At 41.2% G+C, this 136,208-nt stretch overlaps 10 protein-coding genes across 18 annotated transcripts in view; 3 read left to right on the top strand and 7 right to left on the bottom strand.

Annotated features, from left to right (window-relative positions):
• Positions 1–14,812: 14,812 nt before the first annotated feature.
• cnr1 (cannabinoid receptor 1) lies at positions 14,813–21,216 on the top strand. 2 transcript variants are annotated; one of them, XM_064339933.1, is made up of 3 exons: positions 14,813–14,941; positions 15,097–15,166; positions 16,911–21,216. In XM_064339933.1, the coding sequence occupies exon 3, from the start codon at positions 16,963–16,965 to the stop codon at positions 18,370–18,372; it is 1,410 nt and encodes a 469-aa protein (XP_064196003.1). In that variant the 5' UTR covers positions 14,813–14,941; positions 15,097–15,166; positions 16,911–16,962; the 3' UTR covers positions 18,373–21,216. The 2 variants fall into 2 exon arrangements, with proteins under 2 accessions (XP_064196003.1, XP_064196002.1); XM_064339932.1 differs by having other exon boundaries at positions 14,876–15,166.
• Positions 21,217–27,772: 6,556 nt separating this feature from the next.
• akirin2 (akirin 2) lies at positions 27,773–33,562 on the bottom strand. The gene is made up of 5 exons (XM_064339934.1): positions 33,023–33,562; positions 29,911–30,054; positions 29,484–29,633; positions 28,894–28,965; positions 27,773–28,536 (listed from the first exon to the last, which is right to left on the bottom strand). The coding sequence occupies exons 1-5, from the start codon at positions 33,198–33,200 to the stop codon at positions 28,526–28,528; spliced, it is 555 nt and encodes a 184-aa protein (XP_064196004.1). The 5' UTR covers positions 33,201–33,562; the 3' UTR covers positions 27,773–28,525.
• Positions 33,563–36,265: 2,703 nt separating this feature from the next.
• On the top strand, positions 36,266–46,157 carry rars2 (arginyl-tRNA synthetase 2, mitochondrial). Of its 4 annotated transcripts, none has more exons than XR_010330632.1 (20): positions 36,266–36,445; positions 36,687–36,760; positions 36,937–37,039; positions 37,210–37,293; positions 37,472–37,569; positions 37,822–37,877; positions 38,477–38,560; positions 39,256–39,332; positions 40,159–40,317; positions 40,536–40,642; positions 41,426–41,521; positions 41,698–41,758; positions 41,858–41,934; positions 42,642–42,766; positions 43,231–43,298; positions 43,442–43,551; positions 44,084–44,193; positions 45,496–45,570; positions 45,672–45,735; positions 45,993–46,157. XR_010330632.1 is itself a non-coding variant. In XM_064339928.1 (20 exons), the coding sequence occupies exons 1-20, from the start codon at positions 36,410–36,412 to the stop codon at positions 46,077–46,079; spliced, it is 1,737 nt and encodes a 578-aa protein (XP_064195998.1). In that variant the 5' UTR covers positions 36,267–36,409; the 3' UTR covers positions 46,080–46,157. The 4 variants fall into 4 exon arrangements, 3 of the variants coding, with proteins under 3 accessions (XP_064195998.1, XP_064195999.1, XP_064196000.1); XM_064339928.1 differs by having other exon boundaries at positions 36,267–36,445; positions 44,098–44,193; XM_064339929.1 differs by lacking the exon at positions 36,266–36,445 and adding an exon at positions 36,486–36,573 and having other exon boundaries at positions 44,098–44,193.
• Positions 46,158–46,292: 135 nt separating this feature from the next.
• slc35a1 (solute carrier family 35 member A1) lies at positions 46,293–52,617 on the bottom strand. The gene is made up of 8 exons (XM_064339931.1): positions 52,370–52,617; positions 51,212–51,389; positions 50,688–50,847; positions 50,198–50,350; positions 49,577–49,643; positions 49,139–49,315; positions 48,513–48,647; positions 46,293–48,022 (listed from the first exon to the last, which is right to left on the bottom strand). Exons 1-8 carry the CDS (start codon positions 52,377–52,379, stop codon positions 47,889–47,891), a joined length of 1,014 nt encoding a protein of 337 aa, XP_064196001.1. The 5' UTR covers positions 52,380–52,617; the 3' UTR covers positions 46,293–47,888.
• Positions 52,618–55,608: 2,991 nt separating this feature from the next.
• Positions 55,609–61,359, bottom strand: cfap206 (cilia and flagella associated protein 206). 2 transcript variants are annotated; one of them, XM_064339926.1, is made up of 12 exons: positions 60,883–61,359; positions 60,605–60,688; positions 60,115–60,205; positions 59,684–59,872; positions 59,335–59,493; positions 58,951–59,165; positions 58,433–58,552; positions 58,105–58,303; positions 57,399–57,539; positions 56,701–56,894; positions 56,183–56,326; positions 55,609–55,989 (listed from the first exon to the last, which is right to left on the bottom strand). In XM_064339926.1, the coding sequence occupies exons 1-12, from the start codon at positions 60,988–60,990 to the stop codon at positions 55,762–55,764; spliced, it is 1,872 nt and encodes a 623-aa protein (XP_064195996.1). In that variant the 5' UTR covers positions 60,991–61,359; the 3' UTR covers positions 55,609–55,761. The 2 variants fall into 2 exon arrangements, with proteins under 2 accessions (XP_064195996.1, XP_064195997.1); XM_064339927.1 differs by having other exon boundaries at positions 56,183–56,320.
• Positions 61,360–61,874: 515 nt separating this feature from the next.
• On the bottom strand, positions 61,875–78,377 carry LOC135257312 (uncharacterized). Of its 2 annotated transcripts, XM_064339923.1 has the most exons (23): positions 78,105–78,377; positions 77,546–77,620; positions 77,202–77,322; positions 76,861–76,963; positions 75,739–75,861; positions 75,502–75,618; positions 74,317–74,477; positions 73,677–73,823; positions 73,178–73,280; positions 72,886–73,014; positions 72,583–72,768; positions 70,706–70,965; positions 69,294–70,361; positions 68,946–69,046; positions 68,726–68,829; positions 66,326–68,020; positions 66,097–66,219; positions 65,636–65,764; positions 65,266–65,458; positions 65,016–65,140; positions 64,635–64,825; positions 64,082–64,215; positions 61,875–63,868 (listed from the first exon to the last, which is right to left on the bottom strand). In XM_064339923.1, the coding sequence occupies exons 1-23, from the start codon at positions 78,121–78,123 to the stop codon at positions 63,636–63,638; spliced, it is 5,640 nt and encodes a 1,879-aa protein (XP_064195993.1). In that variant the 5' UTR covers positions 78,124–78,377; the 3' UTR covers positions 61,875–63,635. The 2 variants fall into 2 exon arrangements, with proteins under 2 accessions (XP_064195993.1, XP_064195994.1); XM_064339924.1 differs by lacking the exon at positions 68,726–68,829 and having other exon boundaries at positions 68,950–69,046.
• A 1,711-nt stretch (positions 78,378–80,088) lies between these two features.
• smim8 (small integral membrane protein 8) lies at positions 80,089–81,481 on the bottom strand. 2 transcript variants are annotated; one of them, XM_064339921.1, is made up of 3 exons: positions 81,337–81,481; positions 80,796–80,940; positions 80,089–80,610 (listed from the first exon to the last, which is right to left on the bottom strand). In XM_064339921.1, the coding sequence occupies exons 1-3, from the start codon at positions 81,357–81,359 to the stop codon at positions 80,452–80,454; spliced, it is 327 nt and encodes a 108-aa protein (XP_064195991.1). In that variant the 5' UTR covers positions 81,360–81,481; the 3' UTR covers positions 80,089–80,451. The 2 variants fall into 2 exon arrangements, with proteins under 2 accessions (XP_064195991.1, XP_064195992.1); XM_064339922.1 differs by having other exon boundaries at positions 81,229–81,347.
• A 961-nt stretch (positions 81,482–82,442) lies between these two features.
• On the top strand, positions 82,443–85,948 carry gjb7 (gap junction protein beta 7). Its single transcript, XM_064339920.1, has 2 exons — positions 82,443–82,679; positions 83,779–85,948. The coding sequence occupies exon 2, from the start codon at positions 83,793–83,795 to the stop codon at positions 84,585–84,587; it is 795 nt and encodes a 264-aa protein (XP_064195990.1). The 5' UTR covers positions 82,443–82,679; positions 83,779–83,792; the 3' UTR covers positions 84,588–85,948.
• A 498-nt stretch (positions 85,949–86,446) lies between these two features.
• Positions 86,447–112,051, bottom strand: znf292b (zinc finger protein 292b). 2 transcript variants are annotated; one of them, XM_064339918.1, is made up of 8 exons: positions 111,851–112,051; positions 100,012–100,166; positions 97,541–97,619; positions 96,901–97,036; positions 96,528–96,730; positions 95,431–95,567; positions 94,985–95,126; positions 86,447–94,763 (listed from the first exon to the last, which is right to left on the bottom strand). In XM_064339918.1, exons 1-8 carry the CDS (start codon positions 112,010–112,012, stop codon positions 87,204–87,206), a joined length of 8,574 nt encoding a protein of 2,857 aa, XP_064195988.1. In that variant the 5' UTR covers positions 112,013–112,051; the 3' UTR covers positions 86,447–87,203. The 2 variants fall into 2 exon arrangements, with proteins under 2 accessions (XP_064195988.1, XP_064195989.1); XM_064339919.1 differs by lacking the exon at positions 111,851–112,051 and adding an exon at positions 111,367–111,633.
• Positions 112,052–115,807: 3,756 nt separating this feature from the next.
• LOC135257307 (5-hydroxytryptamine receptor 1E) overlaps positions 115,808–136,208 on the bottom strand; it is a 21,418-nt gene continuing 1,017 nt past the window's right edge. Inside the window, exon 2 of the mRNA XM_064339917.1 lies at positions 115,808–119,709. Coding sequence (XP_064195987.1) covers positions 118,449–119,606 — 1,158 coding nt within the window. The 5' untranslated portion in view covers positions 119,607–119,709 and the 3' untranslated portion in view covers positions 115,808–118,448. The remainder of the gene's footprint in view (positions 119,710–136,208) is intronic.

Below are 136,208 nucleotides of genomic sequence, written 5' to 3'. Positions count from 1 at the left end.
ACAGGCATTCAATGAAGTGAATTTAATTTTGAGGTAATATTGAAAGGGTACTAAGCCGAAGTCTTGCTTGTTTGTTTGTGGATAAATGTGGCCTTTCAGAATTGCTTGAGGGACACGGGGACAGGGGGAGGAGGCTGTAGGCCGATGTGTGCGCTGAACCAGAACTTGAGACATCATATCGCTCAAAATCAATATCGCTTTGACACATCCCTCATTTCACCCAGTGTGGGATTCGGAGGGATTTTGCCACTAAAATACTTCTCGGGACGAGATTACATATAACCCATGGCCAATTTGTCCAGCCCCCTGTCTCCTTCCCATCTTCTTGCCCATACCGAGTGAAACGTTCCCCGCTGTCTCCCAGAAGTGCTGCTCGATTGGCCAAGGTTGTCTCTCTGAGTCATTCTGGGCAATGCAAATGCCAAAATGGTGGTGCCTGGAGCTCCCAGCAGGAATGAGGTCTGAGAAGAGGAAAAATAATAACAAGAAACCCGAACTCGAACGGATCATCTGAACTTGCTTTGTTACAGTTGAGATCATCCAGTCGTGAAACTTAAATGGCCTTTTCTGATTAAAATCCTTCCTCTTATGAAGTCTCTCCAGACACTGTCATCATAAAGAGCAGGCTCAGTATTGCCATCTGAAAGATCAGTTGGTGGGGTGGCATTCTTCCTCTCCACGGATGATGGTGTTGGTTCACAGTCATGCATATTATCCATCACCTTGCCATCCATTTAAATGAATGAAAGACTTGTATTTTATACAGACAAAGCCAGCAAGCTCTTAAGTCACTGAGAGAAAATACAGGTTGAAAAACCGAGTATGGACCCAAATCTCTGTACTCTAGTATGAGAGTATTTGATGGATCCTGTTTTTTCAATAACGCATATAATGAGGTATAAATACTCTGCACAAATCAGCTAGAAAGATACATACTAATAAAAAACTATAATACTGTGGAGTTCTATGTCACTAGTGCAACTACTATAGTATACTGCAATAAAATAACACATTTGGAATTTGGATCATTTGTTATAAATTGGCAACCGATTGTATTTGTATGGTCCCCTTAACAAAGGAATTGTCATAGGGTGGAAGTGTGCAAACCAATGCAATTTATTGAAAATATGCAAAGCAATAATATGTACAGATCAAGGCAGCTCTAGACACTACAATGATATAGTGGCCTATAATATAGATAACCACTGAATACCAAGCAATATTCTGTAATTTTCAGAAATGGTGAAACAAAAACAAAACAAAACAAAACAAATGTTTTTGAGGAAAGTGGCATATAAATTGTGTTTTGGTGATTTTATGAAGAAGATTACCGTCTTTTGTCCTTGGCTGTGTCTCACTTTGACTCATTTTGTCTGCATTAAATCTATGAGGCTGTCAAACAAATGGCTCCAAATTTGCTGTGGGCTGCCTTTTATGATATCCTAAGAAGTCCCTTGCTTCCTGCTATCCTGACATGTGGTGCAGAAGGTTGAATTTTCTTCTGCATACCTTTCACTCGTCAGCAGACGACGGCCTTTACCTGTCTCAGGCTATGTACGAGCATTTGCCGTCAAGTAATTCCGTCAAACCATTCGAGTTAATCGTGACATGCATGGTACGTGGGTCAGTGCTCATCTGGAATGGCTGATCACAGATCCTAGACTTGCGTACTGATCTGAAAAAACCTTTCTGTGGTAAAGTGAGCAAGACAGCCTATCCTGTGAAACCTAGCAAGGGGGTAAATCGTTTCCAAAATCAGGGAGACAGATGCGTTAAATCTTAAATAATAAGAATAAAAACAAACTTATTAACTATTATTATTAACTATAAATATCACGAATGGTAGCGTATTTAGAATATCTAGAATCAGTATCATGGTTGAATATCTCACCATCATTATGACTCAGTCCAGAGTCATGTGGTCTCTTTTGCAGAGAGGGCCGGCAGCCATTGCATTGGAGGCCTGGGCACAGGCTGCACCAGCAGGCAGTCTGTGAAGGGTGGCAGGCTCCGCCCCCTCTCCGTACCCCACAGCCCCGCTTTGGGAGCGCTCCTCGTCCCGTGGGGTGCGTCTGATCCGCGGTCGATGGCGGCCTTTGTTTCGGGGACACCGCTGGGGCCTGCGACAGCTCGGCTCGCAGCGGTGCTCTCTTCCAAGGCAGTGCGGTTTCCAAATGAAAGGCTTAAAAGAACAGCACATCAAAAGGCCACAGAAGAGAGCAGATCCGTGTCCAGTGTTGCTTCGCGGTAAAAGGGCTGCCTTGATTTGCACACTGCCGACCGTGTGTGAGCATGTTTGCAGAATAACTTTCAATATCATTACAGAGTACTTGTAACATAGTACTGCCAACAATGTACTGTTCACATAATCATCCATTTCTTTGGTCATGGAACAACATAAAGATTGTATGTAGTTGTACCACAAGACAAATGTACAAAGAAGTGGTTCCAGACCAAAATTCAGTCCAGTGTTTCTTCGTGGAAAAGGGCTGCCATGATTTGCACACTGCCGACCGTGTGTGAGCATGTTTGCAGAATAACTTTCAATATCATTACAGAGTACTTGTAACATAGTACTGCCAACAATGTGCTGTTCACATAATCATCCATTTCTTTGGTCATGGAACAACATAAAGATTGTATGCATTTGTACCACAAGACAAATGTACAGAGAGGTGGTTCCAGACCGAAATGCATTACTTTTTTGTAAATTATTGCTTTTCTTCCAACTCTGAGATGGTGTTCCCAGGAGAAGTTCAGGTGTTCATTTGCCTTGCTTTAGTGTTGTACAGCACAAGACAGCAAATTGTAATTCGAGAGAGCATCACAGGAAGCAAGCAAACAGAATTTTACTGCATAGTGCTGATAGTAAAAATTGTAATTTAGCTATAAATATGAACATCTATAATAAACTGTGCACACTGCCTGGAACAAGAATAAATAGAATAACTAATTAGTCGCACCTTTAATTACCGTTGCAGTTCTACTTCCTGCCAAATGCATATTCTGACAAATGTATTATACAAAACTCTGTGTCCTAATAGGGATTTTGACCTAAGTTCACCTCAATATGGCCCTCGACCGCATTAATCTGTGCCCTTGAACCTAATATCCCAGCAAAACCTATTACGTCTGATAGCCAGGGAGGTGATTTAATGTAGGGTGGCTTGGAGAGATGTCCCCCAGGTATAGTGACTGGCTCTGTGAGTCAGGGGTTAGGGAGTGACACCTCTTTCAGTCACTTCGCATATCAAAAAAGATGAAAGTAGAGAGTGTTGCTAAGGTAGTTGTGCAACAGATGATGTTTTTGCTGGCGAGGGAACAAAATTGAGAGGATTGGCTGCAAAGCGAAGCGAGAGAAAGAAAACAAACAGGCGACCGTGGTACTATCTACATTCTGTGCGTGCGACTAGTTTGAGAATCAATATTTTTCATCTGCCGGCATAGGCTAAGACATTTATCATTGTCAGTACCACATGATATACTTGGTCAATCTATCTCTCTGTATGCGCATATATATTGTTACATCATTAAAAGATGCTTTAAGGACTACCTGTGGGGGGAATAATATTTTTCTATCAGTCTGAAGTTATTTTCTCAGAGAAGTTAGAGGTTACCTACAGCAAAAAAAACCCACCACAGCACAGAACATAAAACATGGTGTTTATTTCACAAACCTTACTCATCTCTTTGTATGTAGGTCTTCAAAGACAAGCAGTCAGGCGGTTCGCTGTGCTTTCCCCTTGACTCATAAGAGTTCAAGTAGACTTGCATACAAATACAGTATTCTCACACGCACCATCCAAAGGAACCTACTGGTGGATGAGCTACTGTAGTTCTGTTTTCCCAAATCAAACTTTTACCATCAGCACTGACAATGCTGAGAAAGAATAAAAAGTGACTCGGCTGAAAAGGAAATTTAAAACTTTCAAAATTTTATACAAAAACTTGAATAGTGAACATCTCCAAATACTTTGGAAAGACCAGACAGCGACGATTGACAAAAAAAAAAAACATAATTATTGAAATGCACTACTGTTTCCCTGACACCTTTAAGTGCCAAGAGCTGAAATTATTTGCGGCGGTACTTCATTGATTATTCATTTGCTTTGTGGGCTTTGCAAGGCTATACAATTTATTTTTGAGGAGACAAATAAGACAACATAGAGAACTGGACTTCTTAATGTGGGACTGCGTGTGGAACGCTTCCCTGAGAACGGACTGCAGAAAGATCTAGATCACCTGTGAGTCAGCGACCTCACTCACTGCTTCACGCTTGCCAGAAAGTAACAGATACATTCAGAAATGTCAAACTGCCCACCTTCCTTCTTAGGTGGAAAGAAATCACTATGTTAGCTTGGGAAAACATGAGGCGGTGAGTATGTCACCAGTGATGGAAACCAAACAAATAACATGTAATGATTTATCATAGCTGTTACAGAAATAGCCACTGATTAGGATTATTGGAAGTAATTCTACCATAGTCTTAATAATGCAGATTTTTAAAAATATTTTATTGCAGTTGGTCTCATTTTAAGGAGTGTCCCCTGGTGGTTGAGGATGAGTGACATTACCCAAAAAAATTCTGTCTATTATAGTATTATTAACTAAATAAATCTCCTTAGATGACAATGGAGTATAAATGTGTCCTCGTGGTAGCAAACAGTTCATTCCATCACCAGGGAGAAACTCTTTTGATTTAGCATGTAAAGAACAAAAAAGATCCCACGTGGTTGTAATTCTTTCTGCTTCTGGGCGTACGTACTTCTCGAATCGTGAATCCATCGGGTCCTCTGGACCTCCGGAATTTTCTCCGCGCCTGCGAGGTTCGCTCGTGTTTGTGGCTTTGACTGCGGCGCATCAATATCGCACATGCTACGGGCCTTGTTGCCATGACAGCGGGGCTGGATGTCGGCGGCCCATGTGGCGCCTGAGCCGCGCGGAGGCTGCTGATATCTTGCTGGAGGATGCTTTTGCGCCGTCGTAATTTCGGCGCCTCTGGCTCCCGGGCCCCGCTGAGAGGGCCGCGCGGAAAGCCGCGTGCGCCGGAGGTGCCCGGAGACGGCCCACGCCATCGCCGCTGTGCGCAAAAGCATCCGGGGCCGCTCCGCACACGCCGAGCGTTCGGCTGGCCGGCCGGCGCGGACGAGGGGGACAAGCCTCTGCGACAAAGCATTTTCAGATGTGACGAGACCCCTTTCAGGCTTTTCCAATTTCTTCTGGAGTGCTCCCTTGAGCAGTTGTGTCCTTGTGTTTCCGTCCGCCCCTTCCCTTCCTCTGTGCCTTTATAATTACCTTCACCTGAAAGTGCCAGATAACATGTGGATTATAGCACTCGCAGTTGTCATGCCAACCCGGCGTCCTCTCGCATCCCCGTAGCTGGAATGTTATCAGCAGACGCGTGATGGAAACACATACTTAAACAAGGGGAGACAGCTTGCCTTTTACAGTGGCAGGTGTAGGTTTTTGGGGACCTTTAATGGGAAACAGATGGGGTGTCAGAGCTGGAGCTCCAACTGGCCACTGTGTGCAGGATTGTGGCACAGATCTGCTGTCTCGGACATGTTGTCTGACAACTGACACGTGCGCCAGTGGCATATGGCGAACATTAAGGTTCCTGTGAGCTCTGGTGTTCGATCACAGGTTTGAAAATTGAAAAGTGTCGCCTGGCTCATTGTCTCAGCTGAAATTTCAGAGGATCTTCAGCCCCCAGTGGAGACCCAACGGTGTGTCTAGGGACCCCACCTCACTGAGAGTCTACACATTAGGCTATGGAAGACCAAAGAATCCAGAATCGCCTCCGGCGGTCATGAAAAATTTAAAGGCGCCAGTGGAACATTAGCTAGAGGGGTTGTTCAGTGGCACATCCTGCTAAATCACGGATTCTCATTGCAGTGATGCGCACTGCGGGCCGGTATTGGATCCTAGCAGTGCCTGAGCCAGCTGGGGCTGGCAGCCCGTCTGGGTAGAGCACGATGAGGTCATAGGGTCGCTCTGAGGAGGCAGGGTTTCAGACGGCGGAATTGCTCCTGTCTCGTTTCGCAAGAAAGTGCTCCTCTGGTCAGACGGGTGACCGCAGTCTCCTTGGATCGGCTGCGCATGAAATGCAATCATCTAACGCAACGGCTGCGCTGCAGAGCCGGTGGTTTGCAACATGGCGGTGCACGCTTCGGAGCCAAAGTGCTTGTCTGTGCTCTCTACGCTTAATGGAGGACAAGATAGCAATGCAACAGGCCTGCAAATACAATTTGACATTCCAAACTAAATTAAGTGGATAAAAATGTTTTTATTTAAAGGGATATGACCCATGAAATGAGGGCTTTTATCAGAGAAACAGAGGCTGATCATACAGTTTGAGTTTGACCTCATGAACCTTTTCGTAGTTTTGTAGATAGCATGTTTCATACAAAAGAGCTATGCCATCAAAAAAGGGAACAAAAAAGGAACAGTAATTACACTCAGATGGGACAGTAAAGATGGACCATCAAATTAATTAATAGCAGTGGCAAGGAAGGAACCACTTACTGTTGTTTGTAACGTGTCTCCGGTGAATGCATTGCGATTCCTCCCGGCCTGGACAATCTTGTCTGATTTACATTGCTGCTGTCATGTGGTTTAAGACCTGAATTGGACAAAGGTTATTTACTTGCAATTCGGCACAATGCTCCATTTTATCAACTGCTGTGGGCACAGTCATTATAAATGGCCACATCTATCACATTGACAGAAAGCTCATCATGAGAGCCTAAATGACATGTCTGTAAATGTTTGGGAAAGGCAGTGTTATTTGGTTCAGCGGCGAGCGAGATGACTGGTAGCAGTCAGTGCCATTTGAGAAAAAGGTAATTTATTTCGTAATAAATTTAAATTTGCCGGAGAGTGCGGTGGAACCTGCAGTGGTGAACGACACCATTCTGCACATGTAGTCGTCTCCGGTACTGACAGCTACTCTCTGTGTAGATCGGTTTGATTTGCTGTCTCTGAAGCGAAATGATGTTATCCACTTCATGGATTACCTGAGTTTCGCGAGACAGAATTTTTTTTTTTCGATCAAAGGCATAAAAAGGAAAGAGATGCAGACAGGAACTTCACAGGCAGACCTCGTAACAAGGAACCCAGGATTTCACAGTCAACAGAACTGTGTGTGGTAACACAGCGAGCCAGTGGAGGGAATAATGAGGTTTGTCTTTTCCTCAGTTTAGCAGTCCCAATCCCCAAGAGAGAAACAGCGTGAAGAATTTGTAACTAGGTTTGTGTGTGTGTGTGTGTGTGTGTGTGTGTGCATATATATGGATCAATAACTGTACAATAATAATAAGACAATGTGAAGAAGTTGTAACTAGGTTTGTGTGTGTATAATAATAATAATAATAATAATGATAACGCATCCATCCGTTATCCATTTATTCCTGGTCAGGGTCATGGTGGCATGCATTGGGCGAGAGGCAGAAATACACTCTGGGCAGGACGCCAGTTTATCGCAGGACATATACACACCTTTCACTCACGCTCATACCTAGAGGCAGTTAGCCAAACCTGCATGCCTTTGGCCAGTACCCAGAGAAAACCCATGCAGACTCAGGGAGAACATGTAAACTCCACACAGAAAGGCCCCGCCCAGGGTTTGAACTCGGGACCTTCTCGCTGTGAGGTGACAGTACTATCCACTGGACATCCATGGGACTACTGAAGATCATTATGTACTGAACATTTCTGAGTATTCCAGCTTCTCTACCACATTAAATGATAAAAGGGTCTTGCAATGGATTATGGAATAATGACACCTTATTAATGTTTTTTTTTAAAATCATTTTGGTCTTAAATATTTTACTTCACCACTCTTGGCGTTGTTTGCATATTAATTTCAAAATGTGATTCCTCGTGATAAATGTAAAACTATGTCCGATGATCGTCAAGCCTAAGTGCAACATGACGTATGGCATGATTATTGGTACAAACGTACAATGATTGTAAAACAGTGGTGAGTAGGACATTTGAATCCTTCAGTAATTTTTCCATCTGTGTGGTGAGATAAAATGCAGATGTTCTTGTCGTCCTGGATAGGTGTTCAGAACACAACAAATGCACGTGTTTACGGCTACAAGTGCTTCCTGAATAACGACAACAGATTCATATATATCTTAGAAGATGAGATTTTTCCATCATCATACATTTCTGGGGGACTGGCTGCATGAATGGGCCAACCCCATTATCAACTGAAGGAAGCGGAACACCAAGGGGATACGTTGTCCAGTGAAGGCTTTTCAGTACATGTGTACAGCTCTGGTTCTTTCATCCTGGAGCTGTTGTTTTAACTCTACGGGAGCTGTTCTGGCCAAAGAAACATCCAGCTGTCTTTGTGTCAATTTGCAGGCCTGGAGACACTTCAGTTGAAATAACATATGTAATTTTTCCCGGTTATTATTATGTGTGACCTACTCGACGGTCCACATCTGAAAATCACTCTACTATATCGGGTATGGTTCAAATACACAAGTGATTAAGATTTGTTAAAAATAAAGAATATTGAAACTGTATGCATACCGTGTGTTAATGACAATGCAAATATATGCTTCATACTTCAAAGCCAAGTTTTTTTGTTGTTGTTTTTATGACACTTGGGTAAAACACCTCCAGTTAGGGGTGATGAAAGAATTCTTATTTGTAACAGAAAATTAATATGCAGAAAAACAGTGGCATATTGATGGTCACTAAAATAACACTGCTTAAAAATGGATTGCATTTTTATACTGGAAATAGCACAGTAAAAGTCAAAGCACCTCCATCGCTAGTAATGTGTTCCACCCATTTTATTCCAGAACATTGAGGTGGAGAGGAACGATTTTAAGCAATTAAATGGGTAGGATTGGAAATTTGGCCGAGATACCACAGGAACTCATATTCTTTATTCCAGGGACATTTAATTAACTTACTGAATCGGGGGGCCTTATTTCAATATCTCATCCAAAAGATGACAGCTCCTTCAATAGAGTCGCCATTTTCTTTCTTCCACTGAGATGGCATCTGCATATTTGCGCAAATAACAGCAATTCACACAGCAGCCTGGTTCACCCAGATGGCCTCCAATCAAGCATAGTCCCACTTAACAGAATGTTACAGCATGTTATAACGGCTGGCCTACTGACAAGATATTTACATTGCTTAGCAGAATTAGCATGAGAGATAAATATTGCAGCCTTAAATCGCAAAGTGACGATATATCAGTGGATATATTAGTTGTAATTTAGAAAGAACCTTAAGCCATTCGTCCTTTTAATAATTGCTGTGGGGCAGTATGATGATTCTTAACAGTAAACACCAGCTCAATTTGTCTTCAATTCTGTGATTATGCCACATTGTTGATGTAGAGCACCATCTGAATTATTATTAGTTGGTTAAAAATTTCAGTTTAAAAATACTTACCAGTTGTAAGAAAAGGAAAAACGCCACAATTTCCTCTCCTCCCCAAATACCTTCTTGAGAGAAATTGCTCTTTACATATCTTAATGAATGCTCTAATGAAATCCCTAAATAAATTAGAACGAGGATGATGAATGGTCTTCAGTGATGCCATGGACACATTCTGTCTCTGGGAATAGGAGGAAGTAGTTATGCCTCTTTTACTTTACTGTCATGCTGTGCCCTCTTGTGCCCTAGACAAAGGCTTAATTTGAATCTTTCTGGTTGAGAAAACAAGTACTGAATTACTCGGCAACTGCAGGTGTGCAGTGGCTGGTACGGACACAGCTCAGTGCCAGAACAGATGAGGCGCTTGGCGAAGCATTAGAAAAACGCCACAGCACAATTTCAAAAAGACGTGACTCTGCAACCCGTAAAACTGAAACCTCTTTTGCTGCTCTGATTCCAAGTCTGCTGGAAAAAGCCCTTTAAAAGCCAACTTCCTTCTCCTGTAACTAGTAACCTGGTTATTGAGGCGCAGCATAGAGCAGACATTGATTCTGTACCCCCCAATGAATACGTTCCAATGAATTTGAATGTAATACCTCACTTGGCTCGAACACAGTAAACCCATTTTCCAAGTCAATGACCCTGGTCTCCCTGTGGTATTGGAAAATTCTGCTACCCACCTATTGACTGAAATCAAGTTAATACAACGGAGACTTTAATCACATGGGGGTCTCCTTCGACCGGTGTAAAAGGGATCACTTTGAAAGTTCAAAAATCCCCTGTGGCTAATCTCTTTCCCAATTTTTCCATTCTCATTTGGCCAACACAAGTTCATGTCACACTGAACTCTGCTAATGCCTTGGAGCTGCATCAGAACAAGACGTCCTGCAAGTCTTGCCCAGATGGAGATGTCGGCCATGTCGCTCCCTCACAGTTCACACTGTGATTGGCTCGGCACTGGCAATATTGGATGGTGACTGAAAAGGACTGTTTTACTGTATTTTTCATTTGATTTGCGTACCCACCTGGAATAGAAAAGAAGGACACATCCTCTATAATTATATATTATAATAATTATTATTATTGTTTGTTTTCTACATGCTGGTAAATGACATATTACTGAATATGCCAAATATTATTCAAGGTTTCTAGGTAATTATGGCATTTAATTGCTTAATATAAGTATAGATAAGTCTGTGGTAATTCCATAATTTTTCCAACAAGAAAATATACTCACAATAGATGTTTGTTTTTTTGGGTAAGGCCCACGTCTAATTTTTAAAGTTATTGTGTTTAAGTTATTGTGACAATTTTGTAAAATTTTTGGATGAATCAGGGACTGTTTGCATCACTGCCGAGTCACTATATCTCACGACCCAGATTTGGCCGGACTTCATGCCCATATAAAGTTTCCCCCTTTTCCCTGCTGCGCAGTCTGGCTTGAACATGTGAAACACCAAAACTGCGCTTCTGCATGGACAAGATGCTTTTTGCAAGCCCGTGGAAAGTCAATGGGTGATGTCACAAACACTTGGTCCATATTTTGTGTACGGTCTATGGTGTAAAAATATACAGGACTGGAACTTCATGTGGCTCATCCTGCTGGATCTGAAATGTGGTGATGCTATCAGGCAATGATTTGTCATTATGTCAGTGCTGCCACTGTGGGAGGGTTTATTGAGATCGTGATCACGGACTTGGGTGAGTGGGGGGTTTTGTTCAGATTGCGATCGTGGACCAAGGGGGGTTGGGGGGTTTACTTGAGATTGTGATTGCTAAATGGTGGTGGGGGGAGGCTTGGGAGGGTTTGTTGAAATTGCAATTGCCCATAGGGGGGGGGGGGGGGTGTAGCTGAGATTGCTCTTGCAGGCTGGAGGGGTGGGAAGGAGGGTCGGGGGGGTATGGTTAGTTGAAGATTGAAATCACAGACTATGAATTGGGCTGGGGGGGAGGGGAGGATTGTGCATGCAGACCGGGAGAGGACAATGTCATCACGGACCGCCTGCAGTACCTTCGTGGACCCCCAGGGGGACCCCCTGTAAAAAAACCCCAAGGGTTTACAGTTGCATTGGCTGAAGCTATACAGAACACAAAACTCGGGTACATTAGTATTTCAGCCTTGTTCACTATTCACCTGACTGTATGCATTTTTCTATCACTGTGGAGGCATGAGATAATCCTGTCCTTCCCTCAGTACTTCATGCCTGCACTACAGTACGCTCCATTTCATGCAGTCCACTGGCTTCTTTTCACTTCCTTTATTTGACTACTATTGCTCTTGACTTTCACTTTGCATTTTCTACTGGGATGGAGTTTTTTTTATTATTATTTATTTATGCACAAGAGATACATTAATGTGTTTTAAAGTGAAATAGAGAACTGATGAATCACCGGTTTCTAACAAGTGAATCATTCAGGCTAGTAAAAAGGAAATATGAAATGCAGCAGTCTGGAATATTTTGTCTTTAGGGCTAAAATAAAATATTGAGGTTTAATAACCTGTAAGCAAAAAATAAAAAAATAAAAGAGAAACACAATTTGCTGTTTAAATGCAATGCTGGTTGCCACACACTTGGATACACACTTTGCATTCTGGACCTAATGGCTGTTGTAAAAAACTGAAAAGTGAGAGTGTAAGCATCCGTTATGAGCTATGACACGACCCTAGAGCTAATGAGTGCAACAAAATCCCTTGGTTTTTAGTTCTGAGAGATAGTCATCGTTCTTCTTGTGCCCTGCAGACACCAAAAGACATAATTTAAATACACAACAGACCTATTTATTAAACATTATCTCCAGTAGCCTGGGAGAAAGCAAGTTTGACCTTTCCTTTCTTCACCTTGTCATAAGTTTGAAACGTGCTTACACGGGGAGGCTCCTGGTGCCTACAGTACGACTGCAACATCACCTGAAATCTTGCAATAACAGATAATGCCATATAGTTTGCTTTAAGATAATGATGACGCTGTTAGTTGACAGTTTAAGCAATTTATTTTCACATATAGAGGAGCATGCCATAATTGCATGTATCGATGGACAGTTGATTCCACATTTTAAAAATTAATCCAAATAAAAGCACAGGCTTAGATGTAGTTGCATGTATCCACTTATCTGCTTGAGAACAATTTTTTTCAGCATATCATACTAAATATCGAGATCATAGACAAGCTATTAATAACAGTCCAGGGACAGTACATTTAAGAATTGAAACTCTGCTGAAATGAAAAGGATTTAGTCTGCTTTTGAAAATTAAGCACATTCTTTGTAACAGAGAGGTAATGTTTGACCACTTTTGTCATTCGGCTTAAAGGTTAGGATAGTTTAACGAGAACCAAACAGCGAAAAACCAATGGCGAGGGTACACAGGACCTAAATGTGATATGTAGCATTTGAATGCCACCAGTGGGTGCAATGTTGCAGTTTTATCCTCAGAGTAAACAAGGTATGTACCTCACCTCAACAGTACCAGTATAAATGGGTTGCATTGTGCATATGATGAAGCACTGCTGAATGCCCTAGATAAAGGAGTCTGCTAAGCATATTTTCTAAAAGGAATATAATTCCATTTTCCACAAACCAAGTACATCAGCAGTTCTCCAAACTTCCTTAACTCATGGCCCACTAAATGAACGTATATTTGACCATGACCCACCCTTTGAAATGTAGCCTAAAATATAACCAAATGTAAAATTTAAATGGTATTTAATGTGTTCTTTAATTTGACTGTTGTTAATGCCAACGGAAATTGTGTACAATATACAAGTATAATTTGTATTTTTTGCCTCAGCTCAACCAGCCTCGAAACCATATTTTCATATTACACATTACATTTGTGTATATGTATGTTTGTACATTTGCACGTGCAAACAGCAAAAACAGTTGTGTAAGGTGTTATAAGAACTACTTATAACAGTTATTTGAAATAAACACTCTCCCCCCATCCCCTAATTGTGTTACACTTGCATTTTGGTTTGTATACAAGTTACCACAGAACATGAGTAATCATGCTAGGCAGTCTTAGCTGCAACTGCTTCTTTTAAGCAACTAGATGTGGCACAATGAATTTGATTAACACTGTCTCAAAGACAATATTGCTTTGAAGCAAGGAGTAATAAAATACAGAAAAGAGGTTTTACTTAAATTAAAAACTATAAATAAAATGCATGTTATATATAATGGGTCTATGTTTTATGCCAGAAATTGGTCCCATAACAGTTTTAGCAAGGTCAATATTTTGTATGGGTTGTCACTCTTCCGTCTTTATTTTCTCCATTACCTCAGTTAAGCATCAGCTTCAGCCGAGATGCACAGCACAATTTCCGCTTATTGTTGCTACTGTGACAGTCCTCAGCCAGCATGCAAGCTGTCTGGGTAACTTAGCTGTCCAACCAGATAGAATTTCTTTGAATTGTGGGATCTGAAATAGTAATTTAATATAAGCCTGCATGATTCAGTAAGCTGGCAAACTAACCTTGTTGCCCAGTGATGGTTCTCATTTTTATCTGGCATTTTTACCAGATTTTTCTGGCATCTGCGCAGGGCGTCTATATGTTTTTTCTCCATTTTACAAAAAAAAAAATAGAAGAGTGATCGACAGGGTCCTTGCTGTCCTCTTTACTCCCTGCTGCGGATACATTGGAGTATGACTTGGACAAAAGTGAAGTGTTTTGAATTTATGGGAATGGCTCTACCGAGCTGTTTTGATGGCACACTAGCACACTGTCTCCTAATCCTACCCCTCTGGTGATGGCGGTCAGATGCTGTGCAGTTACTGGCAGTTATGTCACTTTCACTGGAAGGCTCCCCACTGCTGGGCCACGTATTTTCCACTGTCATGCTTCGACTGGGATGGGATCTCACATGATGTTTCTTGCTGTTGCCCCCCAATTATCTGTGAGGAGCCCCAGCTACTTACCCAACAAGCACTGATCCTAGACCTCCTAAATTTCGGGAACAGACACTATTGTGGCTACAATCAGTGACAATATTTTCCAGATATATATCTGTACTATCCCCGTGGCTCTTCATCTTAGGGTAGTTAGATGTCTATGACGCAGCATTTCTCTCGTTCATTTATGATCTTGTCCTGGTAACTCGTTTAACCAGCGCCTTCCGTGCTTTATTTTGATCACACTATAACCATTAAATAAAGCGGAGAGGGGAGTGAATTGAAATAAATTACATTATCGTGCTTCTATTATAGCATGTTACTTTATTTATTCATGTGATTTAAATGATTAGTTATGAGTTATGAATTGATGGAATACATGAAAATATTTGCAAGTAGTAGCTAAAAAACTGCCATTTTGACATAACTTGCGAATGTCAGGTTGCGGAGGTTTGGGAAGGTGAAATTGTTGGGGTTTATACTTAGGCTACATAGTGGTTTTCGCTTGCGCACCGTTGGTTGGTTATAGAACGCTGTCAGCGGCACTTCGCAACACGTGATGCAGCCTACTATACCGACGCTTCATAAGTATGCAGACACACAGAGACCTCAGACGTTGCCGCCAGCAGGAACTCTACACATTTGGTGAGGCTTGCCTAAGAAACCACCGGTCCCTCGTTACAATAAAACAAATACATTCAGTCACACGGAGAAATAATTTATTGAAATACCTAACACTACAAGTTTCAGTTTCTTTTTATTTTTCTTTTTTTGCTCAAAATAAACTGATTTTTGTGTAGTTAGGTTGGATTTCAGCAAGAGTACGGTTGATGTGCAAGGATTGGATCCACCTGGACAAATTATGTGAAGGTAAATAACTTCTACTGATGTGCTTTTATGCTCACTTTTTATTCACCCTAATTCATCCATGTTGTGATATTTACAATGGATTAACTTTAAATACCATTTTCATGTCTAAATGTTTATTATTATTATTATTATTATTATTATTATTATTATTATTATTATTATTATTATTATTATAATTAGTTCAATGTTAGCTTGTAATACTGGTAGTACTGCCAAACTATTAAAGTTGCATCCATGATGCGGTTTAGTAGGATGATTGGGTTTTTGAATTCAATCGCCCCATTCCAACCTTTGCAAAGGCAAGATCTGCATTATATACGTGTATTTTGTATTTTTCACCCGTGACAAAGTCCGATGTTAAAAAACTTGAAGACAGTAAGTAAGATAAGGAAGAAAACGGAACATTTTTTCAGTAGGCAACTCCATATTTTCTAGCTGCCTTTCAGTACAGTGCCAAGTTGGGTGGCCACCCACATCCATTTTCATGCAACAGTCTGTACAATACACAATACTGTTGATGATATGATTTGTGATGTTTTAGAATTAATGCATATCGAAATTGGTTTCAGAAATGGAAATTGCGTGATTGAGCGTTCTTGAATCGGAGCGAAGATACTTACGTATCGGCGCTGTTATTGAGTAGGCTAGGCTTTTTGAAGTTGTAAACGATGTTGTTGAATAATCCGTTTTAGCTGGGAAACTAATTGTATTTCACGCTACCATTTTATTGGCAATTAGACTATTAATCACCTTTTTAAAACCGGTTTATGATTGCGGTAATATGGATATAACAGCCGCTCTCATGTGCATTAGCAATTTGTCATCGTAAAGTAATGCAAAATATATTCGCACACTGCCTTGCGAAAGAAGCGACTTCATAATCCCTTACTTTTGTGTATTTGTGAGAAGCAGCGCCCTCACGAAGCCAAAACAATTAAAGGAGCTCAACATTAGAGGACGACAAGCCTCGTGGACCTGTTTTGGATCTGCGATGTGAAATTTCGTAATTAAGTCAAGATGGAATAAATTATTTTGTCTCTAAAGAACAAGAAAAGAAGAAAAACCATCCACTTTTCTTTCTTACTATATTAAATTTCATTTTGTATGATTTATCAGTTAATACATCGTTTATTAGGCTATAATATATTAAAAATTGTAAGATGAATAAAAAAATTAAAAAAAACAATTACGTATTGTGTTGTATATAGTGTTATTTTTCGAAAGAATAAACCCTGCACGTTTATAATTAGTAATCAGTCTCATTTTCATTGTTATGCGCCAGACGTTTCTCGAGAACGACTCATGTAAAGCCCGTTATCACAGCAGGCTATATGTGGCAACACAAATATCAACAATTATCAATTGCCCCACCAACACATTACAGTTAGTCAACTTAACATGCGAACGAATGGTTATCTCTTAAAGGAGTATGACGGTTAAGTCGAGGAAGCCTGCGGTTGTACCATGAATATACATTTTGTGTCCAAAGTCAAATGGTTTTATCTCAGATATCTGGAATTTAACGAATCACAGCCCTTTATTTTTTCTTATGTTGTAATTTCATAATACATGAAAGCTATGCAAAGACATTCCATTTCAGAAATTTTACTTATTCAAATCTGATTGTTCCAGTGTTTTTTCTTTGACTTTGAACTATTCTGCATCCATGTACAGAATGTTCTGTTATTTCTGAAACAAAGGATTTTCAGGCTTCCACAAACAGCCTTCCATTTTGTTTCTGTAGGCTCCCCTGGATACATCTTAGGCTGCGCTGTCTCTCTCCTAGAGAAGCAGCCATGAAGACGGTATTGGGTGACGTTGCCGACACCACTTTCCGGACAATAACCTCTGGGTTGCAGTTCCTCGGCTCCAACGATGTCAATTATGATGACTCCACCATCGATGCCGATTTCACCAAGGGTGGCTACCCTTTACAGAAGCCTCTGTCTGCCTTCCGCAGCAATTCCTTTCCTGGCAAAGTGCCGGGAGACGAGGAACTCATCCTCAAAGGCATCCCTTTCTACCCGACCAATGTCACAGACATTCTGGGCAACAGGAGCACCTTCGGGGAAGAGGGCAGCACCATCCAATGCGGGGAGAACTTCATGGACATGGAGTGCTTCATGATCCTCACCCCCAGCCAGCAGCTGGCAGTGGCGGTGATGGCGCTCACACTGGGCACTTTCACGGTGCTGGAGAACTTGGTGGTGCTGTGCGTGATCTTCCACTCGCGCACGCTTCGCTGCCGACCATCTTACCACTTCATCGGCAGCCTGGCCGTGGCCGACCTACTGGGAAGCGTCATCTTCGTCTACAGCTTTCTGGATTTCCACGTCCTCCACCGCAAGGACAGCCCCAACGTTTTCCTCTTCAAGCTGGGCGGGGTGACAGCCTCCTTTACCGCCTCCGTGGGAAGCCTGTTCCTGACCGCCATTGACCGCTACATCTCCATCCACAGGCCCCTGGCCTACAGGCGCATTGTCACCCGCACCAAGGCCGTCATCGCCTTCTGCATGATGTGGGCCATCTCCATCATCATCGCGGTGCTCCCCCTGCTGGGCTGGAACTGCAAGCGCCTCAAGTCGTTGTGCTCGGACATCTTCCCCCTCATCGACAAGAACTACCTGATGTTCTGGATCGGGGTGACCAGCGTGCTGGTCATCTTCATCATCTACGCCTACATGTACATCCTGTGGAAAGCTCATCATCATGCCGTGCGGATGCTTAGCCGCACCTCTCAGAAGAGCCTGGTGGTGTATTCGGCGGATGGCACCAAAGTGCAGACCACTCGGCCGGAGCAGACCCGTATGGACATCCGGCTGGCCAAGACACTGGTGCTCATCCTGGTGGTGCTGATCATCTGCTGGGGCCCCGTGTTGGCCATCATGGTCTACGACCTCTTCTGGAGGATGGACAACTTCACCAAGACGATCTTCGCCTTCTGCAGCATGCTCTGCTTGCTCAACTCCACCATCAACCCCATCATCTATGCCCTGCGAAGCAAGGACCTGCGCCACGCCTTCTTCAACGCCTTCCGAATGTGCCGAGGCAGCGCTCAGCCGCTGGACAACAGCTTGGAGTCCGACTGTCAGAACAGGGCCAACATTTCCGCCAACAGAGCCGCGGAGAGCTGCGTAAAAACCACTGTGAAAATAGCCAAAGTGACCATGTCGGTCTCCACGGAGACATCTGCGGAAGCTGTCTGACTGGCAGTCTCCAGATGCTGGTGAAGCAACCTTTGATTCTCACAACCCAGTTCTGCGCTCAAAATGTCACGGCCCATTCAAAACATGAGAGATGAAAAGGACAGTCTACTGGCCTAACGACCAGGTTGTAAGGAGGAACTATCACATGAGAGGGTCATGAAGTTGACTGACCAAAACAACACGAAAGCAGATCATTGCTTCAATGTGTCTTTTTCGCTGAACTGTGTGCCAGTGTAGTGTTACAGTGCTTGCCTAAGTGCCAAACTGATTTCTAGACTGAAGGAGGAACGTGATGCAGAAAGTATGGAAACGATTTCAAGCTGCTGTCTTGTCCTCTGTTGTTCTTCATTATGTACTCTGTTCTCTTCAAGTTATCTCATCATAGATTTGGTGGTACTGTGGGTGAATTCATGAAGGGTATTTTTTTACTGTGAAATCAGGTTCTCAGAAATGATATCTTTACTCATGGGATAAGGGGCTATTGACATTTTTTAATGATATATGTTAATATATAAATATATAATTTAGATATCAATATGTACATATTCTGTAGCAGCCATGCCTTCATGAAATTAACAACATACTGTAAATTGAGTCGTTCGGTTGCAATGTTGTACTGACTGTGGTCCGGCTTTGTATAGAAATATGCTTAATTCACAAATGATAACAAAAAATACGCTTGAAGAATGGGAATGTACTGATATCAAACATGAATATTATTAAAAGATGCAAGTGACAGTATATTCTTACAAAAAAGAAAGCACAATATAGAAGTTTTTTTGGTTTTTTTTACAATAGAATCATTATCATACGAGGGTATTTGTATTGCTTTGTTTATGGTTTTACCCTCTTAGTAGGAATACCTATTTATTTGGTTGTGAATAAATGAAGTGTGCATCGGTAATTAAAAGCAGAATTTAATGATGTCATGGGAGATTTTTATACCTTTAATCACCGATAATAATTAGAAGCAAACAAAGAAATCAGAAATATCAAAAAGGTCAACTTCTCTTGGGTTGACTAAGGAGGTACAGTACTGTTCATTTCATTCATCTTGTTTGGTAAAGGAACTTCTTTGTACATACAAGATAGTGAAAGTCTTTTGGCTATCATTTTAGGCCTTTCATAAGATACATTTAGAGTAAAATTAAATATGTATCTAGAAATCGTATCATGGGAAAATATCATTTTCGACATATCAAGAGCACACTTGGAAGACTATTGGTGCAAGGACGTGTAGTCTTCAAGTTCTGGATTGTGATGATTGAACATATGAGACATTAAGGGAGGCCAGGGTAGTTCACGTATGTAAGTCCTTCAGTTTGAACATGTATAACTTTGGCTTTCCGACCATGAATGAGAGGTTCATTGTCTATCAGCAGTCATTCACTCTCATTCGACCGTAACGTGACAAGGCACTTAAAATGAAAAGAATGAACATTTTATTGATCAACAGAAGCCAATTTATCTTTTGGCATTCTTGTGTATATCTGTCAATATTTTGTTTGCTGCAGATGGGCAGGTTATTTTGGACATGAGTTTTTATTCTGCATTTCTTTTGACATCTGCGGTGAACGTGATTTAAACACATTGTAATTAACTCAATAGAAAATTGGAGTTTGCTGCCCTGTGGCAACCAGCTGGGGCTGAAAAAAAGGATAAACAGCTTGCTATTAAAAAAATTACACGAGAGTTTAAAGCTGAAATGTATATAATCTTACTGTGTTGTTACAGTTATTTCAAGTGTGATTCAGTGATGCTCTTCTGTTGCCATTGTCTGTAGTAATATAAATTTTGAAGTATCAGAACAAGCTAGGAGAAAGCAGCAGGGCTGCAATATAAATTATAAATGAGTAATGCTTCAACCGTGAGCCTTTCCACAGCCTCCCACTGTGAGTGCACTAACAATGTGTGGTTCATCAAAGGTTTACCAAACGCTTGTACAGTATTAGATGTAAGGAGAGGTAGTTCTCAACAGCGGTTTAAAATGGTTCATTCGGTGAAACCGATGAGCCTCAACCAATACAACATACCTCTGTTTTAAACATGTTCAAGGTGTGGTCAAAGCACGATCACCATTTTATGTCTTAGTGAAGAACAAAAAGCATTGTTTGGTGTGCTGGCCACACTGTTGTAACCTTGAAAACCCCATACAGTACTGTTTAAAGGGAAATATTTTACCATTCATTATTGTTTCTTTTCTGTTGAACAGTTGGCCAACTGTGTTATGAAAATGACTTATACTTAGGTGTAGTCAATGGTTGTCATTGAGATACATAGCTTACCGCTATTGTTTAGATAGAGTTTATTTTATTATCCTGAAGAAACGTGAACTTCCCAGGGGCTGGCCTTTGGGATTGAATCAAGTAATGAGCTGATTGATATGAAAGACCAAAAATATGATGGCACAATGCCTGGCTTTCTCCTTTTTTCAGCAAAATCTAACTTAGCATTAGTCAACAAATTTGTGTGAAAGCCCGCTGTAATTTTTATGTACTGTATGACACCTTTTCTAGAGCTTTTACAAACCTCAATGAAACATTAAAGTTTGGCCTGACATGACAGGACATTCAGGTTTGAACTAGCTCGATTAGCAGTGTTGTTCTGTAGCCATTTAGCTTGGTGTATAACTATTAAGAAAACTGTGTTTCAGTGCAGATCATTCCCACTCCTGATGCGGTGCTGTGCTAGAGGTCAGCTCATTGCCATTATGTGGCTTCTGTACCAAGGTCGCATGTAAGGAGTCCTCTGAAAAAGTCATGTCCAAAAGCACTGGACATTTGTGTTTGACGTATCGCAATGTAGTCTGTTACCAAGCCTTTGAATAAAGTCACAGCTGGTTAACATGGAGTCAAGTGTTGCTTAGTTCTGGAATGGAGAATGTTGAGGAAAACTATTTGTTTGTTTGTGTGTGTGTTCCGGGAGAAAAAAAGGGGGGGGATGAGGGGGGTATCTGTTATTCACAGCCAGTAGGTTATTTCATCTGCGATCTTGGTCATTGCCATGGATAATTCCTAGATCTATCTCGCCCTCTTGTGGACAATAAGTAGTAATACTGCATCACGCGTCATGATCCAGCAATATGTTTCTATAATACTCTCCTATTAAATTAACTTTATAGAGGACATTTTATTGGTTACATCCTGGGGAGTTAATATTATACAGTGCAAAGGGTGGTAATATAATGAATGCCTAAAGGTTTTCAGGAACAATTACATATTCAAAGTTAAGGATGGTATTTGCAACGGAAGCCGCATTGTTGCATTTTTGCCCCCCCCCCCTTTTTTTTTGCCATTTCCGCGATTTCCGTGATTTTTCGGCCGTTTTGGATAACTGTCAACCTTAACGTTATTTGTATAGGCATATGCATTTTAACAATATTGCCAAATGCTGGGAGAAACACATTACTAACGTTTACAGATTCTTTTTTTTTTGTAATGCAATTTGTCTATTTCAAACTTTCTGCTAAATTAAAGAAAGAACATCATGCATTCAGTGATTAAATGCACCAACCTCAATGCATTTTAGGGAGGTGTCTGTACTTTTGCCTGTCTAGCAATCCTTTAAGTTAGTTCAGTGTTTAATGTTAATTGTGTTCAGCTAATTTTGACATAGCATCATCTTCTGGATGGTCCAAGTGATTAATTGAAAATAAATAGCCACATTGTAACAGGCATGCATAATACAATTGGTCTGCGTAGTGGGCTATTTGGTTTGAAAAAGCTTAACAAAAGCAGCTTTCCTCGTCGACTTGGACATTACCACAACTCACTTCACGTGAAGTTATGAAGCTGCTTGTGGCCACAGCCTTCTTTCATAAATAAAGCTCTATGCTTCATAATCTGAGGATGTGGCTGGTCTCACGTTACCACTGAAAATGTGTTACCTTGACTAACATTAGTATGTGCCAAAAAAACCTCCACACAAGCATTATAGTTTTCATTTACTGTTACAATTATTCCATCCCTCTATTACACTTATACCGACTAGGGTGTATGAATGTAACTTCGGACTGCTTGTAATTAAGTTTAAGTGGTATCCAACTCGATTGAGTTATGACTACTTGGACTACTAACATGTCAAAGCTATTTGGAGTAAAATTTTATTGTGTTAGGCTAAATATGTTTTGAGTAAATGAGCAAAATCTAAAAACGGTTACATTTGTACCAACTGTACCCTCTGTACTCTGTGCTGTACTGTACCCTGTCTAAAATTCAAATGGGCCCAACAATGAGGCTACCCAGTAATATAAGCAGAGCAACTATGCATCCACAGCTCAGCATAAGGAACAAGTAGTTCAAGTTATGTAATTCTAAATTTCTCTCCACCATTTTGGACTTAATATGTCTGTTGTAGGTCATTGTGGTACCACTAGATGGCAGGTATCTGGGTAGGAATCCGAAAAGAGAGCACTACTCACTTGCAAACTCAAATTTCATTGTAAATAGCTGTCCAGTGCTGTGGTCACAATGTGTGAATGGATTAAATTAATTTCTTGTCATATAGCAATGCTGTGATATATGTTTATATTCATCAAAAAATGTTTGTTTTTGTGTAGGAGTTAGGGTTAGGGTCGTAATAGACTGTATCAGCTACAAAATTTCTTACACCAACAAAAGGACACAGTAATGGTTTCCAAAACAACATACTCAAATTCTGCAAGTATTGGTATTCCATACGTAAATCTCTTACTGCTGCAACATTTTTTATAAATCTTCCTTTGAAATATTTAGCTTTTTCATTTTAACCGACGTAGTTAATTGTCAATGTCAACAAATTCAGTATTTTAAAAATACAGGGCAAGTAGTAAGTTTATAGACATAATTATTCACACACACTACATTTTGCAAATTAAATTACAGTGTTTAGTGAATTAGCTAGTGAGAACATTTTACTTTGTAAAGGCAGAGCTTTTTTGTTCGTTTTTAGATTGAACAATTAAAAACTTTACACACTGGACGTACATTTATAAATATATTGAAAAACACTTGAACCTGTCACTGATTCAATAAACATGAAGTTCATCAATGTAAGGCTTTTAGATGTATTTTTAAGAAAAAGAAGCTTGAAAAATGTATCATTAAATAAATCATATATATTTATTAAATGTTTACCTCTCCACAAGGTGTGTATTTTCGTCATTCTATTGAGATAATGCAATAAAAACCTTCAATTTTATAAATCTTCAGTCACCAGAGGGAGACTTTGAGCGGTCAGGGATTCAGAAAAGCACTTCTCTCACTCTCTCCTTAAAGCCTGTATTCTGTATATTGGTGGAGACATCATTACCTCAGCAGGAATTTGTCTCCCTCACTTTGGATCCCAGCCTGCTGACACTTGACCAATCACTACATCACAACACAAGCAGACGCTAGCAGAGTCAGTGCTAGCCAAGGCCGAGCACCAGTTACATGGATTTCCTGTCCTGCAACTGTACAATTATGCAGGGGAACTAGAATGCCCTAAATGAGCTATTTTGCTCATACTAAATGAGTCCACGTGACGAAGAAAATGTACTCATGAAATTACAAATGTGACAAATAGTACATTTTGTGAAAAGCCATTATATATGACGGTATATATATCGTTCTATGCAGTGCTTCCTCATTCTTGTTCATTTTTTGACATTTGTTTGGGAAATTAAACTGCTGGAATGAATACCAATGGATTTTTCCTGCTTTTATGCTTTTGTACACAATATTCAAATAGTCTGACAATTTCCCTTGCATTACCAATAACTAACTAAAAATAAATAAATGCTGAAAGCATAGTATTTGCCTTTGATATGTATTTTCTGCAGTACATTGTCTTAAGTTTTAAATAGGTCAAATACTCTCTGCTGCATGGATGTCCTTAATGGGTATGCACGTCACATCTCTCGCAGTATAGCACCTCTATGATGGATTTTCATGTCAGACTGCTGCAAGGATAGCCAGGGGGGTTTACAGTGTAAAATAAAACCATCCACTTCTTTTCACCATGGAAACTATCTCCTTCATAAACTGGAGATCTCATCACAGGCAGGATTGCAAACCAAAGTGAGAGCACAGGGCATGTGTTTACCTTGTCATTTTAGATGTTTTATAGCCAGTCACTTGCCAAAGCAGCAGAGTATACCCACATACCTTGCTTGCCCTTTAATTTTATATTTACGTTCACTCCGGCAGTCTAGATTGGCTTTTACAAATGAATGTTCAAGAACACAGGTCAGCCTTGCCCTTACTTCTCGCATCTGGATTCTGAAGTTAAATTACAGTCATGTGATCCTCAGATCCAGTGTTGGAGGTCCCTAGAGAAGGTCAGCCTGTACAGGGAGTAGAAAGGCAGAACTGAAGGTTGCGTGTGAGAGAGAGACAGGGAGAGTGGGTAGGGAGGGATTGATCTTTCCATGCACTGCTCCCTCTGTATTGATGTTCAGCTGGTTAGTTTCCTGGACCAGGTCCTGCACATCTGCCAATGCAGCTGGGAGCCCTCACTGTTAGTGACACCAGATGGGAGACATGTGGCTGGGCTTCATCACTACATATGTTGCAGGGACAAACTGTGCTAAGTAAACCATTCAGAAGACAGATATGCCTGATAATATGTACATCTCCTGGGGCTCCGTTGTCTAAGTGCACGTGATTTGATTCATTTCTATTAATACATAGCACAAGTTGTATCACTAATTTGGCTGTCTGTGGATATTTGGTGGTTTGGTACTGTGTAAGAGTTTGGTGCATTCTAAATTTAGTATAGGTCATGATTTCGTAAGTAGTGACTTGCATTGCTCTGAAATTTGATGTAATAATCCATTAACAGTCTGGACACCCTTAAATTCAACATGTAAAACCATTTTAACGATTCCAGCCTGCCTGGCTACCTCAGCTGAATTTTCGGACCTTCTGGATCGCCCTAGCACATTCTGTGTGCGCCAGAAAGGTTTGCATATGCACACGTGTTCAATGGTTTGCGTTTGTGTGATGAAAAAAATAAGCTCATAAAGTCATAAATGAGTCACTGATGTAGCCATGGTTACCTTTAAGTAAAAACAGATGTCACCATCCTGCCAGTATGTGTTAACATTTCAACACCTGCTCCACACACTCCTCTTCCCCTTCATCTTCATTCGGTCCGAGACACGTAGTGGAGGAGCAAGTCCTGGAAGTCTGATGTATGTTGCGGGGAAGGTAACCAATTCATAAGCAGACTAACGGGTTATAATTATTTGAATACATTGTGTTCCAAGTCAGTATTTCAGGGCATATTAAAAGTTAATTGAAATTCCATACAGCATGCACTGCTTTTGCATTCCATAATTCATCCTTGAAATTTTTTTCTGAGGTTTATGTGGCTTTGATGACAAGATTACCACTGAAAAACTTAATGAATTCAAAAAGCAAAACAAAAAAAACTGAATTAAATCTGTCCATAGTCCTTTGTTGCACTTTCTTTTTTTGCCTGATAATTCGGTGTGTAACATGTTGCACCATTGGTCTATATGACAAAAACGGAGTATGCCTTCAGTAAATAATCTAGACAAATTTACATTCTGAAAGAAAAATATCACCATTAAAAATCTTGGTTAGATTGGGTTTTGTATCTGAAATGTTGCTGCACTGTTGGCAGGAACGAACAGCTATTTATAACTGAATAGGGTGCAGAAGTCAGCGTCTTACTTCTACTAACAACTCTGGTGAGTGGCAGGTAACGGAGTTTCAGTTTCAGATATGCTCAGATGAGAGAAGCTCAGATGCTTACTGCTGAAGCCTTGTGACTCAGTGAAGCGTCGTCATGAACGTTAAAAATGGCTAGTGTCAAACACGAAAACCCCCTTTAAAGACCCACAGCACGCGAGAGTGGGCTCCTTAGCAACGTGCTTTGTTGTCTTGTGAACTCGCCTGAACATATGTGGGAGTGTGCTGTCCTTCGCACAAGTCTGTGCTGGAAGCTCAGATGAAGCTAATCTCTGAGCTCATTCATGACAAAAGCCTTTTAGTACCCAACATAAGAAAGCTTTGAAAGTTTCCTTAGGTCACCGTTTCCCAACCTTGTTCCTGGAGATCTACAGTGCTGTAGGTTTTCAGTCCAACCCTAACAAACCACACACTTGATTCAACAGCTAGAGATCTCACTGAGCTTCTAATTAGTAGAATCACATGTGCCAGACTAGTGTTGAAATGAAAAGCAAAAGGATGGTAGATCTCCAGGAAGTGTAAACAACCCTGATTTAGATGGCACGATCTGATGTTAGTTTCCATGGTTGTTAACAGACCATACGATGCAGAAATATGCAACACTTTAGGTCTTTGAACAGAAATCCAAGAACGATATCATTAGTTTTGTACCCCAGAACTTTAATATTCACCCAGCGGAAAAAACACTCCTACACCATCCAAATGCTCCTTTCATCCAAGTTGTGCCAGAGTTCAAGGTATCTAAAAACTGGTAAGGATATGCCAGACCTTATTTGCTCTCTGCATAGCGTTATTTTTAAAGGTCTGAAACAAAGACTGCAAGTCTATAACCAACAGAAAACTGTTAATCTCAGTTTGAACCAAAGAGCAGAATTAGAAGCAGACCTAATCTGTAGTCAATATTCACAGACAGAAAGACGATTGTAATAACAGCTAAATATAAATACATGTAAAACCGCATAAAAGGAATTTCCCTTCAAAGTGTGTTGCATAAATATATTCTGGATATAATTATGATTCCACTAATGGCTTTGGATTCCACTAATACAATGAAAGGTATTAAACAGCAGTAACCTTCCATTCACTTAAACTAAGAAAGAGTCCATGTGATGCATTACATCAGAAAAGATCATTTCATTTTCTAGTGAAAAGCACACTGGACCAAAACTGACCAAAAGGCATGCCAACTTTCAATAAGGGCTTGTACTCCATTATGCAGAATCTGCTTTAAGCGTGCAAGTATGCCTAGCAGAATTATATACTGCATGGGCAAGGGATTTAAAAAGAATGGACATACTGCTTCCTTAATGGAAATTCCACTCATGAAAATCATATAAAACCGTACGTCTTTCTGGTCATCTACTCCCATCCACTCTTGCAAAGTTCAAGGATTAACTTACTGTTCCATGGCTCATCATGAACAATACTGCTTTCATAACCAACCACTGAGCACTGCACTCCATACAATAGTTGAAGCTGATAAGTATTCATTAGGAGTCAATTCTAATCAGGGCTTCGTGTTCTGTTACAACTGCCTGAGGGTCTTATGAAAGTCTGCTCTATAACCAACTGACAAGACCACTGTACTGTGTGCTGACCTTCCAGAGTCATAAAGTTGCGAGAGGAGGAATGGAATTCTTCATGAGCTAAATTAATGAACAGAATATTAAATGTTAGTAACTGGCAAGGCAGGGGTGACCAGAGTACAGAGTACTTGGAACACATTTTGATGTAAACGTTTTATTGGTTTTCCCCATCCAAAACTCAACTACACTACATGGGCAGTAAAATTTTTCTATGAGCAAAAACTAGAGGAAGAAAGTAGTTTGACTTGAAATAAATAAAAAAAACTGGGAGAAAGAAAACAAAAACAAAAAGTCACTTAATAAAAAGGTGATTCCAACAAATGCCCAGACAGACCCAAGCTCTTGGGAGACCAGTACAAAAGATCACTCGGGAACACGCTCAACTTTCCTTACGCACACCACCTTCTTCCCATGCCTAAGATATGTTTATTTGCGACAAAAATAAAATAAAAATTACATGGCATTCTACATTGCTTTGATACACAAAAGAAAAAATTGTTTTTTTTTTTTAATTTTCTTTTTTAAAAACTCAAATGATGGCAGTCGGAAACGCCTGACGTCTTTATAAAAGGAATCAGAGAAAGCCTAATCATTATTAATACAGCAATCGAAACATAGGAGGCCACTGGTAGAGTAATGGGTAGGTAGCAGAGGTCCGTATACGTATCGACAGTGGGGAGCACTCCGAATACCAGTTGCTGCAGAGAAAAAAAAAAGTGGTCACCACTGACAGAAGCTAGAAACAGCCTGTTCCCACAGGAGAAATATGGCACTGCTACAAGTCCGACTACATCGGCAAAGTCTCTGGAAAGGGCATTTGCAGAGACTCGGCTCAACAGCTCGCAGCAATCGAAGGGGGAAACTGGCATCCCAGCAGACAGCGGGTCTCACTCAGGAAACATCTGGAGGACACAGAGGGGAGAGACGTGAGCTGGTCTGATAGCACCATCTTCCCTGCGCAACCAAGACCATAAACAATGAGGAAATACGGGCTGCACTCCCCAATAATTAAAAATAATTTCAGACACAATCAACAATAAGAGCAACTACTCTAACAAATGTTCTGGGGAGGAAAAAAATCCCCACATATCAGGTGCTCAAGCTGTTAGACACAGTGACCTAAGCTAAAAGTGGAAGCTAGACAGTTCGTTCTCTCCATTCCATTTGTAGTCTTCCCATCAGAGATGTCTAATGACCCTGTAGATTATAATACATGTTTTCCCCCCACAGAGGGGCGATGGAGGGGCATTTCTACTCACAGCTAGCAGGTTGCTCTCCAAATCGTCGCATTAACTGATCATGTGTGAACTTCACAAAGGCATCATATTGTTCTAGAACAGAAAACACACAAACAAGGGGGATTAAAACCATACCAATTTATGACAGCTAAGCTAGAGAATGGCTACTCAAATCCAGCCCTGGAGGGCTACAGTTCAGGTTTTCCCCCAAATCTCTGCCAGCCATCAGCTTTCAGAAAGGGAAGAGGGAGGCTATCCTGTTCAATCAATGCAATGCTTACTGTTACCGGGTGGCTACGTGCTGGCAGGAAGTGCCTGTAGTCCAAGGAGAAAAAAACCAATTTCTTGACGGTCAACATGCTTGCTTGTTTTAAATCCAGTTTGCACTTGATTTTCTTTTTACACACATTATAAATAATCATTAGAGTAGACAGCATGTGCAGGACTGATATTTAACTGGACCAAAAACCTGCCTCCCAGCCCCCCCCCCCCCCCTCCCCCAAATTAGGTTATACATTGTCTTTCTGGATTTGAGATAAGCACTAGTGAGCTATAGCACAAAGGATTTACTGCTCAGCACAAAGTTTGATTAAGGCTCCTGCATCACAAACCTGCCAATTTTGAAGTCAATATCTCCTCGTACTCTTCCCGAACTTTGTCTTCACGTTCTTTTAATAGACGTTCGCAGATCATCCCAACTTGTCTTAGGGTGAATAACGGCTGCTCTTTCCTCGATGGAGATGAAGCCCCAGAGGATGTACCTTTAAGATTTACAACAGAAATCACATTTAAAATCTGCTAATGTTTTCACTTTCGAATTGTTCATAGAACCACAGGAAGTCCTCGCACTGCCAAGTATAACCATTGTCTCTCAGATAGAAAAAAACTGAGAATAAATTTAAAACAGGAAATTCATGACACCAACCAGCTGTCTTCATTAGAAAAAGGAACAATTCTCAGTCTTTTGCATTAGCAACAGGCATTAGGCACCACCGTGCTGCTTTAAGTGTCTAACACACTATGCAATGGAAGACAGACCTGGCAGGGAGGACCCACTCAAAATGGACGAATGGGGGTGCGAGTCCAGGGAGCAGCTCCCGTCGGTCTGCTGAAAGCTGTTCTCCAGGTGCCTGCGCTTCTGCATGCGCTTGTACTCCTGCTTGATGTTGTTCAGGATTTGCTCTGGAGGAGGAGGATAAAGGAATATTGGTTTACAGGAGAAGTGCACAACTCCATTTATGGAGGACCAATGTATGACAGCATTATTTTGTCTGCCCCGAACATCAAATGAAGTGAAGAACTGTGCTAATTGAGAGTATGAAATACACAAAATCCCTCTTTACAGACAACTTGGTGACACAATAAGATTAAGTAATGCCTTAATACAGCACATAACTCTGTGACTGCCCAAATAAGGCTGTTGCATGTAGTCAATTCGGCTCAGCACTGAAACAACTACCTCAAGTGGCTTCACAACTGTTTACATGGCGTTGCTATAGCTGCCACAGAGCCATGTCTGCTTTCACATTTAAGACTAACACATGCATACGCTACCTACAGTTTAAAAGTAGCCAAGTAGTACACAACGTACTCAAAACAGAGAGCAGAGACCTGACAGGCATTTTTAAGCATTACAAAAGACAGCAGGAGCTGGACCACCAACAGGACAGTTTAAAGAACATTTTTCAAAAAGAAACAAACAAAAAAAAAAAAGTATCACACTTGAAATACCAACACAGTGGATACTGGGGCATTTTGAAAGGGATACATTTTAATAAACTATCAATAAGATATTTTGTGAATTTGTACATAAATATGTCAGTCAAGACGAAATGCCACTGCCAAATGTCCTTAGCCCATCAGAAACGGCACTGGAGAAGTGTCAGAAACACAGAAACAGAACCGTAACCCCATTGAGTACTATGCTGCTTCTGTGAAGCTTCAGGCCCTGTCACACAGACACAGCAGATATATAAGCATGCACACAGATGGTCTGTTGTTTGTTTTCATTTGTGCAAGGAACACTAGGCAATGGATCACATCCAAATAGTTGGCAGATGATAAATCAACATAACCTCATTTTATTGAGAAATAAACTTTACTTTATTCATCCTTTATTTATCCAGGTTGGTCCCACTGAAAAAAAAATTCCTTCTCCAGAGGGCCCCAGGCAACAAAAACTCTAAACGCATCCAATGTCAACAGTTCATTTTGTAGTGGAAATTCAATTTAGTAAAGACAATTCCATCGTCATAAGCAGGGCTCCAGAGTGCGATCAACTGGTTGTATTGTGCAACTCTTTACAGTGCCAGTATAAATATACAGAAGACTCAATTCATTGATAGAAGACAATAACAGAAGTGGGTAGGAACAATGATACTGCAGCAACCCTCGTTGGTTGAAAATTGTTTGGTATGTCCTGACAGCTCTGTTGGAATGGGCAGTCTGCAATGTGTCACTGCAGGCTAAAGCCGGTTCCTGTTTTTGGTAGGAGCGGTTAGAAACAGTAACCTTAGCTAAAAGTGGAAGCTAGTCCGTTTGCTCTCTCCATTCCATTCATAGTCTTCCTGTCAGAGTTGTCTAATGACCCTGTGCATTATAAATGGAGAATATCAGTTTAACTGCCAAGCTAACAAGCTAGCCTACCCATCATATTGTTTTATTGCATTATGCCACTCCTATTAAGTCAAGTGATCCTAATAAAACGCTTTCTTGAAAGATGAACAGACATTCGCCAACGTGTCTGTCTCGCTAACGCAGAACATAGCTCCAAAGTTATCTGTTACAATCCAATCACTCAAGATACAGGTTACCATTTTAAAAAAACTAAATTAATTAATATCACGTTAATTGACAGCTGACTGAATACTGTTTATATTCATTAATTCATTAAAATATTCATTTATATTTACTTGGGTTTTGTGCACTTACAATAATACCGAAAACTTTATTCAAGCACATTTTATTGCACCTTATTTCTGCTAATAAAGCTTTCTGCACTAAATCATACAAAGATATTAGGAGCCACCAGCTAAATAGCTAGCAAGTCGTGATAAAGTATAAGGAAATGATAATCAGTATATTGTAAACTGTGCAAAAGTTTAATTCTGACAACGGACATAAGGACAACTGGGTTAGAGCCATATTAATGAGTTCACATTACACGCTACATTTAACTTCTTGGTTAATTCCAAAGGCATTGGTAAATATTACTGCCAACTGTTACCTAGCCAGTCACTACGTTAGTACCTCAGTCACCATCTACCCAACTATCACTCATTGTGTCACAGACCAGAAACTTCAACAACAACAAAGCAGCAATTGTTAGTTTGTGGTACATTGTAACATTGGCTAGCTTAGCACTATTGCTAATACTCGTGCTAGTTACCCGACTAGCCAGCTACTTAGTTACACAAATGCCTATCGGTGAAGGTTTTACGCTAGACCGCACAAGTTAGCCAATTTCGTGTCTAGTAGATAGCAAAGAGCAGGCCATTTTTACGATTTTAACACGGTAGGCTATTTAATGCGTTCATTTGCAACAAAAAAAGTCGGCCGATTGCTAGAAATTTAGCCAGCGATCGTGCTAGCTAGGCAAGTAAAATTAATTACAGCTGTAACTAATGCTAGATTGCTAGATACTTACGTTATAACTAATAAAGTGTACCTGTGACGAGCTAACTGGTCAAGTAAAGTAACGTCGTTAGCGAATGGCGAGCAGACCAGCTATTTAACGTTATATTTAAACCCCCCTATGCACCCGTCACATGCTTATTTAAGGCCTGTGTTATTGAATGAAGCCAAACTGCAAGCACGGATTTGCAGCGCTGTGTCCGGTTATGAGAAACGAGTTTGGATACTAGCTAACGTTCTCTCTGCCTAACACTAATAGAACATACAAACACATACATACACAATGCCAAAATCAAAGCTGGCAACTCTCGTTGCCAACGTCCAACATTTAGCCAGCTACCTTGTTAGCTAGTTAACTTAGCTAGCTAGTTAGCAAAACAACAAACCCCAAGACAGTGAAACCCACCCAGACAAGTGACTGGCGAAATCCACCGAGAGCGAAAATGAAATGCCGGCGTCGGTATTCTCTTTAAGTTAACTAGCTAATTTAGCCATTAATCTTTAATACTCTACTGACCTGTTGTGAGTCTGGACGACACCTCTCCAAATGGTGAAGGTTCCATGCGCAGGTATTTCTGAGGGGAAGAGGCGGAAGCCGATGGGGACATTGGGGCGCATCTCCTCCTTTTAGGGGACGCTGGGCTCATCAAAGGATCGAAATCCATAGTCCTTTTTAAAGTAGCTCCACAAGCCATTATTTCAAACCAATAAAAACAATTTAAAAGTGAAAATCAGTTCCCTGACTAGTAATGACGCTAAAATGAATACAACTGCGCCCTTCCAGCGGCTTCCTTAACTTCTCTCTAGGGAGGATTCCAAATTTTCAAAAACGCCTTGTCTTTTTCACCTTTCAGAGTCTCTCCTTCGTCCACTACTCAGCCCCTGTTGTTGGTTCGATGCTATATATTCTTTATCTCCTCTTTCTCTTACGGTTAGATTCCAATCACAAACAGATGAAAACGGATTCTTCCCTAAAATGAAAACTACCGTCGTCAACACGGTTATATTTCCTACCAGTCGGTCAACATGGCGTCAACACCGTCAAAGTTCAACGACGAGCTCTTGAGCATGCGCGAACAATTACAGCCAAGTAGGGACCTGTAGTTTTTTTTAAAGTGATGTTACATTTGTAATGATTCAATATTACGTGTTATGTACTACATTACCCACAACGAGGTCAGAAAACTTGTTTCCGTTTTTTTTAAATTCCCCAATTGGCAAATTTGGCAAAGCCCATTGGTACGTTAGATTATTTTGAGTTGTTTGAATCAACAGAAAAACTAGCATTTGTATTACCAATATGGAAAGTGAAAGCATTCAAAAGACAAACGTTGAAGTCCGACTGCGGAGATTTTTATGTCAAAATTGATCTTCCGCTGAAGAGGAGGTACATGTACGAGGGATATATTGGGGGTACACTCACACAACAAGGTTTCAATTGTCACACTACCATAAAGATACATTTGATTTATCTGCGTCCCGAATATGTTTTCAGAAATGATCTATAAACAATTTTTAAAAAAACCCTGATTCGTTTTCATCATTAAAAAGTATGGATAAGTCTTCTTAAAATCAAAATGGTCATTACAATGTCTCACACTTCAAATAACCTAGATTTTAAAATTAATCACATATTAGGCTATACATTTCTGTTCTTACCAATACCACCACAATGGCGTAAAAACATATGCTAATCTAATGGTGGTCATTCAGGAGTTTGTGCAAAACAGAACACCTGTGAATTCTTTGTAAAATGCATCTGCAACTGTTTTATCAGTTTCTAAATCTAGATGGCTACTGTGGAGAAAAATACAGAGTATAAAGCTGTGGCAATAGCAGTCGGTCAGATTAATTGCTTATGTGTGTTGATGATTTTTATTGATAATACAAATCTGTGTGACAATGTGAAATTGTTCAGGGCCGTGATTTTAATGTCATGTCTGACAGCTGGTCTAGTAAGAACAAGGCGCATAAATAACTCTAGATGAAATTATAAATTGTAACACACAACCTATTTCATGTAATTCAACTGTATTGCCTCAAATTGTTGAAGGTCAGAGGTTAAAGGATTTGTCCCAATTACCATCATTTTGATTGTGCCCAAAAATTGCCAAAAAAAGTTTGAGAACCATTGGGTTAAGTGATAGTGACAAGAGGCATTGCAGTCTCTAAGTATGGATATTCATTCATATAATTCTGTAACAGAAGGCTTGAAACACATTATTTTCACACCAGCTAACAGCCCTGCCTTGCCTGTCCTGTTGCCAAAAACATTCTGTTCTTGTTACAAGAGATAGAAAAACACTGCTATGTGTCAGAAAATTTCAGGAGATACAGGATATGCAATACCAGTCAGAACAAGAGAGAACCTTTAAGCTCAGCTGTTCTACCACTGCTACAATTCACACCTATATACTCTTTTCTATAACAACAATAATATCATATACCTGGTTGATCCCCAAGCCTTTTGGCATGGATCCCATTGTGTCTGGAATAAAGCAAATACAGAATTTCACAGTACGAACATCATAACAACAGTCAAACATGGCGGTGGTAGTGTGATGTGTGGAGATACTTTGCTGACTTGGGACCTGGACAACTTGCCGTTATGGAAGGAACCATGAATTCTGCTCTGTACCAGAAAATTATTGAGGAAAATCTCTGGCTATCTGCCCCTGAGCTTAAGCTGAAGTGTAATTGGGTTATGCAGCAAAACAATGATCCAAAACACTAAACCAAGTCCACATCTGAATGGCTGAAAAAAAGAAAGTTTTGGAGTGGCCTAGTGAAAGTCCTGACCACACAGAGATGCTCGAAAAAACATACCAATTTGAATGAATTAAAGCAGTTCTGCAAAGAAGAGTGGGCTAAAATTCTCCAATGAATTAAAAGACTGATATCAAATTATAGGAAGTATTTGGTTGCAGTCGCTGATCCAAGTGATGCAATCTGTTATTAAGTTACAGGGGGCAATTACTTTTTCATGGGAATCAAAGTGGGTTTGAAAATTTTTTATTATTTTTTAAATTTGACATGGACACCGGGGCTAACACCCCTACTCTTTCAAAAAAAATGCCAGGGGATCTTGTAATGACCACATGAGTCAGGACCTCAATTTAACATCTCATTAAAAAGGAGGGCACAATCTACATCACAGTGCCCCCATTACTGTGCTGCAGCACTGGGTTTTTTATTTTTATGTTTTCTATTTTGGTTGAGAGGGAAGAGTAACCCCAGGCTGGCCTACTAACACCTCTTCCATCAGCAACTGAAAGCCTGAAACCAAGCAAACTAAAACAGAACATATGATCGAACACAATTAACATGGTACATGGAAAGAACAATAGGCTTCAAATAAGCGGAAATATAAAAACAGAATACCACCAATTAGCTTTAAACCTTAAATCACCATACGTTTGCACCAACGATTCCGTTCTCTATACTACTGACAATTTACGTCATGTTACATTAGACTCTAGAAACACAGGACTATGACTTAATTATCTAGAAAGGACCACACAAAAATTCAACGACTATATTAAATTAGTAATGCCAATGTCATAGAACACGAAGAAATCACCAGGATGAAAGCGAAGCTCACAACGTTATCTAAAATAATACATGAGGTTACTGAGCGCTACTCAATGGAAGCTTATTAAGTTTTTATGATAAAACAAGTTTCCAACATTCGTGACGTTAGGAGGGAGGGGAAAAAAACATGCGCTCCCATTGGTCAATCACCGTTGACACAAAGTTCGAAGGTGAAGTAACGAGGAAATGTGTTTTGAATGTCATAACAGAAAGCATGAGCGACGAATGTGTGCAAAGATTATGTCCGTAGTTAGCAAGCTGTCATGAAATTTGATTTGCGGTTCAGAATATTGGAGAGGTTAGCTAAGTACTCATGGCTTGTTTTTTTAGAAGGCACATCGCATCGAAGGTACTGTGCTAACTAGCTAATTGTCTAGTTAGCTAACCCTTAGCTACCACATCAATGTATTATATAGCTAGCTAGCTAGATGGTTAGCTAACCACCAACTACTTTGTTACACATCAGTAGTTTTAATGGCAAGTTTTAACTGAATGCCCTTCGTTTGTCTTGCACCTGTATAATAATGTCATTAGTCTCAGCCAGCTAAGTATATAAGTTATAGCTAATAAAGCTGACTTCTCTGTTTTAGCTCTCGAAGGCTTTGTGGCAACCAGAGGAGACCTTCATTTCATCTATCTCCGCCATTCCCGTCTCAAAGAAACAGTTAAGCATGTGTCTGTGTATGTGCGCGTTTATTTGTGCGTGTGTGTATTTATGTTGATTGGTGAGGACTGGTAACAGTTATGCCTGTTGGCCACAGAACTGTACAGTTCTGTGTCGCTGACTCAAAAATATACACCCTCTTCCTCACCGGACATATTCCTGTTTTCATTTGTTAGGCAGTCTCCAGACTTCCGATTCTCACTGAGCTCCCTGCAACAAAATAGCACTCTCCCATCTGCAGATGGCATCCAAGCAAAGATAGAAGCGCTGGTGCAACGGGTAGCATTACAGTTCTGTTTTTGTTTACAATCTTGGGCCTGTGAAATCTTTGATCTTTTGTACTTTTATATGTCGAAATTTAGACTTTTGGACTTTTGGACAAAATATGGAATATCAGTATATAATTATCATGTATGATGTAATGCTTGATATATTTTCCTCATTTGTAGCTAAAGCCTGACAATGTTGTTGAAGAAATATTGGTCGGACGTGGAACAATAAACTTTAAAATCAGCAGATCAGTTTTGGCAGAGGTCAGTGGAACATTCTATTTTACCTTCTTGTGATTAGATACGCACGCATTTTGAATAGACAAAAATAGAAGGACCCCATTGCTAATGTGAACATTACAAATGGTTTGAGTATAATATCACTGAAAACAAAACAAAAATGCTGTCTTGCTTTATGAAATGAATTCTGTTTATTTTTCAGAAAATTTTAGAAAAACTACATGGGGAGGGTCACTCATTTGGAGTGAAAAGTGAACTTTTTAGCAGTCTCCAGAAAGGAAGGACGCTGGTAGAGTTCAGGTCAGTCATATGCATTCAAAACGTTTAAGGTGACTGTCTCTGAACGTGTTTGTTGAGGAAACTTTATAACCAAGGCCAGAAAAAATGTTCTCACTATGTTACTCTGATTTAAAAGCCTGGTGACATTATTACTGAAACATTGTAAGACTAAATTGAAATAGTTGTTTTGTTGATAGTATTTATAATAATATTAGCTGCCCTTTTGTTGCTCAACTTTTTTTCTTTTTTTTTTAATATTTTTTTTTTTTTCAGTTCACCAAATATCGCCAAAAAGTTCCATGCTGGACACCTACGTTCCACTATAATTGGTGAGCACTTTATCACCTTTATTAACTTTATTACTTTATTTTTACATCTTACAGAAGTCACTTTCAGAAGTGGACTTTACGCTTAAGTTGACTGCTGAAAAGCAACCATACACACCTAAAAAGGTCCTGCGAGAAAGGTTAATGTTTTATCACAGTTATTATATGTTGAATATGACATTCTGTCCTTTGAACTATATTACAGTATATATATCACACTGCCTCCATTCAATGCTGCTTAAAGCACTAACTGTGTGAATGACAGTTCAAAACAAAGCTACACTAATGTATCAGATAATGAATAGCTGTTATATTTCTCTCATAAATACGGCAGTAATGTAATGTTTTGCCATTCCATTATAAAATAAGTTACTTTATGTATGCCATTCATATTTTTGAGACCTTGTACCTGAGAGTTTTAAAATTCACCAGTAGATGGCAGACCGTCTATTGTGTGTGATAATGTTCTGAGTTATCTGATGCACAGGCTGAGCCTCATCTAAAAAAAAGGTATTAAAACTGTTTTCTTTGTGTCTTGGTTTTAAAAAAATAATACATAAAAGTTCTGTCATTGTGTCATCTTACTCTCATCTTCCACCCAGGTAACTTCATTGCCAATCTGAAAGAAACTGTGGGGAATGAAGTCATACGGGTGAATTATCTGGGGGACTGGGGCATGCAGTTTGGTGAGTTCACACAACAATGGTTCGATCAGTGCACGCATTGCAGCTACTGAAAATACACATGGCCACAGAAAGCCACAGTCTTGAACTGTGCTGTACTGTAACTTGAATCATTTCAGTGGTTAAAAAATCGAATTAAGTTGACAGGGGGCTAGCATGGGAATTTTGTAAATTAATGCTTGGACAGTCCCCTGCTATATTCCTGCCTCTCGCCAAATGCACGCTGGGATAGCCCCCCCCCTCCCCCCCCCACCCCCTTTGTGACCCTTACCAGGAATAATCAGGTATAGATAATGCATGAATGAATGCTTGGACAAAACCAATTTTTAAGTCAGAAGTCGTGTTTATATAAAATAGCTAATCTGTCTGAGAAATGGTCCGATTTTATTATTATGAAATATGCATTATTGTCATAGTTCTTTGTGCTTTGATTGACAAATATGATACATACTACCAAACCATCTTGAAAATCTAAATTGTGTATTGCTATTGTTTTTTGTCTGAAGTATACATTCAGCAAAACTATGAAATTCAGGAACATATTGCAGTCATTTGGCTGAAGATACCTGTAGTTACCGATTTCTCACCTTGATAAAAGTTTAGTTTGAAAGAAAACCTGATATTGTAATTTGAGTTCCTTGAAGCCTTCTTTAGATCTTTAGACCTGAGTGCAATTTCCTGTCTCCTTTGGAATTAAGGGCTGCTGGGAGCTGGCTTTCAGCATTTTGGTTCCGAGGAGAAACTAAGAGTGAACCCCTTACAGCACCTATTTGATGTAAGTTTTGAGTCGTTTGTAAGTAGGGCTTCGATGAGGGAATAAAATGCAAGAAATATGTGTAGTTGCACCTCCATGTACTTCATTTTACTAAATTATAAACCACTAGTTAAATTTGACCTAATGCATATGTCACTACTATTTTCAAATAATTGTGAACCTTTCCTTTATTTAATTAACTGGCACATACAAAAATGTTATTTACAGGCTTGATTTCTTCAAAGAAGTTCTACATTAAGAGCTTCATAGAGGCTACTGTTGATGTAGAACTGGTGTGGCTCATTTATTTTCATTCAAATTTTGGTTTAGGACACATTGAACTCAGTTTTGGCCATCTTTGAGTTGTTTGAGTGCTTTACCATCCATTAGTATTTGTACAGTGTAGCTTATTTTTTAAAACTCTTATTTAGTTTTTATTTCTTCCGCATGATTTTGATGTTTCTTGCATGGAAAATAACTTAAAGTTTCAACAAAAATGCTCATACATCTGTATATTTACTTGAATAAGTGTGTGTTTAAATTATAATATATATTCTTTCAGAGAACAGCTTAAAGGTACCCTTTAATATGTAGTTTATTCATATTGTATCGTACTAGACCCTAATTCACTTTATAAATAGATCCTCCTCGGCTTGTCATCAGACCTCAAAGGTTTTTCGGCATAGGGTTTATCACTGTTCAGTTCTGCAGTGCAGCAGAACAGTAGGCGGGGCAGTGGAAGAATGGCAGATGAATGTGAATGAGTATCAACATCCTGTTCATTGTATGTGGAGATGACGCTGCTCTATCTGAGAAGGTGACTGTGTGCTTGGTGTGTGCTCTATAGGTGTATGTCCGGGTCAACAGGGAGGCGGAGAGTGATGAAAGCATCTGGCTCGCAGCCAGAGAGTTCTTTCGATGCCTGGAGCAAGGAGAGGAGCAGGCTCTGTCGTTATGGCAACGCTTCAGAGACATCACTATAGAAGAGTACCAGCGGATTTACAAGGTATTGCTGATCACGTCCCTGATCATTTTTTTTATACGTTCACATTTTTCCCGCTTCATAGCTTTGGGCATGAATCATCTGTTCAAACAAAGCTACCGCAAACACGCATTCTACATGTATGGAAGTGTGCTGTTTGCGTAAGGGTGGTTCTGTTTGTTTTCTCAGCTTGGTCTTTGTCTGCGTGAGCGTGTCCTCAGTCTCTGTCTGATGTGACTCAGCGTTTAGGAGTCCACTTTGATGAGTACTCGGGGGAGTCGTTCCATCAGAGCCAGGCCAAGGAGGTGCTGCGGCAGCTTAAGGACCAGGGCCTGCTGCAAACCACTGAGTATGTTCCCAAGCCACGCCCACCGTGCATAGGCACCAATCGAACACAACCACTGCGTACAAACTAATAAGTATGTTCCCAAGCCACGCCCACAATGCAGAGGCACCAATCAAACATAACTACCGTGTACAAAAAACCACTGAGCATGTTCCCAAGCCACGCCCACAGTGCAGAGGCCCCAAGCAAACACCAGCACTGTGTACAGAGATTGCACCATGTTAAATATGACCAAAGAGCGTGGCTTATGGACACTGGAGATTCTGAATGCGTTCACTGGTCTGTATTGTGTTAATGGAAAGATATAAAGATTGTGTTGACCTTTTTGAAAATGAGACATACTTTTGAAAGTGAATAATTAATGCAAATCAACGGTCCGTAAAACCACATCCCTGGTTACAGGGAACTGTTGTTCCTTCGAAAAAAGGGAAACTTTGGTGAGCCACTTTTTGAATCACAAATAAAAATGGAATGAAATGAGAGATATTCTTAATTCACCATTGCCTGCATTTGAGTTCATATTGTTTTACAGTAGGGGCTTCCTTTAAATGGCCCCAAAAAAAAAAAAAAATTTATATATATATATATGAATGAAAGAACAATTGTAGCCTCATTTTCCTATTCTGTCACAGGTCCAGAATTAACAGACATTTTAAAACGTGTTATTATATTACATGCTCTGAGACCATTTTGTGTATTTTTCTTCAAACAGAAATAAAACACATTAATGATTCATTTGGAAATTTGTACCTAAACGTTCGACTTTTTTTCTTTTTCCTTTAAAAGGAAGGGGACAGGAGTTGTGGATCTCTCCCCAGCCAAAGACATGTCTTACTACTCCACGGTGGTGCGTAGTGATGGGACCTCTCTCTATATCACCAGGCAAGTAGCCCTGCAGACACCCACCAGACCACACCCTAGATATATCACAGCCGCTTATCACACTGAGGCCCATCAGCACACGTTACAAAAAAATAACGCATTGAAAACTATTGCAATGCTAAGAATGGAAAAGCATGATGTACTGTGTGATTGGTCATTTTCATGTATTCTTACAGAGATATTGCTGCAGCCATTGCGCGCAAGGAAAAATACGCATTTGATGAGATGATATATGTGGTAAGGAGCATCTGACCATTTTCAACTGTTTACCCTGGTGAAACTGAGTTGGAGAGGTGAGAGATACTTGCAGACTTTTGTGTTGTTCTTTCTGTGAAGACAGATAAAAGCCAGAGTGGCCATTTTCAGCAGATGTTCCAGATTCTCCAGGCCGTGGGATATGAGTGGGCACAGAGGTAACGCATCACTATAGACTCAGCAGCACCCCTAGTGGTGTATGCTTCAACAGTCTCCTCAACCTTACGCAAAATCAAATTCAACAATGTGTTAAATCCGGGGAAGCAATTCTGTATTTTGTTAAATAATTAAATAGATATTTCAGTGAACAGGCCTTTACCAGAGCAACACTTTGCATGCAAAATGCCTTTTGAAAAACATGCCAGAAAAGAAGATGAGGGCTGGTTCTGTGGTTGCTGTACAACCTGAATGCTGTGTTGGTTACTGTGGTTAGTATGAGGCGTCAGTGCTGGGCTGGTTACTGTGGTTAGTATGAGGCCTCAGTGCTGGGCTGGTTACTGTGGTTAGTATGAGGCGTCAGTGCTGGGCTGGTTACTGTGGTTAGTATGAGGCCTCAGTGCTGGGCTGGTTACTGTGGTTAGTATGAGGCGTCAGTGCTGGGCTGGCTACTGTGGTTAGTATGAGGCCTCAGTGCTGGGCTGGTTACTGTGGTTAGTATGAGGCCTCAGTGCTGGGCTGGTTACTGTGGTTAGTATGAGGCGTCAGTGCTGGGCTGGCTACTGTGGTTAGTATGAGGCCTCAGTGCTGGGCTGGTTACTGTGGTTAGTATGAGTCCTCAGTGCTGGACTGGTTACTGTGGTTGGTGTGAGCCCTGACCGCTGTCGGTTCATGAGAGAGTGTGCGCGTTCTCCTCTCTCCTCTGCAGCTGTCTCCATGTGCCCTTCGGCCTGGTGCAGGGCATGAAGACGCGGCAGGGCGAGGTGGTCTTCCTGGAGGACGTGCTGGACGAGGCTCGCGCCAGGATGCTGAGGAACATGAAGGAATCCAGGAGTAAGGGCTCGGCTCGTTTATACAAACGGATAGTAGAAGGAAAAGTATGTGTTTCTCACTTTTGTACAACAGCCTGTCAGTACAGCCATTAGGTGTATCTTTGAAGGCTATGGCATTTCCACATACTTCTGTGGCACCTGCTTGTAGGCCCTGGTTCTGAAAGATGCTGAAGGTGCTGAAAGAACTCCATAAGTGTACTTTTGTAACATGTTCTTTTTTACCCAAATCACTAAATAGTAGTACTCTTATTTCATTTCTGTGTTTACCAACACGCAATTCTTTCTTGAGTTTTAAATATTTGAAGCTTAGACGCATAAAAAAAACATTTCTGGTGAATTATTTAAAGATAATATTACCAGATATGTTTTAGATTCAAGTGTGAGTTAATTTTAGAGAAAACTCACACATGCTTCTCAGACCCTACATTTTAGACAACATTTTGCCTGCACTTTCATTTCCCTCAGCCACTAAAGACCTGGAGGACCCTGAAGACACGGCACAGGAAGTGGGGATCAGCGCTCTCATAGTCCAGGTAAAATTTCACCCGTTCTGCCGTTACTGAGATACCAGGCCTCTGCTGCACTTTAAACTTGAGAACTGCCCCGCCCGCTGCCGAGACGAGCCAGCGTTGGGGGGAATTCTGAGGGTGTGGCTGTGCCGCCGTCTCCGTTGCAGGACTTCAAAGGCCCGCTGGTATCCGACTACGCGTTCAGCTGGGACCAAGTGCTCCAGGCCCAGGGGAACACGGGCGTGTTCCTGCAGTACACACATGCCAGGCTGCGCAGGTGAGCGGACACAGGTCATACTGGATATAAGTGCTGGTGACTGGCCAAGACCACCAAGAGGCATACAGCAGCTCTGTGTGTTTTTTAAATACATTTACAGCTTAATGCAGCTGTGTAATTTGTTGTCAGCTGATAATTTAAAGGGCACCTAAGTGTGTCCTCTAAAAAGGTATATAGTATACCTTAAATTAGTTCACATTACCACTGTAATTTTACCATATCTTTTTAGTTTGTAAAAAATATATATGAATAACATTTACAAAAAAGAAAAATCTTTACAAATGTGTATCTTTGAACCACCTATTTTCTTTGGTTTTTCATTTTCTCATAGAACAACCCATTTGCCACCTTTTCAAATTTCCAATTGCAGACATTTGAACATAAACCTGAAAAGTTGTCTAAACTCCATAATGAAAAAACACGGATCTGACTTTGCATGTCTTCACATGAGCAAACCCCTCCGCCTTTGTTGACTATTTAATTCAACCTTAGTAGCCTTACCTTGTGACATCACTGTGGGGCATTTAAACAGCGGCCTTGTTTCAGCCTCATCCGGATGCATGAGGGCAGTTTGGAGGCAGTCTTTGATCCACAGCTTCTCCAGGAGCAGTGTAGCATCAATATACTGCAGCACCTTCTACGGTGAGGTGATCTTCTGTTTGCACATTTTATGACTACAGCACAAGGGCACCTGTCCACTTTAGAGGGATGTTTGTACAGATCTGTCTTAGCTGCAGGCCAGCTGTTCATAGCTAACGTACGATTGGCTAGGCCCATATATGGTAATATGCTGGCCTGGTGCCAACATATTGCCAAATGTGGATTTGGTCCAGAAGTATGGATATTTACCTTTGCCAGTGTATGTTTCAGTGTATACTAGGTTGGAAGATCCACCTGGGAAAATTAACATTTTGCCTAGTTCTACACTCAATTTGCATAATTACTATCATTTATGCTGATTATGCAGCGATTACGCAATCCCTTTATTATATCATTATAAAACAGGAATAACAAATAAACAAGCATTACAGTTTGTTTCCTCTCTCTCACTTTAGCAGGGCAGTTTATACAGAGTGAAGATGTCTGATTCCCAACCCCTGATAAAGATTAGTTGGTCATGCAAAATCTTCAGCTGCTCTGGGGCAGTAGGGAGATTTGGAATGCTGCTATGCCAGTACATACCGATCTCCAGAACAGGCTTAGTCGCTGTGAAAAATCCTTAAGCTTGCGTTTCAGAATAATATTGCCCGCATTTTCATAATCGTCTCAGGAGGAATGAAATGTTGACACCTGATAGCAGATCTGCATTCCAGCTTAGTGCTCTCTGGGAATACGGACTCTTCTTGTCCGTTTGGGGTTTGTCCCTCGTAGTTATTCAGAAATGAAGAGTACTTTCAGGCTTCTTTGCTTTGTAAAGTTGAACCTGATTTTTAGTCATTGTGGATATGACACTCATCTTTGTGCCCAAGTATCTCACCAGCTGTTGAAAATAAGGGTGTGCCTCTGGAAACCAGAAGCCATTCTGCTTTTAGAGGTCAGAAATGCTGATCCTCTGGTATGACCAGTTTTTTCACACAGTGCATCAACCTAAATGCCTGTGTCCTTTTCAGTTGTATTGAGAAATATTTACAAGTAACATGTGATGTCACTGTATCGTATCAAATTTAACAATGCTGCATAAACTCGATTGGGCGCTTTTCAACAAAGCCCTTCTGGAGGTGGCAGTTTTTTTTTTCCTGAACTGGTTTTTCAGACAACCAAAGGTGAGTGTTTGCCTCCAGCAGAAGCTGTGTCCTCTGGGAAAGAAAGGCGAAAGCTACTGGAGTGTGTCTATGTGTGCGTGCGTGCGGGTGTGTATGTGTGTGTGTGTGTGTGTGTGTGTGTGTGTGTGTGTGTGTGTGTGTGTAAGAGCTAATGGAATGTATGCTGTCTACCGATTAACAGGTATGACGAGGTTCTGTACCGGTCATTACAGGATCTGCAGCCCAAGCACCTTGTCAACTTCCTCATGACACTCTGGTAAGGCCTACATTATGCTCTGTGCATACAGCACAGGGGCTTTTACCCCAGTACGGAGCACCAGCTGGTGACACTGACGCCGGCCTCTTACTGTGTTACAGCCACCTGGCAGCCACAGCCCACAGAGCACTGCCCGTAAAGGGCAGCCCCCCAGCACAAGCTCAGGTAGGTCACCTATTATCAGTGACACCTCAATGACAGCAAAACACCATTCCAAACATAAAAGATCCCGGAGGGAAGAAGTCAGCTTCACTGCAGTTGAAACATTTCTGTCATTTTCTTTCAGTGTTCCACGTATTACCACTGAGCTGTAATGATGCCGTGTCAGCTCGTACCCTAGATCAGATTGAAAGTATGAAAAATGCGGTTGTGGTGCAACAGAACCTGTTCTCTGATCCCCGCCCCCTTTCTTTGACTGACAGGCCAGGTTGCGGCTCTTCAGAGGCACATGCACAGTGCTGGCCAATGGGATGAGGATTCTAGGCATTACACCTGTTGAGAAGATGTGATTGTAAAAGCTTTCATCTTTATGTTATAATGGTCATATCCTTATGGAAAGATATTGAGCAATAAAATCCTTTGTAATATTTGCTGTGTAAAGATCCTAAGGTTCCTTGTCTCAAAACATCGGAATCTGGTCCATCCCAATACAAGGTCTTCAGATGTAGAGGATCTTACTTCAGTGCACTAGTGAAACACACAAAGGCACACACAAAGCAATAGCAGTTTCAAGGCTTTAATCCCCTTTTTTAAAATACATCCAGTACCATGTGTCAGGTACATACTTCAATCTGATCAGCAAATGAAATACATATTGAATTGTCCTCAGGTGGCTGTTTTATCTAACAAACATGTCAAAAACCATATAACCGTTGTCGTGTAACAACAGGTCTTAACATTTTAGCAGGTGTTTAAAGGCTCAACTGTGACGGTATATACTAGGAGTTTTCTAGGACAAAAGTGATTGCAACCAAAACGAGTTCAGTCATTCATTTGAGCACAAAACACTTACGGCTTTTTTTCCTCCTCAAAATCATTTATTCGAAGACATTCCAAATGATTTAAGGAGTACACAGAAAATATAGCCTTTTATGAAACCCACTAGTAACACTCGTTACTAGTGCTAAACCTCCTCAACCATTCATCCAGCGATAGAGGTAAAGAACAGGTTAACGCTCACAAATTCAGAATAGGAGGGAGGATGAGTCACTACCTCCATGTTCAGCTGAGTTGGTTCTCGCACTGACTAAGGGGTGTCGCGTAATTATCAGTGACCTTTCAAAACAGCTATCCTTTGACACTCATCAATGCATATACTACTAACCTGGAGAACACTTTGTTTCAATTAAGACTGAATGCTGTGGTAGTTAGGAAAAGTGAGCTTAAAGAATCAGCCTTATGCCATCACTGGAATTTGCCATTTGCCCATTTGTCAAATGCATTTGGGAAACAGGCAACATTCACTGACAACTGTTTGCATGTGATGCAACATCACCTTCTAGAAAATGCCTATTTGTCAAATGCATTTTTGAAAATAGGCATCATTCACTGATGACAGTTTGCATGTGATCCAACATTAGCTTATAGAAAGTGTACACCGACAAGAACCTGAAGCCATAACAAACCTTTTTTAAAATGACTGCAGGTAAAACAACAGGAAGCCCATCCATAATAAATGTTTTTCGTTGGCAATTTGCCCTCATGTTTAATACAAAAAAAACAAAACAAAACAAACAAAAAAAGAAAACAGTGCATGCACCCTGTCCTCCAGACTATGGCTCAGTAGAGTTTTTGTTTGTTTATGTGCACAAGTTCACTTCTGTAGTCAGAGCTGAAAGTCGGTTGCTGTCCAGTGGTCCGTAGCGACCATTTCGTCCACAGAAAGAAATGGTGGCATACTGATTAATCGCCAATTTAAAACAATCTACAGGAAAACTAAAAGAAAGGTGCAAGGAGATATTTCACTTCGGTATCTCAAAACGTTTCTCAATTAAAAACACTTCCAATTTGGCAAAAAAAGTTGATATATTTCCAATTTACAAGCGAGAGAAAAAGAGTACGACGCCACCGGGGGGAAAAAAATAGAAGCGAGTATACGTTTAAAAAAATTATTTTAAAAAGACAAGCAGTGCATCCTTAAGTCCTCACTGCCGTCCTCCAGCAGCACCGTGGGTAGTGATTACTGGGCTGTAGGGTATAGTTTGTGGATGCCGCTGTGGGCAGGCAGCAGCGACGTGGGGTCCCTCGCCCTGAAGTCCAGCGTGGAGGCCGAGAGGGGCGGTTCAGTGACGGTTGAGCGGACCGCTCGGCCTCGGGTCTCAGACCGTGATCAATTTGGTTTTGGCGTCCTTGCCCGGGTCGGCTTTGGCCACCTTGCTGGTGTCCTGTTTGGGCAGGCCGTACAGGTAGATGGAGACGCACACCAGCAGGGCTCCGGCGGAGAAGGTGGCAGCTGCGAGAGGAAAGGAGACTGTGTTAAGCGGGCGTGGCTAATACCAGCTATGAAACAGAGCAACATTCCTACACTTCCAGGACAATAACTATAAAATATGATTTACAATTAACTCAATAAAAACAATAAAACTCTAAATTGTGCTTTTGTATCAGAGTTTAAATCAGAATTAAAAAAAATAAATATATATATATATAATTGTTATAATTTCAATTAAAAATCCAGCATGAGAAAGGACAGCATTACTGAGTACATCTGATAAAATGAATGACCAATGGTAGGTAAGATTACTTCTGGATGAAGAAAAACTGGAATCATATACAAGAACGTTAGAACAGTGTACAGTAACTTAAAAAATAATAAATATAAATCAAGAAATTTAAACTCAAACGATCATACTAACAGCTAACTGAGTACGATAACACAATAAAGAACAGGCACGCAGAAACTTTACAGAGTAATAGCAATCCAGACTGAGTGTGTGACTCACTGATCTTTAGCCCAAACAGTGTGACAGAAGCCACTGTAGAGAGGACAATGGCCGCCGCAGCGGAGAAGCCCTTCATGATGTTGTCAGTGTACTTCACCACCACTGAAGTGTACAGGCCACCGACGCTGGCCATCACTGGAGAGAATACAAGAGAGCAGGCTGAAGAATGCAATACCTTAAAAACAACATTCCATTAACTGTCACACACAAGGTTCAGAGCAACTCAACACGCTAATTAATCATCGAAAGGCCATCGCTTGTGATGCCTTCTGCTTTCTGTTGGCATTTTTCCTTCAGAATACACACTGGGTTTTATGCTACATTTAATTGTCAAGAAGGATCTTTTCTTTTGGACTATATTTAATTTAGGGAGGGAAAACCCCATTTTGCAGGGGTATTTCCTGGATTCAGTCCAAAGACATAAATATGTAGAGCTATGTGGAAATAAGAGGAGTATTGTCAAATGCATGGAGGGTGGGTAAGCAGTTCTGCATTTTCCAATGAGGAGCCAAGTCCACAGTGAAACTTAGTACCACTGCAGTAACAGTAATAATGACACAGTGTAACACTCTGAAAAAGACTGCTCTGTGAACGGAGGGATGTTGAAAAGTGAAGCATCGACTCACTGACAACAAACCAAACCCATGGCGTGTATCCGTAGAAAAAGCCCTTCTCCATCACCTTGGCCCCGTCGGACAGGAATACGCCTATCAGCGTCACCACGATACCAGACAGGTACATCTGGATGTTCCTCACCCACAGCGAGGTGTCCGAACTCTTCAGCACCTTCTCAAAGTAGACCCCTGCCCAGCACAGGGTTGGAGGCAAACAGACAGGCATTGTGCCCATGTCTCTCACATACACAGACAAATAGGGTAAACTAATCTGGACTGAAATTAAGCTCTTACTTTGTACCACACTAAGTACACTGCACATATGCTGTGCTTCTGGGACAAATACCATCACTTCGCATAAAGGTGAGTAAAAAAAGCAGCAAACATAAGTAATTAAATTATGCGGCTGTTTTTCATTCATCATTACTACATCCGTTTTCATGTTTGTACCTGCAAATCCAGAGCAGAGGACAGCAACAGCGATAGCCATGAAACCCATGAACTGGTTCTGCTCTACCTGAGGGCATGACAGACAAAAGCCTCGCTTTCATTACAGACACAACTGCAGAGGAATAATCAGCCAAGACACAGTTGCTGCATCTCAGAGCAAGCTACATGAATGGCTTGACTAAATATCCTACCAAAAAAGGAAGTTGAATAACTGACTCTGTATAAGGATGTATGCCAGGCAAACACCTTAAGTAAATTCATATATTTGGGTATTTGACAGGTATGTGTCTCAAAGAATTCCCTCATACCTTCTGATGAGCCCATAAGGGATAGACGTTCTAATCCACAAATATGAGAAAACATGTCATCCAAGAGTTGTATTTCATTACTTTCCCACTTAAAATTTAATCTGCCTAACCAGTCAAATGGACTGCCCACCTTCTCACAGTACATCAGTAGAGAGCTAACCCCCTCAAATTTGCAAAAGATGCTATGGCTCACCATAGATACTTCTACGATAATTACACTTTGCTCTTTGCTATATAACCACATTTTTTTTTTAAACGGTCGAGTACTCATCACCCAGGAAGCCCTTGTGGCATTGAGGTCTGCTAACCCTACCTGGACCTTGGTGGCTTCGACTGGGGTCCACTGCACGAGCGTGACCCCCCCGCACAGCATGAAGACGGAGAACCACTGCAGCCGGCTGAGCGAGCGGTTGAGCATCAGCACCGTGCAGAGGGCCGTGCAGGGGATCTTCAGCTGGTACGTCACCTGGAGGAAGGGTACGGTCACACGCTACGCGTCAGTCAACCGTCCTAGAACTGTACTTAATTACCTACAGGTGACCCGAAGCATGTCACGGTCTCAGCTAGAGGAGGGAGCTGCTAAATCACATTTACCGCTCAATATTCCAATAGCTTTTCTGTTCACATGCAACAAAGTAACCTGCAAGACTGCATTTGAGATACAATATATTTGCCCCCCAATACATAACCCTCATGGCATATAGATGGGCTGTGCTTTGTACCATCTGACGCATGCACACACAACAGAAACAGGCATTCAATTCCTTCTAAATAGGTTACAGACCACAGTTTTGACCACAGACCTGATACACAGCTGCATCAAGGTTGCTCAGAGCAATGAAGGCCATGTTGTTCTGCACAGCGTACACCAAAGAGGGAACGCTCAGTTTCAGAAGCTCAACCGGACTCCGAATCACATTTTCAACGAGCGATGACTTCAACCTGCCAAGGCTACCCGTTTCTCTGCAATATGGATAAGGAAGAAAAAACAAATAAATAAGAAATACAAGAAAACTGATGTCAAAGCTGTGACCTGTGCTTCCTAAAAAAGTGACACTACAATATACTCTTTTATATGACAGTAAGGACTAGACAGTCATGGTTTTTAAAGTGATTTAAAGTAAATTCTAATTAATGGTGCAAACTGTACAAGGGCACAAAATATCATCAAACTTATAAAATCCAGTTTGTTAGGCAAAATCCATGTACATGGAAAATGGCAACCATTCTGCTCCTAAAGTAATACAATCATCTCATTTAGATGGTTAAGATAGTTTAGCTCATTCACTTGGCACCATCTGAAACAATGGGGCTATAGGGCACTTACTTAGTCAGCATACCAAGACTCAGAAACAATTTGATGACTTCTGTAATACAGACTGCTGTTGTGGAGAAGTAAAGAACCGACGACACGGTCCTTGTGTATCGCAAAGCTACGGTGTAGGTAGCTGCCACCAGTGTCATCACAGACAAGCAGTACAGCTTGAACACCACACTCACCGGTTCTGGAAAACATAACAGGTTGTCAAGAGAACCATGCGTGACATCCAATAAGAAGCTAATTAATACGCCAAAATGACAAAATACATATCCGGTGACGCTTACTTTCTAGCACAAAAACAGCACCCAAATCAAATGATATAAAGGCGAGTATTTCACATGTTTTTGTTGTTATTATATATAGCTATACCGACATTGAGCACACATAAAATCACAATATCAATAGGCTTACAATCGCTGAGGTTACTTAAAATAGCTAGCTTGCAACAAAGCTTGGATATGCAGGTTACGGTTATTTCTAACTGGCTTGTCTGTCTATTCATTGACATCGAGCAAGGCACAATATTACAGCCTTAACGTCAGATTAGGTTTGTGCTAATAGCTAACGTTAAAGTCAGCTAACTAGTAAGGCATCTTAATTGCTCAAGTGCACCCATAGCACCTGACTTTAAATTTGAAATGAATCTTCTAAACAAGGAAACGCTTTTGTGATACAACATCACAATTTATTTGCTGTTTTCGCAAAAACAGATAGACTAGCATTTACTCACGATACCCCAGCTAACGTTAGCTGACATTATCGAACATGCACTGCCAGTCAGCTAGCTAATGTGTTATCTTCTGTTCATCTAGCACAAAGTATTTTCCAGTGACAGCCTATGAACTAGCTCAGTCATATAGCAAGCAGTTATAAAAACGGCGACAAGCAGCTATCCGGCTATGTAATGACAAACAATTACTAAACAAATCACCAGTTACTGTAGCTAAATTACTACGCTGTCTGTTGGTGTACGAAAGTCTAGCTCGCTAGCATAGCGCCAATAAGTAAGTTTCAGGTTTTTCCAACAAAGCTAGCTATCTAACTTAGCCCACTAACAGCTATCGTAAAAACTGAAGTTAGCCAATACAGTAGCCTACAGAAATACAAGAAATCCAAAGTGCAATGTCCTGCTTACTATCATGGTGTTAGCTTGCTAAGACTTACCACTGGCCATGGCTATATTGTTGTCTGCTTCTGCTAATATATGGCGAGGAAATGTGTCCCTATGAACAACTAAGATATCTGGCTAAATAGCGACATGTCTTTTTCCCCAAGACAAATATTGAAGTATCTCGCTAGCAGACGAAGCAGGAACTAAGCCTAGTAAGAGCTTTCTTTGCCCTAAACAGCTGTAACAACAGGGCAGAGAGGTGCGCTACCCAGTTGAACCGGATAGACATGATGTGTTTCTGGGCGGTTTAAACAAAGATACTCTATAATTCAGTGTATATGGGAAGAGCCTCTGCTGCGCATGCAGCGGGCAAAATATATTGCTGCCCATTCAAACCCCAAGTAAAATCACTGACTTCCAAATAAAACCTCACTGTTCATGTTCCTATCATATTCCTATCATTCATATTCCTATCTGTAATGGTATATTTTTCTTAGGTATTATAGTTTCTGAAACAAATTTTTTTTTTCCCAGTTTTAAATTTTCAATATTAGTAACAAACATTGTCACCGTCCTGTTCAATCAATAATGGTTACTTGCTGGTTTATATTGTACCGTTGAGTGCTTTATATAATTTTCTTTCACATTATTAATTCCTTTATATAACCATCTTTATATAAGCAATTTGTCATTCTAGAGTTGGATTGATTTTGACAATTCATGTTAAACATTTTCATATTTTGTGCATACTTTCTGGTCAGTGATAGCAGCTGTGTGTCGGGTGGGAGTACATTTACACCAGGAGGGAAGCTCATATAGCTCCTCTGACATCACATCATCAATAATAATCAAACTGGCTCCAGAGTGAGATATGGTGTCCAGGGACACATACATAAGTTTAAAAAGTATGTCGCCGACATTAATACACACACAATCATGTTTGGGTAAGTATAAGGACAACAAGGGATAATGTACTGTATTCTTTGAGCATGTGTCTGATGTATGCCTGCTCCTCTGACAAACAGTTTATAAATACTTGCAATTTTGATTGCTGTTGTCTCTTTTTCGGAAATTCTCACAACAACGCAAACCTATTTTATTTATATTTATTTTTTTGTCCTTGAACATCAGACTCTTGGTGTTTTCTACAAGTAGTTTTTTTTTTTTTTTTTTCTTATCGTGGGAAGTCTGATGTTTGTTGCATTTATTTGGATGCAGAGTGGTACAGTCTGTGCAGCAGAGGGACAATCTAAACCAATGGCAAAAATATTAGATTTCAATAGACTACAAAGTTTAAGAAACCATCCCCTATTCATTCTTATACATTTCATATGCTTTATGATCATTCAGCATACGTAGGCCTACTGCTTGCGCACACAAGACTAAATTGTATTTCATTGCCTGCTGGTTTCTCATACAGCATATAATGCATTTTCACCAAGAATTTGGTCTAGCAACACATTTTGAATTTGTAGATCACGTCCTGTACGTAAGATAACAGAAACTTTATTATGCCCGATAAAACACTTTGTCATGGATTTGCTGTGGATATTTAAGGAGGGCTCATGAACATTCATAGCCTACAAACAAAACAATAAAGAAAGTCAGTTAAATAACAATTAATTACATCAAAGACACGCAAACATACATTGTAACATATGGTGGACTTAGGTAATTAGAAATTATGTTGTACAAGCTGTAATGTAGCTTGAGGTATTCAAAAAGGCTTCATACATGTTTGCAACAAAATCTAATTTTTATGAAATAAAATGGCTGTACATATATTGTGATTTCCAAGAAGGCCTGAAAAATTATAAGTTTCGATGTGTAATACTTTATAACAATACACAAGCCTATTTCGCCGGCTCACAAAACGCTGGCTTGAGAGACCATCGTTGCAGAACGTTGATGGCGTTATAACTGAAGTCCAGAATTCAACGTCAAGTGAAGTTCAAAATAAGTGCTCTTACCTACAGCTGGGTACAATAAAAGAATCAACGCATATGAAATAAATACACATGCTCTTGGAGGAAGGCATTTAGTCCCAGACCCGCTAGATGGTTGAAGCTGCATTTTAGGGAGCCGTCAGTGTCTGCTATTATTTCGAACTGTGACAGGCAGTGCTCATCCCTTCCTGGAGCAGACATGTGTTTCCAATTTCAGACTGAGTTTAATGATTTGATTCATTCAGAGAGCAAATAGAGGTCTTTTACGTGTTACACGCTGTGAAATATTTAAGCTACTTATATCTAATGCATGAGCTTTGACATTAATGATATTATTAAGATATGAATAATTTGATCAATGTCAAATTTTCAGCACAACCCCTACATGTCCTGTGTTTACATCCATCAAATTGCATAAAAGTAACAGACAAGGACGATAGTTTTACATATATTCATTCATTTTTGGACTTATATGGTACAAATTGTTTAACCATCTGATTTGTACATACTGTAACTATCACTACCCAACTCATTTTCTAACCAAAACAAAACTCATTTGCATCTACATTAAAGTTCAAATTTGAGGACAGGATTGAATGTTTGTCTCTTTATGCAGTAAATGTCAATGAAAACGTCTTTGTTAAAACTGCAAGTACAAAATTATTTGTTTTTATGACATAACGGTCTCAAAGAACACATTGTAGATAAGAATGTTTTTGTCCAAGGGTGGAATAGCAGGCCTAGAGGTGGTTTCCCTGTGAGGTCTGTGCTGAGTTGTTGTGGCGCATCCCCATGATCAACTGAGCTCAGTACCTTATTTACTAATTTCTCTATTTTCTCCTTTAATCAGCTGACCTGTAATCTCCTCAAATGTACAGTGATGACTTGTAGGATCAGTCTTATGCTCAAAGTTAGAGCATTTGTTTTGATACTGAGGTTTGAGTTCTGTAACTCTCCTTGCTGTTTACATGTACGTAACCAGCCTAGCCTATTTTGCTATCTGCTAACACTGACAAATGCTTACAGGACTGATGGTTGTCTTCTACTTGACCCAGTTGTTGCCCAGGTTATTATTATTTTAAATCACTGCAAAACAACAGATTCTGAAGAACAGTTGGACCTGCCACTGATTTGTGGGAGTTAAGCTTGTTTATTACTCTAAAGGTGTAATTTCTTAGGTGATGTTTCTCATGAAAGATTGATATGTGTAGAGTGTGAGTGCTGTCACTAGCCTGTACTGATTTGCTGAATTTCCTTGGTTCCTACTTAAAGTGGATGTGTTTAGTAAGCTATCACACGTCTAGGGGGGAATCTCTTTAAACACTGGTAAATACTACTGGAATCAATTCAGAATCAAATCAGTTTATTATAATTTTTATTTGTACTAGTATGTCTCTATTTAAAAAGGCAACCACGCAACTTGAATTCGAAAGGCAAACAAGAACACAATTTCGCATACAACAAAATAACCACCTCATTAGCAGCAGAGAGGCCGATTATTATTCATCAACCGCTCTTGTCAAATTGGTTTTGACCAAATGCGTTGGCTTCAATCCCCCTCCGCGAAGGCCTGCCAGGTACACCTGCGGTTTTGGAACGTTGCTCTGGCCTTCCGTTTTGCTTTGGCAGGAAACGTCTTTGGAAGGGTACGTCTGGGTGACGTTGTCCCTTCTCATGTGGCTGAGATCTGTCTGCACGGAGTGGGTCAGTTTTCTCCGCAGATTGGCCTAGGAATTAGACGCGCTGGTTACTCGCGGACTACTAAAACAGCGCACCAACAAAATGTGACCATGTCCATCAAAATAAAATGCAGGTTTAAACAAATACATTTATCAGTAATACATTTAGCTTTATATTTGCCACAATAGCATTATATATAACAATTAGCTTTCCAAACGAGTTAAAAAAGTTAATACAGACCAGTTTGATTGCTTTTCTTCTGAGTTCCCATTCATTCCATTCGTAGGACCTCACAATGTTGGCCTCCACCAAGTGTGTGTCTGTTTGTGTGCAGCTATCGCACTTTACAACGGGCTTCACCATCAGCCTCTCTCCTGACTGCACATGTAAGGACAGCAATGCCCTCAGAAAAACACTTCTGTCACATAACAGAATCTACATAGAGAATGTGAAAGACCCCAGGCCCAGCACTATGTGTAGAAACCACTGACTTCAGTTCAGTACAGTACAGTGCAGTACAGAGGGCCATGCATCAGTATGTGGGTCCAATACAATTCACTCCATTAAGAGGCTCACACATATATGTACATATTCTATTCTTAATAATAAAATAATGACAAGAATGAGCAAAATATCATCAACATCAGCATGTCAATTCTAATAACATGTCAAAGATGACAGTGGTTGTAGGCCTTGGTACAAATTTTATTGCTATGCGGGGAATAACTGAATAAACATAAGGTGTGTGGCTTGCTCACCTCTGAATATGGGGTGACAGAGGCAAACTGCTGATGGAGTTCCAGCAGGTGAATAAGCTCTGGAGCCTTCTTGGCAATCTCAGCGACCCGTGCGATGTACTCATCTGGCTTAGAGGCAAAGCCGCAAGCTGCCTCTTTGGAACTGAAAATGTAGTATTTCTCTCTGTGCTTCAGGATCCCTATATGGGGGTTACCTAGATAAGGTAAATGTTGAGACTGCTATTACCACTTTCTATAATTTAGATTACAATTCAGGACCTGCTGATACTGGCCTAGAAATGTTTTATCCTCTAAGGAGACATACAGGCTGGTATTCAATCAACATTCATCCTTAACTTTGACTAACAAAAGCAAGAATTGTTCCTTTTAAAACAATATTCTAATTCAGCCATCACAAAATGAACTCGATTTTGTGAAGAAAAAGTATCATTCATGTATTTGCTTGTAAGTTGACTGAATGTAGGCCACAAAGACAATAAAATACCCTTATATATTAAAACGTGTGTAGACACAACAGATGAATTTGCCAGGCAATACTTACTGTGTAGATATCCAATACAGTCTGTGTCATTACTCTAAAATTTAGGCTGACTTTATTCCCAGATGATGACACCAATAAAAGTATCAAATAAACAAGCAGACATTCACCCAGTTGCAGAGTGTCACAATTTCTTAAGTCCTTCAGTGCATTTGCATACCTGGCAAAAGAAAACCATCCTTCTCCACGAGCATAAAACCGCAGATTCCGTTGAACTGAAGAGATAGTTTGTCAAAGTTAGCTGTGGTTTTAGGGAAGAGCCATTCTGCTTTCTCAAACTGCGTGGGGTCAATAGGGCTTCCTGCAGAAAAGTCCAAACATGGCCAGACCCAGCTTGTTAGTGAGTTTTTACATTCATAAAGATGGCCATGGCTATTTTTCCACTGTCTCTTGAGAGTAAACACCCAGATTAAACAAAGCCAATCCTGCAAAGATACTATATGTAGAATCTCAAACCCTCATGAGACAACCCTGGCCAATCAGAATATCAAAGGTTGCAATTTGTGATACTGTGTATATTTGGCAAGTGAGGAATTATTCGGTAGGGCAAAGTGGGATTTGCCATCCCATCCACCATCCACATCTGAATTGAGACTGGCAGTAACCAGTACCATACCAGTAACTAATGGAGTGATTTCAGCAGTCATTGTATCAGACTATGCATAATAATAATAATAATAATAATACTCTTTATTTATATAGCATCATATTGTACAAAAAGCAGCCATAACTGCTTGACACAAACAGAAATGGAAAGAACAAAAGAAAACATTTTAATGAAAATAGTTATTAGAATGATAAAATTCTAATAACTTTGGGAGGATGCATATAACGGTGTTTCTTTTATAAGGGCTGACAGTACCTACCGGAGGATTCATTCATTCTCTGCTCATCGCTCTTCACCACCAGGTCCTCCAGCAGAACTTCAAGTTGCTCCTTAGGAAGGAGCCGCGCCTGGGTGGCCAGGAAGGGCCGCAGATTGGCTACCATGTTGCCAAGGACGCCCAGCAGGACTACCTCATCCTGAAGCCCCGCCCACGTCTTCGCCAGAGCTGTGAAATGGGGCTGAGGAGCATGAACAGGTATGGGCTGTGAATCCCACTCTAATACTTTAATAATTAGATTGTGCTACTCAGCAAACATGTCCACTGTTCCACATTTTGAAGTACGCAGTACAAAATGGAAGACGCTTACAAAAACTTGGGCAGTAGGGATTGCGGTCTTGAACTCGACAGTTGCCCTCAGCTCCTTCATTTGTGTACGTAGGTTCGCCTGCAGCGCTTCCACTTGCATTTCACATAAGCCCGCGTCTGCCTGATGGGGGATGTTACATCAGCAAATGTGAGAGACATAACGCGGGAGGAAACATGGAACACATTCTAGATTGCATTCAAGATCCTGCAGTTATTGCAGCACATAAAATAAAAAAATTTAACAAAACTGGACCTCTGTATTAATCCATAGATTCTACCTTCAAGCATTCAGGATCCCAGTGATGTTATTATGGTGAAAAGCAGACGTAGCGTTCAGGTGAAAACCTGGCTAAAAAGTTTTCTAGCGGACTAGGAAGTAGCCAGGTAAAACCTGAGCTATACTGGGGTTAGCTTAGTCAGTTTATGCCAAAATGTCTCAACCAAGATTTATACCCCTCTAGACGTCTAGATTCTGGCTTTTGCTCGCTGGGATTCAGCCTTCTATGCCATGCAGCTCACCAAGATGATGTTCAGGAAAGCTTCGTGCTGCCTCACGTTGTACAGTGCCTGATTCAGCAGGGGCTTGGGGATGAAGAAGTTGCTGGGCCCGTCCACAGGGTCATGCAGCCACTCCAGCAAGGTTGTCTGCTGGGAGGCTAAGAACGCCGAGGCCTTGAGCTCTGATAGAATGTGACTCCTGGTGGTGGAAATGGCCTCTTTCAAGACTGAAGGCACTGTGCATGGATTTAAAAACAAAAGTTTTTTTATTTTTGCGCTTTTAAGGTTTTGGTTTGAAAATCAAATAAGGTAAGGTTTTCACTGTTATGCTAATAGCAACCAAATACATGATCATGTGACCACGGTCCAGTGTTAGGGTCTCTGCTGAGACATGTGGGAACTTACGATCGTCAATTCCCTCCCCTCCCTTGCCGCTGTCCCTATTGAAGAGACGGATGCCCAAGACGATCATGCTGAGCTCGTTCAGCTGCTGCTCCTTGTCCTTCCTAAGGAGGGACATGAAGGTGCCCATCTCTGACTGGGGGAACACACTCTGCAAGGCAGCTTCCGAAGATGCAAAGACCAGTTAGAGAAGCAGGAAGTCATTGAAGGTCATTGAGTAAAGCAATTTAAAAACTACAGATCCAAATTCAAAATGACCATTGAGCCAAAGCTCACACAACAATTAAGCAAACTTGGCCCTGTTCTCAGGCTCCGGAAAATGTGAGAGCGTTAGGGTTTATAGGTAGCCTACCGGTTGCCTCCCGCACTGTATTTATGTCAGTAGGGGATCCTACGCCTGAGCGAAGCAGCATGTAGCTAACGATCTTGCGGTAAAGGATGTCAAGCTCTTCGCGGTCCTTGACCCTGCTCTCGGTAATTTCACGACTCACTGCAGCCAGCCTGGACCGAAGCACGCGCTGGTGCTCCTCCAGGAGCTCACCTGGACCACCAGACACACACACACACACCAGGTGACTTATTTGCAGTGGATTAGGCCCATGAAAATAGTGTAAACGATCTCAAGAATTTGACTAGACATTGTTCCTGTTGTAAAAAGGATTGTAATAAGTTTTTTAAATGATAAAAATGTTTCATCAAAAGAGAAATATTACATATAAATGTATGTTCAAAACTTAGAAAATCTTTGCAAGAAATTTTCATATTCAATCATTTTCCACTCACGTCGTGATGTGTAATTCATATCAAAATAGACCTGCATTTTGATTGTGTCAAGGGCAGGACTTTCTTGATCCAGGAGGCGGTCAACACATAACTACAATGAAAGCACTGTCATCAGAATTAGGCTCTATCCCACATACACACAAAAATGTGTAGTATTTTAGATTACTACTTACAGACCACACACCTGGAATACAACATTCCATTTTTGAGATTGTTTGTTACACTGTCCAGTCGCCAAAAGCTGGCAGAAAATTAGGACCTCTTCCATGTTATTGTGCTATAGGTTTAATTGTGGCCAATAGGTGGCGCAGATCGCCTGTTACAAACATGCTTGTAGCGAGGATTTCATCGTTGCAGAGGTCAGGTTGCTAATCTTATCGATTAAAATAAGAGGCCGGAAGTGAAACCCGCAAAAGTATGAACCAATTTAATACTATAACAATACTCACAATATAACTATGCAATTTAATACTCAACAATAATACTTTACCTCAATTAGGTTTCGCACATCGTTGTTTGTAAGAGTCCGATCTACGTTGAATTGATTTCTTGGGTCTAAAACAACAGCTTTTACCTAAGAACAAGGAACGGACGTCATTAATTGAACTCTAAATTAGATTATAGCGGTAGCTACAGGCCTATAAATAGCGCTAGCGCACAAAACTAGTTTTTCACAACGGTATTTTCAATATGAAAGAGCAGACATTTAGTATGATGTGATTTAGTTTTATCTAATTTAATGTCGAAATATATACATTTACTACTCACCATAAACGCCACTAAAGTCTCTGAGACGCTCTGTCCTTTCCCCGCACATTCCTGAGCAACTTCACGAATTATATTTTTGATGACGCTTTCAGCTTGAGCACGAGACATTCTGAACTTTAATGGGCAATTTGCAGAACTAGCTAATAATCCCAACGAGCAGTCATTACACTAGTTTCTATGAATCGTTGTCTCTCTAAAACCTCTCTCTAAACGCTGAGCACCTAAAGAATTAACTTTCAATGATTTTGGACAGCTGTAAATCGCAAGTCGTGAATTAGCTACAGGTAAGCTTGCTGGCTAATAAGCTTAAATGTATACAAAGTTGCTCGTACTGTTACAGTTCGCTATATTTCACTGAATTAAGTTCTCACGGTTGCGTGAGATTAATCCCACGGCATCACCTTTCCAAAAAAGCTAACCGGAGTGGCGTTTATTGCCGGGTTTCCACGGCAACTAGAACACCTTCGGGTTTCACGATTCAAGACCCACGTGAGGTAGCGGAAATAGCCGATCTTTTCTCGAATACGTCCAGCAGGCGAGCAATCAAGTCCTGCAAATCTACAGTGGTTGAAGAACTATTTGTGTGGCATACAATTTGATTACCATAACTGTTGGACCTCAATGGTTATGGCTCATCTAAGTATTGCAATATAAATTTGTGCCATTTAATTTCAGTTTTAATTTAAGTGTAGTTATAAATACACCACATTACGTAGCGGGTTTGTATAAAACTTCCAAAGGATCTAAATCCATCCAGCATTTAAAAATGGCTACACAATCTCAGAATATCAAAACTGGGAACAGTTATACTAATCATGTACTGCCGCCACCCTACAGATGTTGGGTGGATGTAGAACTTTAGGTAGAAGTCACTGAAATGTAGTTCTTCCTCTCCAAATAGCTTACAGAGCAAGTTCCAAACTTGAACCTGTGTTTAAATTGCACATCTCCTGTGAAGAAATTCTTCATTGTGGCAGTGACAAAGCATAGACTTGATTATAAAATAATTTATTATAAAAACATAAACATGTTAGACAAGACATAACTTGGTTAACACAAACTGAGCATAAGCAAGAAGTGCTTTGGACTGAAATATTCAACTTGGGAATGTTCCAGAATGACAAAACTGATTTGCATCCACTGCAACCATGTGCCTATAGTAGGATTTTTAGGTACAAAGAACATGCGTCTTAATAGCCATATACAGAAGTCCTTGCACAGAGCTTACAATTTTTATCCAGCCAAATGACCTGCATTTCAACCTGAGATTTTGGGTCACATATCAACCCCATTTAAGTACTGTAACATGATTGTTCAAAAAAAAAAATAATAATAAACACATGCAGAAAATGGTGATTCAAAGTCAAATATTCAAAGTGTGAAAAGTGTATACCACAAAATACTCTTTTACAATACCATTAAGGGGTTGGTGCAGGGATTTGTCAGAATGCCTCATTTAACTGATTTATCAACAGGAGTCGACACCATGCATGACCTTTAAAATTGTTGTTTCTTTTCAGATGGCATATAGATGTACTCTTAATACTATATATACTGATCCCGCAACTCAAGTAACTCCACACTGAACAAATTACATTCATGGTTCAGGTGAATTCAAACCATTTCACATCGCATGCACACTCAAATACTTTGCTGGTAATATAGAGGGTACCAAGCCACACGTGAACTAGATAAATCTGATAAATCTATGGACACTATGGGGGAAATAAAACTGATAAATTGTAGTATTGAGTACATGCCCCTGAGGACCTCAGTAAAGCCAGTAATCGATAAACCCTGTGACATTTAAGCCAGGGGAAAGAGGGACAAATACAAAGACAGGAAATCCTACATCATGGATATATACAAAATATATTATTATTCAGTCTCACGCACTAAAGCACTTATTTGGAATCTGCCTCAAGATAGGACCTGAGAGGGTAAAATAGCCTTTCACATATATTCAGTTGTCACAAGGACAGAAAGACCAAATACACCTTTCTGCCACCAAGTTAGTGATCACATTTAAAGATAAATTAGCTTTCCAATTTTAGCAAGCCTTAAATATATTCAATGAATAAAACAACTGATATGATATATACACAACCCAAGACCTTCAGTTCAGACTACAATACATGAATGTGGGTTATATAATTGCTTTCATCCCTAATACAATTGTAATGTTTCCAGATGTTTTGTGGATACAATGAATAGTTGGCTTCATTTGTCAGCACAAATGGACATTTATAAATAGTATATTAATGCCAAAATGAGTGAAATACATTTCTGCAGCCCTACACATTACTAGCCTACATCTTGATTTAAATGGGGGAAAAGGGAGGAGGAGGGAAGAAAAAAAAAAAAAAAAAAGTTGCCCACCTTACCATACGCTACACATCCAATGACTTGGTACCATTTCAAAACAATAGGGATAATGTAGCCCCTTGAAACCATTTCCAAGCCCCTGTTGCTTAGAATTTTGTACTGTGTAATAATTTTTAAGAAATGTAAATACAGTAAAGAATATCAAGGTGTAAAGCCAGCTTTGAGACATGAAAAGAATACTGTGAGTTAATTAGACTTTCATATGCTGGTGAATAAGAGGCATACATCATCTGAACCAGTTAATTAAAATGCAATACAACTGGTTTTAAACAATTAAAATCTTTTTTAAAAGCTCAGACAAACTTGGCACCATTACAAAGCTGTATTGCACTTGAGAACTCGCAGCAGTACGGCAGGCTCTACCCTGCTTAGAAGCACTTCCTGAAGATAATCTGAGGGCCAAACTCCTCGTACTCCTCTTCACTGATCCATGCCACGCCAAAGGAAGGGAGGCTGGCCAGCACAGCCCCCCCACGCCAGACAGAAAAATCACGGTCCTTGGGACTAGTCACTCGTACGGTCTCCCCAAGGTGCGCGGGCACCATTTTCTGGATCTCGCTCTGGAGACGCTGGGGCAAACCAGAGAGGAGAGTATTGCCACCTATAAGGAAAGAGGCAGGAAGGAAGATTAGGGATAAAATTCAATGTACAACTACATTGTAGACAAAGCCAACCCAATCCAACCAATGTTCCAGATTCTGAATATGAAAAAAAAAAATCCTGCCATCACCCACCATTACAAAAGACAGTTTTATTTTCCTGCCATTTACTGCCAATATACACACACAAGCAAAATGTATAAGCAACAAATCACCTGATAAAACAATGTTCCCTAAAAGACTCTTTCGAAGGTCTATGTCAGTGTGAAGAATGGATCTGAAAATGCTCTCATGCATCCCATAGCTGTCTTGTCCAATCTGTTCTGGCTTGAACAGGATCTCAGGTGCCCTGTGTGAAGATATCAAAAGTCAATAAACCGAATCTAGTCAGATGTTCAGATATCTAGGTGAATGATTTAATTAGATGTGATGAACAGCAGGCACCTTTTATTGGCTTTCCAATTAAGAATTTACATATACACTTACTAAACATAATGGAATAAAACTAATGATCTACAGAAACATTTATATCCTGCTCTAACAAGACAGAAAAATGCATTGAAATGTACAGGGCAACAATATTGAAATGAGTCTACCACCAACTTGCTTTTCACAGAGTGTATTTCTCAATCCAAGAGCTCAACCAGTGATTTTAAGAAAGGCTCACATTCCCAGGGGACAAAAGTTGAGCACTATAAGGTGTCTCCAGAGAGTGGGGTGACAGTTTGTGTTACAGCGAAGGGAGAGTTGGGACAGCTCTGCAGTTACCTGAACCTTTCCATGGTGAGACGAATGACCTGTCCATCAGGCATGGTGTAATACACCTCCCTGCTGGCAGGCCCCCCGCAGACCAGCTCGGCTTCATAGTCCGGGGCCACACAGCAGCACCTCTCCTTCATTTCCCGTACTATCTCCAGCTCTGCTGACGTTCGCATGGAAACACCTTGCTCCTGCAGCAGCTGAGAAAAGCATAGATTCGATTAGTACGTGCTCAACCTGACGGGGGAGCACATGGTCAAGGTTTTAGGCCAGAAGACAGGCTTCTGGATCAATATATGTTTTTATCTGAAAACTGGGTGGGTAAACCTGAGGAATGTTTTTGCCAGGACTGGTTACATGTAAAGCAATTGGACATTGTGAGGACTGTACCTTCCTGAGGTGGTGTGTGACATCACTGCCCGCCAGGGTAAAGCGTTGCACTGCATGAGGTAGACAGTATCCCTCAAACACCGGCACACTATGGCTTACTCCATCCCCAGAGTCAAACACAACACCTGTGATCAGAAACGAGGTGGTAAGGAATGTTTACAAATCGTTTCAATACAGATCCACATACTGTGACATGAGCTAATCGAACCAATATGGTCTCTGGGCAAAGGCCAGATGGTGAGGAGTCTACCTGTTGTTCTCCCTGCAGCATAGAGAGCCAGGACAGCCTGCATAGCCACGTAGGCGTAGGGCACGCGGAAGACCTCGAACATGAGCTCCACCATGCGCTGCCTGTTTTCCCGGGGGTTCATGGCTGCCTCCGTTAGCAGGATGGGGTGATCCTCAGGGTCCACGCGCAGCTGCTGGAAAGAGTGGTTCCAGATCTGAAATAAAACCCCAAATAAGGACCGAGGTTAATCAATAATCATTTCTGATCAGACACTCTGCACTGGTATCGAAATGACTCTACTGTTCACATTGAATCCTGATGCAAGTGCAAGGAACTGGATTGCACCATGAGATGTATGCTTTACTAAGACAATTGGCTTAAAATTCCCCACCTTTTCCATTTCATCCCAGTTGCGAACGATGCCATTCTTCATCGGATACTTCAGGGCAAGGACTCCCCTCATATGCTGTGCCTCATGTCCAATGTAAGACTCTCGTTCAAAGTTCCCATTCATGATCTCCTGCAGTTAACAAGAAGCTGATCTGAAATCTGACTTAAGCCTGTAGTTAACACTTTGCCAAAGGGCAGAGTGTTATAGCACACTGTGTAAAGCCTAAGCTTAAGGTACCAACAGTATAAAAAAACATGCCAATTATCCACCTCTTAATTTGGCCACTCGGGTGCTTATGTGCCACAGGGAAACCCAAATGCTTTTACTTGGTAGTTGGTGACCACCTGAACCAATCAAATTGCTAACAGATGGAGTTACTGAGTCAGTAATGCTTGCATGTTATTCATTATTATTGATGGATGTATTTGAGCAACACTGCTGATAATTCAGACCTGCATTACCTCATATTTGGGTACTCCAATGACTGTGGGGAATATGGTGGTTGGGAGATCCTGATCAGCAAAACCAGCCTTCACCAAACCTGATCCAGTGTCCAGAACGATAGGGGTTTTGAAGTCCATAATCTGTAAACAAAAATGTCAGTCAAAAAGTACATGCAAGAGGTGCATTCTGAAAAGCAGCTTTCTAATTCAAAACAAGGGCTTCCTGAAATCAAGAAAACACTCATACCGGGTTCATGTTGATGCTGAGGTGGCTCTCATTGAGAGGTGACCTGCAGACGGACCTTGCTGCAGCTCCACTGTTCGGAGATGGGCACCTGGGTGTATAATCTGCACTCTGTACATCAGGTCTGTTTGACGGTCCATCAGATTCCAGCATGGTGTCTTCAGGGGAGGCCCGCAGAGATGATTCCCTTTCCCTGAAGGCTGGGTCTGTACTGAAAGCATCCTCTTCAGAGGTCAGGATACCATCCAGCTGCACTTCAGGTTTCACTAAATTAACTTCTTTTGTCACCGATGAACTGTAGGAACCCTCAGTAGACTCAAGGTTAGTGCTTTCAGGGGCAATAGACAAATGGTGGCCTGCAACAGTGGCAGTGTTATTGTTATTATTACTGTACTCTTTTACATCTGGGCTCACAACTGGAGCTCGAGGTTGAGTTAACAGTTTATTTTTCCGCTCTTTGGGTTTTGGAGGTGTCCTAGGTGCATCTGTCCTTAGGAGTGGTGTTGAGTCAGGATCGTCTTGTTGGGGTTCAGAAGCAAGTGATACACTACATACAAGGTCCTCTGTGTTCGCCATTTCACCCCTCTCAGCCTTTGAGAGTTTCAACGCCCTCCTAGGTTTTGGCACCGGAGCCTCTGTCCTGTCACCACCCGGGTCAAATGCTCCATGATCGGGACATGTTGTGGATGTCAAGGAAACCTCGGGAGCATTCTGCACCCCATCAACTTGCATTTCACCTTCTGAATTCTCTACGACTGCACACTCCAATTGTACAGGCTCCCCTGGGTGACAATTTCTCGTTTTCTGATCATTTATGGGCTCTGTTAAATCATTCAGAAGGGCTTTTCTGTCCTCTTCTGAGGTATAACTTGTATCACTGGGGGCACCATGTTCAGTGTTAACTGAGGAACCACATGAAACCACTTTTTCACATGGATCATGAGAAGCGGAGGGACCGCCATTCTCACAATTACTGAGCGACGACTCTGCATTTTGGCTTGATCTGAAAATCCCATCTTGAGACAGTTCTGGTTTACCCTCATAATCCTGATTACTTGAGATTAAGACCTCATTAGTAGAGGATTGAACTGAAACAGAGTTTTGATTAGGGATCAAGTGCATTTTGTTGGGGGCTTGGCTTTTACAACCTGAAACAAGTTCATCACACAGTGCATTATCCTCAAGGTTCTTCAATTTTGAAGTTCTCTCCATGATTGAACATTTCACCACTTTACGACCTCTGCTTAGCCTGTTCAATTTACTTCCCTTCACCCTCTCTGTATCTAGACTCTTCTCCATCTTCTCCACCTCTCTTTTCTCCTTCTCAAGCTCCTTCAGAAACATCTGCCTCTCCTTACTTGTGATTTTTGTACAGGTTTGCTCAGACTGCTGTTCAGCAAGTCGCTCCTCTTCCTCACATCGTCTAAACTCACGGATCTTCAAGTTCTCTTCCATTATTTTCTCTTCTAGAACATGGAGTCCTTTCAGCTCTTCAAGTACATTGCATCTACTGCTTCCCCTGGTCAATATTCCTGACTCCAAAACTACACTGCTGTCATTTGCAGTGATAAAATCAGAGGTACTGATCTCTGGCTCAGTTGAGGTATATTCAGTGCCCTGATCAATACTAGTTGTAGGAGGGCTGTCCACAAGGCCAACAATTCCAGCTTCCAGTAAATCACTACAGGACATTGTCACCTGGAATGAAGAGGGGAAAAACAAACCAAAAAAAGCATCAGAGAGAAGTTTAGAGATGCAATCTACTGAAGACACGCATTTTGCAACAAGACAACTGCCTGCAACTGAAGCATACAATATTTGATGAAACTGTAAAAGAAAGCATTTTTGAAATATCCACTTGGTGTCTAAGTTACAGCTAAAATGTTTTAAAAGGTTGTACTGCAAGGTGTCAAGAACTTTTTGAACCAAGTGTAAAATGGTATTCAATGCCTCAATTCAATCCGCAAACAAGACAGCCATTTTGTATAAAACATGGTACAAATTTCCCCTTATGTTAAGGGGGAAATTCCCCTAATTTAATTTAGTGAAGAATGGGGGTAATCACTCGTGCAAAAAAAGTTATTCAAGCTCTGCAGTTTCCAATCTATGACGAACCCTAAAAGTGTCCTACATGGCCTACATATGGCCTACATAGACCTGGCAAACAACTCGTAATATAGCTGTTTCAATCAAAAACAATCATTACATCAATCTCATTTTCTACAAGTAACCACAACTGAAAGCTTAGTGAATGGTGAGGCCCACTTCAAAGATCTTGAAATTCTGTGCAAACTAAATTTGTAGGGGGAATCCCAATCCAATTAGTGAAATTAGATTCACACAGGCAGAACAGTGGCTCAATTGTTTCTGGATTGTCAGCTGAATGAGTGTGGTATGTCCTACCATACTGAGCTGCTCCTCACTGCCCCACGACCCCCAGTGTTTTCTGCCGTTCTCCACCTTCATCAGAACTTCTAACATTTCTTCCTGTGCAAGTGCATTCTCCTCTTCCTGTGGTATCAACAGATGTTCTCATGTTATGCATTTATATTGGACAGCTGACTGAGGTCTTAGCATGGGGTTTTTGGGGGGATGAAACAGTAAGATAGTTGTACATGAACACTCGCCTGGAGTATTCCTGCTGCACGGTCAAGGATTTCCTCAACCTCTCGAAGACCCGCCTGCTCTTTTAGGTCCCAGTCAGAAAGAGACCTTTCAGTCAACCTGCAAAAATAGATGTGTTTCAAATCACAATGCTCTACCAAATAAATATTTAATTTTCAAACACATATGCACAAAAAACTACAGTAAACACTTTTCAAAAACTGGTAACTGACCTTTTAATGTGGTTATATGGAATAGTGAAAAGAACATTTGCAGTTTCATTAGAATCCACACACAATTGCCAAGTCACAATGGAAAATAAAAACAGAAGTTTCTCAGGAGGGAATATGGGATCATGGGAAATTACCTTTCAGATGCTTCTTGTTTGTTGTTATGGAAATCATACGTGTCCCAGAGAAGAGTGGGGAGACTATCCACTGTGGTTTCCTGTTTGTCCCGGACATCGGATATGGTGCTGGACAGGACATTGCGTATGGGGCTTAGGTCCGATTCCTCAAAGCTATCCTGTGCCTGTAGAATGCCAGCCCTTTCCCCGGCCCCAATCTCCATCTTCCCAACATGTGTCAACTCCTCCCCTTCTGAATACCCCTGGGTACCAAGTTGCACATCTGTCTGTGTGGGCTGGTCCCGTGATGGGGGCCCAGATCCCCTCTCTGATGGGTCTGGACTTCTAACAGAATCTTGTGGAGACTGTGGGTTTGGTGATATGGTGACTGTGTAAGAGTTCTCCAGGTCCTCTACAGGCAAGCTGAGCCATGGGTTTTTAGGCAATGTAGCACAACGCTTCACCTTTATTTCAAAATTGAGTGAGCCCATGGTCATCTTTGGGACAATCTGGATGCTTGCTTTTGAGCTGCTCCCACCCCCCACAGCGCTGAACTCAAACTCCTCCCTGCAGTCCTCAGAGTCAGACACACTGGAGATGTTCTCCTCATGAATCTGAGGCTGCCTGACTATAGGTCTGAATGTCTCTCGGGTGCCGTGTAGCCTGGAAAATCCCTCCCAGCCTTCCCTTCCAGCTCCAGCATCCAATTGGCTGCTTCCTGCACCGTCAAACCCAGAGTCAAAGGAGCTCAGTGATGGTGGCTTTCCGGATAGTGGTGCAGGCCCCTGAACCGGACTAGGTACAGTCTCCTTGCCAGAGTCCCACTTGGTCAGGTTGCTGAGAGTCCCAGGGCTTTGCCTGCTATGTCTATCAGACATATATCCAGAGCACTGGTCATCTCTGGGAAGACCACTTGCGCTTTCTGTACATTTCTGCTTCTTGTCAGGCCCTCCTGGCCCCAGTGGATCGGGACACACCACATCCCGCTGATTTCCCTTCAGAAACTCATACTGCCACTGCAGGGCCAGTTGGAGGTCGTTAAGAGGTACAGCCCCAGGCGAGGTCAGCAACTTTCTCAGGATCATGCACCTATAGTTTGGAGGAAAAGAAGCCTCTTTACAAACTAGCTCTACTTCCACCACACAGAGCTTATTCTCAGTTCAAACACCTCTTTAATGGACCCCTCGTTTGCAAGCAAAACATACATTTCAAAGAGCTCCCTCTAAAACATCCTTCAAATTCATACATTTTTTGTATGCTGCACACTTCATTTATAGTATCTGTGCATTAATGTTTTACTCTTCTAATTCTATGGATGCATCATTTCCCTTAATCCATCTTGGCAAGATCCCACTTATAAGAGTTTTAAATTTCAATGTGATAATTTTAGTAAAATGTGGATAAGTTTAGGAGTTTTACAATGTGCTTCTCACCGGTGAGACAGCTGCTTCCCTGACTTTCGTAGCTGGCTGTCTGGGATGATATTGGCAAGGTGGGCAAGCTGGACCAGATCCTCCATTTCAGGAGAGGGACACCTCTTCAGGAATTCATAAATTGCCTGCTTCCACACAGGAATGACTATGGCCTTCACATCCTGGGTGAAGGGCTGTTTGGAGAGGCCATCACTGGTTCTACTCCACAGAAGATCTTGGAGGAAGTTTTCACACAGCACCATGTTGTACCAGCTTTTAGACTGTTGCAGAGGATATAGTCACCATTAGTTATCAAACAATAATATTTATTGTTTTATCACAAAATGTAATTGATTAAACCACAAACATCATTGTTTTAAAATTTAAATGTTTAAACACAAATTTAAAATTCAAAAGAATTTCTAGCATCAGTGCAAGTTCTAGTTGAAGACCGACTTGGCAAAAAAAAAAATATTTTCACCTCTTCATATGCAATGTTTGAGTAAGAACTATACAACTCTACATTTTCCTGAAGAATTTAACACAATCAATGGCATTTAAAATAAAAAAAAATCACATTGTGCACAAAACAATGTATTAAACGACAGTTCATATTCACAGAAAATTACGTAAACAGAACAAATCGTTTTATGTTTGCACATTACCAGCTATGACTAGGGGCCTGCTGGTTGCCAGGCAACATTGTTCACTTGCGTCAATGGAGTGCCTTGTGGCAGTTCTTCCTTGTGCGCGTGCAATAATAAAGCACTAAAGCATTTGGTTCTGCTTCACACATGCTTTCAACCCTTAACGCCATACTCTTCACTTGTGAAATTAGAAAAGCTGCACTATAAATGGGAGTTACATTCCAGCTCGTATAGACCAACCACTAAATATTTCATCTGATAGTTGATATGAAAGCCTCTAGTGTGACTGGTTCAATCAAACACTATGCATGCAGTTGCACTTCAGTTGAGTCACATGTGAAACCGCAAGTGTGTACTAGTCAGAGGATTTCTCCTCCCACTTGGTCTGTAGTACAGACACCACAAGTAAACATATACCAAACATGCAACTAAAAATAAATCAAAATAAAATCAATTTTGTTTGTATAGGGTACAGAGAACTGTCACAGACAGAATACAGAATAACAGAATAAAATGCAAAAACCAGGCTTGAACCCTCCGAAAAGCAAGCGAGGTAAACACAAAGCAATCCCATTTACCCTTGAGGTTTTATGTGGACAGTCAAGTATCAGCAAATGTGAGTGCCTTTATGCAAACTAACCAATAAATGTACAAAGAGTTGCTCTACAAAATGTGCAATTACGGTTACAACAGCTTTTCTGACTGAAAATGAACATGAAAGCCAAACTAGATTTATCCAAGCAAGCTGCAAGCAATCATTCGATATGTTATTCCGTTAACGTATCCAGAAATAGTGGAAAATTTTATTCAATGTATTGTATATATTCAGCTCCCTGTAAACAAACTATTTTCACAAAAACTTTTCATCAAACTTTTATCAAGTTCACAATTTCTGCATTTTAGCATTTCAGTTTCAATTAAATTCAGTTTTATTAAAGCACCTGAATAACAATTCAGATTACTGACCAAGGCTGAATCCACAAAAATTAAAGAAGGAAAAAGTATTAATGCAAACAGACCCACATTCAAAACAAAAGCCATCACGGTAACAGGCAAAGAAACACACAACTAGCAAAGACTACAGACACCTGGGATGGGAACTTAAATAACAATGAGCATCAGTCCAATTCCAAATGAAGCACCAGCTGGATCATATTCAAACAGAACCAGTAAAAATGCATAATTGTTCCAAACATTCAGAAACCACAATAGTGTACACACAGGACCCCAACCTTTCAGGTGGCCACCTACATTGTTGTAGTAATAGTAGAAGTCTGAGACTGCTCTGAGGGTCTGGTGCGGGAGCTCGACAGACGAGCGGAAATCTTCCTTTAGACGCTCCAAATCGTCCACCCACTCTTCCCTGACCTGGGTGTCCCCAGGCAAGACGGTCTCCTCAAAGGTGTGGATCACGTCCTCCGCACGGCGAACAAGGGCCTGCGAATAAATGTTCAGAAGGAGTATCTAAGGATGCCAGACCACCATCAAGAAATGCACAAGAATAAGAAATGGACACAAAAAAAAGAAAAAAAAAAAAAAAAAAAAAGACATTACCATTGCTGGTGTGTAAATTGTCTTTTCAAACTTCAGTTTCAGACTTTCAGCTCTCCTGGCATCTTTAGCAATCTCTATCCTGTAAGGCTGGAGTTTCTCCTTTCCTGTATTGTTGATATGTTCAGTAATCTGTTGGTGCACAAAAAGATACTCAGCCCATCTCTTTCCCACCCATTGCAATCACATAATACAACCATCTGCACAATTCTTGGACTCTTCATCCCAAACAAAAAATTAAACTATTTAAAGATCCACCCCGTTGACCTCTACTAGCGCTCTCAATTCCACAAACCTGCTGCGCTTCCTTCTTGAGCTGGAGGACCTTCAGCTGGAGGTGAGCCCTGGAGAAGGCCTGTTGCCACAGCAACTCCACTTTCTCTACAGCAACAGTTATCCTTTAAATAAAAAAAGGACAAGAGCCTTTCAACCCCCACACACACCCACTAGAGACCTCCCATACCATCTCACCAGTATGCAACAAAACAGACTCCCAATCTCCCAATCAATGAGCTTTAAGATGCATGAAACCTACAGCACAAAGGAAACCGCCCAGTCACCAGTTTACAATTAACCAGGACTCCCCTGACATCAATCGCCCTAGATCACATACATCAGCTTAACAGCACCTTTTTAACATGGTCCATCTCCATTTTATCCCAGTTTATCAAAATGGCAGCATTTGACAGCAACTGATAAAAGCTGAGCTGCAAAATTACAAAGATTCAATTTCCAATACGTTGGAATGTCCGTGGACATGCCACAGTCAAGGCTACAGCGGCCCCGTGCCTTACCGGCTGTAGTTCTGCAGCATGTCATAGGCTGTGTGCGCGAAGAGGGCTGTGCCAGCCATAGCCTGGTAGCAGGGCTCATTCTCTGGGTAGCGCAGCTTCTCAACCACATGTTCACAATGCCTCAGGAGGTCATCCAGGCCCAGCTCCCTAGAAGGACAACAGGAGGAGCATCACCCATTTTACCAATAACCAATCACCAAAGTGCTCTTTGCCAATATCCTCAGTCGGCCTATCAAAGCAGCTTTCAATGTTTCAGACCCCTATGCTAAAAGCAGCACTCAAGATTTCTCTCCCTTTAGGTGATCATACTAAATCAACTCGGCAAACCAGTTCAGGTTCATTAATCAGTGTAAAGCACCAGGAGTCATCGAACACTTTATGGAAAATTAAAACCACCATCTCGCCAGCAAATTTTATATTGGAAAATGTAGCCAGGGGCACACCAATCATTTGAGCCAAGGGAAAGATGCTTAGCAGGTTCTGCAACATGAGTAGCACGTAATCTGATCCTTTAAGAACAATGTAGGACAGAAAGTGAAATCTCTTACTGTATGGCTTCATTAGTGGGTCTGGCTATCAATGCATCTTTTCTCAGCTTTTGGAATGGGTCTGATATTCAGCAGCCAATAGAAAACCTCACCTTCTCAGCTGCAGGAACCTGGCCTCATTTACAGAACAGAACTCTTTCAGCTCCTCAAAGTCGCTAGGGACAGGCTGCTTGGATAACGTCTGCAGGGTGGCAATACAGGAGGGCAGCCTGTGCACAACGGAAAGGAAGTCCTGGACAAAGGCATCAATCTCCTGGAGATGAACAGAAAGGTCCAATGGGGGGGGGAGGGGGGGAATCACGTGACATACATCAGCAGAAATTCAAACCACCACAAGTGTCACACCAAATGCAGCTCAACAAAATCACTGATGCAAATAGTTGCTATAGGATATTATATTGGTAACATACAAGGACAGCACAAACCCAGAGCAAGATCTGATTAAGTACTCACAAAATGTCTATCTAGAGGACAACGTCTACAGCGGATCCATCACAAACAGAAAGCACTGTGCCCCCCAAAATCCAAATGACATGTCTGGAAAGACTTCACTCATTTGCAGCAGCTAACGAACACCGCCAATGCGGAGGATGCGTTTAAAAGTGCCCTGCTGAACATCACTGAATATGATCAAATGGGACGGCCTTTCAGTTGCTAATGAGGTCAGGTGGCTCCGCTTCACAATTGCGCAAGCTTCACCAAGGTAACAGACAATGGCTTGGAACCGCGCTGCTGAAACTCATGAATGGATTTCCTGATTGAGGCACATCCTGCGACAACACACACACACACACACATACAAACACACAAACACCTATAGCTTCTTCTAGTAAGTTTTTTTTTGTTGTTTTTTTTTTTTGACAGAAGAGAATGTATGCAAGAGGTGGGGGAGGGGACAGATCATCTGCCTGAGAAGAGAGATGGTGGAAAAACGCATGCTAAACTGATTACCGATCATGAGACCCCCGATAATCTACGCACTAGCGCACACTGTAGCAAAACAGACAGCCATGATAAAGCAGATCAGCCAGGCTAAAACCAGACACATGCAATACCTTCACTTGAAATGATGTCCATCAAAACAGTTTAATGTGCAAAACTGTAATGCGTTCAGGGTTCACAATATCATGACTGGTCTGTCAGAGTATTTATTGTGCTTTTAAGACCCCTGCACCCAGGGTGTAAATCATAACATGACCAATAGAGGGAAAGATACACCCAAGTATAATTAAACTATAAACTGCATTTAAAATAGACAAAACAAAGGGACAGAATACCTTGATGAACATCACCCAGCTGTGGTGACAGTAAATTAGGTAGCCTCCCAAAGCAGCAGTCAACTGGCTTCGGTCAATGTAGTTGGACAGCTCAAAAATTTCTTTCAGGAAAATACGCTACAGGGTAGAAGCAAGCATTAGATCCTTCACGTTACCAAGTTTGCATGTTTATAAACTTCACTTCGTTCCACTTTCACCATCTCAATGCACTTGAATGAAACAGCAGTCAGCTCCTACCTTAAAGGATGTAGAAACGTAATGCTTTGAGTGGCTTGGCACCAGTAATTTAAGTAACAACTTCAGGACATCTCTCTTTTTAGGCTGGACCACATACAAAGTGTGAACGGTCCTCTTATGCACCTGGAAAGGGTGAATACAAGAATAATAACATTAAATCCTGTCCATCATTAGACATTCATGTATTCACAGAAACCAAGCACTACACCATAGCACAAATTGCCAAAACAGTAACAGAGGGCAGCATTTGTCCAGTAATGATTAACACCTGCTCACAGCATGAGGTCAGACCTAGGACTGAACCCATTTCAACCACCTTTAACATTAACTTCAGATAAAGGAATGAAAGGGCATCCCATCGAATCCCAATGTTTGCAGTCAGAAGTTTGGTCCCCAAACAGGAAGACCCACTGTTCCAGGTTTTTACTGAACAGTGTCATTTTGATGTGATTGTTAACCATTTCCAATTGTGTAAAATCAAGGTAATTAAAAATAGAGTTAAAATTATCTGATGAAGTAAGAGAATGATCAGATTAAGGAAGAGCAGATTATATAACCCACACTGGCACATTGTGTCCACTGCATAGGTCTTTATAATGCTTATGGATTTTTCTGCTACATTTGTTCCAACAGCCTTTCAAGTTTGTTAGCTAGATTTATTAATGCCAAGGGTCATCCAAAGCAAATTTCAGTGAAACCTGGTTTCTACAGTCATGCGTATTATGGGTACATTGTCATATTTTAGTACTGTTGAAAATTCTGTGGTAATCACTCATAGTTCAGATTCTCATGCAACTGTGCCATGAAAAGAAAGAATTACACTTAAGAGAAAACATGATTCAAGTTTCAATCCAGGTGACTTGAGGGGAGCCAATATTTACTTAATATCTCATCACCTCAGGCAATGTCTAGTCATTATTAAATACACAAGGTACATTAATTAGTGACAATTCATCTGGTTTACTTGATAATGTAATGCATACCTGCATACATACAGCACAGAGTACCTGGGACAGTATGTCATTTGATTCAATTCAAAATTGTGGAATAGTTAACCTTGTCAATTTGTGACTGAATTTGTGACTGTGATTCAAGAGGCAAAAGCTCCAATAGAAGGATTACCTCAAGCAGGAGGAGGGTTTCTGCAATGAATCTTGTGGTAGTTAGGGTGGCTTGCCGCAAATCAACTACCACCGAAACCATGGACTCCTTCTCCTGGTGTTTGCTACGCAAGATACATATTAGTCAGCAAGCAAGGTTTTAACAGGCTTGTACCTTCCCCTCCAACCAGTTATGCAACAAGTTTGATTAAAAAGTCATATACATCTCAAACAGGCATAGATAATATTCAAGAGCACAACCATGCCAGCATACAATTCTTCCTTCTCAATAAGACAGACATAACATTGATGTATACACGTTTGACTGGTTCTAGTCACAAGGAAGCTCATAAGGATACGCACTTCTGCAACCTCAAAAAATAACTGATGAATTCAACAACTTCCTCCTGGGTCAGAGATGAGAGTTTGTTGTGTTCCTCGACAGGGAACACCACCAGCGGACATCCTTGAAGGTCAAATGCACCTAAAGACATACCGATAAATGTGGTGTTTATTTTTCCATTTAGCCAGCAAAAACTTCAGGCCAATAGCTCAGGAAATGCAAATTTAATATAAAAATAATTTAACATTTAGGGGGCACAAAATGGGTTTCAAAATAAGGTTCTGAATTTAGATTCGTCATTGCACCAGTCAAAGCACAATTTCTGCCCAGAATGTATAAAAACAAACAGTCTTTTTTCTTTTACCGGGGAATGTGACTGCTCCCGAGTTCAACACATGATCTGGAGGCAGTGGCAGGGAGGGGGAAGACTTCTGGAATTCTGCGGCGATAATTATACGAAAAACTTGGTGCCGTGGAAAATCGGTTTAGAAAGCAAACTGTTCCAGTATCAGTCCTACAATGACTTGCAGGGGATCACCATCCATCCACGTTATACAAATGAATGTAAAGAATGTTTCTATCTGAACGATCACACCAAATTATGCATGTCCTTATACATGTCCATCGGCCAGAGAAATAATTAATGTACAAAGATGTCTCTGAAAACGAAGTTCAAAAAACATTAGAATACTGGACAGCTGAACGCCACAATGGAGGACGCGTACAATCTCCCTCCACCTGTGCGATTTAGCACGGACACGAATAGCCTACAATTTCAGTCATAGACGAGCCATACTTTCCCGTTGCTAATAAACAATGCAAGGTACTGAAGCTACATAGATACTATGGATTTGAAAAAGCACACAGTTAATTCAAGTCAAATAAAAAGCTCATAGCTCCGGTGCACTTTTGTAAGTTGTTACCTGTTGCGTTGCTGCTCATTTTGAGTGAGTTCTCAGACCAGTGCTGGACAAACGTAAAACAGCTTTCATAGTTACAACCCGGCGTCGGAATGCAAAAGGAAAATGAAATACTTGGAAACTATCCCGCCATGTTCTCCAACGAACAGCCCCTGAAAGAAAGGCTCTTGCTCGCGTGTCGGAGGAACGGACTTGGGATGCTTAGACCTCGAGTTTCCGCCATGTTACAGCCATTCCAACGCGGATCACACAGCTGAGCAATCACTTTGACTGGATGGAGAGACCTCATTTATAACTTCACAAACAAGGGTGGGCGGGGGGCTCCTCTGAGACAGCCGTAACAGGCTCCAGTGAAAGCGAAAACGAGACGATTCTGTTATTATCGCTAATTCTTGTTTTTGACTCATGCCTTGAGAGAACGATGTCTCACACACAACACTACACTTTTCATCGTTTCCAATAAAACTAGAAGTTAGTGAATTGATGAATTAGGGATGTGCAAAACTTATTTCAAATAAGAAAAATAAGATAAAATTCTTGTAAGTTCATTTGAGTCAATTCATTACAGTATATTGCTTGATTTGCTCTATTGCAGACTACCAGTCAAATAAAATAAAACTCATATGCTATGGGCCTATATTGAGGTGTAGGCCTGCATCCCAAATGGTTAGTTTCAGTTTTTATATCTTCATAAAAGTATTAATGTATATTTTCACTAATGGAATTTTTGATTAACTATGACTTGGCTAATGAAGTTGGTGAACTTTTATACTTCACACTATGCCAAAATTAAAATAAATAAATGATTTGACCATGCGACATACATATGTTCAAAAACACCTTTGGCTGATTCTAGGTACGTTAAAGAGCACCATGTCATATTAACATTTGTAAACAGAAACGAGACTGAACATCCAGAAGAATAATGCTGCAGGTATGATGACTGAGAGTATGATTATGTCTAGCCTTTATACTGTGGCCAATTATACATGCAATATGTTGCTGATGTTCAAACCTCACAACACGCCCACAAAACATTTGTGAGCAAGATGTGTTGTTGCTGCACCCTTGGAGACACATTGCCAGGCTGGTCATTCTTGGGAAGGTTCACCAGTGTTCCAAGTGTTCTCCATTTGAAGATAATGCCTCTCACTGTGGTTCAGTACAACCCCAGAGCCTCAGAAATGGCTCTGTAACCCCTTCCAGACTGATATATTTCAACAACTTTTTCTCTCTGCTGTTATTTCCTTTGAAGGTGGCATAGTGTGCATGTACAAACTTAGTGCCGACTAATTAGCTCTGATAAGGTTCAATGATTGAGGTTTAGATTTAACAGGGCTGCAATCAAGCCAGTTGGTGTTCAATCAGCCGAATGCAATTATCAATTATAGCTCCTTGAGTAAATAAGGGGGCAATTACTTTTTCACATGGGTGATAGTGGTGTTTGATAACTTTTCCGTTTAATAAATGAAATAATTTTTTAAAAGTCTTTTGTGTTCAGCATTCAGTTTACTGCTCAGTCAAGAGTTTGTTGTAATGTACTGTCCAGAATTACTAGCGAACCATACGTGGTTGTATGTGACAGCCAGCATGTGACATAGCATTTAAAGTCATGAGCAGCCTCAGTTGATGCTTACTCACCCGGCTGAAACAGCCGTTATGCCCCTGGGCACTCTTACCTGTCTGCATCCCTCCTGTATGTAATTGGTTACAGAAATAGACAATGTCAAACCACTGTAAGTAACCACTGAGGCACAGCATCCACTGAACAATTAATTCCTTGATATAACTGATTGAACATACCTTGCTCACAACAACCATGTCCTAGAGACGTTACCATTCAACCAATAAAAACACAATTGGGCATCTTCCTAACAACCAACAATGCTACCAACACACATCTGCACAACAAGCTACATGGAATTACAATTGTAAATTCTTGGCTGAATTAGAGCAAATTACATTCTCCCAGAAACAGAAACATTCATAAAATAAATTATTGCATTTATTACAGAAACAGACAGTACATACTGGAAATGCAAACATGTACAACATTATTGTCTTCAGTGAAACTGTTATGAAGACATTACATAACAGTACTGAATAAACATGTTTACCATGGTTTCAGCCAAAGGGTTGAAACAACAGATCTACAATTCTGTCGCGTATAAAGACAAAAGTCAGTACTGTCATGGACTCCCCTTCTTTCTCCATTGCACAACTTTTCCCAGGTTTCACGTGCAGAAACCCTGTCCTTTCAGGAACATTTCGTAGCACTTCATTGCAAAGGAAGACAAGTAATTCCTATTTGATTGCCTGAGTGCCAGGAACTGTTAATTTTCAAACGAAATCAGTCCCATTTCGATGTTTTCCTTCTCATGTATCTCTCTCCCTCACTGTCAACGGCTTCATACAACTGCTGATCATTCTCCTTGGTGGCGTGAAGGTACCCAAGATATGCCACACAAAGCGATATTGTAACCAGTCCAAAGGCCATCACTGGCTTATTCTGCAGAAAGATAGGAATAATGCAATTTGAGGCATAAGGCAATACACAAAAACTAGAAAGCATCAGTGTATGCTGCTGCCTTGTGCATGTCAAATGTACAAAATGTCTTTACATTTCAACACCAATGAAAAATGTTTCAACTATCATGCTGAGGGAATACATTTGAGGTGGCAAACAATTCTTACAGGTTTAATGAATAGCTCTGGGTTAACTGCACGAAAAAGCGTAGTAGTCTGCACTCCTCTTAAACCGGGGGTCCTGAAGCTTCTCTCCTTTGTCGCCTCTGTCTTGTCATTTCCAGATTCCTGAGATGACATCGTTAGGCCTGACCTAGGCAAAGCCAAATAGGTCGACATTGGGTTAACGTCGTTTCACGCCACATGAGACATCAGACTTAGCTAAATTTGCAAGCCACAGCAAAATGATTTTGGTATTCAACTTTATTACAAAGACAATCCTAACTTAGCAAGTGAGAGTCCGTATAGGCCTATGGTTTGGGCCATTTAGCTAGCACCGTTGCTGCAGAAATGTTTTTCAATATATGCCTGCCACCTTGTTCACAGTAAAAAATGGTGTTGTTTAGAACTTTAAATCAAACTCGTAACGCAAGGGTCTTACATTAGCTAGTAAGCTAAACAGCAGACCATAACTGATAACATAGTTAAAACACTTTGCTCTTGAAAGCATGCGATTCTTAGAAGTCACCGACATGTCTCGCTCGCTTACCTCTCTGTTTTTCCTGTTATCATGAAAAACCAACGATATAAAAACGAGGGAGTTGACTAAGATCTAACGACAACCACTTCACAACAGATTGCAGCGCCACCTCGTGTTTGGAGTACAGGCAATGGGAGAATAAACATCAGTTGGTGCAATGTAACTTCTGCTGCCTATGACACAATCACACTGAAAAACACTTTATCCTGGCCCTGTTTTGAAATGATAACAAAGCTAATGAAGCTAATCAATTTTTTCTCTCTCTCGCTACAGGCCTGAAAAGCATAAACCTTAAAAAGATCTAGTTTGGCACCTCTCAAACCCTCTAAAACATGCATATCCAACCAAAAGCATGGCACAGCAGTTTCTGAAAGATATACTAAGCTCAAAAGCAACTTGTAATTAATTGATGATGTGGATCAGTGACACCGCCCCCGTACAGTCATTAAAGCTGCATGAAACGTCTTTATTCACGTCCAAGCTTATTTGAAAGACAGCTGTCCAGAGACCACTTGCATTTTTAGAAATACAAGTGGTAGGCTGTTTATTCATTGTTTTACTTTTAAGTATTTACTCCTTGTAGATTGCACATCCCACCCTCCAACAACACCCAACACCGAAAGTAACCGGCTATAATGGCATTGCCTCGTGCTAAATGAATTTACTTGTCAATGATACCTAAATGACGTCAATGATTCGTTTGTTTGAACAGTAATCCGCGTTAGAATAGCTCACTATAACGAGTTGCTAAAAAAGAAGAAGAAAAACCGTCATTGTCTTGGTCACGCTGTAGTCAATGTTCTATCATAAAAATTATTATACAATAAAATAGGTAGCTAGTGTTTACAACAACACTACTTCGAAGACTATAGCCTACTACAAGGCTAACAACAACAACATCATCATCAATAATAATAATAATAATAATTCTAGAAATAGGCCAATTGCCTCGTAATAATCAACACTGCGCGTAAAAGTATCTATTTATCTCAAATAGCTAGTTTACCCATGCGATAGCCTAACATAGTCAGTTCATTTCAACTTCTATTTTTGTAAAATCAAATACTCTATTAGGGCTGTGTTTAGGCTACGCATTATTAAATACCTGGCCAGGTAATATCAACTTTATTGTAGTCCGTAGTTAAACACAGGCAAATCGGCTGTGTTCCTTTAATAATTGTCCTGGCGACCAAATAGGTGTGGCATCTCCGACAGGTGTATTTGACAGGCAAATAAAACAACACGGAAAGGATGAGACAACACAGAAAACAGACCTGTCAAGAATTGCTTCGATGATCGCACCCAACAAATATAAAAGATGAAAGAAGACTAAATACGACCGCTATTCTACGGTAAATCGCTACATTTGCTTGTTTCTCTTTGAACAATATACATTCTTCTCTCCACAAGTGCGCAATAGCACCAAGGAAAATACATCAGTTAATTACTATTTAAATAACTAGGCCTACAGGCTATACTTATTTTCAGTGTTTCTCCTGCTGGTTTTCCCTGATTAAGTGCATGGAGGAAAAAATGACCGAGACTACATTTTTTATGAAGTCTACATTTTAATTTAAAAATGTATCACGTCAAGATTGTGAAACAAAACCAAATGACTGAGCGGATCTCAATAAAAGTTATGGGGTCTCAATAAAATATTAATGCCGATAATGTTGTGAAATTCATTGTTTGTGGCGCTGTATAGTTGGTTGATTTATAGTTAAAACAGGACTGAAAGGACCACATTTTAAATTAGAGGTTATCCACAAAGGCTTTTTTGCTTTAATTGTTAAGGTATTATGCTTACAGCAAGTTACTATTACATTATAATAACAAAACCGTTTTTGTGTTAAAACGGAGTAATCCACAGAAACTGCTACAAATATTGAATTCTTGTTGAAGTAATTTTATGCGTACGCTTTGATAAACATCAGCCACAGAACCAGTATTTGCTGACATGAATGCCGGTAGGCCATTATTTGTATTGAGTACACAAACTGGCTGCTTACATGTAATTTCCAAAAGCCTGCATGAGCCATCAGAGATCATGTAGCCTACTAGCCTATAAGATTTTGGCTGATTTAGTGATTTTTTTGTTGTTGTTATTTTAAGTCTTTTTTTACACTACTGCATTAGCCCGTCCTGGGCGTGGTGCGTGTGACCTTTGTTGTACGTTCCCTACTCTTCGTGATGCGTGGATAAGCAAATAAAGAGGGTACAATGCAAGAGTTTGCTGATTTTATGCACCTGTACACATACATTTGAAAATTACATTACAGGCATTTACTAGATACCTGTAATGTAACAGAGCAACTTACACAACTTTTACAGTAGAATGTAGGAAATATAAGGCCGTATATCAGGAAATGCATTTTCAGATAGTAGACTTTAGATCAAATGGTGAAATAAGCTTGTAAAAAGCTGAACTCTGTTCCCTTTCCACTCTCACAGGGATATCTGCGAACATGAACTGGGGGTTTCTGGAGAACATTTTGAGCGGGGTGAACAAGTACTCCACGGTGATCGGTCGCATATGGCTCTCCATAGTTTTCATCTTCCGCATCCTGGTGTACGTAGCAGCTGCGGAGCAGGTGTGGAAGGACGAGAACAAGGACTTTGTGTGCAACACCCAGCAGCCGGGCTGCGAGAACGTGTGCTTTGACCACTTCTTCCCCATCTCCCAAGTGCGTCTGTGGGCCCTGCAGCTCATCGTCGTGTCCACACCCTCCCTGCTGGTGGCGCTGCACGTGGCCTACCGCGAGCACAGGGAGAAACGGCATGGGAAGAAGCTCTACGAGGACAAGGGCAGCATAGACGGCGGTCTGCTCTGCACCTACCTGCTCAGCCTCGCCTTCAAGACCAGTTTCGAGGTGGGGTCCCTGCTGGCCTTCTACTTCCTCTACAGCGGCTTCGACGTCCCCCGGCTCCTGCAGTGCAGCCTGAGTCCCTGCCCCAACACGGTGGACTGCTACATCTCCAAAGCCACGGAGAAGAAGGTCTTCCTCTACATCATGGGGTGCACCTCTGTCCTGTGCATCGTGCTGAACCTCTGCGAGACGGTCTACATCGTGTCCACGCAGTGCTGGAAGTGCTTCAGCAAGCGTTACGTCCCCATCGAGGAGAGGGTGCACTGCCGCTGTCACCTTCCACCTGCCAGTGTTGCCACAGCAGTGCCACCAAACTTTAAACCACCACGCAAAGACATGGAAAACTCATGCCTTCCACAAGCCACAAAGGACAGTCCAACAGCTGTCTCTTAATAAGTCAATGTAACTTAAGTCCTCCGCTTTCTATTGTCTGCAATTTATATTTATTTAAATATTTAATATTTATTTCTAGATCTCAAGGTTGCACTACATATCCTTAAGCTATACTAATATTTATCAAACATCTATCATTTCATTATTATGAGTACTTATGTTCTCTGATGACTGTTCATTCAGGTTAATGCAATAAACGAGTGTACAGTTCCATGAAACACAGAACTCCACAGGGCCGGCCCGTGGCATAAACGCTCTATGCGGTTGTTTAGGGCCACAACCGCTAGGGGGGCCACACGACCACGAGGGGGGGGGGGGTCACACGAATGTTTATCTAAGGTAAATAACGTTTTTTTGTAATTACGTTATTCATCCCCTATCGTGGAATTAGTGGTATAAATTTAAAATGGAATGGCAACAGAACATTGCATAACAATGTAATGTAAGAGGGATTTTACCAAGAGAGCACCCCCCCCCCCCCCCCAACTCACGGAATTGTTTAGGGCCACCAAAATCCTAGGGCTGGCCCTGGAACTCCATTCTGCAAATCTAATGAAAACCTGGTATTTAAAATTTTTAAAATTCAACAAAGTGCTCAATGTGCAAAATGTCCAAGAGCACAGAGGTATACTTAGTTTCTGTCAATTTAGATGATCATCCGTATTCACCGATTAACCTTTTTGTACGCTCTTACCACTTTAAAGTCAGTTTTAACAGTTATATCGCTGATATACCTTGATATCGCTGTCATAGAGATTCGTCCACAGAGATTGTATTTGGCAGTGCAAATGTACGTTTTGCCAATAAAGCACTTTGATTCAGCATTACGAATCCCATGCCCATTATCGGGATTAAAAATACAGTATGTGTACCACTGCTGCCCAGACACACTGTTGGTGCTGTCAATCTGGGTAGGACTGCTGATATTAGGTTTTTCACCCACTCTTAAAATCTGAATGAAACTCTACATTGTCAAGTAAAAATGAAAATGAATTAGGTAATTCATTGCTTGCTGTAGTGTAAAAATGCTTATTCACTGATGCCTTCCCGGGCCAGGGCCGAGGCTCTCAATTAAGTGCACCATTTGAAATGATACACTGCATCATAAGGTCATGTTATGCCCTGTGAGTAAACGTTGTTTGGATTGTTCCACTTTTCAGCATCTAAATGTGTATGCATGTTCTTAAAATTGAACAGAAAATAAATAAAATAATAAATGATGGCTTTATACAGCAATGCATGTTTTAGCCTGTTTACGGCTGTGGAGGAGTTTTATTGAAAGGCTGTTTTATTCAATACTCGAGTGCAGAGATTTTAAAAAAAGAAAACAAAATGCTGTCTTCAAAATCAAAATGGGGTTATGTGCAATACCTTTACATATCTAACCAGATAATGTCACCGCATGTGAACAAGCCAGAGAGAAATAGGGCAATCTTCTAATCTTCTATTAACTCCGAACACGTGGCAACAAATGAGATGGCAATATATGTGGGTGTGTAATATGTATATGCTCAAAGTGATTGTTATGGTGATAAAATTAAAAGGGAGAAGTCAAAACAACTTTTTTTTTTGCTACAACCGATATATTAAAAAATAGCTTAAATCAGATCACCCAAAGTACATTTCACATTGAAACAAACAAATTTTTTCGGTTAAAACATTAACAAAATGCAGTGATGATCACAAATGATGTAAAAAATTGCTGGTATATCGTATCACACTTACAATAAAGCCATGCATCACATGGCTTCAAACATGGGGTCAAAAATCCTAATTAAATATTTTCTGGCAGCAGTGAAAGGCACACACACACACAAAAAAAAAACAAATAAAAAAAATCAGATTTATAATTATTTTAAGTTATTTTAAATACTGTTTTATATTCCGTTTGGGTAAATGTATGTAAACATATAAAAAGACACTGGAAAATATACTAAAAATTTCAATGTGAAGAAAACACACAGATACGTAGTGCAAGCTGTAATAAAACATGGTTTAAATGGATTGACTTACAGACCGCTGGTGGTAGTAGTTACTTTAAAGAACGAATACTGTATATACACAATTATCTACAGTTTTTTAAAATTTACAAAGAGTAAGGTTTACAAGGACAACAAATCACAAACTATACACAACACTATGTCCAATTGCTAACAGAACCGTTTTGTTGCAAAATAAGTCCCATGGGGATATATAAATTTAATGACTTATGTCATTTTCTAAATTTAAGTTTTCATTTTGCAAAGGCAACTTAATTTGATGAGAAGCTTCATAAATACAAACATGCTTTACAGTATTGATTTCCTACACATTACATAGTTACTATAAAAGATCAGTTTAACTGTACAGGTTCTTCCATAAAAGAGCCAAATAAATGTTTTACCCAAACTTTAAAACCAATACATTTTATAATCTTAATATTTAAAAAAAATTAAAATTTTACTGTAGTCCACTTTATAACTAACAAATGACTGTTGCTTAGTGTTGGAAAATATTCAATTAAAATGCATTTTTGATTCTGGACACCAGTCAGCAGCAGGTTCATGTTCTAATCCTGAGTACTATGCTTTGAAAATGGAGACATTCAGCCAGTCAGTTAACGCTCATTTGTACGGTCTACTTTTGCAGTATCACTATAGGTCGCATTTCCTGAAGCTGCTTTAGCAAACGATCAGTAACCTTTGAAAAGGTCTGATCCACCACGATCTTGACATTCCTCAAAGATGTTATTTTTTGTGGATTTCTGAAGTCTATACGATTTGGGTAATCTCTTGGCTGTATGTATGCATCTGACCTTTTACACAAGACAGTGGCGTTTTTCAGTTGAATGGTATGCTGCCGTTTCAGTGCTATCTCGCCTGAGATGTCATCACTGGTTTGCCTCTTTCGTGGTCGTGTGGACTGTGTTGATTCCTCCAAGAACTTCAGGAAGGACACCTCAAATCCCATGGGTTTAAATGAGTTCAGTGCCATGTTTTGATCGGGTTGCTTTTCTTGTGTTGGGGTAGTGCTGCAGGTGGTGATGGAGTCTGCCCCATTACCAACATAGTTGACTGGGTTGCTCCTTGTAACCCTCAATCTCTCTGCCCGCCTATGAGCCACTGGCTCATCATGGTTCATCTTCCTCGGCCGCCCTCTTTTCCGCTTGACAACTATTGAAGCTATAGATTTGGATTCCGAGCTTTCGTCAGTGGACTGCTTGGCATCAGACAACTCCGGCTCCTCCCTCCCAGAGGTGGGCTTTGAACTCTCAGTCTCGCTTCCTCTAGGGTCCATGTCGTCCATGTCTTCATTCTCTGACGAATCCGATGAACTCTCCTCCGACTTTTCTGAATCCTCGCTCCTGTAAGACCGATCTCTGTACCAGGAACGTGATAACTTCTTGCAGAATATGAAGTGGCTCCTCTGCTCCTCCAGGTATCGCTCAGAGAGTCCATGTCTGATGTAGTGCCTCAGTATGTTCCGCTCTGAACTCACTACAGACTCACAACCCTTTATCATGCAGGGGTATTGCAAGGGGAACTTCTTGGTACACATCGCTGAGGCTTCCTCCTTGGATTTCAAAGAGGGCTTTCCATACTTTGTCCAGTGGTTACTTTTTTCTTCATCACTTTTCTTTTTGTCATTTCCCTTTTGAACAGTTTTTTTGTTGTCCTGCATGTTCTCTTTTCCATTGGTATTCTTAACAGTACCAAGCTGAGACTTCTTGGAACACAGTTTCTCTCTCTCCTGATTCTTCCTTTGCGTCATGAGTTGGAGTTTATAAAGATCCTGGTGCTTTTTCATGGTGTGTCGTAGAAGGTTTGATCGTGTTGCATAACCACGGTCACAGCCATCAACCTCGCACCTGTACAGACCTTCCACGGGTTCAACCTTGGACACCTTTGTCTCTTTGTGATCATCTTCAATATGCCCAATGTACTTCCAAAAAGCAGTGAAGAATGCAGGGCAGTCTGGCTGATCACATGGGAATCTCCCCAGGTTGATGGTGGACATCAGAGTGCCTGCTTTATCCAAGGTGAATTTGTGCAGCTGAAGATAATGCTGTAACAGGCTTGTCACCATCTGGAATATCCTGGAGCAGTCCTTGACCTGACATCTAAATTCATTCACCTGGGTCACCTCACTTGACTTGGTGTCATGCTCCGCTTTGACATTCTCCTGCTGATTATCCTGTTCGTTTTCTTCTTCTGCTTCAGCATTCTCTTCAAATTTAGGCAAGGCAGACTGATGAACAGCTCTGTAATGGAGAATTAAATTATGCTGGATGGTAAAAGCAGCAGTGCATCCCTGGTGGACACAGCGGTATGGCCTGTAGGGGCTAAAACCCTCATCTGCCTCACTAGTCTTAGCTATTGGCCTTTTTTGGTTAGGTTTTTTAGGGCTTTCACCATCAGATTTTTCAACTTTAGGTTTTGTAATTCTTGGCTTACAGACTTTAGGCTTCTTAGTTTTATCTGGAGAGAGTGTCCCAGCCTGGACTGGATCTGCTTGAGAGAGCCCTGTTGAAACCTGTGTTAAAGGTGTGCTTACAGCAGGCAAGAATCCTCCACTTTGTGGCACTGCTAGGCACTGACTGGGCATGGATGGCACCGATGCATGCTGTCCATGTGAAGACTGTTCAGTAGCAGGAGCATACACTGTGGATTGACCCTGCATGTGGTATCCAGTCATAGCCACTGCCGGTAGAGCTTGCCCACCTGTCGAAAAATTATTGATGGATATTCCTTGGGTTTGCTGCATTGACAGGTCAGCTGAGAGACTGTTGTCTTGAGATAAATCTGGAACAGCAAGGCTGGTGGAAGTCTGCTCGTAAGCTGATGAATGATACTCTTGTTTGATCCATTCCTGTCCATAAACAGCATTTTGCACCGAGGCCAAATTTAATTGCTCATGTCTCCCGTCTGCAGACACGTACTGCTGCATTAAACTCTCGCTCACTGCAGCAGGGTTTGATGTGTTGGCATTTGGAACACATGTGGGATTAGTCACTCCACTGACTTTGTGATTGCTCACTTCCAACTCAACCTTCTCCGTTTTTTTGTTATACTGACGTTTTATTTTCAGCTTGACCATCTCCTCATGGGACAAGCTGTGGACTGTTTGACAGTGTGCTCTAAGATTCGAGTTTCTGGTGAAAGTCTTGCTACACATCTGACAGCGAAAGGGCGCAAACTTTCCATGGTTTTTCTTGATTTCAACAATCATTTCATCTGAGTAATTATGTGTTTTGAGAAGGTGTTTGAAAAGTGCATCTTTTGTCATGGCCCTGTAATTGCAGCCTTCATTTTCACATGCAAATGGCTTCACAAAATCGTCAACAACCTGCACGTCATTCGCAATGCTGGTATTCGGCACCACTGATTCAACATTATTTGAGACCACATCACTGCTAGTGGAATTACTGACTGAATAATTATTCACCACTTGAGTGTCCTCAGTCATCTCCATGCTTAAATCAAGCTTCTCCAATGCTATTTGAATTTCAAGGATCTTTTTATCTTCATCTGTGGGTAACAAATCTGCTCCTGGATCAGGATCATTTGTCACAGTGCCCCCAGAAACAGATGTTTCAGGAGGCTGTGAGGAACTGGGCATTGTCAACACCCCATCACTCTGAGGAGGGGGCACAGATGTAGTTATGCTGCTGTTTAGGTCAGGTACTTTCTCACCATTAGAGGGCATCTGAATCACCTTGCAGGGCTCAGAACTCTGACTGCCACTTAAAGTTTTGTGGACACCGACGAGGGTTTCCTGTAAATCAAGGGTCTTCAGAGTAGCATTTGCATCAGCACTGGTTGCCTGAAACAAATTGCCTCGTCTGCAGATGTCTCCAGCTAAAATTTGCTCACGCAATTTCTTCTTTACATTTTTCTCGGACTTCATCAAGGAATCACTCTGTGGGCTCCTTGGCATCTGTGGAGGTTTCTGAGGGTCAGGCGAGGTGATCTGCAGCAAAGGATTTGTCATAAGATTTTGTGCCAGACTGGCCATTGCAGCCAGAAGGCCGTCATTTGAAAGTCCACCTGTCTGGGGTTCTTCTTCATTGCCTTTCTGTTCCCTCATTTTCATCAGAGTTTCAGCTCTAAGTATTTGATTTAGATGGTCTGTAGGCAGACTATTCAATGAAACTGCAGAGTTGTTTTCTGCCAAAATTTGGGAAAGAAGAGGATCAGAAAAATCATTACAATCAAAGCTGGACTTGATGAAATCCTCCCTGTGGGGTTCACTCTCTGTCTTAATTGGGATATTTCCAGTGTGTTGTATAACTGTGCTTTCTGGCAAACAACTGTCTGTTGAATATGAACTACAAGGATTCTGGAAAGATTGTTGTGGAATTCCAGAGGCCTCAAAGAGATTTGGAATAGTTGGATTGTCCAGGACTTGCTTCAGAACCTCACCATTTTCTTCACCATCATTTGTGTAAGTTGAGCCATTAGCTTGAGGAAAAGTAACATTAGGAAAGAACCGAGGTTCTAATGGGCAACTACCTAGAGACTGACCAGGGTGTTCTTTAATAACTGTGTTAGGGTTGAAATTAGAAGCTACTGGTTGCTGCTGAGCATTCAAGACGTGTGGTGAATTGAGAAGATCAAGAAATGATGTTGGCAAATCTGCGGTCAGGTCAGTTTCATCAAAGGCTTTGCAGTGAGAACGCTTTGACAAATGACCACCAAGTGATTTGGGGCTTGGGAATTCTCTAAAACATCTGCAGCAGATGAACTTTCCATCTTTAATGATAGCAGGCCACTTTGCTCTTTTGTTACGTTTCGTTCTTGTAACTGTTGGATTTATGGCATCCATTCTTGATGTGTTCATATTTTCAGGAAGGCCAGAATCTGTTCTTGGCTGCAAATTGGAATTTGCTTGGGAGGGATAACCTGACTGCATGTTACTGAAATTTGAAAATGAACTATTTTGATTTTGGGACTGGAACAAAGAATTTGCAGAATTTTCAAGCTGATCTGGTAAGACTGGGTCCTTCAGACTATCCAAGTAAGAAGGCAACACGGGATGGGGTATGTTATCCATAGCCGATGTTAACAGTGAGTTAGCTAGTCCATCCATATTCGACGCAATGATCTGACTGGATGATTCAATGTGCCCAAACCCTCTGTTTGTAATGTCCATTTGAGGTGGTGCCCCTGAGCTGATGTTTGCAGTGAAATCTGAAACACAGGAGGGACGCAAATGTTCTCCTGACATCGGTTCTGAAAGTCTCGAGTTGTTGTCTATGTGTGACTGCTGGAAGGGATCAGTGGACTCGATGCGTTGATTTTGTAATGCAGGCTGACCACCGATGTCACTATGCTGCGTATCTGCTCTTTGTCCAGTAGTGGACGTGTTCAAATGGGAAGAAAAAGGTTGATTGGAAAGACCTTGCATGTGCGAGGGCATCACATGGGAAGAGCAACCAGTCTGCTGGGAAAGATCTGGATTGTTCCCAGGCTGTGCAGTCCATGGCAAACTAGGCCCAATTTGTGCCTGCACTGAACTGGTTTGATTTGGAGAACCTCCCAACTGTGACAGCAATATTGGATTTAATATGTTTTCCATTTGATTAGTTAAAGTCTGACTTGTGACAGCAGCAGAATGTGTGGAAAATGACTGATTTGAAACAGTAGGGTTTGTGACCCCTGTTGAGTACAGCAGAGACTGGCTGGCTAAGTTTGGTGTCTGCACTACGGGGACAGGGCCACTGCTTCTACTATTATCTTGTGATTGTATGACTGAATTGAGCTTCATTCCAGTTGACACAATCGGTGTACTGGGCTTGAGGACTTTATTGTTCTTCTTGGCTAATTTCCATTGTACATAAAACTCAGAATGTGCTGCTTTCATGTGCTTAGTGACACTCCTGTATGAGCTGTAGTTTCTAGTGCATGTTTCAAATGCACAATTGTGTCTCTCCTTTCCACCTTCAGGTGGTGCAGGATTGCTGTTGCATGGAGACTGTGAAACTGTATTGGCTGTCCCAGTCAGCTCCACTGTAAGAGGAGTGGTCTGTGGAAGAACTGCCTGAGGGGTGACACAAGGAGGAATCCCAGCCATCATAGCTGACATATGGAGTGGGGTCTGGTTAGGAGTTTGGTGAGTCTGCAGAAATGAGCCTGGATGTTGTGCAGGCACTGTCCCTCTGCATTCAGGGCTACCTATGTTTCTTTCAGGATTTACATCTTTAGGCAAATGATTATGATCATGCGGAAACATTAACTGGGCCTGGCCCTGCAACATGCTTGGGCATGATGATGGAGGAGTGCCTTGTATGACACATGGGTGGGCAACTGCATTCCTTGGGTCATGCAGAAGAGAGGACACAGATGAAGTCCCCAACTCCGGTTGAATTGAGTCAGATGAATGGGTGTTCATAGAAGACAGCACACCGGTACCATCAGGGCACGACAAAGGGAATGCTTGCTCCATGTCATCTGGAAGCTCAGTCTTGAAAGCCATGTTGTGCTCAAACTCCTGCATGTGACCCTGAGCTGAGTTCAGCATGCTCTCAACTGAATGTTTCACTTTAACATGTCCTGGAAGGTGTGAGGGAGTGTCATCTGCTGAGCTTGATGTACTCTGTTCAACTACATCTTGTAGATGAAAAGAATGATTATCAAGCAATTCTGAGGCCAAAAAGGCAGAGTGGTTTGGTTCCATATGACACCTAGATGGAGATTCAGTCTTAACTACCAATGGAGTTTGGCCCTCAGAGGTGATGGGTTCCTCTGGTTTTGAAACATGTTCTTCCTGATGTAGATCCAGTTCAGACTGAGTATGGAATAATTTACCACAGCTGAGAACTTTGCAGGTATAGGTATTGTAGTGCTGCGCTTCATGATCATACAGCATATAGGCTTCATGGAAAATCTTCCCACAGTTTGGAAACATGCATTTGGCCTTAAACACGGCATGCTCCTTTCTGTGAACAAGAAGCTCGGCATTGGAAAGAAAGCTGGCCTTACAGTTCAGCTGTATGCAAATGTATGGTCTGACGCCACAGTGGACTTGCAGGTGGTCATTGAGGTGGGTAACACTAACAAATTGTCGACGGCAATACTGACAAACTACCTTTTTGCTCTGCATTTCCAGAAAACGCGTAGCCTCATCATTATTTCTGTGTGCCTTCACATGGGCTATCAGGTTCCTGTAGTACTTGAAACCCTTTCGACAGTTGACGACAGGGCATGTGTATTCATCTGCATTTTCTACCTTGAGAAGAGAGAGGTCATTCTTAGCGGTGAAAGTCTCAGAACTACCACCGATGTCATGATCTAGAACAATGTCAGAATTAGGTCCATCTTTCATCTTAGGCTTCTGCCTTTCAACAATTTTATCGGTGGCAGAATTGGGAACAGCGGTTTTTGAATTAGCCAACTTCTTACTTGTTTTCATGGCAGCAAGCCGTTCTTTGCACGACTGCTTTACATGTAAAGCCACATGTGGTACCAACACATCTTTCAAGTCAAAAGTTTCAGCGCATATTGGACAGCTGTAGATCCCATCTTTGACATGTGTCTGTGCATGCCTAACAATCCTGTGACCAAGGAACTCTTTATCACATAAAACACAGTACTGCATGTAGGCCTGCCAGTTCCTAAACCTGGCTGATATGAACCCCTTTTCCCTTAGTTTCTTGATCTCTCTCTTTTTCTTCCTCTCATCTTCTATTTCATTGAGCTCAACTGTAGTGTCCCAGAAGGATTCTGCCTGGTCTTTGTACACGTCATTTCCTTTGATCAGCTCCTCCTCCTCAGCTGCTTCTGGGTTCTCACTGTCATTGAGCTCATCAATGGATGACACAATGGATGCCTCCTCCCCCATCAGAGCTAGGCAATGCCTCTTCAGGGTCTTCCAGTCCCAGAACTCAGGGTCAAACGGCCATTGCGTCTTAAACACCAGCAATAGCTCACAGCGCAGAGAATTGGGTACAGGTAGGCTCTCTTCTTCAAGCTTCTGGTCAGGCTCATTATAGAGCGTTTCCACAGCATAGTATGAATCCACTGTGGGCTCCAGAAGGAACTCAGTCAACTGACAAGCCCGCTTTACTTCCAGATCAGAAGGCAACAAGCACAAGATGGTTTTGCAAATGGTGGCTTTGGTGTTTACACTGTCGTCTGATTCCATTTGCAATGCTCTTATGCACAACTCAATGCACACAGGCAGGCCTACATCTTCCATCTGCAAAATACATAACACTTAGTCAATAAACATTCCTTTGAACAAATACATCACACAAAATTATTTTGGCACAATGCAGCCAATCGTCTGTCAGACTTTTCAGAGAACAGTTAATTACTTACAACTCTGTAGGAGCTTCACTTTACTTTGGCTACAATGCACTGACACATAGATAATGTGTTTGCTTGCATGCAAATGGCCGCCATTAAAGAGAGATTCACCTCGGACTGGATGACCTTGATGAGGAAAAGGATGTGGTAGACTGTTTTAGAAAGCGACGACATTTGTCGACATCTGTCCAGGAATGCCTGCACCGATGACTCTAACCGCTTCAGCAACTTGCTCCAAAACAGCGTGAGCTCCCTGGAAAGGAACACAGTCAGCTTTCATTAGGACAAACAGTGGGAAACACTACTCAAGATTACAGCTTAGGGAGCTACTATGACATTCAAAGTGAAGAGCACGCAAGAAAGTGTGAAATGCAGGTCAGACAGATGCATTTGTGGTAAATTAGCTTTTGGAGCTAGAGGCCAAAAGCCTCCATTAAAACCAGTCTTTTACGGAGATCGACAGATGCTAATCCCGAAACAGTCACAATAAGGGACGCTGTTTGGAAAACAGAGTGACTCACGGCACGTAGAGTACTTGTTCTTGAGAGCTGACTCACCAGGCGCAGTACATGTCTCCTTGGAGAAGCTGCCGCGTTAGAAATGCGGAGCACAGGCAGAGGGCCCCTTTCTCATCCCCGTCTGACTCCAGGTTGCAGATCATTTCCAGGGCATCTCTACAGTCCACTTTGGAGATCTGCATTGGAATGGCAAGATGATACTCACAATAAAATAAGATTCAAAAGCACAGTCAGAATCAATGCCGTAATGAGACATGCAGAAACACATTAAAACTCAGCCCTCCCACAGATATCTTAATGACTGCCTGATATCTGACTCTCTGCTAAACACAGACTTCAGCTTTGTCAGTGCCGTAACCAGACCTTGCATCTCTGCTACACTGAGAGAGTAGGGTCGTCTTTCCAGCAGTATTGGCTAAAGCTTGAATTTCACTTGTGGCTGGAACAGTATGATACATGTAAGTACAAACCAACCTCAATGCAATTTTACTACCAATCTCTAAAAAGACATTGGCTGGAATTCGATTGACATTTGTCCATAACTTTGCCAAACAATTAACAGCTTGCGGAGTTCAGAAATCACTAAAACTATCTTGCCAAACAGATTTTGTGAAGACGAAAGTCAATTCACGTGTAAGTCAAAGTTATGTGCAAATGTCAACTGAATAAAGGCCGTGACAGTGTTCACATGAGTAGGCAGGCAATTATATATCTGACACTGAAAAGTGCTATGGTACAACATTTGTATTAGTGTTTTAGCCTGCCCTCTGGTGGAAAAGTACATTATGATTTTTGGGAACACTTTTTAAAGTAGCTGGTTTACATCTGAGGGAGACATTACAAAGGCCCCCCCCCACCCCACCAAAGTTGTTAGACTTAAGGCTTTATGCTTTTAAGGTTTAAACCTACTTCAGCAATAGCATGTCTGGGCTTGTTTCTGAATAACAGACTATAATGGAATAATCAAAACATAAGAGCTGTGTCATCCATACATTTAATGGTCCCGATTCTTCAAAACGAATCCTTTAATGTAGCCTTATAATTCGCTCAACAACAAAAAGAGAACTGATCCATGAACAGTTCAAAGACCATCTCAAGTGCCCAGTAAGCCTTCATCTCAATGTGGATTCACCCACCTCCTGCATCAGAGGCTCCTGGGCCACTGTCGCACACAGACAGACCAGGTACGTCTGTTTAAAGTGGCCTTTTCCTTCAAAACCAGGGTATTCTGAGCATGCCTTTGCCAACAGGGCAGCCTTCTCGAGCTGGTTCTCTTTAATAAGGTGCTTGATTCGCATTTCCAGGAGAACTGGTCCTTCCAGTGCCAGGAACTCGTGAACTGAAAAGGTGGACACATGAACATTCGTCAGAACACTCCAACAAATAGCAAATAGTTCAATTTTAATACTTACAAAATATCCCCCCCACTCCCCCATATTTCTTTTTTCCACACCAATTTGGTCAACATCACTTAGCTAGTAAAAAGATAAAACAATATCTCATGCCCACCCTTTTCCGTTTCAGGCGTTTCCTTGGAGAAGATGCCATGCAGTACGGAATGGCTCCACACACTTTCCTCCTGTGCCACAGCGTACAGCATCTGCAGCTGAGAGATCCCATTCTCCTGCAGCAAACCATGGGCTGCCTGTGTAGAATAGAGGCGGTCAGTAAAGGCACTTTATCAACAATATCAAGGTTTTCTACAGGTATATTTAGTTTCACCAGCCCGCTGGCCTGTGGAGACCGCTGCTGAAATTGGTTGAACGTCAGAAAATCGACCTCAAGTGGAAGTCTTGATTCAAGGCTCAGACAAGATTCGCCAGCAATATTTCTATTATTCTCCTTAAAAAACAGTCTGCCGGTGAACGTATGCCACATTTTCCCACATAATGTAAAAGAATCACCTTCCTGATGAGCACACCATTTCATTTTTTGGTGGACTAATTTAGTGTTAAAACTGACTCATATCACCAGAAAAACATGTGGATAAAGAAAACAAATACATAAGCATGACAGGTACCAAGATTCCTGTCAAATATACTTATGCTAGTGATGAATTTCTTCAAAACATAATTGCTGAATGGCTCCTTATTTGGTTTTGGGCCATAAAACTGACCAAAACCTCCAGGCAATCAGAAATAACACCCACCTGCACAGACGACTGGAACTGCTCCCACAATGCAACTGGGACATTCTCAGGTAACGACAGCAGCAGCTCCACACAACTCCTGTATTGAAACAAGACGTTGCCATCAGAGCGTTAGCAGAGCTTTCACAATATAAGCAAACTGCTTCCGCAGCTACTGATTAGACAGCAGCAGCATGTCAACAAATATTTCAGAAATATGGTATTAGTTAAAAAGAAAAAGTGTACTATCAACAAAAATTAACCAGTAATATTTTGAGTGCTTCTAATCATGCAAATGAGTGAAATAGCCAGCACTCATGCACGATCAAAAACAAAAGGGCAATTGTGGGTTTCATAAAACCACAGTCAGAGGCTGCAGAGTACACTTTTGTATCTTCCATTAGCGCAAACGTATAGGACTCCTTGAACTCATCGACGATCTGCCTTGACCGTCACACATCACACACATCTCACACACCCCCCGCCCAGCCCCGCCCCCCCCACACACACACACACCGACTGCTGCTCCCGGGGCATTCAGAGAAAATCAATGAATGTGGATTGTGGTGTATCGTTCAGGTGGATCAATGTAAAAGGAGAAAGAGACTGGGGTGAGGGGGGAAGGGCAATGGAGGCAGTGGATCTCAGGATTTCCAAGCTGCTCAGAAACGGTGGGCAATTGACTCAGGAGCATTGATTAACTGCTGCCGCTGCTGACAGTTTGAAAACTATTGTCTGAATTGAGAAAAGGTACATCGATGGGCCTGAGGCTTTCAGGACAAACTTTTGACTCAACCTGGCTTGACGATGGAAGGGTTGCCAATGACACTATGTCACCCGAATGAGGACATCTTCAAGTGCAGGCTCCTTTAGTAAAGGTGTGGGTGCAATATCCGCCCAATAACCGTCCAAATTCAGTTTCTGTTGTATATTTGTCATGCAAACTATGCAAAGGGTAGAAATTTACCCAGGCAGAGGAATTAAAAGCAAACAAGAATGGCACAACTTCTGTCCAAATTTGGTCTGTATTCACAGAATAAAGGCTTTGTATCATGCAGCCGTAGCCCAGGGAAAGCAATCAATATAAAATGAGAAGTGTTGGCTATCATACTATGTTTTCCAGTTTTCTGGTCTCATTCCAATTTCTCGACAACCACCACTCCGTTGACTGACCTCATTAGGAAGACAAGGTCATTGAAGTTTAACTGGACTACAGAAGCAGAAGTTTTAACAAAAACTAAAAGCACTTCTTTGTAAATCCCTGGTACTCCAGACATTGATAATATGTATTTAGTGCACGTAGATGCCACAAATGTGGATTTGGTGGGAGTGTTAGCTCAGGGTGACCCAGAGAGTAAAAGACCTATACTGCGCCGGAATAGAAAGTTATTTCCAAGGGCCTCAACCCCTGAGACAGAGGGTTTAGATATCAAATGGACCTTGGGGCTGTCTGCAATATTGCTTGCTGGGATGAGAGCTCGGGCAACAAATATATCACTGAGCCTCAAAGTGAATGCAAATGATGCAAACCCAAAATGCTCAAGATGGTGTCCAGCCGATATAATTGTGGATCATTTGTCCAGGGTTCATGGCACTCAAATCTGTAGGGAGAGCTGAGGGGCTAAATAATGTGCCAGAATGCACACTCTCAACTGTGCAATAAACCTAAAAGATATTTATGTCAAACCTATTTTAGCTGCCACTTAGCTAGTCACTGGGTTTAGGCAAGTTCGCTAACCAGTGGTGATGTAGGGAGGGGAGGGCATTAAGAGAGAAACGTTTATGAGAGACCGCATCGACTTTTGAAGCATTGAAAAACAAAATGCATTTTATGGTTTTTGTGTATATGAAGGTTTACTGATGGGGTAATGTATTTCGTCCATTAGGAGGGGCAGCATTCCAATTTGATTACATGATACATTCATTCATATAGTGGTCTGACTGTTTTGCTGATACAAAATAACTTTTACCCACTAATGCATTTATCGTGCATATTTCATTTCACAGAATGTTAATATTACTGGGGGATGGATTTATATGTCTAATGGTATTGTTCTTCCCTCCTCAATGTATCTACAATAATGGTTGAAAAGTTTCCACCTAATGCAGCATTTCTGGAGCAATGCTGGGTAAAATAGTAAAATACATGGGGCTTAGGCTACATATAATGGCTGGTAATAGGTATGATGGGAGCATGACCTATCTCTATATACTCTCTCCATTACCTTAGTTGCATTGCTTGGTTCTTCTTTTGAAGAAATCTGCACAAATTTCAAGCCAGGTGTGCTGAATGACATTTTGTGGTGTGACCATCAAACGTATAATCACGTTTATAATTGTTCTTCTTGCTCACAATGTGGCCATGGTTTTAAAGTATTGTTTCTTCTGTACCGCATTTCGTGGGTAAAAATTTATATTCAGAAACATTAACGTGAACTTAAGGGAAGTTGCGGAAGCGGACAGAGAGAGAGGCAAAGCCAGCGAATACTCACAGAGTCAGCCGTTCAAGTACAAGGGATACGTTTTCACACTGTGGGGAAAGGGAGGGTGCGGCACGTGCGTAGCTGAGCAGGGCCACTGTGTACACTTCAACCAGAGGCAGAGGCTCCTGCTCAATCCTCCACCGGCCAGCATACTCCACTAGTGTCTGAGCGAGAGAGAGAGAGGGAGAGAGAGAGAGAGAAATATGACACTGTCATCAATAACAAAAAGCAAGAGCCCCTGAAAACGACATCACAGCTCTGCCTCTCCAGTACAGCAGTTAAACCCCAATAAACAGAGGTTATTCGAAAGCCCCACTTTCGGCCAGGCACGAGTCATTTTCACAGAGGGGCTAACGGGGTGTGCTATAAGGGATAATCGTCCCCCTCCACTTAAATGAAATGCCATTTTTGCGATGTAATGATCTCACATTGGAAATGAGCTCATCCCCTGGTTTTCCCGTAACCTGAGCAGCACAACACCCGAAAGGCTTCGCTGCTCATATGTATGGATTCGCTTCAGCTGTGGTGTCCTGCTGAGTGCATTATGAGAAACTGGAGATTTAACGGTAACAGATGTGGGGACGACCGGCGGCCGGTGCCTTTGCACATTCGACGACAGGAGGCACAAAAACTGATGAATAATCTCCCCTTCTCAGTCGGAGCGCAAACAAAATAAATCTATTAAAAAATACAGAGCATAAATAGGAGCTAGTGTTATCAATAATGACAATATTCAATCTTTATTGTTGACACACAAATTCTGGTTGTACTTCGTACCAAAATGGCCTTATTCATTTTTGCATGTCATAAATAAAACCATTTGAAAATTCTGCAGTGCTTGGAAAAACCAGTCTTCCGATTTGGCAATATAGGCTAATACAATTTCCGAAAAGCAGGATATCAACATTTCACAGATATCATAAACAATGACACAATGACAATGGCTGTGACCTAGCTTTTTTGGGGTTTAGGCCAGGAGGCACTGTGACGTGTATTGCCACCGTTTCTTTGTAAAATCTGATATATAAATAAAATTTGATATTTCATTTGACACAGTCCAAGCAAGCCTCAGGCAAATGACGTAGTACAATAAATAATTTAAAAGCTCACAGTTCGAGCATCATATTGACATGCCCGATCTCTCTACTGATGGAGGGAAACTACAAAAGTAAAAAAAAAATATTGGCGTAAGCCATCTCCCAGGAATTCAGTTGGGTACTGGGTAATGGATTCCTTGTGCCTTTCATGAGATTTTGATTCATTTATGATGATTTTTAACAAAAAATTTCCAAAGAAAGAAAATCCATTCTAAGTGCCATATTCGCACAACAATCTTTCGAGGAAATCCAAGATGGCAGAACATTCAATACTGTGGACTTCAAAGAGCCTATTTGCAAGAATATTTTTTGAGACATGAGAAATATGTGAAGTTTAGTAAGGGCGGAGGGAGTACTTTTTTGAAAAGCAGTACAGTATTTGGACTGATATATGAATATTTGCTCCATGCTTCTGCAGCTCATTTGCTAGATGCCTGGCTACTAACCTGCTACATTCATTAGCAGCCATTTAGCTGAAGTCTATTCATCTGGCTGTCTAGCTAGATGGCCAAGCAATTTGTCATTAATGACAAGCATTTTTGAAAAGGACTACAAAACCAAAAAATGAACTCCCTGCCAAATAATTATTTGATTTTCCAGCCCACTGAAGCTTTGATTTGTTTTACTTGGTCAGTTTCATATGAGAGTAGAATAGTTCCTATTACCAAAGATTAGCAAACCTAATCAATGAACATCATTAATTATAACTCTCCTCGTCTCAGTCAAGGCGCTTTGGGGGAATGCTCTTGATGTACTCGGGAGAAATTATAAACAGAATCACTTGCAAGGTGTTTGACAGAAAGCCATTTTCCAGCTTTTCATGCACACAATACAAGATGTCTGGTGTTTTATGATGGTTTTTAAAAGGCTGGGATAGCAATGCAGTTAGGGCTTGTCCACACAACTCAAAGAATCAGCAAAATTCCACATCAAACGGACTTTAAACAGCCTGCTGGCTGGCTCTTGCATTAGAACCCATTCTGATGTTTGAAAAAGAATTTCAAATCGTACACTAGCAAAACAAAAAATCTGATAGTTCAACTCATACTTCCAGATTTAAACTTGCACGAACGACCTGCTTGTCATGCTAAGGAAAGAAAGTAGGCTTATTTTTATCCTGTTATTATTTTCTTATTCAAATTATTGCTTCAAAATAACATTTCGTTTAATCTTACTGCAGCATGTATATCTCAAGGCATGTGCACAACGACCCTTGGATCCTTCCACTCAGCCCAAGCTGGCAAAGCCCTGCTTGTTGCAGGCGCAGTCAACGGCCCCATTGTTGGATGCATTAAAGGCACTTCAAATGACCAAAGCCTTGGCAGAGCTCAGACTAGTTGGGATGGGAGGTCATCTGGAGTTTACTTCAGCAGGAGCTCCCCCTAAAGGTCCTTAGAGAACGCTGCATGTGTGACCCCTGTGACCCAAACAGGAAGTCACTTGAGGTAAAACAAAAGGGAAGCGTCTGAACATGGTTTGTTTCCCCCCCAGAATACTTGAACAAGTCATTGTGGAGCCATGCCAGAGCAGCATCACTCTTCCTCTTTAGAAACTTCTAAGAAACTATCATTCATTAGGGTAAACAAAAAACAAAAAGATGTTTCAATGAGCTTCAGCTTCCAGACAGTCCAAAAACATCATGATACTTACCTGCACTAGGACTCCAACAGCAACATAACGTTCTAACACTCATTCTGAGCAGGGGCCAACTCTATGCTTTGTATCCTTTACTGTCGCATGCTATTTAAATTCCTCACACCATTACCTTTGACTCAACCCTTTACACACGCTGAAATATGTAAACAAGTCTGGTTGCAGGCTTGAGCTGAGAGAATTTCATAAAGGGGACTTTCATCTGACGCATCCCAGACTTGCCTGTGGGAGGAAACTGCAGGGAGGTGACCTGAACCGACTTGAGACGGCTCCATCCGCGCGGCTCTGCCTGCAGGAGCTGATCCAGCTTCCCATGCTGCTAACCAAAACCCTTTAGCTCCACGCTAACGCTTGCCAACCAACACCAGGCACTACGCAGCACAGGAAATAGTTTCTGATGCCTATCCTGTTAATTACATCAACCTGAAGGCATGGCTGTAAAGACTGAAATAAAATATTTAAAAATGTGTGTATGTACATATGTGTATGTATGTACGTACATGTGTGTGTGCGTACACACGTTTGCTTGTAACGCAACTAGCTGCTCCTCCAGACAGTGAATCATATGGCTTCTACTCAATGTATAAAGCATGCAGACACCGGTGAAGAGGTTTAGCTGTTCAACCAAACATCAGAAATGGGCAAGATGTGTGATCCGAGTGACTCTGACCATGACTGTTGGTGCCATACAGGGGGGTTGCAACATCTCAGAAACAGCGGCCCTCCTGGGATTTTTCACGCACTACAATCTCTACAGTTTACAGGGAACGGTGCGATAAACAAAAGAAAATCCACTGAACGGCAATTCTTTGAGCGAAAACACCGTGTTAATGAGAAAAGTCACAGGAGAATGGGCAAACTTATTCTAGATAACAGAAAGGCTACAAATGCTCAAATAACAGCCGTTTACAACAGTGGTGTGCAGATGGGTATCTCTGAACGCACAACTCGTCAAACCTTGAAGCGGAAGGGCTACAGCAGCAGAAGATCATGCCAGGTTCAGGGCTACCGTGGGTCTGACATATGTTGATTGCTGCTGCAACATGCAGATATTAGGGTCAGAATTTAGTGTAAGCAGCATGAATCCATGGATCCATCCTGCCCGGTGTCAATGATGCAGGCCTGAGGTGGTGTAATGGTGAGGGGAATGCTTTCTTGGACCACATTAGGCCCCTTAATACCAACTGCACATCATCTGAATGACACGGCCTACCTAAGCACTGTTTCTGACCAGACTACCTTACGGCCAGACTACCCTTTTGCAAATGGACACTTCCAGCAGGCTAATGCGCCATGTCACAAGGTACGCATCATCTGAAGCTGGTCCCACAAACATGACAGAGACTTCAGTTTACTCAAAGGTCGTCAGGTCTCAATCCAGTAGAGCACCTTTGGGATGAGGGGGAATGTGAGGCTCACAGCATGAATGTGTGGCAGGAAAATCTGCAAGAACTATGTGATGTTATCAAGTCAGCATGGAGCCTTAGAAACGTTTCCAGCACATTGTTGAATCCATGCCTCGAAGAATTCGGACTGTTCTGGAGGCAAAAGAGGGTCCTTCCTAAAACTAGATAGGTGAACCTAATAAAGTGGCCACTGAGTTTATTTATGTATGTTTATGTGCATACATGTTTTTATATATAAACACAATGATAAAATGGAAAGCCATTGAGAGAAAGAAGCTGTCGTGACACCTTCGTGAGCAAATGAATGGAAAAGCCATCAGACTAACAGGTTCTCCGTTCGCTTCACGCCAGACATAAATCTCCAGTGTCATCGCCGCGTAGCAAATGCAAGATCCATTTTCTCTCCCCCTTTGCTTCACCTTCACCGTCGCTCTCAGTCTGATGCTCTGCTGTGATCTCGCTCTCTGCAGGTGCTCCACACTCCTTTCTCCCTTTCATTCTGCTTTCTGGTTAGTGCACAACATTATCTGACCAATGTAAAAAAAAAAAAAAAAAAACAGCACAGCACAAAAATTCATACAGACACGTCCCTCCGAACAGCGCGGCCAGGCCCTACCTATTAGCCGAACTGTCTCGGGAAAATCGAAGAAACACAGCTTACGGCAGCCATAAAAACACCTCTTTCACTCTACCTCTGTCTCTCTCTCACACACACTCAAGACATTTATTTTCAGTATGTCAGCGCAGCCAGATTAACTAATGTAAATGCGGTATCACATATCACAGCTGCTTCGCTGACATGAATGTCAAAGGTCAAATTGAGCCCAGCGAAGAGCGAGCCTATCGCACGCTCCGTTCTGTGACTGAATTTGGACGGTGACGGGGGTCTTAGTCTGGCTGTGATGGAGGCCTCGGGCTCTTTGAAGACCCAGCTGCTGACAACAGAGTCAGGTGACCCCAACCGGGCAGCACAATTGTGGTTGTCCTTGACAAGTGTCTCTTTTCTAAAGTCCCCAATTATCTTCTGGGCTTCAAAACATCAACACCAATCACTGATGCTTCACATAAGTATTTCTATATAACCTCACCTGTATTAGTAGAAATGACATCGCCTGTTTATTCCAATATAACATTTTTATAAACCCCACCATAACAACGTGATACTAATCCAGCGCAAAGTGCCCTCCATCTTACTAATAGCAGCTTCACTGAAATCCAATATTCAAGGTACCCTGTAGCGCTTAACGATGCAAAGCCAAGTATTCACATAAGAAATGAATTTTGCTAGCTCCCATTAGACAGGCTCTGCACACAAAACACTGGCTGTTACAATATGACTTAAGGTTACAGGGATTGAAATAAGCTGCCTGTGGCCACACAAAAGGAAGAGAATTAGGCTATTGAGAGAGGCCTTGGTGCGAGGCGTGGATTTTCCCTTTGTCTGACAACCGAGGATGTGATGGTGCGATATCAAGCAGGGGAGGAAGGCTGTCGAAACACACCGAATGTCGCGGGAACAGCTCGTGTCGTCCGTCAGTCCCACCCTCCGCGCCCCCCCTTATCTTTTAATCTAATTAGAAGTTGGAAGACAAAAGGAGCCCACAGACAGCTGGCGGGGGGAAGGTGTCCGGGCCGGGGGGCGGCCGAGCAGCGGCGTCGGGTCATGCATATTCATGGCCCTACGTGCCGCGACTGAAAGCAGCAGCGCGTCTCAAATGTCTTCAGACGGCGCAGCATCTCGACCGCGCGGCGTGGGCGGGTGCGGGGGCGGAGGAGGAGAGGGGCGGTGTTGGGAGTGGGGGGAGGGTCACTCGTTTTTTGCAGCGACGGCGGGAGCCCTGCGATGCGCCGCGGAGCCGGAGGGAGAGAAGGAGCGGCGGGGGTGTTGTAAACAGCGCCCGTTCCCTTCTCAGAGCAGTGGAGCCCGGAGCCTCTCATTAGGGACACCGCACTGACTGACTCCAGCTGAACAAAACACAAATTATTTAATTAGCAGCCCTTTAACGGCGTTGTGAAATAAGGGTGTAACTTGTAACGCGTGAGAGTTTTAAACTGCAAATGGCAAACCTTAGTCCCCCTTTCCCCAAAAATACAACAGGGCTGTTCTGACTTGCGTTACCTGAACAGTCAGCCTATTTGCCTGCCCCGCGGTTATTTCTGGCAAAAACGAGCTATATACATTTCATGTGGAAAATGTGACCTTTAGCATTACCTGCAGCAGCTGTGAAAGGAAAAGAGCTCGGTAGCTACGTGGACTCCCTAGTTCGGCCCTCCCTGCTCCCCGTCCTTGTTTTCTCACGTGCAGCTACCAAGGACGCCTGCTGCCTCCAGCCAGACATTCACTCACGGGCACGCTAGCTCAACCGGCGCTAAACGGCAAACGGAGGAGAATAAGCAAATCCGTCACATCCATAAACAAAAAAAAAACAGAGGCTTGGGAAGTGGCCTTGTCACTTCAGTTTTCCAGAGTTCTCCCTTGTCAAAATGAAGTTTGAGCCCTGCCCGTTTAGAGTTCGCAATCAAGCCAATTCCATTCAACCTCTCAAGACTGATCACGGGCCCTAACATTTTGCTTATATTCATCTTGGAATTAATCAAAAATGTTCTGTTTATCCGTTTCCTAGAGAAGGAGGCCTGTGCACACACATGGACACCATTTGGCTCTGTTAACACGGAGGTACCTGAAAGAAACTGCCGGGGACTGAACAGAACGAACTGGACTAGAAACTGCCTTTAATGGAAACATCTGGCTCCAATCACCTCCACTCCTCTCACAGGAAAAGCCCCACACTGAGAGAGGACCCCCCTCCCTGAAACCGCTCCTTCCTCAGTCCGCCAGGCCGCATGGTAGCCCTGACCGGTTTCTAAGTGTGCTCCATTGCTCTATTTTGGCAATGGTAAGGCGTATGTGGGTGAAATATGCCTTGCCATGAGAAAACAGTGGAATATACCTGTGACCTTAGAGGGTACTGATAAGATTCTTTGCAGTTTGGAAGTTGCCATATGGCACAACGGCAACCAAAACCTGCCGGGAGGTTGTGCAGGAGAGGAAGTCAGTGAGGGCAACAAGGGGGGTGGGGTGACAGATGAAGTCAAAGACACAGCTATAATCGGGAGGGATTCTATTCTGTTAAAAAGCTAAATGGAGGCTGGACAGGTGAAGAAAAGAAACACAGCAGCCATATGGCATGTAGAGAAAGCTGCTACTACAATAACAAGATGATGGGTTAAAGAGAGTGCTTTCGCATACGGTATTGGAATTCTATCACCAAGTGAGCCATCGCTTTGTTATGAAACTAAACGGGCCAAAATTATTTGGTTTCATGTTGCTTAGTCTTAAATATTTGACTTAATATTTAAGACTAACCAACGTGAAACCGAATAATTTTGGCCCGTTTAGGTTCATAACAAAGTGATAGCTCACTTATTGTGCATATCTTCCCAAGTGAACAGCTCGCTACCTAAAGATTTACAAATAATTACATCATATTTTGTTTATTTGTCATAAAATGATACAGGCAAAACTCAAATACAAATACAAAAGAAACATAGCAAACCTTTTTTGGGAGGCATACTCTTGTTTTAATAAGGGTCATATCATAATCCTGACCTTCATACAGTGAATGTCTAAATGTCAGGAGCTATGCTAGTTTGCCAAATTACTGTGCAATTATATATATATTTTATGCAAAATAAGTCTTTTTTAAAACAACTGTTCAACAGTACAATAAACATCAGTCCAAAGTATGCAAACAAAATCTTACTATTAAATTATGAATAACTGCATATATAAGCTTAACCCTGTATTTCTCAAATCTCAAAAGTTTGTTCCTAATGTTTTTCACGCCATCTACCTGAAGGGTGTGAACAAACAGTAATGAGTTTGTAACGGAATTCATTTGTAAATCCACCACTCTGGGAGAGGGCTAGAATTTGAATTCACTCTGCTTTCACATTTGCTTCTTTTATCGCATTGAGAGCCATTCAAATGCTGATGGAATGTAATGCGCTCCAATAGGAATTTCTGTGTTTCTATGCAACTACAGTCTGCAACACTTTTATGGTATTCAATGTTCTATGAGACTGTGGGAATTTGTTTTTAAACCTGGCGTTTCTCTGTACCTAAAAGGCTGACCTGTAGGCCATCGACATGTTCTGATGAAGAACTGCAGGTTGAAATGTTAACCGTAATCCGGTTAAATAAAACACATCACTGTCTGTGGAGTGTGTGTTTACATTGTTTTACCGCACTTAAATAGCTCCCTCCCTTCACATGAAAGGAAAGTGAAAAGTGCAACACTTTATAAAATGTCCTTTTTAAAAAAATCTAGCAATGACAGTCAGAGAATGTGAAATATACTGCCCCCCAATGCAATGCATTTACGTGCAAAGATGAACCCTGGTGTGCCTCGATATTATGATGAGCCAAGGACTGTTCTGTACTCATTGCCAAATCTGCTTATCTTCTCATATTTCCACTGTAGAGCAAACAAAATCAATTGGGTGGTGACATCAACATGCTTCATTGAACACTGTATTAGTCATTTAGTGGATAGCATTCTCCTAGGCAACTTACTTAATTTTCCACATCCAAGACATTCCATGAACAGTTTATGCTGGATGTTTACTGAGGCAATACGGGGGAAGTCCTGAATCGATTTACAACAGCACCTTCCTGCTGCATGTGATTTGATACCATGATTCTTCAGTAACCTTGACATAACATTGTTTGCTGCCCTAGTATCAGTAAATAAATTACTATATTTGTTTTAAAAAAATAAATAATAAAAAATAATTTTTAAGGTTAAACGTGACAAGTTTCAAGTGTATATTATCTGGGTTTATCAATAAATGCTACGCCTGCCAAAGGTTATAGGTCACGTGATCACTAAAAGTGATGCTACTGGCCCTCGAAAGCTTCAGTGTGGTCACTGTGCTGTGTGTCAAACAGCTTCCAGTCCATGGTACTCAGCCAACATGCAGTCAGACCCCCAACACACACAGATTCTCAGATTTAAAATTATTTATTATATTTTCTAATGCCATTTCAAAATGTTGGTGTCAAAGGTGACTACGCTCCGTTACCTAAAGAATGGGCATGCTCTGAACACATAGAATTTCAGCACAGATTTCCAGTGACACTCTATGGTCCAACAAAATGAGGTCTGAATTTCTGGGATGTTATGTGTATGGCAAAGCTCCACTAAAACTGAATCGCACACAACTCATGTCCTACTGCCCGACTTTCACCAGGAGATGTATGCCACTCTTTCTTTATGGGTGGTAAAATGTTAAATACACAATACAAGTATTTACACTACAGACCAGGCTTATTCTTTGACTGTCAATGTTTAACTTTTAAAATTTGGATCAGATCAAACAACACATTTTGATGCAGCATTCCAAACTATGCTGACAAAAAGCTTCAACCACTATGACCTTCAGACAGCAGAATATTGAGTCGCTTGCAAACCTAAAACCAACTGCCATGCCTTAAAAAATCATGAACGCTTTTTCTTCCTCATAAAGTTCGATTGGTTTCGCTTTATAACTGAACAGGAAACCACAGCACGACGGCTTTATAACAGTGAAGGCTCTTCCACATCAACTGCCAATGCAAGTTTTAGGTTTCCAGTAAAACGTTTTCATGCGTTTGCAGTTCAGACTTGTATTCCAAGGATTATGAAATCCTTCTTCAAACTTCTAGTTTCAGCTGCATAGGATACACATCAAGTGTTGTTATTCACGCACACACACAGAAAGAGAGAGAGAGAGAGAGAGAGAGGGAGAGCAAGAGAGCGAGAGAGAGAGAGAGAGAGGGAGAGCAAGAGAGAGAGAGAGAAAGAGAGAGGGATAGCACCAACAGCATGAAAACGGAAACTCTGCATCATATTAGTTGCGGTTGTACGCCTCTCTTTATAAAATTGAATAACGAAATTACTCCTGCTCGATGTTTCCATAACGTCATAACTCAAATTAAATACATTAAATTGACTATTTTACAGAAAGAAGACATAGACAGGACAACATGAAATCCTTTAAATGCAGTACACATTATGACATTTCTCTTATCCTGGAGATTCTTTATGATAGCACTTTAAAATATCTCACATGTTAACGTATATAGTCATGTTACATTCATGATGCATTCATTTTCAAGTGTAACTCCAAATTCAGACGTCTAAAACGTAGAACAAAATGACACGCAATAAATATCAGATAAATATTCCATTAATTAAAAAATGTTTTTCATAGTGGATTGTGGATTGTGAGATTAAGGGTCTGGCTGGACATGGATGCTGGAGTTAGGTTAGCTAATGACAGATTGGTTTTCACCCCAGGCGCTCATTTAACAAAGCATAATGAATCATATATTCTGTAATTCAATGGGGCTCGATAGCAAACGAACAGTAACTGGCACATTGAACTGAAGAGACTTCGAAATATATGGGTCAGTAAACCAGCCCGTGACATGACAGAATCAAGTTAAACATTTGTGGTAAGGTTAGATTCTCGATCGAGGTAGGTGGTTGAAAGCCTTGCAAATGACAGTCACTGTGAGCTCAGCAGTCGAGTGCTGCATAATACGTAGTTAACAAACAGAGGAAATCCAACAAAAGAAATTAACCAAAACAACTGAAACAGTGTTTTCTAGCCTTTCCACTTAACTTGCAGCAGCCACGCGCTTCGGGCGGATTGTTGTTGAAATTTGTTGACATCGAAGAAATTAGCTAACGTTACTGCTCGAACTAAAAAAATAGTTGCTATTTTACACACTAGCTATGAAATGTCGACCAATAAACGTTAGTCATCTGATCAACTAACTTAATGTTGTAATAAACATAAAATACAACCAGCTGCTGCAAATTGACGTAGCCATAAATATTAGCGAGCTAGCCATCCACAGCTAACGTTAACAGAGTTCATAATTGTATCATAATGCTAACTAACACAACGTTACGCACAAAACACGAGCATTCTACAACGACTTCCCACCCCAAATGAAAAGAAACTGGACCCCATAATATCATTAAGCAAGCCAGCTAACTAGATTCACACTCATAAATCGTGATGGCAGACGCACGGGGCCTAGGACACAGCCTTTTCTATACAGCAAGCTAACGTCAGCTAAGTTACAAGAAGGTTCATTTCTGAACTCCACGCATAAGGTGTGTAACTTGCCGTCCCGAAAAGACTCAATAACTTACATTGCCAGCTTGCGTACTTGGCTAGCCACCACTACTTTCGCGTTGAATAAGCACTGGTTTAGCATCACACCCGCGGTCACTCTTCTGCAGCGATAAAGACGGAATGTTATGACACTGCCGGCGACAGTCCTGGGCACGTCTGACATGACAATGAGAGATGAACATCACAATCGACCCGTGGTCTGCTTTTTCAGTGGATGAAATCATAAGCGCCACAATTTCAATAAATTCACGTCGATGGCATGCCAGGCGACGAACGTTTATTTGCTGAAATAACACAAAAGTTCAGCTTAAATGATCAAATGCTTTAATAATGAAGCTTGCAACAACCATTATTTCTTTCTGTACACATACACAAAGGACTGCCTCCCCCTCCTGCTCCGACAGCCCCTTCCTCAGCAGTTGGTCTGATTTAGCTAACGACATCGCTCTCAAGGTTTATTTTGGAATCGCCAGCATGCACAAACAGCGCTTTTAGACTAACCTGGCAGAAATCCTGGCAATACTGAGAAGCGGACTGCTCTGGAGTATCCGGGCTGTCCTTCAAAGCTGTAGCTAATTCCTGCAGCCGCTCTCGAAGAGCCACAATCGCTGCACTGGTTGCGCTCTGTGCGCAGCGATCCTGCTCGGCCTCTTCGTCCGCCATCTTCACACCCAACTCCGCCGCGTACGCACATAACCCCACGTGACCAGAATCGCTCACGTACAAGACGTAAGATTGGAAAAAACACTCACGTTCTGTCACGTGACATAATAATATCTGAAATTATGAATCACATGAGCAGATGTCAACTGCAGTGATCGAGCAATTTGAAAACACCACCAATCATCTTAGCCTCGGTGTTCTGTTGCAGAAACGGCAGCATACAATTTTAGCATGGCAAAACGGTTGTAATTTATTATTTTTTCGAACAATTATTGTTTTTGAATTATAGATATTGAATAGCCCATTGTGGCATGTATTTTAAATGTGTGTTACCTCATTTTTATAACTCAGTGAAACAGGACAATACGAAAGGTCTCAATACAGCTCTAAGACTGAGATTTACTTTAAATAAAGTGCAGGATAATGCACTAACTAACTAACTAACATAAGAAAAAAAAAAAAACACTACAATAATAACAAAGGGAGACATTACAGTAAACAACAAGGAGAAACCAGAGTGTTATACATTTTGGGCCAGAGTGAACATATGTGTTTTGAGCAGTTTTTTTGAAGGAGACCTGCCTGTTTGATGTGAGTGGGAAAGGAGTTCCAGAGTGTTGGAGTGACAGCGCTGAAAGCTCATGCACGGGGTCTAGTGAGTCGGGTGGGAGGGACGGTGAGTAGACCAGCAGTAATGGAGGGTAAAGTGCAGGTTGGGTTGTACTCCTGAAGGAGGTCAGAAAGGTAGGGGGTGCAAGGCTGTGTTGGGCCATGGCTGTAAAATCGCAGACCTTTTTGCATAGTTGAAGTGGTTTGCTACAGTGAAATCATACATATTAGATTAGCCCACACCCTTATCCCGAGTCCCTAGCTCAGCTTCATTTATTTATTTATTAATTATTATTTATTAATTATTACATATGAGGGTTTGATTTTACTAAATTAATACAAGTTAAGTACCCAGCAAAAGGGTAAAAAAAATAAAAAAATACCCCGACTACAATTAGACCCTGAGATGTCCAAATCCAGCTACTGAAGTGCTGTACCACACCAGTATTTTAGAATGTTAGAGCTGTACATGCTGAACCAAGGCTCTGTCCCTTAATAGAATTATGAATTGTTAGGCATGAAAACGACATTGTTATCTGGGGAAAACATGTTGCACAAAACCAAAAACTGAAACATGCTTGCTTTTGTCCAGCAGGTCTTGTCATTGCAGAATTTCCTATTTGCATTCACAACACAGAAAAATCCACATTCTGTACATTAGGTCCTACAAAATTGACACATTGTCAAGTATTGACTTGACACATTGTCAAGTATTGGTGAAAAGGCTTTTGTTAGTGCCATGTCCCCAAGCATGTGTCTTTCTGTGTGGTACGTACATGTTTATTTTGGAAGGCAGTGTTCCTCCATGGGAATTTTTTACCCACAGGGGTTTTTTAAAAAACCCACATAGTGGTTTTTGGGGTCCAGCCTGGTCTTGAGGTCTGGAGCGTCTATGCATCTATGCATCAAATGCTTGGAAGGGTGCCAGGTGATTACGTTATTTTCAAGTTTGCGATTTAACTGAGAAAATGAGCGACTGCAATATTTATCCCTTTTCTCCTTTATTTTTGAATTCTGTATAGTTCAGAATGTCCTGTCATATTCGAAGAGCTTTGAATTATACTGTTCTGTTTGCAAATAATATAACATTAAAAAACAAAAGACATCTGGCTGACACATTTAACCCAAATACACAAGTTTTTCTTTTACTAAAATAATTGGGAGAACCAGATTTCTCATGAGTCCAACAGCAATGTCCCTCCTAGGCAGGGGAGGAATTAGTCGAGGTGAGCTAGTGATCTGGTAACCAGGTAACTGCTGCCATGGAGTCCTTAAGAAGTGCTCTGGCACCTCTGTGTCCTTGTCTTTTAGAACTGGCCTATTTGTATTCCACTAGCTCTTGCTTTATTGTTAACATAAATCTGCCTTATGAAGGGTATAAACATTTCACACCCCCTACTAAAAGTAGTTTCCGCTTTTATATTAGTTGTGAAACCATAGCTTTGCTATGAGATCAATGAGATAGATGCAAAACCTTCAGTTAAATTGTAAATGAAAAATTTCAAATACAAGTTAGATATACCCCTTATTTTAAACAAAAAACGAAAATGGAATGTGTATTTACATGTATTAGATATTTGGTAATCTCTTATGTTTTTAAACACTTTGATATGCTTTCTTGCAAGCCTAATGGAATGCCTTCCATACAATTTTCTTACAATCTCAAGCAATGTTAAGTTATGACCGATTAAGTTCAATAGGACTAATGATACAAAACTTTCAATTTCCTGAGGGGAAACCTATTTGTAAACCTCTTAAAAAATAACATTTAGATCTGTTTTCAAAGCTGATATGGTAGATTTCACACACCACGCTCAAAGAGAGTGTGTCAGTATAACAGTATTATAGATAATGATAAAATTAACTGTTTTTTTTTACAGCACATACCAATGAGTGCAACAGAAGACTTTATGCTGTTTTTGGTTCTCATGTGGCAGTGCGACCGGTCTTCCGTTTCAATATGGTGATTATTCTTAGATGCTTCTCAGGTATGAATAGTCCTGTTTAGACACTAAACGAAGGGCATTATGAATTAGAACTTTTCAATGGAATAGTGTATCCACATTGTTATTTTAGAAATTAATATATGAACAGACTCGCACACATGGTATAGTGCTCCAAAAATAATAAAGCTTTAATGCAGCACAGTTAACGTTTCAGCTTGCTAACCGAAACATTAACTGCCGCATTAAAGCTTTATTATTTTTGGACCACTATACCAAGTTGACGAGACTTACTTTATTCAAGTTTTAACACTCTTTTGACTCTGCACCTTAGCTATTGGGCTGGCATGCATGCATTCCTCCAGACATTGTAATGGAAATTAATATATGACAAACATCACTTTCAGAGTGCAATTTAATATTCAGAAATAAGAAATCATATCCTCAACATGCGTATTTGAATTCAACTTTTGTGTGTTAGTGTTATTTTTGACAAATTTTTGATAGTTTGGTATTCTGAAATGAGACAGATTCCTGATGGTGAGGTCCCAGAACATCATTCATGGCTCTCAAAAAAACAGAGAAAAGTATGACATGGCACGCAATAAAATCTCCTTCCTGACTTCACAATATGTCTTCCATCCATCCATCCATCCATTACCTAGCCCGCTTATCCTGGTCAGGGTTGTGTGGAGTGCTGGAAACTATCCCAGCATGCTTTGGGAGAGAGGCAGGAATACACCCAGGAAAGGTCGCCAATCTATTGCAGGGCATAATATGTTTTAACAGGCTTACTTACCTTATAATCTGTATATAGACTTTGGCCATTCAGGCATTGTGCCGACTACTCCATTAGACACATAGGTGGGAGACATCACTGTGATATGGTTTTGTGCTCTGATCTTGAAAGTTAAGTGAAAAACAGAAATATGAAACCTGGGGTTTTGAGACATTAGAACCGATTAAGGAACAATAACAGTATGCAACCGTTGAGATTCAATGCTATGAAGTGCTTATTTTAATCGCTTTTACAGCACTATATGCCACGTTAATCTTCAGTGTGTGGACGCTATGTAGTTTTCCTTTGACCTTGTGCCTGGTACTTGTAACACCAAAGTAACATCAGAAATAAGACTATAATTATGATCTAACAATGTGAATTCAATTGACCTTATATATATATATATATATATATATATATACAATTTTGATACAATAAACACAAAGCAATGGTAGCCTACTGAATAATAAACTTGTTCACTCAAAAATCCCAAATAACAGGAAGTAAGTCTGCCTATGAGACAGCTTTTTGTCTAATATATACTGAAAACAATGTTTTGGACGAGGCACTTCTCTTCTGAAGAGTTTAGAAAATTTAAATCATAATATGTTACATTGAAGAAATAATATTACCATAAACAATAAAGGAAAAATGCTTTACAATAAGTGTGAACATGAGTAACATGGAAGCTCCCAGGAATGTAGCTTGTTGGACATTTTCTGGATGTTTGAAAATATCTTTGAATGATTGAGCACACAGAATAAAATAAGGGATTCAGTGCTATGTTTTATCTTTGATAAGAATTGAAATTTCATAGACATTGCTGGTCATAAAGGCCTCCATTATTACTGAGGAAAAGCAAACATGTTTTTTGATTTAAAAACAGGACACCTACCACATTTAATGATGAATCCTATCTTTATGAGCTGGAAATATGACCACCAATCAATAAGAAACCTGGCTCAGTGCTTTTTTCCTTTTTGACAATGATCAGCTGCACTGTTACATCCTTTATATCCTGGATTGAGTGTTGCTATTGACACAACTGCCACAGATCAGCATGTTTTCTGTCCCACAAGTACCAAAAAGCCATTCTGAGCTATCTGTGTCATGCAACTACTTCTATTTCAGCAAACGTTTCAAGGATGATTTCTGATGTTCCATTTCTTATGCTTGCCTCATTCTTTTTATTTTCAAAACACATTTTATGCAACAGTATGCCTTTTCAAATCCTTCACCACAAAGCCCCAAATTCAGTTGAAAACGCTCACTAAAAATGGAAATATAATGTATACAAGTGCATTTAGCAAATTCCCTTTCCCCACAATTATGTTTCCAAAATTCTACACTCTGATAACTTTGGCTAAGACAAACCTCTTATCAGTGATAATTGCATTTACTTCTGAGCATGGAAGAAGATGTAATGTATAATGTTCTTAATGCAATATGAAAGGCTGCAAGGGAGATGGCAGAGTCTGACGGCATAGAGCAGACTTTACAACGACGTGCTGGGCTTAGGCATGGACATGGATGCTGAGGGAATTACGGCTCCATGCACTGAGCCAACATCACTTAAAGTGCACTTAAAGTGCAATTGTGAACTTTGAGCCTGATTTGTTGGTCACGCCGTGAACAAAGAAATAAACATGAGTGGCTTGGCTGGTTGTCCAAGTGACCCTGCAGATATTAATAGTAGCTTCTGTCACTGGGACATATCTTCAGAGAACTTGCAAGTTAACATGGAATGTGCAGCGTAGTCTGGTTTTACAGCATATTTCTGAGGTACACTGACCATAAATTACATGTACTAATTATTTTCAAAACCTAAAGACAAGCAAACAGTTATAGCAATATCAGTCTCAGTTAACCTGTAGTTTGACAGAAGTAGCAATAATAACCTGACAACTTTACTTGGTCCTACTTCTTTTGTAATAAATACTTCCATGTTAAAGCAAACACAAGCTGGCTATGATCCATTCCTCTGCATTGCTTACCTCTACGGAAGTTTCCTCCACCTAGACGAGATAGGTATATGATAGCAACGACATCAGGCAATGCATGAAGCGTGTTATGATGTCACACCAGGGATTAAGAATTAAAGTCTCATGCAAGAACATTTTCCCAAAGATGCAAGGAGACTACTCCCATCTTTTCCCAGATGAAGACATATCATATGATCTTGATGAAAACATGTGGCTAAATGTAAATGATCAAGTAAATCCACTGGAGCAACCTTGCTGTTAAATTCTTGTATAATCATTCATAATTTATCATTCAGATTCGATTCAATGATTTACATAAATTTCAAAAAATGAATCGCATGTTTGATTATTCCTGAGTGCACAGGTTGTTGGAATGATTAATCAATGGCACATCAAATTTTGTTTCAGTGACTAATGTTTAATATATCAGTTATTGTTCAGGCAAAACTGCTATTTTAAAAGATTCAGTGATTCAAGACATTATGAAATGTGGTTTTGCATGTCTAATAATGATGTCATTAGAATTTTGTAACTCTTCTTTTGCATTAAGAACATTATGCAAATGCTTTTATTAATTTATTTTCACAAATGTAAAAAAAGATAAACGATAAGAGATAAAATTAAGCCAAATGGCAGCGTACAAATTATTATGAGAAATTAAAAGTATATGAGTAATGAGCTTGATATATTAATGATAGTGACTTCAGTGCCATTGAAAACCATTAGCATGACCCCTGCCTGATATCAACAATGGCAATTAAGAGGCAATTAATATGATTTCCTGTTAAAAGCAACATCTAGAGGCATTATCACACAACAACATAACTAAGAAGTTTCGGCATTTAATTTAAAAAAATTGAATGGATTCTTGACTGTGTGTTTGTGCTTACGTATTTTAAAAAATCCTAGTCAAGCCTCAAGGCCGAATACTTTCCTGGCTTATACAGAGTTGTATTCATGTGTCACCCTGGGGAAACAACAGTCTTTACTGACAGTTTTACTTCAAAAGAAAAAAAGAGAAAGCTTGACTATGAAAATATTGAGTAGAATGCAGCTGCATCATATAACCAGTTCCCTAACTGTTGATTGTCCTGAGCCCTGTCACAGTTTTTCCACTAGATCTACACGTGCTCCTTACACCTGAACAGCCTCTTAAAGGCGAGCTTGAAGTCCTCGTTGAAGCTGGTGTAGAGCAAGGGGTTGACGAGCGAGTTGATGTAGCCCAGCCAGGTGAGGAGGTCAGACACAGGGGGCGAGGGGTGCAGGACGCGCAGGCCCACCAGCAGCTCCTTGATGAAGAAGGGCAGCCAGCAGAGCACGAAGGCCCCCAGGATGAGCCCCAGGACCCGGGCCGCCTTCCTCTCCCGCGAGGAGCAGATCTGGCTCTTCTCGTACGCTCCGTCCGCCTCCGCCTCGAAGGACGGGCAGCGGGCGGCGGCGTTGAGCCGGTCGAACTCCAGGGCGGGGTCGGAGGAGGAGGACAGGCCCGACACGCAGGTGTGCGCCACCCGGCAGTGGCCCAGCGAGTTCTGGCTGTCGGTGCTCCGGCTGCTCAGGTGGCGGCTGGAGCCCCGCTTCTGGTACAGGGTCTTGGCGGTGCTGTAGATCCGGTAGTACAGGAGGAGGATGAGGCTCATGGGGATGTAGAAGGCCCCGAAGGTGGAGTAGATGGTGTAGCCGACGTGGTCGTGCTCGATGACGCAGCGGGAGTGGGCGTGGCCGTGGGCACCAGGGCCCCGCCTCCACCTCCAGAAGAGCGGCGGCACGGAGATGAAGACGGACAGGGCCCAGACGGCAGCCACCATGACGGCGGCCCGGCGGGCGGTCCGCTTGCGGGCGTACTCGATGGCGTTGGTGATGGCCCAGTAGCGGTCCAGCGCGATCACGCACAGGTGCAGGATGGAGCAGGTGCAGCAGGTCATGTCCAGGCTCAGCCACGCCTCGCACACCACCCAGCCCAGCGACCACGTCCCCCTGGCGATGTACAGGATGCTGAGCGGCATCACCAGCACCGCCACCAGGAAGTCCGTGACGGCCAGCGAGCAGATGAGGTAGTTGGCGGGCAGGTGCAGCTTTCGGGTGGTGCAGATGGCCGTGATGACGCCCACGTTCACCAGGGTGGTGCACAGGGTCAGCGCCACCAAGAAGACCACCGCTACCATCCTCTCGGTCGACAGCCGCGCCCCGAGCCCGTCTCCGGGGGACCCCGTGCAATTTGTGATGTTTGGGGCCCCAAAGCTGTCCCTCAGGAACCCCTCTATCTCAGCCTCCATATCCATCACAAGCAGGGCTCACTGCATCTTTCCTGTGTAGCTGTCATGCTCCCCGGGGACATGCAAGCATTCTGAGGGGGTTTGGGTGGGGGCTTTCTGTCAGCCTTTCCTGGAATGGAAAAATGAACAAGCCTTACATCATACAGACAGAACATTCATAATGCGAACCATAAAACACATTCACAAACCACTTATCTGAAAACCCACAAGCATATCTATAAGCTTTATTTATTTGTGCACATGTCTTCTGAAATTCCATCCTGATAAAATCGCCATATGGATAGGTATCTCATTGCTGTTTGGCTGAAAGCCTAGCTTTTGAGAAGGCAGGGCACTTTGACTAAATCATCAGCCAGATGATTAAGTAACCTTCATTTACATCGCACTGTCAAGCTTGCCTAATACATCACACCACTGTATTTTTAATTGTTATTATTTATTTTAAATGGTTTCTTTTGGCCCTATTTTTATTGAATAGGCAATTGAATAGACCAAGGATGCTTTCAAACACTGAATGAGGAAGGACCAGAAAATGCACACAAGAAACTTTTTTTTTTTTTTTTTTACAGACTTTTATATAACAGACACATCAGAGAGATTTGAAGCGTCTTGAAGCTTCTCTAATGCTGCTGATCCACATTGGTAATATGCCTCCAAACAGAATAAGACATAGAATCCAAGGAGGGATCTCGCAGAGAATAGCAGCTCCCCCTAGAGGCTACCCTGATCACAGTGTGGAGGTTTTGCACATTTTATTTACACCTTGCACACAGAAAGTCTCTCTCTCACACTGGAGAGTCCAGGACACTATTAACTGACATGAAACTACACAACTTGCTACGCCCTGAGAGGATGCACCTTGCCTAACACTTACTGTTGTATTTATTAATGGGCCTTTGTTGTCAGGTAAACTTACGTTACTGATTTTCAACACACCAAAGTGGGAAAATATAATTAATATATTAATACACGCAGAATTACATATTTATGGGCCCACAGTAGGCACAGTTATTTAAAGGCATTCTCCGAAAAGACCAGGCTTCTCCTTCGCACAGAGTTCAGCCTGGGCCGTGCCATTAACTGACTGACCTCGTCCCGCCAGGAGTAGGGTGGGTTTATCATAGCCAGGGCTCCATGGTTACCACCGTTCCTCCCCTCAACGTCCAGGCAGCCACAGGCCTCCAGACATCATTAGCAAGCGATTAATTTCCCTCCTTTGAGTTTTGCTGCATTACAGATCTATAATTAATCCCAGTGTGTTGAAGTTTCCTTTATTCATTAATTCGGCACTTGGGGAAAAAAAATCGAAAAAAAAAAAAAAAAGACGTTCAATTTAGATATTCGTATGGTAGTTTCCACTTAACACATATCTTGTTTTGGTGGTTGTCTGGTGGGCAGATGTGGAAAAAAGTATTCCTGAGTGCTGTGATTGTAATAGTAATCATATTATCACGCCGCTTTTGAGCACAAGGGGCAATGTTTGATGACATGAATGGAGCTTATCAACGGGGCACTTCAGTGCTGAAAATAACCCTTTGTATCTCCACTGATAACTCTCACAGAGGCATATCTGCTCAAAGCAAAGGAAAGTGGCTTATGATAAAGTCTTTGATTTTACTATAGTGTTTTTAATACAATAAGCATAGTTTCCAAGCTGTTTTTTTTTTTTTTTTAGCTTTGTCTTTTTAAAAACAAGAATGACGCTTTTTTAAATGCCAAGTGGTATTTGTAGCTCTGTCTGATCACTGCAGCATGCAGCATCCTCTGTGATGTACAGTATTATACAACAGATACTACAATGACAACTCTGGCCAGCCTTGTCTGTAAAGCCCAGCAAGGCTCGGTTTGGCATGGTTCCACCAGAGGAAAATGGTTGCTCTGGTTGCAAAGATCCAATTGGGTAATATTAGCTATGCAAAGAAAGCGTGAATGCCCCATATGGCAGGAGAATAGGATAGAATAAATACATCAGTGTTTGCTCTAAACAATACATGGTGATTAGTTTGCATTCTGACGGGAAAACACCACCAACGGCTTTAAACATCAAACCAGCCACACTGGCTTTGTAGTCTAAATGATCAAGTGGACGCCTAAGGAAACAAAAAAACAAAAGAAAAGAAAAAAAAAAGCCCACAAAAAATCATGTACGCTCATGGAGATAAGGTTCAAGTGAATTGCTAATGCACTGTACAACCGCAGTAACACCCCGTGCGACGCATCAGAAGAGGATCAGTGTTTGCCTTTGCTTTCCCTTTGCACGTGGCTGTTGGAACAACCTACACTTGAAAACCAGCTGTCATCATTGTCACGGTCCACCGCAGTTCCCACTGCTTTCACACCACAGGCTCCAGATCAGCTAAGTCAATAACCACAGAGTGAAGCGTGGCCATGTCCTGGCCCGTGTTCAAGTCTTGCATCAGGGGCAGCCTCCAAAAACAGTTACAGTCGTACATGGGGACAGTGTCAGACAAGAAGCTACCAATTGCATGCTACACCAATATTCAATTGAGGTATAATTAAAACCAATACGTACTCTTTATGAAATTAAAGTTGAGCTCAGTGAACATTTTTTTTTAACTAAATAGTTCTCAAGATAAGTGAGTTTATATCCTGAGATCACGTTCATCAACCTCAATATCCAATATAATTTCGCCTTATTTCTGTCCTGTTAGACAAATGGACAGACAGAGAAATACATAGATGCATAATATGTGACCTCTTCCTACTGGAAGTGGTAGTAATTGCTCATTGCTCATACCACTAGGTGGCGGCAGAGGTAAAATCAATTATGTTCTCATCTCTCATTCTGTGAGTGTGTGTATTTGTTTGCGTGCGTGTGTCTGTGTGTCTGTGTGTGTCCAGATACATCAGAATATTGCTATTTTTGGTCTCAGGAGCAGACATTCTAGTGTATTAACATTGTCATCACACCTACATGTACAAGATGTGCCCAGAACATTTTAAGATTACACGTTAAGTTGTCCCTCTTTGTTACAGCCATCTGTTATCCAGGTTATACATCTTCAAGAGGTTTAGCTATTGCTTTTGAGTCGTGACAACATTGTGATGCTTGTGACTCAACAGTGACTGAATGCCAGTCTAAGATATGGTGCTTGTGGGATGCAAATACTTGCCAAATAAAATAAATCACAATTTTGCATTGAACAAAACAAATTTCAATTAAATAATACCATTCAAAAAATGTCACCATATCTCTTATAGAACTGCTTCAAAAGGAGTCTGATATTTGGTACATCATGTAAGGAGAAAATGACTTCATATTGAAAAATTAAAATGACTAGAAACACTCCAGTATTGATGATAAGAACTGCCACTCCGATTATGTCTAATTCAAAGGTATACATTTTTTTTCTTGCTAAAGAACGTCTGCACATTTGAAGCAACAAAACAAAAACCACAAGCCTACGAATCAGAGCACAGAAATATTACATGCGGTCCACAGTGACAGGCATCATTGACCCGTTTATGACTCACACATACAGCATTCAGCTTAATATATAATCAGTTCATTCATGACCTATACTTTTAATGCAGTTTGAACAACAGTCATTCACTAGTCAGATAAATGAAGAATGGTTTTAAAGATTGGGCATGGAGACATGGCTCTGGTAATAAACGATGTTTGAACAAAAAAAGTATGAGAAGTTAGTGCACAAAGACATATTGCGTATCATCAATGGATAGATGACTCACCACCACATATATTACATTACATTACAGGCATTTAGCAGACGCTCTTATCCAGAGCGACTTACACAACTTTTACATAGCATTTTTACATTGTATCCATTTACACAGCTGGATATATACTGAAGCAATTTCGGTTAAGTACCTTGCTCAAGGGTACAACGGCAGTGTCCTACCGGGGAATCGAACCTGCGACCTTTCGGTTACAAGTCTAGTTCCCTACCCACTGTGCTACACTCCGTCCTTACATATCTGAACGCACATTGGAAATGACAGTATGGACGTGTGTGAGTCCAGGGTTGTCACCCTCACACAACTTTGTTTTATAACATTAAGCCTTTTTTCTTACTGGCAAGACCTCAGTGTATCAAAGCAAGCTTACTGGGCAGAGCATCATGCTTGACAGTTGGTACATTGTTATTATGTCCAATGGTTTCTCATCAACTCATTTATGCATTACCGTTGCATTTTTTTTTTTTCTTTGGGTCTTGGCTCCATAAGCGAGAAAGAGCATGGATTTTGACCTGATTATTTGTAAATGATCTCCTTTATTAAAGAGCAACCTTAATAAAGGAGCATGAGAATGTTACATGTGACACATACCTTTACAACCACAGGTGATAAGTATGTGTGGCTAATCCACAGTTTTCGGTCCCACGTATAATTAGATTTCTGTAGGAACTGGCAATGGATGATCACTGATCTGTGTCACATTTCGCCACTTCATCCGGTACTTGGAGGTTGGTTTAGGCTGGCGGTGTTGGAGCGCGTGAGTAGTCTCGCTTGCCAGGAACTAGACGCACACACATCTGCCTGACATTTAGAGGCTTGTTGTCTGTTCCCGCCTTACGTCGTGAGTCATCGCAGACAAGCACAGCCCACTTTACACTTTATTATTCAAAAACAATCGCAAAAGGGGGGCTGATAAACTCCCGCACTAAAGTTGCTCTTTAAGTTTGTTTCTTCAAACTTCAGGCCATTTCTCCAGAGCTTTGTCCAGCCCCCAGAGAACACCCACGTTCAAGGGACAGCAAAACTCCTCAGGAAAATACTAGAACAGAGGAAACGCTGAGGGCAAATTCTGAGAATAACATGAAGAACATTGCAGACGGTTAAGAGAGCTTTCAATTTCGGTAGGATATATAACGTTCCTTTTCATTTCAACAGTTTGGTGGTCTTCAATTCCCTTTGTTTGCTGTTCATGGTGCATATGAAAAATGTTATCTAAATATTTCACTGCAAATAAGCTGGTGAAATGTCTGTCCCTCATGTTCACAGATGCTCAACAAGACATTTAAAATGGAAAACATAAGACTATTATACCTATAAATGAAAATGAAGCAACAAAATAAGAGGACAAATACTGCATAGAATATAATCAAGAATCATTTGATACAATTTCTGAACAAATGTAAACAAAGGACTCATGGCAGCAAGCACATTATTTTCTAACTAAACCACATGCTAAGAATTGAACTTCACTGACATTAAATCCACTAACATTAAACAGTTCCCTGTGTCTCCCGACCAGTCAAGCAAGGGCGCTAACCCATTAGCTTAGGATGACCCGAATAGCAGACACATTGCTTGTTAGAGTCTGGGCTGTATCATTAGCTGACTGTGACCCTGAGTCTACACCCCTGGGGAATAAAACTGGCTGCAGGGAACAGAGACTTTGATTTTACAGGCTTCAGTCTCTTAGGGTTCCATGGGTTACCCTTTCATTAACATCCCCAGCTACTCCCGCAGTACTAAAAGCCCTGTATTCGTGACCTGGATACTTTAATGTTGTATACTACCGAATATAGTATACAACAGTGATCATATAAAGCCAATTCTGGATCCCCATTGTCTGTTCTGTAATCAACCACTGGTGCTATTCAGTCAACAGCTGATTATGGTCCAGTAATGTCAGAGCACATTTCTGCAATGCGCCAATACCTATGGAATGGACAAATTGGACCAAAGTTACCTATTAGCATTGGCAAACAGTTGCATGCACCAAGCAAATGGGTGATTACCAGTCAGCAGTCTACATTGGCCAGTGATTGATGCAATAGAACAGTCCATAAATTTGTCATAGCTTGCTTGCCAATGAGAAAAACCCAGTAAGAGCCAGTTTGGATTTTTTTTTGTTCAGCCATTACTGATGGTCAGTGTTGGAGCATTTTTGTTGGCTCTTTGGGATGCCAATAAACAAACCAGGCAAGTCATTAAGAACAAATTCTTATTAAATGCTAATTCATTGTGTAAAATGTACATGTGGTATTTGGTATGTGTAATTAAACTGGAAAATGTTATTGTGTATACTGCTATTGTGAAAAATTCAGGTGGGCCAATGACATTCTTGTGCAATGAGACAAGAATCCAAACCACCAGAAGCCACCTGTTCCTGGACAATGTTAGAGTTGATTATGTGCTGCTCTGTGGGATTGCTGGCCAGTCGGCAATGACATGGTCAGGAACTGAAATCAGACGACGGGGAGCATCACTACAGCATAACATTAGCAGGACAAGCCCTCAACAGCCCTGTAATCGTTATTTAGAATTAATATACATTGCAGTTTATAATAACTGCATTATTCCTCCTTTGTCAGATTTTGTCTGTAGGCACTGAACAAAAATTATGGCGGAAATTTTCAAAACTGTATTTATGGGGCCAAACAAAGCACCGTGATTGTCAATCTTTTCAAAGCACTTTTTTTCTTGAAAGAAGAGGTGGTATGGGTGTCCCTTAAATGTCTATCACACAAAACAATGAAATCATCTCAGCTTCATGATTGTTCATTCTCAAGATCCTCAACTTTTTGTTCTGTGGAAGCCGACACCCATAATGGAGGAGTGGAGGGAGTTGTCAGTGTTGACACCAATGAACACGACTCAATCCATCTGTGGATATGCAGTCATTTCTTCAAAATCACTTTACCCGGTATGCATTTAGCCTGCTTGACACGGTATGCATTTAGCCTGCTTGACAAATATTAAGTGTCTCCCAGACGTGTGACAGCAGAAGGGGTCGCCTAAGTCCTCAATCCAGCGAGGCATCAGCAAACTTGAATTTCCTCACAGGTTACAGAGACCCGACCATGAGCTGCATGTCTAGTCATTTGCAGCTCCATAAAACCTTTTTTTTACAGCATAGATGCAGTCAAGCATCTGAATGACTGTACTAAAATCAGTCTTTGTTCTTCAACAAAGAGGAATGCTGAAAGTCGAAATCATTATCTTTGAGAACTGGGATATCGCATTTCAAAATTCAGCAAACAGGGCTGTTACTCTGTAAAAAAATCTGTCATTTTACCCAGAAAGCAATTACGCTTGAAGACGGCAATCTGTATCAGAGACGTTGTACTTTAATGAAACTGCTCATTATATGATCCAGTTCTGTTGCAGTACCTGCACTTTGCTAACTCAGCTCAGCCTCTGTTGGTTCTCACAGCCATTGGCTTGCATCACTGAGACCCCTTGGTGACACTGGCTATGTTCACTGTGTTTGGCACAGTCGTTTGCCCGTATCACTGTGCAATACTTTGGCATCATTGGCTGGACATCAATGTGCTGAGCCATATTATCATTGGCTTGCGTAATGGTGTGACATCATGCTGTCATTGGCTGGGCTCAATGTGTTGGGTCTTGTGTCATTGGCCCGTAGCACTATAATATGCTGGTGTCAGCACCTGAGTTCAGTTTCTTGTGGCTTAGTGTCCTTGGCTTACTGTAAGTTACCATGCTGGGTTTCACTGGCATCCGTTCCTGCTGCAATCTGCCATTTCAATGACATTGCAATGACAGAGATTCCATATCAGCAGAAATAAATTAAGGACCCTACCATTATCATTAAAATATGCTATTACCATTGTTAAACTCATCCCTGTCATTATTACACTTAGGTCAACAGCTTAAATACTGACTGGAACTCCTGAAATAGGTAAGGAAAGAAGACAGCATGCACCCTGGTGACTTTCCAGTGGTAAATGGTAAATGGTCTCTAATAAATCTCCCCTGTCCTGAATACAAAAATAGCCCTCATACTCTTTTGCACCCCAACCCCAGCGATATTCACAGTCCTCTTCTCACCTCACACCCTTCCTCCTTTCCATTTTACAAACAGACTACAGAGTACACACAAACTCACTACAGACTGCACACAAACCCACTGTAGACTGCACACAGGTCCACTACAGACAGCACACAAGCCCGCTAAAGACAGACCACAAGCAGACCCACTACAGCCTGCATGCAGGAAAGCAAGAGACGGCAAACAAGTACACTCACTCCTGATTGCATTTAGGCAAACCGGCGGGCCACACACAAGCACTGCATGCAAGCCAGCACGAGACCTGAGCCGCTGCCTCACATTCACCAGGGCCTCATTAGGCAGGTGAGAACCAGGCTCTCAGAGAGCGACAGATGACAGTGCAGTGGGATGGGCTAGCTTGGCAGACACAGACGCACAGGGCAGAGATAACGAGTGACGAGAACCACAGCTCCACCCCCGCCAGCTACAGCAGAGGGAATGAAAAATGTATTTTGGGATCCTTATCATCTGTGCGTGAGCTCTGGTGCATCCCAACAGCCCCATTTTTGACAGCCTGCCTTTCAGTCTCAGATCAACCGCAGCATAGCAACTGATGCGCCCTTGTCCTGGATCACCATTTTGCTTTTATAGCTCAGTGAAAAAAGGACAGATGAGTACGAGTGACATCACTGATTGCTGCTGACCAGCGGACAGCAAGGCCCTTTTTTTTTCCTGATCCTGGAGGGTGCAACTCAGGTTCTCTCTGGCCCTGGTTCCATGGTTCAATGTTTGCACCTTAAGCGCGGCACTCTTGCATACCAGAAACAGGACTGCTGAACCACAGAGCATCACTTAAAGTTTCAGAGTTTCCAAACATATATTCCAAAAATCGGGTACAAAGAGGAAGGGGTTGTGACAACGAATCCATCGTCCCTGAATCTATGACAGCTGCTCTCAAGTTGTTATCTCAGTGTACCAATACAGCAGACATTACCCTACTGGACACATGCCCCAAAACATGAATGCATTCAGCACTTAGATTCTTTTTTTCTCTCCATACAATTAAACCACTGCTGCCACAGTGTAGACCTTTTACTTTCGATGTGGACACAGAAATAAACATTTGTTTCAGGGAACTATTTTAGGGGCAGGCATTAAATCATGTCCAACCTGCTCATCAATAATTAGGCACCCTGAGCTACCGCTTGAGTTTGTACTTTATGACCAGCACAGGAGTCAAGGCTTTGATTTAACTGAGCCCCTGCCGCAAGTCTATGAGATTAATAAGGTCTCTTGCAGGGAATCATACTGTGTTATCTCTGGATAATTTCTCACACACAGAAATACGAGGCCCCATCGCCCGCTGTCTAAGTACCGCTGCCCAGGGACCCCAGACGCAACCCTGTGGATCCTGGCTGACATCTTGGCAATAGAGTTCTGAAATGTAATAACATTTATCATAATGGGAAATCAGTGGCAGCCACAGAGGCTGTGGCACTAAAAAAAACAATCTGACACTCCTGTCTCTTCATTGTCCTGTTCCTAACACATCAACAAGAGATGAGAAAATGCTATATGTTAATATGTACTAGGGATGTCCGGTTGGCTTTGAACCATTCATGTTGTTTTTTCTTTGGTATTTCTGTACTTTTTGTTAAATACTTAGCATCTAATTGTTTCCTGTTGTGTCAGAGCTCAGTAGCCCCCTCAATCTGCTTATATTTACATTTGATTGTGTAGTATGTGGCCTTAAAATGGAAAATCTAACAACTGAAGAGGCAAGAAAAGATCATGTGACTGATTTACATTACATATGCAGTACATCTCTCAAGGGAATGTATTTTGTTGTCGTACAAGAATTTCTATTCATGTACAACAAATTGCAGTTTGCTTCAATAAAACCACATGGAATGGCTATTCTAGAGAGGTTCCACAACTGTACATTTGTATGAAATTCATTTAAATCTGCTTGTTAAAATCAATGGCTTTATGTTACAGTAGGTAACTGGCTAGCCAGTGTCTAAAAATATATGTTGTTCAAGTCAAAGTCTACCCACCATTTTATAATGTACCACAGCATCAAGATGACCGCCATCATGAAATCAAATAGAAAAGTACTTTGGTAAATGTGCTTCTGGACATTCTAAGATAATATGTGACCATGACACTCCAGGCCTGGAGGAACGGGCCATAACCGGAAAGCAGATCTGTGTAATAAATCCTACAGATGTTTCACTGTGCTTCCTTGAGTCTTTCAAGCACACTCATTTACATGTAACACATGTAAAGTCTATACATGCAATATATTTATGACAAATTTTTGAAATACATTTAACGACTTCTATATTGACCCCTTTTTTAAACCCTGAAAATGACAGACCAAGCAGAAAGTGGTTACTATTATTGAACCCCTTTGACTCCAGGCTTAATCCTGGAGTCAAAGGGGTTCAATCCCCCCCTTCCTCTCCCCTAGCCACGTCTGGGAGCAGCCGGTCTGGAAGATTCTGGAAAATAATTGCATTCACCTACTAGTTTACAAATCCATTGATTAAGGTCAATTTATTGAAGTTTTCATCAAATACTCCACCCCCATCAACATGTCAAACACGTTCCACAATTTCACATGAAACATTTATTATTCAAAATCAGGCCTACTCCTTATTTATAAGCGTACTGAATAATAATAAATATATTTTTAGAATATATTTTGATGCTCAGTGATATAAAATGGGATTAAGTCCTTAATTGTACATGCCCTCTGCTGTGGAGTCAAAGCTGTTTTCACTGTCCTTCTCAGAAATATTCACTCAGAAGAGTGATTTCTTCAAAGGCCTCCAAAATTCAAGTCTTCTCCTTAGAGAAGATAAATTTTTAAAAACAACAACCTATTGAGGCATAAAGCCTCGAGAACATTTCTTGAGGGTGTGTAACATTTGCAGCATACATACTGAAAAACTTTGATTTGTTTACGCAGGTGAAACAATTTGTGTCCTTTCATGCAAGCATAACAAACTATACACCGTTAGTTTGTAATTGGCTGGGTGTTTACTGGGCAGAACTTACACTGTCAAGGTCATCATTGTAGAAAATTGTAGGAGGGCTCATCTTGTTTCAGAGAGTCTATCATTACGTTACATTTATATGGCAGACGCTTAAATCCAAAGCAACATAAAACAAGTGCATACCACAGAAAATGACATTCATATTTACACAATACTTTCGGCATGTATGTAATGGCAAAATGGACAACAATTTTAATTCTTCAGGAAAATTTCTGAGTAAACAATGGCCATTCTATCAATACTTCACTGAGCATGTTTTTTGGACTAAAATACCTGGAGATTTTGTTCACTGGATCCTTGCCGTGATAAAACACTGACTGTGATTCATGTTGTCTGTGAATTTCCAAAACGCATAGATGGAGAGGACCCCAAGGCTCTCCTGCCACCCCGCATTACAAAATAAGTAACCACTTTTGAAAAAAACATTGACATTGTAAAATAGTTCACAGAGGTAGGCTTTTAACACTTTTAAACGATATATCGTGCTACCAGATTGATTAAAAATTTAACCATACAAAAAACTGAATGAATGCAAATAAACCCACTCCAGTCCAAATACGGGCCGATGCGACTTAAGTCCTGCATTCTGTCTGTTTTGCTGTTAAGATTTTTAAATGTCTCCTTTACTGTTGACTCTTCATGCTCCAGTTGCTATCAATCTCCTGTACCTAATGAAACCCATCCCACGGGCAGGGAGCTCCATTAGGCAGACAAATGGAGATGACAGAAATAATAAAAGGGGACAGAAAATGGCGGGATGAGATTAGACGGGCAAGGAAGCTGGCCGGCGGCATTCACGGCCGTGCCTCACCTGTCAGAGCCGAGGGCCCCGGGGTGCCGGGGGTAAGCCAGAGCAGTAGGCCATCGAATTTCGGTGTGATTGCCCGGGAACTCTGGAGTACCATCACATCATCTGTGCACCTGGCGTAATAAGCACCGTAGGCTCAGAATAATCTACCGGAAAGCATAAAGCTGGAGACGCTGCCCTCGATTCAGGATTTTAAACATATGATCCTAGAAAACTCTCAGAGAAGAATTTCATTGCTTTTCATAGACAAGGCTACCTTGCTCTGAGTGAAATACTGTAATGTGATAGTACTTAATGTCCTAATTGCTTTACTGTTACTTTGTTATGTGCACTCCGTGTTTTATTCATTTTAATGTTTACTTATTGCTGCTGCTGTCTTGGCCAGGTCTCTCTTGTAAAAGAGATATAATATCTCAAGAGACTTCCGAGTTAAATAAAGGTTCAATAGAAAAAATGAAAAAGCAGTGGGCCAGACATCGAAGCCTGTATTACACTGTGTAACACAGTGTTGGCCAATGCTGGCCTGACCTCAGTGAGCAGGCTGACAGCCTGTTTTCCTGGGAGAAAAACTGCAGACCACTCAAACTTTCAAAATTTTACATGTCAACCTGACAGCCCAGAGCTAACCATGACTTCAAGTTCTCTGAAACTCGCTACCAGACATTCCTAGGTGACACGGGACAAGCAGTGCCTTCCTGAATTTGCCCACAGAATTATTTGTGGAGAAAAAAAAAAAGAAAAACTATAAAAGGCAGCAGGGTAACACATCTCTCTTCTCTGTAATTCAAGGTAAAGGACAACAAAATTTGGGTCAGACTGTCCATCCTTAATGGTCTGCAAACAAAAGATACAATGATTGCAGTCAGGAAGGAGAAATGGTACTAGAAGCCTTTTCCAATTTAGCTTGAACCCATTTAATGGCACAATTTCAATTTAACTTTAATTAATTTAAATTATGGACCGAACCATTTGCTCACATTTCACATTTGTATTCACATATAAGCCCTGCAAATCTGCATCCATTTTCTGAATTGCTCACATCTGTTTCACTTGAATGGTGAAAGTACAGGCTGTACATTTTCTGCAACAGTGATTACTTCAATAGAAAGCTGAAATTGTGATTGGTTCAATGCTCAACAGTTGGTTGTCAATAGCCAACCAGAATACGAGATGTAGAATCTGAGGAGGCCACTGTTGTTAACGCTCTTTTGGGACTAACTAAGCACACACTGTTACACATTGGGTGGATTTAGTGAGCTGAGTGTCTGGATGTTGATACTCAACGTAGTCTGTAGTAACTTCTTCGTGGTCATTCCCCCACGCTGCCACTAATCATGCTGTGAATACTACCAGTAGTTGGAGATCTGCATTACCCAAATGTTTTTTTTCCGTTATTTTCAGTTGAAACCAAAATGACCCTCACTTTAAATTAGGATCAATCTGAAATATAGGAAATAATTTAGCCTTAATGAACAACAGCTAAAATGACAAAACATTACTTATATGCTTAGGAAATACCACTGTCCAGACATAGTACAGTGTACATATACAGTGCCGTCTGTAAGTATTTGGATGATGACACATTTTTTTGTAGTTCTGGCTCTGTATTCCAGGAAATTGAATTTTAAATAAAACAATGGAAATGAGGTTAAAGTGCAGACTGTCAGCTTTAATTTGAGGGCAAAAAAAATTCATGCATATTCAGTGCAGGAACTACAGCCCTTTTTATATATCATCCCTCCATTTTAGGGGACCAAAAGTATTAGGAGAAAACAACTTTAAATAAAGTCATCATATTTAGAATTTGGTTGCAAATCTTCTGCATTCGATGACTGTCATATCGTGGAGCTAGGACAACCCAAGTGCAGAGAAACACATAAGAGGGGAGATAAACAAACTGAACACTTTTAATCAGGAGAACCAAAATAACACACAGGAGGGAACACAAAGTGCTAAAAACTACCATGGTAAGAAAACAAATAATGCAGGGAAACCACAGGAGAAGAGCTAACTAACGCAACATATAATAAACCAGAATCCACAAAAGACAGGCGCTAGAAAACAGACTGAGGATACGTGGGAAGGCAACAAAAAACAAGCGAAGACAAACACAGTGAACCTAAATACAGAGAACAATTAGGTGAGGCTAATGATTAATGACACACAGGTGAGGAAACCTAATCAACTAATAAAAGAATAACAGAAAAACTAACAAGGGAACAAGTGAAACAACCTGACACAAAAGAAGCAGGTAAGGCCCACGTAACAAAGAAGGTAAGCTAAGCAGGGTAAACATGGGCAGATTTAGGATGGGGGAACAACACATGTCTGGCATCCAGGAACCATGACAGATGAGGTCTGTTACCCATAAACATCACTAGATGCACTACACTCTCCAGTGTGCTCTTGCATCTTAACAATGCACCAAATAATTGATTTTGACACACCCAATGTTTTGGCTTTGTCGCTCATCAATTTTTTCTGAATTTTCAGTCTTATGATGCCCTCCTTGAAACTTCTTTGTTCCTCATGCTGAGGACAGCAACACACTCTAAATGCAAATTCCACAACTAGAATCGACTCTGGACCTTTAGTAAGCTTGTTTGTGCATGACCTAATGATGCAATGACACACAGGTTGCCCAGAAACAGCGAAGCAGTCATTATCCAATTATATTCAGTCCCCTAAAACGGAGGGACTATGTATAAAAAGGACTGTAATTCCAACATGGATCAGCTGATATGGATGTAAATAGCCTCAAATTAAAGCTGACAATCTGCATTTAAGCTCGTATCCATTGTTTTATTTCAAATCCAATGTGGTGAAGTACAGAAAATGTGTCACTTTCTGTATGTTTGTATGCTGTATAGCATGATCCCATTTATGCAGCAGGATATTAAGTGAACCTATTCATGTTAAGTAACTTGCTCAGGGGATCAATAGCAATGGGGTCCACCAGGGATTTCAGCTTGCATCGTCTTGGATAATAGCCTAGTTTCTCAATAGGGACTCCACAGCACCACCCAGTGAAATACAGAACTTGTGAAAGAAAATAGTCTGTACACTGCTACAGTAGGCAGTCTAAGTACATCACCTTCATGCACACCAGTAACCCCCATGACAAAACAGAGTACCCAGATATTATATTGGCCACATATTAAATAAATCATTCCGGCACTGCATACTATATAATAGGTATACATTTGGCAACCCATTATTTTTCCACTGTTGGCACCGATTCAGGTGTTCACTTCCAGTCCTTGCAGACCCAGTGTCACCCCATTTTACCTTTAACTCAGGCCAGAAATGTATAATTGAAATGAATTAACTGGAAAGATTGACCTCAGGTACAAGTCACTTTCTAATTCAAAGGTTAAACATAGGTCTGTCCATTAAGGAGCAGAGCTGCCCAACCTTAATGTAGCAGCAGTCATTACATTATATTGTATACATATGAAATATAATGAGGTATGACTTTTGAGGCAGTTTGTGGGTTCAAAAGGTGACCTTCCTAACAACGGCTCCCCTGGCATGCACTCAGGTGTATTGTACATTGACGGTAAGCAGAAAAGCAAATATAAGTTGAATAAGTTGATATTCCTATAACCTCAAGATGGACAGTGTAACAAAACATTGAGTAGTTTTCAGTTTAAATTTGCAAAGATTGTTCTGTTGGCTGGTGTACTCAAATCTTTTCTATTGCTATTGGGAATAGAGGCATTGCAATAGAACAAACAACTTAACCCCGTGTACAGGTTATATTGGCTTTTCAACTGAAAATAACATCCTCTCTCTAACAGGCAAGAAAATGTTCCACGTGTGCAATACAGTAGCCTATTTTCTTTCTTGATGTACCAACTGGAGGACAACACATACTTTAAAAGGGTACGGGGTTGCAAGACATTCCAAACATTTCCTGTTGGAATAAAAAGAGACTTTCTGGCTGTGAAACATGGTTCACATTAATACCTGGAGATTAAATGTCATGTCTCTGCATGCACAGACCACATATATTTGAGAGGCTGAACATGCATCTGTAACAAAAAATCAATGTTTTAATATCATGGGGGGATGAGTATTGATGTTGTAAATACTTGTGTAGACCTGTTTGACAAATTAATTATTTGACAATGACCATCTGTCTGGAAGTCAACATGCAATGTAAACAAAATAATTATTGTCAACATATGAACTTGATTTGCTAGGGGTAAAACATCTTAGTTCTAACAAGGGTCACTCCAAGTGAAAAATAATATTAACAACAACTTATAACTATTTCTAAAGTTGCAATGCTGGTACTATTTTACCTGAATGAAGCCATCATTACACTGTCATAAGCATGGCGTAAAATCTTTCATAAGCAGCCATGTCAGCATATTACAGCTTGCGATAGATGTTATTACACTAAACATAACATATACTGCAATCTCTTTGCCACAGTTATTCTGAAACGTGCATTGCAAAATTCTCTGTATATGACTGTCATTTGTTATGAGCTGCAATACACTGTAATGGCTGGGAATTGCCATGTCTTATGTCAAGTTAATGGTAGCATCACGCAGGCTTCATGATGTTTCAATTACAGTGTCACCATTTTCTCTTAGAAAATGTGTGCAAATATAGAACAAAATATGTAAATGTGAGTAGTATCGTCAATGGTCATTTTATTTAATATATAATTAAACTGCAGCAAGGTTTGTTACTGATTTCTACTGTAGTTTGGCAGATTTTTAATAATGTTGAAATTGTAACATTATATTCCAAGATACTTTTTTCAGCAAGAGAAGGTCAAATGTTACTGATATACATAACTGACCTCAGTAGCACATACAGACCAATGGGCTGCTTTATGATTTTAATTTTGATGTAGTCATTGCTTGCAGACACTGAAATTAGCTTCATCCTGGCTTATTTTCAAGAGACTATGGAAGCAGCACTTCATTGCTCAGTAATATCAATCATATTAATTACATCAATTTTGCTGTTATATTCCTGGCAGTCAAATTTTATGA

The sequence above is a fragment of the Anguilla rostrata genome, chromosome 6 (assembly GCF_018555375.3).
Source record: "Anguilla rostrata isolate EN2019 chromosome 6, ASM1855537v3, whole genome shotgun sequence".
NCBI classification, from domain to species: Eukaryota; Metazoa; Chordata; class Actinopteri; order Anguilliformes; family Anguillidae; genus Anguilla; species Anguilla rostrata.
The sequence above is the reverse complement of the archived record's forward strand: the minus strand, read 5'-3'. Positions and strand labels throughout refer to the sequence as shown.

Coding starts and splice junctions, on each gene's coding strand:
- slc35a1 (XM_064339931.1), bottom strand. Junction 48,648..49,138: donor ATGGGTTTGGTTTGTTGTCA/GTGAGTCGATGC, acceptor TATTCTCTCCAG/TGATGGCCAGCGTCGGTGGC. Junction 48,023..48,512: donor ACTGTTTGGGCTAAAGATCA/GTGAGTCACACA, acceptor TTCCTCTCGCAG/CTGCCACCTTCTCCGCCGGA.
- cnr1 (XM_064339933.1), top strand. CDS start 16,963: ATGAAGACGGTATTGGGTGACGTTGCCGACACCACTTTCCGGACAATA.
- gjb7 (XM_064339920.1), top strand. CDS start 83,793: ATGAACTGGGGGTTTCTGGAGAACATTTTGAGCGGGGTGAACAAGTAC.
- smim8 (XM_064339921.1), bottom strand. CDS start 81,359: ATGATAACAGGAAAAACAGAGAG. Junction 80,941..81,336: donor ATAACAGGAAAAACAGAGAG/GTAAGCGAGCGA, acceptor GGCTTTGCCTAG/GTCAGGCCTAACGATGTCAT. Junction 80,611..80,795: donor CAGAGCTATTCATTAAACCT/GTAAGAATTGTT, acceptor ATCTTTCTGCAG/AATAAGCCAGTGATGGCCTT.
- rars2 (XM_064339928.1), top strand. CDS start 36,410: ATGGCTTGTTTTTTTAGAAGGCACATCGCATCGAAG. Junction 40,318..40,535: donor AGTACCAGCGGATTTACAAG/GTATTGCTGATC, acceptor GATGTGACTCAG/CGTTTAGGAGTCCACTTTGA. Junction 41,759..41,857: donor TTGATGAGATGATATATGTG/GTAAGGAGCATC, acceptor CTTTCTGTGAAG/ACAGATAAAAGCCAGAGTGG.
- cfap206 (XM_064339926.1), bottom strand. CDS start 60,990: ATGTCTCGTGCTCAAGCTGAAAGCGTCATCAAAAATATAATTCGTGAA. Junction 59,166..59,334: donor AGGGGAGGGAATTGACGATC/GTAAGTTCCCAC, acceptor ATCCATGCACAG/TGCCTTCAGTCTTGAAAGAG. Junction 56,895..57,398: donor GGATGGTTTTCTTTTGCCAG/GTATGCAAATGC, acceptor TACCTTATCTAG/GTAACCCCCATATAGGGATC.
- znf292b (XM_064339918.1), bottom strand. CDS start 112,012: ATGGCGGACGAAGAGGCCGAGCAGGATCGCTGCGCACAGAGCGCAACC. Junction 97,620..100,011: donor GTACTTGAACGGCTGACTCT/GTGAGTATTCGC, acceptor GTTTCAATACAG/GAGTTGTGTGGAGCTGCTGC. Junction 97,037..97,540: donor AGTTCCAGTCGTCTGTGCAG/GTGGGTGTTATT, acceptor TATTCTACACAG/GCAGCCCATGGTTTGCTGCA.
- akirin2 (XM_064339934.1), bottom strand. CDS start 33,200: ATGGCTTGTGGAGCTACTTTAAAAAGGACTATGGATTTCGATCCTTTG. Junction 30,055..33,022: donor GTCGTCCAGACTCACAACAG/GTCAGTAGAGTA, acceptor CTCCTCCTCCAG/AGCAAATCCTGAACAACATC. Junction 29,634..29,910: donor GAGTGGGTCCTCCCTGCCAG/GTCTGTCTTCCA, acceptor TAAATCTTAAAG/GTACATCCTCTGGGGCTTCA.
- LOC135257312 (XM_064339923.1), bottom strand. Junction 73,824..74,316: donor AGGTTCCTGCAGCTGAGAAG/GTGAGGTTTTCT, acceptor TTGTCCTTCTAG/GGAGCTGGGCCTGGATGACC. Junction 70,362..70,705: donor GGGAAGCAGCTGTCTCACCG/GTGAGAAGCACA, acceptor TCCAAACTATAG/GTGCATGATCCTGAGAAAGT.